At 45.6% G+C, this 144,179-nt stretch overlaps 2 protein-coding genes across 7 annotated transcripts; one reads left to right on the forward strand and one right to left on the reverse strand.

Annotated features, from left to right (window-relative positions):
- Positions 1–4,534: 4,534 nt before the first annotated feature.
- Positions 4,535–116,721, forward strand: Pld (Phospholipase D). Of its 6 annotated transcripts, XM_084584322.1 has the most exons (27): positions 33,273–33,705; positions 58,466–58,686; positions 59,827–59,992; positions 60,798–61,041; positions 62,660–62,725; positions 63,919–64,079; positions 64,400–64,552; positions 70,985–71,134; positions 72,441–72,606; positions 73,166–73,276; positions 73,522–73,661; positions 75,569–75,650; positions 76,599–76,695; positions 78,565–78,779; positions 85,847–85,936; positions 86,866–86,901; positions 94,209–94,267; positions 95,894–96,036; positions 97,577–97,695; positions 98,133–98,255; positions 101,251–101,361; positions 102,109–102,200; positions 103,029–103,195; positions 107,616–107,683; positions 108,620–108,967; positions 109,326–109,561; positions 113,940–116,721. In XM_084584322.1, the coding sequence occupies exons 1-26, from the start codon at positions 33,701–33,703 to the stop codon at positions 109,548–109,550; spliced, it is 3,558 nt and encodes a 1,185-aa protein (XP_084440448.1). In that variant the 5' UTR covers positions 33,273–33,700; the 3' UTR covers positions 109,551–109,561; positions 113,940–116,721. The 6 variants fall into 6 exon arrangements, with proteins under 6 accessions (XP_084440451.1, XP_084440448.1, XP_084440447.1 ...); XM_084584325.1 differs by lacking the exon at positions 33,273–33,705 and adding an exon at positions 4,535–4,843 and having other exon boundaries at positions 109,326–116,721; XM_084584321.1 differs by having other exon boundaries at positions 109,326–116,721.
- Positions 116,722–123,965: 7,244 nt separating this feature from the next.
- Positions 123,966–131,106, reverse strand: LOC146172915 (atlastin-like). Its single transcript, XM_084583148.1, has 8 exons — positions 130,656–131,106; positions 130,349–130,561; positions 130,061–130,279; positions 129,283–129,447; positions 129,174–129,230; positions 128,427–128,498; positions 128,234–128,368; positions 123,966–124,843 (listed from the first exon to the last, which is right to left on the reverse strand). The coding sequence occupies exons 1-8, from the start codon at positions 130,974–130,976 to the stop codon at positions 124,355–124,357; spliced, it is 1,671 nt and encodes a 556-aa protein (XP_084439274.1). The 5' UTR covers positions 130,977–131,106; the 3' UTR covers positions 123,966–124,354.
- Positions 131,107–144,179: the final 13,073 nt, after the last annotated feature.

The raw sequence follows: 144,179 nt of genomic DNA on the forward strand, positions 1-144,179 counted from the left end.
AGTAGAAATTGAGAAGAAGAAATGGACATGGGCAGGACATGTAGTGCGAAGAGAGGATAACCGATGGTCACATAGGATAACAAACTGGATTCCAAGGGAAAGAACGCGTAGCAGGGGGCGGCCAGAAAGTTAGGTGGGCGGATGAGATTAAGATGTTCGCAGGGGTCAAGTGGATGCAGCTAGCACAGAACCGGGTTAAGTGGAGAAATATGGGAGAGGGCTTCGCCCTGCAGTGGGTATAATCAGGCTGCTGCTGCTGCTGCTGCTGCTGCTGCTGCTGATGATGATGATGATGATGATGATGATTATCTTATATGAGCCCGCGGAAGCGTTTAGCGTTTGTGGACAAATACATATTTCTTCGGAGAATTTGCTGGCGCTATACATTGGGATGGCGAACTGTCTAACAGCGACACGTTCTTTATAAATCGAGAGATAAAATTAAAATATTGATAAAGACGCTATTAACAAAAATGAAATGATAAGAATACACACACAATACACGGCCATAAACATCGATGTGTGGCCGTTGAGAAAGCAGCAGGAAGAAAAGTGAATATCGCGGCTGTGTACAATGCAAACACGGCAACCGAATGCGCAGATGCGAAACCAGGAGAAAGTACATGTACGTTCTGGAAGTGTAACGGCGAAGCACGACATCACAACGGACTAATTACGGTCAGGAGAGTCGCTATCTTCTTTTGAGGCTAGAAAGGTGCCATAAGTCTCAAAGATGGAACATCATAGAGAGCAAAATGGACTAAGTTCGCTTTCTTTTTCTTTCGGCCGGGAAAACGATCATTAGAAAGGCATGCGAGTGTTTAAAAAGCATAGACACCAAATTTTGGCTTGATGTTTTCTTGTTTGTAAACCGTAAGACATTTGTACGTGGGCCACTACGTGGTACTCACCTATAACTCCTAAAATGAATTATATTTGAAGATTATTATCGCTCGTATTGGTTTCGGATTCAAAGCCGAGCGATGGCTCGGACGTTGAAGTTCCGTACAAGTCATGCCATCAAGAAAATTCCTCATTCTCCATTCGATTATATCGTCGTAGGCGAGTGTCACCCGGTGATCCGTATATAGTAATATTTAACGCAAATACTACCAAAGAATGAAACCCGCAATAAAAAGGGTGGCGTAATCCCTTTCAGAGCTTACTGAGCCGCTCAGTAATTAAATAATACTGAGAAGTATGAAAATAACCGCACGAAGTGCATCGAATAGAGTGCACTGATCTATATCGCAATGCACAAGAGATGGAAGGCAGAATGAAGCTTGAACACCTCATCATCATCATGTCATGTACTGCCAGGCTCTCCAGCTGTCAGTACATGACATGACAGTACATAACAGTGCAACAGTAGAACGAAATATTATCATACAGAAAATTAGAAGCACTAAACTTATGCGTGCGTATATGTTCATCATCAACACCCGTCGAAAAAAATAAAAAACTATAGAACCCTGCAACTAATACGACCAAATATTTTATAATTATGTTGTGATGACAGGTATAAATTTTAGGTTGTTGTGTAGCACGTTTTTGAAGTTCTCAGTTGCATAGCACATTCCTGTCGTAAATACACACTCTGTTTCCACTACAAACATTTATGTATTCGCAACAGATTCAAGGTCAAAAACCACCCGAATTCTTTTGTGACAACAGAACATTTTCTGTGGTTATTTTTCGAATGGCTTTGCCATTTGTTGGAGGCAAAACCTCGAATTATTCTTATTTTTCGCCGCGCGTAGCCGCGTTGTTTCAGTAAACACTCTACAAGCATTCTCTATGCGACTTTTGCCCACTTTAATTCATCACACTTTTTTTTTTTTCGCTTGATATCCTCTTGGTTAGCCATTCAAACGCCTCGCAAACATTTATTGGATTTCTATTTCTGTTTCCCTAACATTGTTACTATTATCATGTTGCAGATCTGATGATACATATGCAATACTTTTTCCAGTGTCCTTGTTTGCTTGTTATTTTTATTATCCCTAACCTAGTTTGCCCTTTTGCATTCACCTTTGTATGGCCTATTATACGCAATTCATGAGTGCACTGTTGAAAATGCCATGTTGTTTCAATTTTGTTTGCCCACCTGCTTCGGTCTCAGTTGAGACTGGCAGTATTGAAAACAAATAAATAAATAAATAAGTGAATAAATAAATAAATAAATAAATAAATAAATAAATAAATAAATAAATAAATAAATAAATAAATAAATAAATAAATAAATAAATAAATAAATAAATAAATAAATAAATAAATAAATAAATAAATAAATCTTTCCTGCTCCCTATGAAGCCTGCGGTTCCCACCTACTTCTCGTTACATGGTTGATCAAGCACAACCATCGAGCATGATCAGGAAAAATCTATCTACAATCTATTTACAATCCGCATTTTGAACACGTCTGCGCATGCACAAAACCCTAACTGCGGTGCGATGGAATGGCGTTGCTCCACACCGTTCCCATAGGAAACGCACACGACACGAAAAAAAAAAAAAAAAAAAGACTATCACTACCGTTTTCCCCCAGAGCAACGCGAAGTAGATAAGAGATTCTTGTTAACTGGGACGCTTGGTGGGGGGAAAGGGAGATGGGGTGTGTGTGGCCTGGTAACTCACTCCTTACCAAACTGCGGCATAGCAGACTACGCTACGCAGCAGCAGGGCTGGAGCCCTGTCTTCAATTTTGGTTCTATAACTTAGCAAATTCTGTCACAAAACTTGGATTCGACATTCACTAGTCGTGTGGCCGCCTCCCACTGATTTCCTTCGCACTCTTAGTATGCTGTAGGCTTAGCATAAAGCGTTCTCGAGCTTCGTCTGCTGGGCCATTGTCCATCTGTGTTTTCTAGCGGCTCCCGCATGGCAGCCCCACATCCTCGCTCAAAAATACGGATTACCACTCACGTTAGCCCATTATATCTGGTGTCTTTTATATGCTAAGTTCGCTTCAATCTGGCCTGGTTGTAAATGATCTGTTCGTAATTTTCTTCCACAGCCTGGAAGATGCGGGCTATCTTTTCACTGTGCCTGCTTCAAGCTCGCTTACGTCTCAGCCAGCTGCGTTTAGTGGGCGGCGGATCACAACTAGCCTGCTTGTCTTTTTATTCTTGTATCTTTATTCTTATGATCCACAAATAGTGCTCCTTTAAAGTTCCACAGTGTTCCCTCACCATACTGCTTACAATTTTTTTTTTCTCAGTAATAAAGTTTGGGCCTTGTGTGTGAAAAATACTGGTTGCTTATATATTTTTCTTTATTTATTCCTTTTCTTTCTGCAGAAAAGGGGCAGCCGTGACAAAAGGTTAAAACTTAACGAGGCATCGGCACCAAAGCACAGTTTGACAGAACAGTGAAATAATACATTATCAATGTAATCATACACAGCCTAACACCATAAACTGGCCAGCCAGTCATAAGCTGCTAACACAGGAAATTTAGCCAATCGCCCCAACCAAGAAAATTCAGCAAACGTGTTAAGATCAAGATACATTTTATTGGTATTTTAAACCAACTGGGCGTCCCGATTGGGAGTGAAGAAACCAACTGGGCTGACCAATTTGGAGTGAAGAAACCAGTTGGGTTGGACAGTACCCATTGGACAAACCATTTCGGATTGGCAGAACCAATTCACTCTGACTGGTCTCCCCAATTGGACCCATTGTTTTTTTTTTTTTCTTTTTTGACTGGGCTACGCCTTGCTTGTGTCGTAAATTAACGACCTTGCACGTTCCTGAAAATGACGGGATGCAAAGGAGTCGGCGCAGAAAGTTACTGATCAGCACACATACTATACAATTCGAGCTGCTTCGACATCTTTTGCATACTTGGTTTTGTTGATACGAAATTCAACGCGCTTGCATTGTGGGTTCCTTGCATTATCTCACGTAACGCATTGCGCGACACAATTATTGGACTTAGGGAACTTGAGCTGAGTGAAACCTTCCTTGGATCATTATTGCTTTTGGTTCTCAAAAACCGCATCGTGACTAAATATATCAAGGTGCTTGCGGCCATGCACGTAGCTTAATCCGTGATAACATAGGATCGCTGCTTGAATCAACGCCATTATTGATTCGTTGTGCACGTGTCAGATTGCTTGGAACATTAAATGATAAGAGTTGGTCAAGGATTACGATAAAGTTCCTATGCGCTGGGAGCGGTACGAGTGTCTGACTTCACAATTCGCGCCCTCAATTTCTCTAAGTTCTGTTTGTACTGAAAAGATGGCAGCACAAAACTCCTGCTTACGGCTGGATAGTCTACGCAGTGGCACGGTTGCCTGTGAAACCCAGATTCTTTTCCATAGCGTTGTCACTCTTATATCATGCCGTTGGTGGTCGATGAGCTTTTATTAAGGCTCACATCAGTATACAGTGCTCGTTTCAATTTCCCAACACCAAATTTGGCGCGCTTCTGATATCGACAAGTACAGTTCAGTAAATATAGATGGCGGCACTAAACCGTCCGCGCGGTCTTGCAAGTCGTGCGAATCCGTGCCAAGTCCGGAAACCCCGCTCGAATCCGTACCGAGCTCGGTCTCGTATCGGACCGCGGTTTGTTATTGAGCGTGATTAGACTCCATATCCGCACGGCACAGACTCCGTGTTTACGACCAAGCAGCGGAGAGCAGCATCCCGCTCAGTGAGTCGGTCTCGTCGAGTGCATTTAGCGGAAGGGAGGGCTCGGCCGATTCACGCTCGGCCTTGAATCTTCGTCCGGAATTAGGCGTCGAATGGCGACGGTTGTAGATTTCTATTCGTCTGCAAAACGCTTGGAGGAAGTTGCGAGGTGACACACCGTGGTTCAAGTCGACGACTCTCAGGTACGTCGTTCATCTGTCTCCGTAAACTCTGTTTCGGGATTCTACTCAAACTTCTGTTTTCCGATAATTTGTTCCGAAGCTAGGCGTACTTACACGACCGAGATGTTAATTTGACTCAGCCTCGTTTAGTTTGCCTGCCACATGTGGAAACGGCACGATGTTTGGCTGCCACCCGCAGCGGCATGATTTGAGGATTTGAGCACCGAAACGTGAGACGTGGATGGCGTGTTTTAACTGGAACGCGCTCTAACCGAAACACCACTAGTGGCAACGGTTTCGATTTGTTTAGGTTCTCTGTCATATGACAGGGAAACCAGACGATTCGCGCGAGTATGCGCTAGGGCGAGGCAACAGGCGCTGGCGGTGAGATGTGATGATCTTCGCTCTGATTCGTGAAGCACATTCCCTCGAAGCGCAACCTTGACTCCGTTGATCTCTTCTTCGCGTGTTTGTTTAGTCGTCTAGGAGCGGGTCAGAATTTTCTCGGCGGTCGAACACTGGGTTAAAAGCAGTAAGCAAACTTTCATTTTTCCTTGCCCGCTCTCCAAACGTCATTCTGTAATCTAACTTCTGGTTATCCGCGCGCTGGGTTAGCAGGTATGCATGAACTTTATCGACAGTTTTGCGGTGTCGAGTGGGCAAAGAGGTGTGCGCTGGATAACAAGAGACCGTATGACTCGTTGCTTCTGCTGCTCCCACGGCCGCTTGTTGAGTTCTGGGAGCTCTTTTTCTTTAGTTGTCAGTTGCGGTTTTTGTTTTCGCTCTTTTTCTTTTTCTTCATTTGCAACGACGTGGCGAGCGGAAAGTTGCGCTTCTCGTGCCTTCAAGGTCGAGTTCCGCGCGGAGCCTCTCTGCGTCGTTTTTTCAGCTCGCCGACGTCATAGATGTCGCCGATCGCTCGTTTCGTGCATCATCGCCGTTCATAGCCGGTTGCCACATATATTTACCCAAGCAGCAAATAATAATAACAGAAGAATCGTGCCTTGTTTTCATTCATATTATCTGACCGTGCTTTTCTAGGTTGCTCATGCAGTGCGTTGTCGTCTTGTTTGCATGTTTGAAATCCCCATAGAATTTACATCTGCGTGGAGTCTTCCTCTTTGCAAACGTACGCTTTTGGAGATCCCTCTGGTTATAAAGCATCTCATATATGCACTGAGATGCGCAAACGCTTACTAAAGTGCGTTTGAATAATCGTGTTGGATAGTTTTGCAAGAAAAAAGGATAACACACACACACACACACACACACACACACACACACACACACACACACACACACACACACACACACACACACACACACACACACACACACACACACACACACACACACACACACACACACACACACACACACACGCACACACACACACGCACACACACACACGCACGCACACACACACACACACACACGCACACACACACACACACACACACACACACTACAACTGCGTGTGACATACGACATAACTTGTGATTTTTTTTTGGTGACGTATAGGGTTTTTGCCGAACAACTCCTTAATTAAAACAACCGCATTCTACTGTTATTATTATTGCTTGACAGTCTATTTCACAATAAAACCGGTGCATAATGTGCGTGATCCCGACCGCGTCTCACCGCGCCTTGACCATGCGTATAAATTTAAAAATATCAGGTGCAAAACGAACTTCGATATGTCTTCCCTAAAACTATTCACGAATGGAATAAACTTCCACATGATATCCCTTACCACCACTGATGTATTTGTTTTCCCTTTTTGCGGATTGTGCAATGTATTAAGCCCTTGTTTCTTGAATGATTGCCAGAAGTAGTGCTTGTATAATTCTTTGATTGTATTTTCGGTTGCTTGCCTATTAATTTGCATTTCCTGCTTGTACCGATCGTGTTAGTGTTATTTTGACCCCCCCCCCCCCCCCCACACACACACACACACAAAGTGTAATGCCACACGGCGCTTTGGGCATAATAAAAATAATAAAATTAACGTATTACACATGCGACAAATTAGCAAAAAAGGGAGATGTTCTTCAAAAGTTCTTCGCCTGACGTGCGCTTTTGTTTGCCCTTTTTTTTTTTTTTCTGACTGTATTCATGCTCTTGGACAGGTGTTAGCTATCGTACTCTCGACTCACAGAGGGTGAAAAACCTTTGCTTGATGGCACTGTTTTGAAGACGAAGACATGCAAGCACATGATAATGGAGAGGCGTTGCAAAGCGAGAGGAGTTGCGAGCTAATTTCAAATTAGTGCCCCTGCATTTAACAGCACCGTTAACGGTGGTTTCATCTTTGCTCGCCGTTCATTTGCTTTTGACGGGTCCTTGGGTGCGTTGCATATCGAGGCTGTCCGTCGTCAGCTAACGGTAGCGATTGACGCCACTACGCTGACGGCAGCGGGCGACGGGGAATGTTTGTTTTGCTGGCGCGGCACTTAACAGCTTTGCGTCTGCTTATTATCGAGTGATTGCTCAGCTCTCGAGTCACGACCTGCCTTTGGCAACGCCGAGCGCTAAACGGTATTCATCGGAGCTCGTTAAATTTGAGTGACACTCAAGTGAATGGCCTGAACTGTTGAGCGGAGAGAGAGGGAGATGGAGGAAGATAAAGAGCAGAGGAGCAGTTTGGTGGCGCCTGGCTTGTTTTTTCTTTGTTAGCTTCATAATGGGCTTTAGTGGTGGTTGCGTAATGTGAAAGGTTAAGTATACTGAAAACTTGGTTATTTGATCTAGATCCACAGAACGCATTTGAGACCAAACTAAAAATATTCAGATGCTCACGAGAAGCACTCGGTGCAATGTCCCAGAAAAGTATTTCGCTTCATTGTCATGAGGAGGCCGTGCATTTCTATGGTATTTCGTTCTTTGTCAGCCGTAATTCCGTTGGAACTTTCAACTTCACCGGGATGATAAAAGCGAGTTCTAAATGCGCTAATGTTCTTTGTGTGCGCCTTTCTGTAGAGCTTGATAACTTCACCACCATAGAGGATGGGGTCAGGTGCAATTAGAAGTACGAGATTAGTAGTGCTCTTTATTTGTTTAAACAAGTCCGAGCGCTTGTAAGCAGCGAGTCTTCTAGTTTACCTTGCTGGGCTAGCTCTGGCACTCTGGGGCACCAGAGAAAAAAATATCTGCAGTCGATCATGTCATCGGATTTCGATTTTTTTATTGATTTCTTTCCCTCTGCATTTGAATTTGATTTCGGCATGAGCTTCCGGACGAAGGCGGGTTTGGGGAAGGGGCTTCTGTAGCGTGGAGGTTGGTAGGTGCTCGGTGGGTAATGGAGATTCGTAGGTAGAAAATACGTCCGTGGTGCGCCCACCGGACGGTATATGCGCTCCGATCCGGGACAGGTGCTGGATGGTGATGATTTATAATCACATACATGGATATGCAGAAGACTAAGGTAATGTTCAACAGCCTCGGGGAAAAACAGCAGTTTACATTAGGTAGCGAATTACTGGAAGTAGTAGGCGAATATGTCTACTTAGGACAGGTAGTAACCGCAGATCCGGACCATGAAAAGGAAGTAACAAGAAGAATAAGATTGGGATGGAGCGCATTTGGCAAGCACTCGCAGATTATGACTAGCAGCTTACCGGTATCGCTCAAGAGGAAAGTATACAGCAGTTGCATCTTGCCGGTATTCACCTATGGGGCTGAAACGTGGAGGCTAACCAAGACAGCTCTACTTAAGTTGAGGACAACCCAGAGGGCTATGGAACGAAAAATGGTAGGGGTAAGAGATAGAAAGCGTGCAGAGTGGGCCAGAGAAATAACTCAAGTTACCGACATTCTAGTGGAAATTAAGAAGAAGAAATGGACATGGGCAGGACATGTAGTGCGAAGAGAGGATAACCGATGGTCGCTGAGGGTAACAAACTGGATTCCAAGGGAAGGAAAGCGTAGCAGGGGGCGGCAGAAAGTTAGGTGGGCGGATGAGATTAAGAAGTTCGCAGGGGTCAAGTGGATGCAGCTAGCACAGAACCGGGTTAAGTGGAGAATTATAGGAGAGGCCTTCGCCCTGCAGTGGGTATAATCAGGCTGATGATGATGATGACATGTATTTTTGGCTGAAAAGAGTGTTCACTACTAACAATGTAAAAAGCGAAGCTCGGGAGGTGGCGTTGCGTGGTGGAGCTAGCTTAATTCAGTTTATTGCCAGCGTATGGAAGCCTACTCCTCCTGAAGCCGCCGCTTTTTTTTTTTCTTCCCCATGTCTGTCCCTCCAGGCGTTGCGAACTCGGCCCCACAGGGCTGAGTCCTCAGAATGTGTATGTCGCAGAATTATCGCATTCTTCTCCTTGATCTATTTTTCGCCCTCTGTGATTTAGCATTAGTGACTCTCTAAAAATAAACAAAAAAAAAGAAAACAAAAAACTCCCTGTCGGCCTTTGTAAAGATGGCGCTGACGCAGAAATTTCGAGACAAAAACGCCGTCATGCTCTGCGCACTATTCCAGACGTCGGGGAAACCCTCGATCGTGATCGCAGTTATTTCGTCGTTCCAGTGTGACGACCGGCTGATAATGTCTCGTCGCGCGCCGAATAGAAAGCGATAAGGCCGGGAGCTGGTAGCACTATAAACAAACCTCCGCAAATAGCCGATCAATTTTGTTTTGCATTCGCTCGCATGACGCGTTTGTAATTCTGATAATGATAATTTAATTTTAATCACTCTTGGTCAAGTAGCGCAACGGTTATTTTTTCAGTGCGCACGCGTTCGGTTGAATTCTGGTACCCGAACTTTGAAGAGAAGCGCAGAAAAGGCGAGTTACCCGAGCAGGGGAAATCCGTAGTCCCCACAGAAAATTACGGGTCACGTGGCAGCAGTGGGGACAAGCCCCGCTCGTCCCTCATACCAAGCGGGTGTCCATATACTGTATACTCGTTTGACTTGTGTGGATATCACTTTTGCTGCAGAATTTGTTCAAAATTCGGAAGCCTGGGAGGACCTAAGACGTTAACCCTGGAGTTGTAAAGCGCGCACAGAAGAAAAAAAAAAATGACTACTTCGATACTTTCCAATGCTAAATTTCAGCGCAGCTATTTAAGCGGTTTTGTTTTGCTATATATTGAGACAGAATTTGAAAGGTGTTTGTATGTATGCGTGTGCAATTATAAAGCACTCTTTTTTTTTTTTTCTTTTCTTTCTCGACAGTGTCACAAGAGAAAGAAGAGCTGCAAGCTCTGCGCCGATGGCTTGTGGTTCTCCTTTCTCTTCCTCTGAGAAATTTTGTTTGGATCATGGCTCGTGAATCTTTTCCGCTCGGTTACACCGGCTCCGATGACGACGAGGTACAACCGCCGAACTGGATCATAGGAGCTGCGCTCTATAAAACGCATCGCTATCGTGAGATTCACGTCTGGCTCGCGCCAATCGGGAACGGCTCTCTTGTAGCCTGTAGGCTATGCGGAAACGGTTGGATACAGCGTGAAATATTATACTGTTTTTAATATAGTATATAATGCGGTTAAACGTCTCGATTCAACAGATCGGCGATGAGTGTCACCTTAGTGGAGGGCTCAGTTTAAGCGGGTCTCTATATCTATGTAGATGTCTTTGGTATAATCTCTTAGCTTATAAGAATGTATGCTGGTGAGTATGTATCTGATAATAGGGGCATGTATTTAAAGGCGTTATATATGCGTGGAGGAATTCACGTACGGAAACGAGAATCCGCAAGGGAAGCTAGACGGAAACGGAAGCCATTAACGTTGTCACATCATACCTGAGACATAGCCCCCTTCCCTTCCAAAAGGCACTAAGCCATCGCTGCTGGTAGGGCTCGGTGAGAGCTTATTGGGACAAACAGCGTGACGTCGCCTGACTATCTTTGGCGTTCGGCTGCTAATTCCAAGGTCGCGGGATCGAATCCGGATCGCTAGTTCCCCTTTCGGAGAAGGAGAAAAGCTAAAGACGCCCGTATGCTTTGCGTTGCTTGTGCACTTTAGGTAATCCCTAGGACGTCCCTTTCCTTCGTTCAACCCGATGTATCATATGGAAAAAGTCAGTCTTACCATAACGATTTCTCTCTAAATTTACTCGAATAAAATCACATTTCTTTAATTAATGCATGGCCTATCTGCACATGTCTCGAATCTACACAGCATTTTTCATGTAACGCTTTTCTCCGCTTGGAAAGGCGTCAGTTGACGTTGTTCCCATATTTTAAAACCGGCGGATCCCAATTGCAAAATATTCCCGACATTTATTGTATAGGTGCTATTCGTATCTTCTTCGTTGGATTTTTTTTATTTCTTTTAAAGTGGTGAGATGCGGGTCGACAATGCGCGCATGTCACACTCCGACAGCGAAAGCCCATGCCCGTTCGTGTACATGCATATTTTGCATGCGCCTCGGTCAATAACTGCGAGTTTTGTCAGTCTTCTGTCCTGTCCTGTTCTTTTTTTTTTTTTTTTCTGTTTACATTTAGTTGTTCTTTGCGCCTTTTGTCAGCGGTGAGGCCTGACGGATGGGTGTCTAGGTCTGTCACACGTCGCCAGTGAGTCATCCGTCTGCTGCCGAGCAGAATAGGTTGTCATCGGCGCGAAAAAGAATAGTGAATGTGTCTGGCTCTGTCACTACGTGTGTCAGGAACGACGTGCATTATCTGTCGCGGCCTGGCAGCGGACTATATATGCTGTCAGCTTGACTCATCTTCTGCTAGATAAACGGATGTTCAAATGATAAGCGCCGTTCTTGTGTACTCTGTAAAGCGTATTTCAGGCAGTCTTGTATCTGCTGCACTTCACCAGTGCTGTAACGGGAGCGGAAGTTGTTGAGAGAGACAACAGCTTCGTGATATTGACAGATACTGAGGCTACCCTGAGACAGATTCTTGACTTTGCTTTTATTTCGGTGTTCTCGGGTTCTCGGGGCCGTTTCAGGATCAGGTAAACAATGAGGGATTAAATAAATGCCCGTGTAGACTGAGGCTGATAAAACTTTATTCACAATAAGTGGGAGGAATAGGGGAAGTCAGCTAGCGTGTCGGAGGCCGTGCAGACTTTTGGCAACGCCGGCCTATTCGACGGCCTTGAACTCTGAATGCCAGGGTCATCGCTGGACCTTAGCTTGTCCCAAGCTTCTTTAGAGGGATCAGGCAAAAGTTCTGAGGGAGGCTTATAGGCTTCGCACGCCCAGATCATATGCTCGAAGTTGTTTTTCTCCCGGCAAAACCGGCAGAAGGGATTCATATCCTTATTTATGAATTTTTATATGTAGTTTGGATTGGGGAGGGTCCCCGTCTGCAGCTGTACCTGTAGGGAATATAACAGCAGCCCAACAAAAGCATACGTATGACTGGCATTGGCCGATTTGGGGCGAATTAAATACATTATTTTTTTATTCCCTCGGAAGGAGATGAATATCAGAGCCTTGCCTGTTTTTCCGAGCACGTTCTTTTGGAATGTCCAGTATATTTAGGTTAGGTAATATGTTATCTGTTAACAACAGAGCCGGTTACCTCATGGACGCTGGCTGCGAAATGCATGTAGGGGTGCGCCTGTTGCTGTACGCAGCAGCAGAGTCTTTCAATACTCTAGTCATGAAACTTCCGTCAGTCGTATGGCCCAGGGACAAAATCCGCCGCGAGGGGCACCACCGTCGATCGGAAGGCCGTGAGCGGTCGGCCACCTCGGCGGCGCATGCTGCGGGTGCACCCGAAATTTCGATTATTGCTTGTATTTATTACTTTGCTCGAAATTAAAGCTTGTATCCTGTCCTGCATTCGCTAGAGATGCGTAATCGTAGTCCGCTTGACACTTTTATTGAATAATTAACTGCCGGCAGAGTCGCAACTGGCTCCTTACCCGCAATCTGGCTGCGGCGTGACAGTTTGTCGCGTTGGTCACTGAAGCATTGCCTTAAGTTGGACTGTGTTCACTATCTACAGCATACAAATAACCCCACTACAGTGCACGGTATAAGGCAAAAAGGCCGTGTTCGCAGACAGCACTCACTGGATTCGTACTGCGCTTGCCTGCCCGGTTTGTTCATGTTGTTGCCCGACCTGAACACAGGTTTAGCAGTACGTCGCTTCATCTTGTAGCACGCTCACTAGCCGACATGATATTTTACTGTAGGGTCTGATGTATGACTATGTGTCTGCGTCTGTACATGCGATTTTACTGGAGGATTTGATGTATGATTAAGCGTCTGAGACTATAGCCGACGAACGTGCAGAAATGTCGCTCTGGATTCTGCTGTGTGCGGCATTCATGCGCTGACCTATATGAAGCACAGTGCATTCGATCTTGTTCGTGATACTTGCGCAGAAGATAGCATTTTCACTTGTACATATTTTTAATATGTTATTGTGCACTCTTTAGCGGACATCATTTAACTTTCTGGCTTCCCCTTTTGAAGTGAAAATGCTACGGCACAGCGCCGCCAATTCCTCCAACCCCAATCGAGTAACAGCGTTCTGAATTTTGGCATTAGCGGTACACTGCATTGCAGCACCGCTATGTCGTCTTTACTATAAATAGCACTGCATATTAATTTCTCCAACTTTGCTGCCACTGTAATCGGTGGTTTACATGCATAAAATTAAAAAAAGGCGAGAGTCTCATGCAGAATGAATGGAGTGTATTCACATACTAGTAATATGCGTTGCGGAGCTTTATGCTGGTATTCTTATAAAGCGCAATGAAGACGTCCTTGCCGTCTCTTCTTTTTGCGCTTGCATAAGTATACTAGTGTTCACATACTGTCACGCAGTGGTCACCCAGTAATGGCCGACTGTTCAGCACTGAGGAAGTGAAAAAAAAAAACACATACAAAACAGCAAGTAATTTCTAAGAGAAACCTTTATTAGGGCTGACTCTTCGCCTACAAAGGAATGTGCACTCAGTGGCGCCGATAGCAGCACATTGCTTCGCGCTCGTCAAAGAACAGATTACCTGCCGCTCTTAGAGTGCTCAATCTACAATTACCAACACCGTCAAGACAAAATGCCAAAAGCAGCTACAACAATGTGGAAGCAGTGAGGCTGGCATTGGTCGAGGAAAATAAATCTAGTCGCATCTCGCTTAGCAAAGTGATGAAGGTGCGTATCGGCGGATTTTGAGAGTAAACAAACAGTGCAGTGCCCTGCGATAATACACTGGAAATAGAGAAAAGCAAGTCACAGCATATGAGCTGTCGATATTTTTCTTGCGCTGCAGCGCATTTATAATGCACGATCGCTCTCAAGGCTTCAGTTTTCACCAGAATGAAAAGCTGTAGGCGATATCTCAGAAATAATTAAATATGGCGTCACTTTGGAGACGGCTGAGAACGTGGTTTTGTTTTCTTTAAATATTGTGGGAGCCCTTTTTCGTGTATTTTTGGAACAATTACAAGCTTCAGCTTGGGCAGCTTTTCAAAGACACAACTTTCCCATTCACTAACCTCATCCTACCCGGGCGATGTCCACGGTGGCGAAATATTTTTCACAGGCACGCATGTTTCGACAGTGAAATCGCGGACCACCAACTTCAAAATGAAAGCAAGGAAGCGACATCTTTTCGTCGGTGCTATCCACAAAATGAGCTGTCGGCATCATTCGTAGATCGCAATGGCCTTACGTCAACACGAACATTCGCATAGCTCGATATTCCGCCGGTTAAAAGGCCGCGAAATGAAAATGTTACAACCGCACCCCGGAATACATCCCTTTCTACGTCCACCGCTCCATCGCCTGCAAAAACATGTTCCTCGATTGACGTCAGCGCCGCCACGCGGCTGTTTTGGGCATCGTACCAAGCTGTCCTGTAGAGTGGTGTCGAAGTTTCACGACCATGAAGCAGTATTGAAGAACTGTGGCTGTAGTTTATACTTGTAAGAGACACTGCTTGAAATAGGCAGAATAAAGCATATGTGTCGAAATTGCCGTAATACTCGGACGACATGCATGTTACTGTGCTTCATTCTTTTACTTCGTTCTGTAGTCTCCTAGCGCGGAGCGGTAATGCCGAAACATTGTCCGGTGGCGACGACTTCGACCGTTTTAAGCCCCGCAGGCTCAAAAAATCGCGAGCATTCATTGGACTTCTGAACGCGAGAGCTTCAGTATATGTATACTTCCATGTCGGAAATTATGAGGGAAATTCCTTCTCAAGCGTCGCAGCGTCGAAAAATCACTACCGTGCCTTTGGCAGGTGATAGTTAATTGACATGAAAATGCACTCTTAAAAGTGTATTTCTGTGTCTAACTCGCACCCTTCAGAAAGGGAGCTTTGAGGTGCTGATGCACCCTTTTATTGGGTACATTGCTGCTTGTTGCTCTGACTTTAAAGGGTGCATCAGTACCTCAATACACCGTTTCTGAAGGGTGTGAGTTATAGGCACGGAAAGGGTGCGATTTTGTTTACAGTGGCAGGGGACATTGGCTGTCACTGATTGGTCCTGATGGGAACTTGCGCGCCGGCGTTCATTTATTTTTCGCTCGTGGAAGTCGCCTGATGTGTGATTGGTCGATGGGTTGCGATCCTTCTGAGGCTTCTGGGCGTCGAGTGGGGGTTTTACAAACGCCTTCTAAATACTGCTGCTGCTTTTGTCTCACCCCGTTAGGGTAAATGTTTAGGCGTTCTGCTTTCCGAGCGCGCATGGTCTTTGCAGTGATCCAGTCGCAGTAAATGTACTAAAAGCACTAAACTATATTTTCCATGACGTCAATCTAGCCACCATGTAAACGCTATTTCTCCTTGTTTTAGCCGGGAGCTGCTAGATCACGAGTCACTTGTACGCCTCGGTACAAACTGCGTGTGCTAACTGTCGCTCTGAGGAGGTCGCCAAAATGCGCTGCGAATTATAAAAAAGCGAACAAAAAATAAACGAACATATCAAGAATCAGCTCCTGACTTAGGCGGATCATTTACACACGATGCCTGCTGTTCCTAGAGACCGTAAGCTCACTTGCTGAGCATTGAATTTCTTCAAAGCGGTCGGGTAATTCCGCCCTTTGAAAGTGCTCTCCCCGTTCGCTAACTGCGGGGCAGTTTTTTTTTTTTCTTCTTTTCACCAGGCGAAATACTTCGCTGAGAACAAGTCCATTTGTTATTCTTGACGTTGTCTCCGAGCTGGTGACGTCAGAGCGATGTCGTAAATTGTTTGTTATGAGTGGCAAGAAATCTATACGTTCCTTGACTTTGAGACGAATTTGCAATGCAAATTTTACTGACAATGGGAAAAACAAAACAATCGCCGGTGTTGAAAGTTGCTTTTATGCAACGACTGGAAATAGAAGTTTCGAGGCCTCGGTTTGAGAGGCGTATTTAGACGGGTCTGTGTTATCAACGCTATGGCTTCTGCAGCTGTAGCGCTACACGGGTGTAGCGTGACTGCCTAGCGCGTAAATAAAGGTAGCCGCTGTTTAAACTGAGGTGCAGTCACCCGATCCCGCTTTGCGGCTTCTTTGGCGCGTGGTCTACGTCGCAGTCTGCCGCCTGGCATTGTTGCCTGTGTCGTCGGGTTTTATTAATGAGAATCCGCCCACCATGGCAACAGCGTATACACTTGTTTACAGAGAGCTCCCTCCTGCCATTCCGTCACTTCAGCACAACATATTAAAGTCTGGGGGCATATTAAAGTCAGTATAATATAAAAAATATTCGATGTAGCCTAAAAGAATATAATCTATATTCTACATCCGATGTTGGTTGGGAGAAGGAATTTGTGCGGAGTTGTGGCAACGTCAATGACATTGATGCTGACGTGACTCCGAGCCCTTGTCAGCATAAGAGGCCCATGCAGTGACATAACAAGGCTTGACGGGCGGGGTTTTCGGGGATATGTGCTGTCATCTGTGGTCATATGGTCCACAATTGCGTGAGGGAGCGGGTGCGCTCACCGGGGCGAGGATTGTATAGTGTGCATCGCGCAGTACAGATATCGCTTTCATGTGTTCGGCTTAGGGCCGAAGAAAGCCTGAGCGCCTTTTTTTGTTTCTTTTTTTCTCAGTGCGTGAAAGTTTTTATTAGCCTGTATTTTGACTTCCTAGCGTGCGGCCTCTCGCATCAGCTCTTCTTTTTTTTTTTTGTTTTGTTGCTTCGTCCGCACGGGTACATCATTGCCAAGGTCATTTTATTTCTTACCACCTGCACTAATGCGGAGTGTACTGGCGCGCTCTGCGAATGCTGTAAAACGGGCCAGCGTCCCTTCTGCAGCTTACAGTGGCGTAAAACGTGGCATTCGACGGGAGTCCACCTCACCAGACAGGCCTAATTCCTGAGCCTCGTAACGAAAAGTTCACCCGTGTATTTACTATGGCGTAAGTAATACATGGACCTATGTATGGATGCCCATTGTACGAGAAGTGCAGTGGGATAGTCTGTATAGCTATGTACTTATTCTTCCGGTTCTGTTGTGCGGCATGCACCGCGGCGCCTTAATTGTTGACGGGGGCTCTCTCGTAAACGCGTGGCATTTCTACTTACGGTCGGCGCGAGCTGCTGTGTGCCACGCTACCCGACGCTCTAGCCCACGAGTCGCTCAGCGGAAACGCCCAGGCAAACACTCTCGCTCGAGATCTCAGCTGCCGAGCCGAGAGTATGATCAGCCACCCTGCTTCCGCTGACACTATTATATCACGCGCTTCTGTACTCACCACTTACACGGACATACTCCAGCACTACCGACTCAAAAGGTGCACATATCCTCCCGCACACCGCGATCTAACAAGACGCGAAGCCATCCAATGGCGCAAATTACAAACTGGCAGCTTTCCACACCCCCTCTTATACAGCAGGATCTTTCCGGATCAGATAGCCCCCATGTATAAACACTGCTCAACTCCAGCCACACTCATACACATGGTGTGGACTTGTGCACATTACAACACAGACAACACAAACACCCCAGAGACGTGGGAGTCTCTCCTGTGTACTTCCGAGCCAGCAGACCAACGCTGGCTTATCCAACGCGCGGTGGAGGCCGCGGCATCCCAAAGGATCCCCGCCGACCTCCTCTAAGTCAGCGCAACCGGCCCTTTGACTGGTCCCCTGTTTTTGGGCGCAATAAAAGAGTTCACCACCACCACCACCCGACGTAACACCTTCGCAATGCGCGCTTCTTCTGCTAACTATATAGGAGCGCAAGGAAGCCGATACAGCGCTCTCTCTATAGGCGATTCCACCTGGCAACAAGTGGGGAAAGCGGGAACTGCTCACCAGGCATAAAGGTATTTTTAACGACAAGCTTTCAAATATGCGCACGCGCGAATTGGTTTCAAAGAGGTGTCGTGACGCTGGGGCTATGTCGACCCGGCCTTCACTTGGTAGCGTGCAGAGACTCGGGGTTGAAGTAGGATTGAATCTTCGAAGTTGGTGAAATATGTACAAGCAGGTTTAATGGCACTTTGAGAAACTTATTTACAAGATTATTTACACGAAAAAGAAGGGTACATCAGCAAAATGGCAAGCGTTAAGAGTTCATAGCGAGAAGCGACTGGATGAGCCGTTTACCCAGGGCCCAGAGCGACATTTCGTGCTCTGCAGCGTCCTTAAAAACCCCCTATGTCCAGCCCCTCTCTGAAGATGCTGACCAACCAAATCCAGGGCACGCCCCTCAGGTATCGGCATCCAATCGAACACATCACTGCACTGATGGTCTGAAGCACTGACTGGTCCGGCATTCATTCGTTGGGCGTGATCACTTGTTGGCGGGAAAAGCTTGGGAACGGCGAGGAGAGGAGGTACATTTCTATTCTTCAGCAAAGAAACCACAGGCTGGTTCTGACAAGGGGTTTTACTTCTCAGAAACCCGAGTGCACGTGGCGCCGCATAGGGCTCCCAACATGGTCCCTTTTCGACAATTGCAAATCTTTCCTGCATTCCCGGGAAATCACTTAATGGCCGTATGAGTCATGCTCCTTTCTTGTCCTGCACGTCAGCGGACATGTCACTCTGTCGTCTCCTTTGAAAAGTAGACATTCCTCACTGGACGATAGCCCTTCTCGACTGGAAGGGTGAACAAAAGAAAGCACTTCCTGCTATTTCCCGCAGGGGGACGTTTCTTTGTGTTTTTCCAGACGTTCTCTTGACAGGGTCAATTTGGCATTTGCAGGTTGTCCACAAAGCAAAACATGCTTACAAAACAGGATTCCTGGAAACAGGCTCACTTAGAGCCATTGGACCATCACCACATATTCACAAAACTTATCCATGCCCACAGGCGAACAATAGAGCGCGCAATTGCGGATGCTTGGTCGTAACAGCCTCCTCCCCCGCCAGAAGAGTCTCGGAGGGCAGCAGTCCCAGCTGCTGCATGAAGAGACGACTTAATGGCCTGCACGTGAACGCTTGAAGCTCGCTGTTGCTTGTCGCGTTGTCTTGATTGTTGTAGGCCAAATTGCTCGAGCTGTCTGAAACTCAACCACATGTCTAAACAAGCACTCGGCTCCCGTCTGAAGAGACCAGGTTAAAAGAAAACTGCCATTGTTGTTCGAGAAAAGCCCACTCTCAAGACGTTCAGGACCCACGTATGCCTAGAAAACCAAACGTGCTGCTTTACATAGTCACACATATACAAGCGCACGAAAAAAAAAAACAACCTGATTATCAATTTGGATACATGGTGAGGAACATCTCGGACCGCTTAGAAAGACCGGCTAAGCGCGTCCGCATTCCCATTTAACTTCCCCTTTTTGTATCTTATTTCAAAATTGTACTGCTGTAAAATCAAGCTCCACCTAAGAAGGCGACTGTTCTTCGATGTCGCAGTTTGCAGCCAAGCCAGGGGACAATGGTCCGTCTCTACGGTGAATTTGGCCCCTCCAAGATAGCACTGCAATTTTTGAATGGCCCATACAATGCAAGCGCACTCTTTCTCTGACGCGCAATAAGCCCTCTCTCTAGAACTCAGTTTTCTGCTCAAGTAGAGCACGGGGTGCTCATTACCGTCGTCATCTCTCTGGCAGAGAACAGCACCTAACCCTCGATCACTGGCATCACACTGGACCGTGAATTCTCGGCCATAGTCTGGAGCTCGCAATACCGGACGGCTAATCAGCACAGCCTTCAGGTTTACGAAGGAGGCTTCCTTTTGTTCGTCCCAGACTACATTTGTCGGTTCTGTCTTGCGGAGAGCGTCGGTCAGAGGGCTAGCCAAAGCTGAATAGTTAGGGATGTAGTGATTGTAGTACCCAGTCAGACCCAGGAATGCTCGAATTTCCGTCTTCGTGCTCGGCCGCGGGTAGTCTGCTACCGCAGAAATCTTAATCTCGCTGGGTTTCCTGAAACCTTGACCTACATTGTGACCCAAGTAGTCCACGGTCGCCCTTGCCAGGCAACATTTCTCGGCCTTTACGGTTAGTCCAGCTTGACGCAAAAGGCTCAGTACAGCTCTTAGATGTACCATATGGTCCGCCCATGAGTCGGAAAAAACCGCAATGTCGTCTAAATAAGGCACCGCGAATGTTTCACACCCCTTTAAAATCCTATCCATGAGTCGGGAAAAACAAAATGGAGCATTTTTGAGCCCGAAACTCATCATTGTTGGCTGGTAGCTGCCCGTCGGAGTGACGAAAGCCGCGTATCTGCTGGCGCGTTCAGTGAGCGGTACTTGCCAGTATCCTCGAGTAAGGTCCAGCGTAGTCACATATGCCGCTCTACTGACCTGTTCTACTCTCTCCTCAATATTCGGAATAGGATACACTTGATCCCTGGTGAGAGAATTTAGCTTTCGGTAGTCTACCACAGGCCTAGGGTCTTTACCTGGAGCTTCTACTAAGATCATAGGCGAAGCATAATCGCTTTCCGAGGGTTTTATTACTCCTAATTCCAGCATGCGAGTTACTTCCCTATCCAGAATTTCTCTTTGCCTTGGAGAAAATCGGTAGCACCTTGATCGCACTGGCACGTCTGAAGTCAGCTCAATATCGTGCTCAGTCAAATCAGTTCTGCCTGGCCTGTCCACGAAGCAGGCCTCAAACTCTGTTATTATCTCGCCCAGATCGGACAGCTGGGATTTCTTTAGTTCTCCTCTCTGCTCTGTCTTTCTGAGAAGCTCCTGAGCGTTGCTTCCTTTTCCGCTGAGGCAAATCAAGTTATCCCCCATCTCCTCGGGAAGGTTTAACGTTAGATTTACCACGGTTTGCTCCATAGCTAAGTCCTCTCGGTTTTCACTTAAAAGTCTCGTTAGATTACTAGACGCTGGCGGCAAGAGGTTACTCCCAAGGACGTCCTCATTCCGTGTCTCATCAAGCTCACTTTCAAGTTGACTTATTTGAGATGCCTTGCTCTCAAAGTTTTCTGACCCACTGTCTTCCGCATCGACCACTGTTTTAGCTGTCGTTTCCTCCACGGTGGATTTTTCTGGAATTAGCAGTGTAGCTAGTTCTCGCGCCTTTGAACGTGTTAAGGCTGGCACAACTCTGTCTCCGAAAAGGATGCCCCTCTTTCGCAGTAGCATATCCGATTTGTTGGAGAACAAATACGGATAGCACTTAGGAAGCTTTCCTGAAACGGCAGCCTCGGTTGTCAACTTGCCGAAAGGGCCCTCGATGACCACGTTCGCGATTGGCAAGCACACACTCTGTTCCTCCACTACCTGGCGGATCCACGCACACTGTCCTGTATAGTCGGAAGGCGACACATACACCGGATGGACAACATCCATCGTTGCGGCCGAATCGCGCAGTACCTTGCAAGGCTTCCCGTTGACTACTAGGTCATGCAGGTAGGGTTCTAAAAGCTGCAAATTTTCATCGCAGTCACTGACATACGAGAAAACAAACTTTTCTTTCCGGCAGTTGACGGCAATGTGACCCTGCTCATTACACCTAAAGCATGTGAGCGGCTTCCTAGCCTCAAGCTTATTCTTTGTGTTCTGCACGTTGGTCACTTCCCCACTTTTCTCACTGCCGTCCTTTCTAGGGAATTTGCCTGAAGAAACCTTCATTTCTTCGTTTCCAACTCTAGCAAAGTGCCTTTCCTGACGGTTTTTCACACTGAACTTGGGATTGCGGGGCCTATCCACTGCTGGGTTGCTGAATTGTCGGCGCGAAGCATACTCCTCAATAAGTTCGGCAGCTTCAGTTGCCGACTTAATTTCGCCTCGGTCCTGTAACCAATTTCTTTCTTTTTCTGGGAGGCAGTTATAAAACTGCTCCAAAAGAATTCGCTCGACTACAGCGTCCCTATCACTGTAGGAATCTGTGCTCTTTAGCCACTCGCCCAAATTGACTCTTAAATTGTACAGGAATTCAGGGTAACTCTCGTCCCTGGACTTAGTAGCGTTCCGAAAACGTTGTCTGAACGCCTCGGCGCTAAGCCTATACTTTCTCAGAAGGCAAGCTTTGACCTTCTCGTAGTTGTCCGCGTCCTCTTTGCTTAGCCGCGCGACAACCTCCGCTGCCTCGCAGGGCAGAACCGTCAATAATCTCTGAGACCACGTGTCTCGCTGGAAGGACAGTTTTTCGCAGGTTCGCTCAAAGTTAGCCAAATACAGACCGATATCCCCTGATATCACATATGGCTGCATGTACTTTGACATCTTGAAATCTGCCTCCTTGTTGAGAAGAGGTACCGCTAGCTGGGGAGAATTGCCCGACCTCTTGCTCAACTCTAGTTCTAATTTCCGGAGCTCAATTTCTTGGTCCAGCTTTTTTTCTTCTCTTTCACGCTTCTTTTCCTCTTTTTCCCACTCTTTCTGCTGTCTGAGCTGTTCCTTTTTTTGACCGATGAGGTTCCATGCTTCACTGAGCTCCTCATCATCGGTTCCCAGATCAGTGATTGCCTTTATAATCAAGGGTTTTCGTGCCAAACCACTTGTATCAATTCCCAATTCCTCACACAATAGCAACAGGTCCGGTTTCTGCAGCTTTTGTAGGTCCATGATCGCTCCGAGTGTCGGCTACTTCCAAAACAACAGTGCAAACTACCAAACCTAAAGGCGTTTCAACACTTTTTACCAGTTCTAAAATCTAACCCTGTTCTAGAACCTGGTCCACATCAGAAGAAAAGCCAAGCACTCACCCACACATGCGATCGATGTTCCGCGCTGCCCTCTTGTTGGCCGATTGTTGCTCCTGCTTGTTGCTTGAGATGCCACCTCCGATCACAAGGTGTTGTGGCTTGTAGCTTCAGATCCACCTCCAATCACCAGATGTTGTGGCTTGTAGATTCAGATCCCAACGCTGGTCACCAGTCGTTGTGCTTGTAGATTCAGATCCCACCGCTGCCACCAGTTGTCGTGACGCTGGGGCTATGTCGACCCGGCCTTCACTTGGTAGCGTGCAGAGACTCGGGGTTGAAGTAGGATTGAATCTTCGAAGTTGGTGAAATATGTACAAGCAGGTTTAATGGCACTTTGAGAAACTTATTTACAAGATTATTTACACGAAAAAGAAGGGTACATCAGCAAAATGGCAAGCGTTAAGAGTTCATAGCGAGAAGCGACTGGATGAGCCGTTTACCCAGGGCCCAGAGCGACATTTCGTGCTCTGCAGCGTCCTTAAAAACCCCCTATGTCCAGCCCCTCTCTGAAGATGCTGACCAACCAAATCCAGGGCACGCCCCTCAGGTATCGGCATCCAATCGAACACATCACTGCACTGATGGTCTGAAGCACTGACTGGTCCGGCATTCATTCGTTGGGCGTGATCACTTGTTGGCGGGAAAAGCTTGGGAACGGCGAGGAGAGGAGGTACATTTCTATTCTTCAGCAAAGAAACCACAGGCTGGTTCTGACAAGGGGTTTTACTTCTCAGAAACCCGAGTGCACGTGGCGCCGCATAGGGCTCCCAACATGGTCCCTTTTCGACAATTGCAAATCTTTCCTGCATTCCCGGGAAATCACTTAATGGCCGTATGAGTCATGCTCCTTTCTTGTCCTGCACGTCAGCGGACATGTCACTCTGTCGTCTCCTTTGAAAAGTAGACATTCCTCACTGGACGATAGCCCTTCTCGACTGGAAGGGTGAACAAAAGAAAGCACTTCCTGCTATTTCCCGCAGGGGGACGTTTCTTTGTGTTTTTCCAGACGTTCTCTTGACAGGGTCAATTTGGCATTTGCAGGTTGTCCACAAAGCAAAACATGCTTACAAAACAGGATTCCTGGAAACAGGCTCACTTAGAGCCATTGGACCATCACCACATATTCACAAAACTTATCCATGCCCACAGGCGAACAATAGAGCGCGCAATTGCGGATGCTTGGTCGTAACAGAGGCATCATTTCGCGCTCAGTGCGTAGGCATTGCTGCTTTTTTGGCATCTATGCCCTCTTGTCGCTGCCGGCCGACTTCATTTTCACTCATTTTTACGAACATGACGCTTGTTTATAACTCTCTAACAGGGAAGGGAATATGGCTCGCTGCTGGAGCCTTTCACTCGGCATAGCTCGCTACGCGTCGTTAGGTGTATTTATGCAGATGATGTATGCGTCTACAATAAAGACTGCGTGCCGACGCATTTTGGCTGTCTGTTTCTATTCCCAGAATACATGCGTCGTTGCACCCGTGGAGCCCGGGTGTTATTGTGTTAAAGGGAAATCGGAGGCATTCACCTCGTCCTCGTTTTATCCAAGGCGGCACGCGAACGGGATCGTTCCCGTTCTAGCGCGGACGCTTCACCAAACCTTTGTTCTATAGGCATGCCGTAGCGCTAATATTGTATACACTGAAGCATGAGTAAATAAGAAATGTTGAGAAATACACTTTTAAGATGCGCATCTGTTACTTTACGAGCTTGAAGAAAGCATATCGCGGTTTCACGCTGAGCTTCTTCGGCGTCGTCTGCTTCTACTTTTGCGATTGCAGACGATCAGGGTGTTCTAGCTTCTGTTATGTTTAAAGCTCCGTAAACACGTGGGCACGGATTCGCGATCAGTGGCTTCTATTTTTGGGTCGTACAATACGAGAAGCGCGGAGTGGTTTAAAAAAAAAAAAAAACATCGCGTATTACTATACCTTTCGACAAAATAAAAGCAGAGTCACGTAAAAAAAACGATCGCGTATTGCTATACCATTAGACCAAATAAAAGCAGTCACGTAAAAAAAAAATCGCGTATTACTATACCTTTCGACCAAATAAAAGCAGTCACGTAAAAAAAATCGCGTATTACTATACCTTTCGACCAAATAAAAGCAGTCACGTAAAAAAATCGCGTATTGCTATACCTTTCGACCAAATAAAAGCAGTCACGTAAAAAAAATCGCGTATTACTATACCTTTCGACCAAATAAAAGCAGTCACGTAAAAAAAATCGCGTATTACTATACCTTTCGACAGAATAAAAGCAGAGACACGTAAAAAAAAATCGCGTATTACTTTACCTTTCGACCAATTAAAAGCAGAGTCACGTAAAAAAATATCGCGTATTACTATACCTTTCGATCAAATAAAAGCTGAGTCACGTAACGGTTACTAGTTATGAACGCGTGGTGATGTAGCATTTGCGGCATCTTTTCTTCCAGGGAACATGGCGAGATAAGTTCGGGGCGAAGAGAATCATCACCCTGTTTTAGTGGTGACGTTTTTCGAAATCCTGTATATTTCAAGCCGCTGTAAAGAATATGTGTCAGAGTTCGGCATTGTTGAATGGAATAACATTGACCGACGTGTATTTGATAGAGCTTGTTCCTTGGAAACCTTCGAAAGAGTTTTGGAACTACGTTGCACTGATTAATGTACCCTTACCACCCTGTAACAGCCCGGAAGGGCTAACAGTATTTTGAAATAATTTTTAGGGCCGACATTGGTAGTTTTTAGTTTGGATTTAGAACGTCGCTGTGTAAACACGATGTTTTTAGTGTCTGGCTGCCTCCGACAAAAGGAGAATTTGCAAAAAACGAGGTTCACTTTAGTGGAGGTGAGAAGGCTGTGAACCTAGGCGTTTACATTGCTCATTTTAGTGACGTCGCATGTGATGTCAGTGCTTGGTGAGCAGTTAGCGAGGCATGGTGGTTTAATTGTGCTCATAGTGACGAAGCCACTGGCATTAGATCCGGGGAATACGAGATTCTTACTAGTTCTTACCGGTCGTGTTGTAAATATTTTGGGCGTTCCTAAATTCTTCGCAATAAACTTTTTCGTCCGTTTTAGAAAACTAGGACATCTGGTAATGGTACTCGTAGCAGAAGAATATCTCCAGTACCTCGACTTGTTTGCTAACCTACGCTTGATCGCGATCGAACGGGTCATCGAAGAACAAGCCACGCTGGTATTTATTTCCACAACTCTCATAGGTACGCACAGCGCACAGCGTTTTGGCGGGCGCCCGTTCTCCCGTTTGTGTGCAGACAGTAGAGAGATTTAGTTACCATGATCCGCGATCCGCCACCGTGACCCTCTACCGCGCGTGGGCGGGGCGCAAAAGCTGATTGGTCTCGACGTGGCAGGTCTATGTGCCGACTTCCAGTATGTGGCGCCATCTATCGGTGTCGAGGAAATCTGGTCATGCGCAGTGGAACGCGCGGTGGCGGTTCACGGTAAGCTAAATCTCTCTAGTTTCTCGGCTTCCAGGACGCTGCACGTTTTTGTTCAGTACATGCCAACTAAACAGCATTCGCGCCTCATACGGCCTGATGAAATCACACGCTGGTGGCTCGGGGTGTCGGCAACAGGAATACATTATAGCCCTCGTCACATTGATGGGGACATGTACTCATTCGTTAGCGCGCGCATTGAGGCAGTCGTGTTCAGCGGAGAAGTCCTCTGTCACCTCACCGCTGCTGGGAAGACGCGTCCTTGTGTCCTGATCAAAGGTTAGTCAAACGTTGAGCTACTTTTTGCAAAGGAGCTCTTGCGCAGTACCTTGATAGTCGATGAATAGCGTGCCGTGGTCTCATGGCCACAAACGGCATAGATAGCGTGTCGACCTCACCGTGGCCCCATATATAGTCGCAAAGCTTGATATATTGCGCACGCATTTGTATCCAATTCTATCTTTGTGGCGTGCGCCGTATATCTGCCTCTTGTCATACCACGCTAAATCAATTGCTGGAAGCAATACAGAATCGTTCAATTCGCCTTATATTAGATAACTTCAAACCGCACGCACGTAGGTCGTGCTATATCGTTTATTTATTCGAAGCATGCCGCGTGACATATGTTGGCAAGCCGAGCAAAGGATCACAGAAATTTGTGCAAGTCCGTTTGGACGCAGAATACGCCCGATAATTACGACTGTGGCGGTTATCATTTTCCGCCACCGCCCTGACGACCCTCTGTTCAGCTGACGAGTTTTGTCCTCGTTTATATTACGATTGTCGTTTATTATTTCGAAAACACGCGAATTTTCACAGGGAAAAGCTAAACCTCGAAGTTGCCTTCGTAAATGCGCACAACGGCCGCATACTTCAACTACAAGATATACTTGAGGGATGTAGAAACAATAGAACACCTTATATTAGTGAAGTTCCACACGAAGAGCAATTGATATCTTTTCATCACAGAAGCAACTTATACCCCACGTCTGTAGGCCGTATTTCTAGTGGGATGAATTGTTTCTTTGTCTCAATTTCTATATTTGCAACAGGAATTTTTCAAAGAGGCGACGTCGTCTGTGTTGTTGTCAGGTGGCACGCCGATCGACGCTCGTGTATGTAGCCTCCGACAATGCGTACACATTTGAGCGATGAGCGGGAACATTGCGCTCGTGCGTGCTGAGCCGATTTTTCGACGTTATAGTGCTGCTGGCATGAATGAATTGCTACTTCGTTCAGCGTTTCTGTCATTCAGAGCCTGTTTGCTGTTCCGAACGGGCACCGAGAAAGTCGATAGTTCACATCACACGACATCATCTGACATTGCACATCACACGGGCGCCTTGCTTTTCGCCTCCATCGAAAAGCGGCCGCCGAGGCCGCGATTCGATCCCGCATCCTTGGGAACAGTAGTCGAGCGCCATAAACACCGCGTCACCACAATGGGGCTATTTCGCATATTGTTGATAATGTTTCTCCCTTCTGTTTCTCCATCGACTATTACATTAACCCCTGAGAGGAGTGAGGTACACTGTTAACACCATGAAGGCAGCAGTAACAGCTGTAAATGGGAGCACCACTTCTAACTTTCGTTCCTACGGTAGCGCATGCGCACAAAGCGATACGAACACATCCTTTTCTAGCTATCATATGGCCTTGCCGTGATGGCTCACTGGTTGGGGCGCTACTGAAATCAAGGACGCGGGATCAAGTGTCGGCGGCGCCCTCCGCTTTCGATGAAGGCCAGAAAACAGGCACCCGTGCGCTGTGCGATGTCAGTACAAGTCAAATAACCTCAGGTGGAGAATTTTCCTCTACTACGGTGTCCCTTTTAGCTTCAGTCGCTTTCGGACATTAAACTGAACTGACAGACAGACAGAAAAACTTACAAATAAACAAACATACAGGCAGACAGGATCTCGCGGGGGCTGGACGTACTACATGAAGGGCGACTCGTTCAGTGAATCGCTTCCAGAGAATACTCACTGCTCCCAGGCTTTTACGCCTCAATAAAAAATATAAATAAAAAAAGAAAAAGAACCATAAAGTAAAATAAATATTAAAAAAAAGAAAGAAAAAGGCACATAACGCGGCTCCAGGTAGTTCTGACATTAGAGGCACCGGCGCAGCTTGGCGTACGAACCCATGACGTTCTAGCCGATGTTCCGATTTTAGTTTTTCGCTTTATTTGAAATTACTTTTTTTTCTTTGGTTGTCACTGAATATTTCATGCTGAAAACATTAAAGAAGGTTATTGAAAACATAAAACAGCCATTGACTGGGAAAGGCTAAAAAAAAGTGTCGGCATTGCCCTTTAATGTGCACTCACATCGTGCAGAACACGGGTGCACGTTGAGGGGCAATTACCGGCGGTTTTTTGTCGCGGTCGAAATTCGATCTCACCTCTCGTTCATTGTGCAGCTGATCAGTGAGGCGACTGTGTATGCCTCTCGTCTTTTCCGCTGCTATTATGTATAGCATTTACCACCTGTCTGCACCACGCGGTCCCCGTGACCCGGCCGATAACGATATACGTTCGTCACGCCCCGTCGCGTCAGCCCGTGCCGTCGCTCGCGGTTGTTTACTGCGTCACAGGCCACTAATTATGCGCTGACACTGCGCCATGCACTATGGAAGCCACACCTGGCCTTTGGAAGTGCCGAGAGAAGAAGAGGGGAGGAGAGGAAGGGAGAGCTGCACACGCTACGATAAAACCGTGCAGAGGCTATGCTTCACAAGCATTTAGTCTGTAACGGCGGCGACCCGTCCCTTTCGGCAAGGACTTGACATGTTGGACAGGGTGGCGGGAATATTTTAAAATGCGACATTCTCGTTAATAATTGTGTCTTTTAGGTCGAAGTCTGAAAGTATTCATAAATGGGCGAGGAATTGATTGATTTTTGCACACAACATTAACAGTATGAGGAACTGCCTGTAGTGCCCATTGAATTAGTTGCATCCCTTTAATAAGCTCGTCTCCCAAGATTTTGACATAAAGGAACCTCTGTGTTTAGAGACGTGCGTGCGCGTTGACGGACTCCAGGGGCTCAAAAAGAAAAAGAAAAAAAAAACATTTGACATTCTGGCTGCTCTTTCTCTCCTATTTTATTCCCTGCCATTTCCTTCCCTCGGAGCATTGTGGAGGTATCCGCAAGCGAGACAGTTTAGTGCGGCTTTCATTTCCTTGTAACCGCTTTTTTTATGCCGCTGCAAGTTGTTGGACGTACCTTAGCCGACCAAGACTATGCGCGTGGGATGCGGCGCTTCTTGCAACTCTTTTGCATTCTTTCTTTGGGGGTATGATTCGTGTATTTCAACAGCCAACAACTTGGCTGCCTGGATACGTTACATTATGACGATCGCTGGCTGAGTAAATGACAAAAGAACATCGGCTGTATGAACCATTACAGGGAGAGAAAACACTGGGATCGCAAAGTAATCTTTTATGAGAAGTATAAGAAGGCACTGCTCTGCTGTTTGAAGTAAAGCCTGGGCGCATGTCCCATTATCAAGTTATATATAATGATGACCTGTGCGCAATCCTGGAGAGGCGTGTTTCATTGACATTTCGCTGTATCCGTCCAGTTGTCTGTGCTGGAATTGCGTGACTCAGGCTCCGCTGTCCAGGAATAAAGAAGTAGCGTGTACCATTTAGCAGCAGGTGGTATAATAATAATAAAAAAAGAAAACTGGATGCAGGTTTTATATAAGGGACACATGTTGCAGCTTTATAACGCAGAAATTGGCGATCGAAAATTTTGAACTCTGGGATCGTAGTAGTTAGGGTTATTAGCGTTAAGGCGTTTTTGCGAGGATGCTGCTACCATACACCCATTACTATTACAGCGTCTTCTCTTTGTTAATCTTGCATTTTTTATCCGTACTTTCGGGAGTGGTATGTCTCGAAAGGTATTGTTAACGCTGGAGCTCGTGATAGCAATCATGAACTGGATATGTTCAGCCGTCATCACTGCCACCATTGTATCCAAGATCGTCACCATCGTCATCACTGCCACCATCGTATCCAAGATCGTCACCATCGTCATTCACTGCCACCATCGTATCCAAGATCGTCACCATCGTCATCACTGCCACCATCGTATCCAAGATCGTCACCATCGTCATCACTGCCACCATCGTATCCACCGTCATCACCATAATCTGATTTGAGCGCGCGGGAGGTACAAAGGGACCTGTCATTCAATGACATCAAACCAATAGGTGTTCCAATATTGCGCCAGCTACGGCTGTAGTAAGCAGCAGATAGCCGTAGATTGTTATTCCATATAACGCGAGTCACATCGCGATGCTGGCAAAATCCAGATACAAAAAGCGACCTTACGACCTTGAGTCGTACTAAGAGTTTCCTTCGCGTGTGCATGAGAGAGGGTCGATTGAATTCGGCCCGTATCGAAAGTGTACAGTGGTTCCGACGAGAAACAGCCTGTTTTCCCTTTAGACGGTGCCTGCGACAGCGAACTGTAGTGACCGGTGTTATATTTTGTTGTTCTTTTCGTTCTTATCGATCTCTGAGGCTGGATTACTCTACTGACTTCCGTACGGAAAAAACGGGGTCAAATTTGTTACTGACACCATCAGTTTTGACCTAGCGACGGCAACAAAATGTTCCGTGTTTGTATCCGATATTATCGATCGCAAAAGCATCTGTCGCTGCTGATCAAACGTCATCATGGCTACTAACAGCGAAGAAAATAATTTAAAGTTAAATTAAGAAAAAAAGAAATTAGTGTCATTTCAAGTAAGCGCTATTATCGCGGAAATTAATCAGGAACCTTCTATATGCGATGCATTTTGAAGCCTACGCTGTGGCACATAATGAACTTGATCAGCTGACGCCGGATGTAGTTCCCGCTCCATTGCGTGCCAGAAATGCACCAGAGAGCAGCGCATATAGTTATCCTGGCCTATTATGAGGCTGGGAGGCTTGGCGGGCAGGAGTAGGTCTCCTGTAACTCCGTGCTTCACATTGAGAGAAACAACATGCGGGTCTCGCTTGTATCGAGGTCGAAAGACCAAATGTACGGGAAGCGACGTGTCACGCGCTGGATTTTTCCGCGTTTTTTTTTTCTTTTTTATTTGTTTTCACTTTTTCTCCACCGGTCGCGCCCAAGCGTGAGATAGCTTGCGTGAGACAGGCGATAGAAAGATAGCATAGACCTCTGCTCCTCTCAAAGCGACGTCTTTCCGATATTGCTGAAGGAACAACCGGCTGTCGCAATGTAGCACTTCATCATGGCCTTCATGTCATAGCCACCTCTGCGCAATCACAGTCACCTGCACTGGTTCGCCGGAGAGACAAGAACGAGTATAACTAAAAACCGTGACCGACAATGTTTTAAGTGTGTATATCTCTGTAAGTGTGTGTGTGTTTGGTTTGATTGGTTTTGCTTGTGGGGTTTAACGTCTCAAAGCAACTCAGGCTATGAGAGATGCCGTAGTGGAGGACTCAGGAAATTTCGGCCACCTGAGGTTCTTTAACGTGCACTGACATTGCACAGCGCACGGGCGGCTTGCTTTTCGCCTCCATCGAAAAGCGGCCGCCGAGGCCGGGATTCGATCCCGCGTCCTTGAAAACAGTAGTCTAGCGCCGTAACTACTTCGCCACCCCAGCAAGTGTGTGTGTGTGTGTGTGTAGCAGGGGGGGGGGGGGGGCTGTAATGCATGGTGGTTAGATTCGCCCAGTAACTCAGGCGACTGTATATGTCTGCTAACGTTTTGGTCTTAGCCTCTATTTTGTGGAAATTGCCAATGCAAGAATAATTTTTTTTTTTTTTTTTTTTTTTTTTTACGTACCGAATACCAAGAAAACGACTTCCTGGCAGGTCTCTTATGGAGGCCTCGATTAATGTCGGCCACAACTGGACGCTCTTTTTTTTTAATATTTATTGCGCTACGAATTCGCATATTCGGAAAGACTATTACGTTTTGTCTTCATCTAAATAGTCCCGACGAAGCAATGACAAGGTCAAAAACGGTACCTTGAGCTCTGCAGTAAACTGCCACCGTTCACAAAGCTGCCGGCAGGCATGAACTCCGTTCTCCCCGCGTATGTATAGCCATTGTTCCGAGCACAACTTAAGTATAGCACCTTCCTTTTTTACTTTGCTTCTGACTAATGGTACGATACGGTGCCCAGCTGGATCAGTTGGCCGTCTCAACGTAGTTCATCGCCGATTGAGTTCGGAAGGAATGATGGAGTATTAGAGGACAATATAGTACATCACTCAGTTTACACAAAGACTGCAACGAACCTTTGTTTTGCGAGCGTACGCAATCTACTAGGTTGTGAAAATAAAGGAAGGACCAGAGGTAGAAAGGAATACAAAAAAAAAAAAAGAGAGAATACGACCTGATCTTTGTATTCTCGGTGGACGTTTTCCTGGGTAAAAACCCGACGACACATTAGCCGGCGAACCCGTGATCGGCGGAATAGCGCCGGAACTCTTAAGTGCATAGTATGCTCGAACCGTTCTTCCGTCTTTTGTTTCGAACAGCGCGGGTGGGTTGCGATTCATGGCGCCCTGAGCCCAGCCACCAGTGGCAGCTGCTGTCAGAGCGACCGCACAAATGCACAACAGATACGCACTCCTGGAGTTGTATGTCTTTCCCTCTCTCTTACACCGCTGTTTCCTCTGTTGCCCTGGAGATCACGAGGCAGCGAGTGAAAGGGACTCGTGCGGGCAGGATGAAATAGAGGCAATAGCGGAGAATGAAGGAAAGCGAAAAATAAAAAAGGTAGAAAAATGGAATTGCCGGTTTCCACCGTGCACCTCCTGTGCAGCCGCCCTTGCGCCTCTTGCTCAGCGCGCGCGCTCTCGTCTGTGTTTGCATGGCGTACAGATCGCGGTGAGGCGGGCGAGCGCCTTTAAAGAAGGGTCCTCGGCGGCATCTGCTTAGCGCTTGCGGCCCACATATGGCTGCAAATTCCGGACGGTAAATATCATTAGCGAGTCTGATGAAGCGCTCCCTCGTGTCGTCCGCCAGGCTTCCTCCGCAGTCGACGCCTGCTGCGACCGCGACCTGCCGGACGTGATTCGCAGAGCGGGATCGTCTGCTTCGCGCCAGTTAACCTCGTGTGCTGCACGCTAGTGGTTTTTTTCCTTCGCAAAAGTGGTTAGTGGGCTTCACGACAGTAAGCACTGGTCGTCTCCTTCACAAGAGTAATTCGTCTGCTCCATATATGAAGTGGCTTGTCTGCTTCACGAAGGTGATTCAACTACAAGAGTGATTTCTTTTCTTACTAAGAGTGATTTTTGCGGTTTCACGAGTGTCTTCTGCATCACTGGATTGGCTCGTCTGCTTCGTAGTGTTGCTTCGTCTGCCTGCGTCTGACTCGTCTGCTCCACACGAGTGATTCTCCTGCTTCGCGCGGCTTTTTTCGTCTGCTCGAGCTTGCGGGCTTGGAATTATACTTGCTCATCGAAATCATGGGGTGAGTTTGACCCTGTTTTTTGTATCTGTGACATTTCTTGTCGCCGCGGTGCAATTATGTTGATTTTAGCCTGCATAACGTAAGTGATCGTAAGGACGAATATCGGCTGCACGAGCGCGCGTTGTCAACTTGCCGAGTAACCTGCCGCGCGGCCTTCCGTGTCGCAGACGCAAGAGGGAGCCGGAACAGCATCATATGCTGCCGCATTTTGCAGATTCTCTGTGTTGTAATCGGAATATAAAGGCGCCATTCTTGTGATGTCGTAAAGCTCCGTGCTTGTCTTCTGGAATATTTTTTTTTCTATTTTTTTTTTTCACCGAATTAGTCAAAAGACATTCTCCTCCGGCAGCGTCTTCGAACAAGCTAGAAACGATCGCCTTGCAGTGCAGCTGCGACAATCGCAATTGTATTTTGCGATGAATCTTCGCTCGATTCTTCTTGTTTTTCTTTTGTTTTGTTTTTTTTCGCATATAGCTCAAACGCCAGCGGCGAGGAAGTAACGTTGCGCCTTTCATTTACTTGCATTTAGCTTTTTTTTTTTCGTTTATGAAAACCTGACGACAGGATATTCCCCGGTCCATAAATACGTATAGCGCCTTCGATGATACCGCACTGTTTGTCCGCGTATCAGCGGTGTGTGTTTTTACGTAGCGATGTGTATCGATCTGTATGTTCGTTTTTATTTTTACAATGCCTCCAAACAACCTTTATTGGCGTTTTGGTAAAGTTTTTTTGTCTCTGTGTCAACGTAAAGTATTGCGGGTCTTATAAAGAAAGAGACACGGGAATTAAGCTGCATTCATAAATCCGGTCGCCATCGAGTCATCGACAGCTTTCGCATAGCACGCCAGGCGCTTTGACTCATCTATCTCCGCGTTGTTGTTACGTGGTGGTGGTAGTGGTTGTTTATTGTATATACAGAAGGAAGGAAAAAAAAATGTTTGCCAGCCCCGGTATCTGCTATCTGATATCGGAAGCACCTGAACTGGGGCGGCGGAAAGAACGGGATAGCGAGGAAGGGGTAGAGGAAATCAGAGAGGTGAGCGATAGGGAGAAAGAAAAGGATAAGTAAAAATATAAGAAATATATACACTATGGTACAGTATAAAGTAGTTTGCTTGAGGCCCACCCGCACATTAGTGCGACATTTCCTGCAGACACAATGAAAGGACGGAGGGCAGATTTTACGCCTTCTTCCTCTTTATAGAACAGCCCCGCAGGCCGCAATAAAGTCTCAGTTTCACCGTGTGTGGTTATCTCTGTGTACTCAGCTTAGAACTCCCTTATCCGCTCCTCTTGATGCCTTTTTTTTTTTTTTCATTGCTTGTGAAACGATGAGTCGTGCGTCCGTCCTTATCACCTGTAGCTTTGTCTTCTCAATTTGACACCGCGGTTAGTGGACTTACGAGCGCTTGTGACGACGAGTCGCCTGTGTTTTCCCGGGTGTTATGTGCGATTGAATTCCGTTTCGGGCTGTTAGGATAACGAGGACTAGCCAGTATACTTCAACGATTACTCGGGGAACAGGTAAGCGCCTCTAGAAATGGGCCTTTAGATAAATAATTGCGAAAGCTTCTTTTTTATAGTTAGTTTTGTTTGATTTTATTTATGGTATGGGAACCACCTGCCAGTAAAATGCTTTGCGCACCCTGTATTTCTCGAAGACTGCCTGTTTCGGAAGATGTGCAGCTCTCGCAGTTTGACCCAGAGGCCGAAACATGATCGATCTTTTCGAAGAAGGGCTTCTTATTGGCCCGGATATATTGACCGTGTCCTATAGATTCGGCTCTCTTTATTGGCATGCGTAAAACCCGACCAATCGCGAGAGTCTGTTTCCCGAACGACATATATCCTCATCGCAGAACTGCGCTCGCCTCGGTAAAACCAGCTGCATATAAACGTCATGTAGCTTCGTACGGTTGTCCTCTTTTTTTAGTTCGACGGTGTACAGGAACTGCGTTAGTCATTCGGGCCTTTCAGGTGTCGGAGATCAAAAAACTTTTTTTTTTTTTTTTTTTGCTATTTCCGGTTCAAAGCGCGGACTACGGGGACGTTTTACCAGAATTGTGCGTTGTTTTCTTTATTTTTCTTTCTCTTTTGAAATCGCAGCCTTCCGTGCATCGTTATCGCCGTGGGCAGTTTAATCGTACTGTATGCATGACTAATTAGGCGCTCACTTAACCTTACCACGCGCATACCTTCCCATCCTTTCTGTCATCGCCCTGGTTGCACTGTGACGACGGTTGGGTTGACCTTCAGCTAACGCAGTGCTTTGTGCTGTCCATCAAGGCCGCTAGAGTTGCAGATTTTTCGCATTGTTCAGATAAAAAACGTCGGAGCTGCAAAAGCGTCGGTTGTGTCAGGGTGTCGACATTTGCAACCTTCGCCTCACTTGTGTGGACTGCTGGCCTGGGACTAAAAAATAAGTGGGGGTGGAGGGGGGTTTCTTTCTATTTTTTTTTTTTTTTTACCAAGCTCCGCCTCGCCGCTTGTAAGATCGCCTCACTAGGCGGGCACAAGAATGCGTAAGTATATATTGTGAGTTGGGCTATATAAGGTCACCGCATTTTTATGCGGGCAAAAAAAAGAAAATGCATCAGTATTTCTTGCGAGTCGCGCCCGTGTTCTGGGGACGTTACTAGCTCCGTTCCATGGTGCCGTCCATCCTTTTGTCGAAATTGTCCAACAAGGCGCATTTCCATGGGTTCCTCTATACATAATGCTTCACTCGCGGGCACTTCGAATCGGCCAAATTTAAGATCCATCCACTCAGAAAGTATCGAGAAGCTTGAGCTGAGACAGCATTAGTTTAGCTTTGCAACTTTGCACGGCCTCAGACGCCGCCACCTCCTTCATTATTATTATTATTATTATTATTATTATTATTATTATTATTATTATTATTATTATTATTATTATTATTATTATTATTATTATTATTATTATTATTATTATTATTATTTTGCGGTAGTGGATGTTGTTCTTCGCCTCTGAAAAGTGCCGACCTACTTGTTTGACGTGATGCATGCTCCGCTGATAAGTAATCCCGATGCTTGGTGTTTGTTTGATTTACGTTAATTATCATGATGTCCAGTCTAAATCTCTTACTCGATAACAGATGCCTTGACCAACTCGTTGCATTGGGAAATTCGCACTCAACTTGAGCTGCTCGCTTTTTTCCTCCGGGGGCCTTTTCACACACACACATATTGGTTTCCAGACGTTAAACCGCTGCCGAACCTTTCTCGACATTTGCAAGAGTTTAGTTTAGTTTATAGGGTTTAATCTCCCTAGGCGACTTATAGGCTATGAGAGACGCCGTAGTCGAGGGCTTCGGAAATTTCTATGACCTGGGCTTCTTTAACGTGCACTGACATCGCACAGCACACGGGCGCCTTGCTTTTTGCCTCCATCGAAAAGCGGCCGCCAGGTACGATTACGTATACGCTTTGCAGGCTAGGTGGACGGTGGGTTCGCTCCGTGTTGGCTCGCCTTTTTTCTGGACTAGATGGCTCTGTCAACAAGAATGCTCATGATCTCGGCTCATTTGTGCTGCTCCTATAAAGAAGTATAAAATTCCACCTTAACTATCATTCTGCAAAGTGTTTTGCTTATGATTATATTTATGTTCACATCAGAAAAAAACGTCTTCAAGAATAGAGTATTGTCAAATTTTCTCATAAAGGAAAAATTAGATAATATAATTAATTACTGGATTGAATAGCACAGCACCTCGCAAAACATTATACAAGATAGAGAAAAAGTTCAACTGTCACTTGCATTCTCCCATGAAATTGCCAGAAATAGCGAATTTATTCCGCTTTAAGCGAACATCAACACTGCCAACAAGCAGAAAACATCTTTACAAGCATTGAGAAGGCTTTGGGTATTGCATAAGTTAAAATGTAATTAAATTCAGCAAATACTAAATCCATCTATGGACGCCTACTCCTTAAGGGAAAGCCATAAGCACTTCTAAAGAATGGCAACATGCGTTCAGTTTTATATTTAGTTAATATAGTGATATGCATTTTAGTACCTGATGTTTATAAAGTACTTAGAATTGTTTTAGGAGAATTTGACGAATATTCAAGATGCGGTAGATTTTTAAATACGAGTAAAAGTTGTGTTTATTTTTCTAATTTTCAATTTTGGCCGATTTCAATAGAATATGAATAAAGAACAAACAACTCTAGAGCTCCCAATTTTTCTTTTTCAGAAATAAAGAACTGGTCCCGAATAATATAGAGAAAAAGTTTCAGCTGAAGCACTTTATTAAGTCGTGCCATAATGTTGGGCTGAATATTGACAATATTGAGAACCAGTACCCTCAGTTTATATTTATTTTCATAACTCTAAATAATATAGTGCAACACTTCATTAGGCCTTAATATTTCTGAGGTCCTTAGAATTCTTGAGAAGGGTATTCATAAAAATCGATAATGTGCTTTTTTTCTTAATTGGAACCAGAATTGCGCCTTTTTTGCTGTTTTCAAATCTTTGGCGAATATTTTGTGTTGTGGAGAACACACCTAGCGTTCTAGAGCTCCCATTTTGCCGGAAATTAAGGCAATGATCTGATTAGCAAACGGAATAGATTTAATGCTAACAACATAATTCACCATGCCCGTATTTAAGGCTGAATATGGACTTTTTTGTAGCGTGTTGCTTCTGGAGCAATGTTTGCTATTTTTTACTCAATCAACGCAACAACGAAACATGTTTTAATAGCTCCCAACTAAAGCTCATTACTTTATGTCGAGACATCTGCTCACCACATATAAAAGTTTCATTGAAAACAAAAAAAATGGTCATGGGACCTCGATTACCGTTCTTGTCTGAACACACAATTAACGGCGCGCGCGCACGCATGCAGGACACACACACACACACACACACACACACACACACACACACACACACACACACACACACACACACACACACACACACACACACACACACACACACACACACACACACACACACACACACACACACACGCACACGCACGCACGCACACACACACACACACACACACGCACGCGCGCACGCACACGCACGCACGCACGCACGCGCGCACACACACACAGGCAAAAAAACTAATATTGTAAATATCGCGAAATGAAAAAAAGGCGAATCATGAGCGGCTCCGTAACCTTTCTTTTTATTCCCCGATGGCATAGAAAGCACCCTTGCCCCCTTCAACACACGGAGGCATAGAGTTTGCGTGCATACTTATACAATTCTGTGTTTGTTTTAAGCTATACGCTGGCTTCGAGTTTGTTTGCTGCATGCAGGTGTCGATACTTGTTTTCGTGGTCTCTGGATGCAGGCTCTTTTTTTTTTTTTTTTTTCAAGTTCGTATCAACCGCATGCGTCGCGCACCAGCTGTCCTCTGAACCTTCTTTGTTTTATCATCCTCGCTGCCTTTTGTTTGACGCTTACTGATGGTTCGTTCCTTGCTAGGTGGATCATAGAGGTTGTTCCGTCGTGGAACGTCCGCTGTGACTGCATTTTGAAAGGCGTAAGTCACTGTAGAAAGGCCCGGACATTAATAGAGAGTAGAGAAAATACGAAATAAGAGATTATGTAGAAAGGCCCGGACATTAGTAGAGAGTACAGAAAATACGAAATAAGAGATTATGTAGACAGACCCGGACATTAGTAGAGAGTACAGAAAATACTAAATAAGAGATTATGTAGAAAGGCCCGGACGTTAATAGGGAGTAGAGAAAATACGAAATAAGAGATTATGTAGAAAGGCCCGGACATTAGTAGAGAGTACAGAAAATACGAAATAAGAGATTATGTAGAAAGACCCGGACATTAGTAGAGAGTACAGAAAATACGAAATAAGAGATTATGTAGAAAGACCCGGACATTAGTAGAGAGTACAGAAAATACGAAATAAGAGATTATGTAGAAAGGCCCGGACATTAGTAGAGAGTACAGAAAATACGAAATAAGAGATTATGTAGAAAGGCCCAGACATTAGTAGAGAGTACAGAAAATACGAAATAAGTTATTAAAATTGCTTATATTCTTCTAGGGTGGATTGCAGCCCCAGAAAAGTAACTCACTAACTGCAAAGAATGAATCGTATCGCGGTATTTTCCTTCCAACTTTTACATGGTCAGAGGAAGGCGCATATATTCGGGGACACAGGGCAAGAAACGGGGACGCAAGACAAGGCACATAGATGACATGACAAGCGCTGAACTCCGACTGGAGTACTTTCGCGATCCTTCGGGCGTGACCCCAAGATGGTTCGACAACCCGAAAGGATGCAAAAACAGGCAGAATAAGGCACGCACTTGAATAAAATTACTGCAAGTATTATTTTGTAAATAATTCAGACTCACAGAGTGAGCATAAATTTTGCTTTATAAGCTCGAGCATAATTTGCACTTGCAAAGGGATTCTTGAGGATCTCCATGTATGCATTAACTGCGGAGCAGGACCTCGACTGCTGTCTTTAACGTCTGTTTCATCAGGCGAGAATTCAGCTGGCAGAGCACTAGGCGACGGAAGACGGAGGTCACTTACTTCATTCTGGAAGAAACTGCATGACTTAAATTTTCAATAATTTTCATGTTCTTGCGAGAGAAGCCAGAAACACGGGCCGCATTGGCTTTTTGTCTTTCGTTTTTCTGGCTTACGGTTGCATCGGTGCAGTCCTTTATGTAATATGCTGAGCAGGGAAGATAAACACTTTCGCCCGGGCATGGCTTGAACTTACTGTGTCTAAGCAGCAGCGCGGAGACGATTTTGATCTAGTTAGTGGCCTTCAGTTTCGATCGGTTGGTTGGTTGGTTGGTTCATAGGAAGGGAAAGGCGCAGTATCTGTCACACTAGCTCTGCGGACACCTGAACCGCGCCGTAAGGGAAGGGATGAAGGTGGGAGTGAAAGTGGATAGAGAAAAAGGGGAGCCGTAGGGAAGGGCTACGGAGTAATTTCGACCACCTGGGGATCTTTAACGTGCGCTGAGATCGCACCGCACACGGACGCCACTTCGTTTCGCCTCCATCGAAATGCAGCACGTAGTTCGTGAGAAAGTGCGGGTGGAGGACCATTCTCTTTTTAAGTGTGTACTTCGGTCTCGGTTGTCCAGCGCCGCGTTAGATGCAGTTGTTGTTGTGGCCGTAAGAAGAAGAAAAAGAAAATGCACGGGCTTGCTACTGGCTCTGTAGCTGAGCCACCTCCGCTGCCTCGTGCAGACAAAAGAGAAAATAGAGAAGAAAAAAAAAGGAAGAGAGAGAGAAAGAAAACACGCGCCGCAGCAACAGCCGTCGTCTACCACCGAAACGGTGGCGGGTGCAATGTCGGCCTACAACAGATAAAATTCTGTGGCAGGCAGGGTAGATGCAGATATTCGATTTAATTCGGGCTTTTCGTTAGTTGTGTTTTGTTAGGTCACGTGAGATCCGTGCGGGTGTGCCATTTAGTTTTGCTTTTCATGTGTTTCATCGGGTCACGTGATACCGTCGTCGGTATGCAATTTAGTTGTGCTTTTCTTGTTTTGTGTCTTAACGGCGTCACTTGGAACCCGTCGGCAGAAGGGTGGGCCCTTCTATATAGGTGGCTAGAGGCTACTGTTGCGTTATGCGAGGGCATGCCCAATCGGCGACGAGCCAAGTGATTAAGGGAACGGGGGTTGTCGATTATCTGGCGGTTCTCGTCGTGAGATGCTGACAGGGAGGGCTCAGGCGGCCCCTTTTGTAATTAACAACTCTTCCATTTTGTCCTTCTTCATTCTAACCATATGCTGCTCTGATATAATAATTATAATAAATCCCCATCCATGACCATGAGCCTTCCCATTCAATAAAGGACATTCAATCAATCAATTATAATAATTGGTTCACGGGAAAGGAAAGGCGCCATAGTTCTGTGGACACCTGAACCGCGCCGTGGGAAGGGAAGAACGGGGGGGGGGGGAGGGTTGAAAGTGGATATAGAGAGAGAAAGAGGAACCGTAGTGGAGGGATACGGTTTAATTTCGTCCACATTGGGATCTTTATATACATGAAGCTTCTGAGTGTTCATCGTCATCGTACGCGATCAACGCCAGTCGGAATACCAGGCCCTTACGGCAGCGAGACGTCCTAACGTCGCTATGAAAGTGACTCTCAGCGAGGAGGAGAACAAAGAGACTCTACTGGGAAGCAACGTCAATCGACGATTAAGGTCCGAGAGGTCGGTCAACCTGACTGAACGACGCTCTGCAATATCTGTTATTTTCCCATCCTATACGCTGGATTCACAAGTGCGGTTTGATTCGCCACCCTGTAAAGCGTCATTAAATGCAGGTGCGCTCCAGATTTAGCCGTCACAGTAGTGCACGGGAGACAGCGCCGTCTGTGGCCGATTAATTCATTGCGTTGTAGAATTACGCGATGTTGTCTGAGAAGTTAGTGAAACGTAATCGATGTGTTCAAAGAATGCTTTCTGACATATTTTTAAGGTCCCTACTGTTTCCTTTGTACTTAAAAAAAAAAAAAAACGCGTTCTTTTATCTATAGGCTACATAGACGCGTTTTCGACCACGATGTCGCAGTGCTTGCAAATAAAGAGAAAGGTATATCGAATTTATCGCTCCAGGTGACTCCGGAAGGATCCTAGGCGATAGGAACGGATTTTTAGAGATGCTCACAACGGGATATTTTGTTGTTGAGATCTTTTTGCTTGAATCACATTGAATTTCATTGCATTTCAAATATATTCTCCCTCCTTATACACGAAAATATCGCAAACTATCTAGCGTGGTTAAATCGAATGCAAATTTCATAGGTTCGCTAGCACGGGGTGTTTTACTTCTTACGGAAACAAGTTAGCGCCAAACTGACAAAACACAGGATAGGCGGACAGGACGATGCGCTACTGGCAACTGATGATTTTATTGAAACACGCAAATAATTATAAGTACAATGTCGCACTCCGTAGCAGTTACAGTACACGTCAAAAAGGTCAAACAATAAGTAGGTTAATTTCTAACACAGGCTGATCAAGGTAATAACTATTTTTTAAAAGCAAAAAAAAAAAAAAAGCGACATGAAAGGGTCAAATAACGTTCGATGGGACGGCCAGCTAGACGGCTACGGATGCCAATAATGATTGTGTGCCTGTTTTACTCATCAGATCTGATCGGCGTTTAAGTGTCCATACTACTGTAGAAATATTAGAGGTTCTGCAATCACGGACACACTTAAGAAGATCAGTTTTTCACTAGAACACGTGCACAATCGTTATTGGCGTTCGTATCCGTATTACGGACGCCTCTTACCATCCATTGAGGCCAGCGATGGTAGCGGTAGCTCTCGCCCCTCACTGCAGCTCGTATACAGCCTGCAGCATTCGCAATGCAGAAACAGTCACCGCAGCTGAAGAGGTTATCATTGCTCTAGCGCTAACCCACCCTAATACCAAAGTCATCATCAGTGATTCTCAATAGGCTATCCGCAACTAAGATGCTCGCCGTATCTCTTGCCAGGCGTTAGAAATTCCACGTTCTACAGTGAATCTCGCTCACTTCTTTAGGCTCCAGCCCACGAGTCGCTCAGCGGAAATGGCGCACACTCTCGCTCGAGATCTCAGCTGCCGAGCCGAGAGTATGATCAGCCACCCTGCTTCTGCTGACACTACACACTCCAGAACTACCGACTCCAAAGATGCACATATATATCTAACAAGACACGAGGCCGTCCAATGGCGCAAACTACAAACTGGCATCTCTCCACACTCCCTCTGATACGGCAGGAACTTTCCAAAGCAGATAGACCCCATGTGTGAACACTGCTCAACTCCGGCCACTCTCATACATATGGCGTGGACTTGTACATACTACAACACAGGCAGCTCAAACACCCCAAAGACGTGGGAGCCTCTCCTGCGTACTTCCGAGCCAGCAGACCAACGCTGGCTTATCCAGCGCGCGGTGGAGACCGCGTCATCCCAAGGGATCCCCGCCGACCTCCTCAAAGCCAGCGCAACCGGTCCTTTGACTGGTCCCCTGTTTTTGGGCGCAATAAAAGAGTTTACCACCACACCGCGTCACCGACGAGTGCCCTGGACGTTCTCGCGGCCGTCTGTAAGTGCTTTGTAGCATTTGAACAGTCGCTGTGAGCACATCGCATCATTGCCTTGATGGATGATAACAAGTGCCTAGGTGTTTCACTGTGTATCGCTGTTCTGACGTTCCCTCCAGCTTTCTCGACGCAGCTAAGAACCAGGGGTACACTCTCCATTGCGTCCACTCGCTTCACCTGTTCGAAGCCACTTGAACTGGTCACACTATGAAGCTGAATGGTCCCCCACCTTCCCCCAAAACTGGCTTCCCAATCGCGCTTTTAAGTGCGAGCAAGGCCATAACTAGTCTCATTACTTTCTGGACAGACTGTATGCTCGTAGAGGTGAAATACTTAAAGACATCCATATGCCGTGCGCCCCCGCCGCAGTGGGGCAGTGGTTAGGGCGCTCGACTTCTGTGCGGGATCGAATCATGACCGGTGGCGGCTGTGTTTCGATGGAGGCGAAAAGCAATGCGCCCGTATGCAGCGCGATATGTCAATGCACGTTAAAGAACCCCAGGTGCTCGAAATTTCCGGAGTCCTCCACTACGGCGTCTCTCATAGCCTGAGTCGCTTTAGGACGTTAAACTCAATAAACCAAACCAAACCGTATGCTGGACGATATCGGCTCACGTCAAAGAGCCGCAGTTGGTCGGAATTAATCCGAAGCTTACCAGTACGTCTTCTCTCATATCTCATGTGTCACATCCGGACGTCCAACCCCATTTACCAATAACAATAAAGTCGGAAAGCTCGTTGACTGAGAATGTCAGAGGCCGTTGACTTTTCCTTCAAACAATAGAACGAACTTTGACAAATACATGGAAGACAAAGACGTAGAACGACATACAAGAAGCTCCTGTTTTTCGTCGTATTCGTCGCACATGTCTCTTCCAAGTGTCTGTCAAAGTTTTTGCGCTAACTTCATCTTTTGAATATGCTAACAATATGCTAACCTCATCTACAATATGCAGAACTGATTAAAGGTTATTGTGTGGTACTGATTCACTCATGGCTTCTTGAAATCATCTTTGAAATGTCGCTAACATTTTAACTATTTGGGGCCAAATGCGTCTTGTCTCTTTTATAATCATATAGCTCCATCTAATCCCTAAAAGTATGCATAATTGTATTCGACCTTCGGCACTCCTTGTATATGTCAGCCGTTTTATAAGGACTGCTGGGAAGAACACATTTACCGCATCGTCATCGTAGCACCATGCCACACTGGTTGGCGACTTCACGCATTATGTCACTGCATAGTGGCACGCTGGTCCCTGTGCAGTGGTGTCGCGCATATCCCCGCAGCGAGCCGCTCTGAGTGCCGCAGTGGGCGCTAGACAGAGCTAGTTGGCGGAATATAGGAGAAGCCATTATTATCCAGTCGACGATCAAGGGGCTTGTAATAATGAATTCTCGGCTTGAATGACCCGTATGATAAAAAAAAGAAATCGCATTTGCAGAGTAGTTGAGTGCAATTAATTGCTATGTACTATGTATAGAGACTCGTTAAAGTCAGCCGTAAGCGAACGTCCGCCCTGTGACAGCTGTTACAAACTTGAAAGAAGAAAGTTGTCCTTTTTCGAAAGGGCAGACATATATAACTAGCGGCAAGTTGGGGAGGACTAGTAAACTGACGGTGATGCGTGCCGTTCCGAGTTTTCTTTTCTTCTTCCCTTTGTGCGTTTTCGCTAGTTAAGTGCATTCCAGCTGTCATAACGTCGTCGTGGCGATAGTCTCTGCCCTTAAGGAGTGTAACTTACTGCGACATCTGCGAGGTATTTCACTCACTCAAGTTTATGCTGTCGTTTCTCGTACTCTTGCTTGCAAGTTGAGTGCGAGGGGCTGTGTTTATGCGCGTTCACGGTGTCTCTTGGCGCCGTCGTATTACAGCACCTCAGAAACAGCTGGACAGCTGGTAGGGAAGGCCTGGCGTGTGCTTGTATCCGTAATGTTTCGAAACTGGTATAGTTTAGTTCGCTGAGGTAATAGCGCTCCAGGCGTGTCCTCCTCCTTTCAGTCCCTCCTGTATCCCTTCGCTCACGGCACGGAAAGCTACTGCCTCGTTCTTTTCATCGTGTCGAATATTCTTCCTCGGCACTCTGAATATTAGCATATGACATCTTCACCTTCACGCAGTTGCTGACAAGCGCTGCTAACCCCGCAGTGCTGAAAATGGTTAAATTCGTGTTCTGGTTGGCTTATGTTGTCTCACTACGTGGGTGCACTTTGAAAGAATGTACGACTATCCCCTAAGAAAAACCTGTATTGGTCGAAAGTAACCTGCAGCGAATCTGGGACTTCATTCATGATCACTAGAGACGACTTCGCTGGAGGGTCGCGAGATAAAATCCAGGCGTATACGTGACACGGGAGGCGGTACTCGGTAGCACTGTATGTTTCCTCTTTTTTTTTTTTTCCCCTTTTGTTATTCGTAATAGTTATAAGTTGGTGAACGGGGGCTTTTTCTGGGAAAACAACGCGCATTATATGACCGTCTCACGTTTTGGAGGCTCTCAGAATCTCGCTCGGGGGATGAAAAAAAGCGCCAGGGCGCGCGCTGTTTCATCTGACTCTAATAAAGCAGAGGGGAGGAAAGCGGGCGCTCGGTACTTAGTGCATAAATAAGGAGCATTTAGAAGCCGCTTCTTTGAAGGGGCCGCGACAACCACTGCCACAGCGCCGCTGCATTCAAGGAGGGGTGCAGTAAATTCTCGTCGCGTGTGATTGCGTGGCCTGCGCCGTCTTTCTAACGCTGGCTTCTTTTTCCTGACACACTACCGCGTCTATTCGTCTCAGCGTCGGCGTTTTAATGGAAACGAGGAATTGAAAGAGTGGGAGAGAATGCGGCGTGGGGAGGTGAGAGAGAAAGTCAACGGCGGAAAGAGGGGGGGGGGGGGGTGATAACGGCAAACAGGCCTCTTTCATCAGAAAGTATGTGCCATTATAACGAAGGAGAAGAAGAAGATCAGAAAGTTCGACATCGGTTTTGTGAGGGAAAGGTCACTGGCAGGCAGGAGCTGGCAGCTGGCACGGCTGTGCGCTGATTTTGGTTGGTTTGTGTGACTTAACGAGACCGAACGATATCGGAAAATTGGGAAGAGCTGCCAGCTATGATTACTCATTTGAGACGGGGTGGTGCAATCAACCTTCCAGTGCTGTTGGATGCCGAGTCGGATACGTTATCTCTAGGCCACGCATGCAGGTTTATGCACCTTGGTTAAAAAGGATATTTGTGTGCCGGGTGGGTATCACGTCATATCGTTAAAAGCGGAGTTTAAGACTACCCCATAATATTATTTTAACAGTGAAACGACTGCAAGTAGATGTACAATGTACTGAAGTAAGACATTAACTTGGGGTAACCGGCTCGTATATACCCTTCAGTTTCAAAACTGCGCGAGGAAGGCTAGGACTAGAGGAGACACAAGGACGCACACACGAAACGCTAAAGTTGCAGCTGAATTTATTGTATAAAAGCAGTGGGCATGATAAGGGCATTCAACATTCATCAAGACCGCTGGAGAATTCAAATCTGGCCGCCTAATAATTTCATATTTTTTTCTTAATAGTTATATGGCTTTTTTTCTCTGCGTCCGTTAAAAAAAAGGCTACATTGCTTGGGCGCAAGGGCCTTATCATCGTTCCCTCTTGAACTTTATTAGATCAGCCAACCTTTTTTCTTTCATTCAATACCCGTTTTAATTTTCTTTCTACATATTTCTTTATGTCCTGTGGCAATAAACAACGTTATAAAGAAAAGACTATAAAAATGTTACACAACACCGGGAGCAACACAGGAGGAAAGGCAAATACTTGGTTTTTGTACGATAGAAACTTTTATGTCGAAAGATCAGGTATTTTCATTTGTTCTTATTTTGTTTCTGTCCTGTTTTGTGACACTCAGAAAAAGAGCTTAATTCATATGCACACTGTGCTACATGTGTTTCCCTATGTAGACGACTTTTTAGTGATGCTAAATAAACATTTTAAGCAATGACTTTGGCAGTGTTGTCTCTAATAACACTTGCTGCTTTGAGGGGCAAGGTTTGAATTTTACCCATGCATAAGCAAGAAACAAATGCTTCTTAGACCTAAAATTATGGTTTGTCGATTCCCTCGTTTGTTGTTCGTAAACCTTATAGAACGACACATAGAAAACTAGTAAAGCGAGTTCTCATCCTGACCTCTCTGTCCTGCAGAAACCTGGTACGCACAAAGTATGATCTAATTTTTTAATGTCTGGTTGAGCGGCCAATGTCTGCTGGCTACCCACATCACTTAACTCGCAGCACACGGGAAAGCCGGCATCGAAAGCTGAAAACTTCAGAAATTCGGTATAGCAGAAATTCGGTATATCGCGCTCTCATGCCGGACTCTGCAGGCAGTTTATTTCAAGCGCAGTCCCAGTCTGCAGCGACAAACATAAAAGAGCCAGCTGTTAATATTGTTTAGATGATGGAATAATTTATCTCGACTCTACCTTGACTCGCTTTTTGTCGAGACAAATAGTAACCTTTAATCAAGCGACGAAACTCTGTGGGGGTTCGCACGGAGGCGGATTGGACGTCTTCGGGACGTTGGCAGAAGGCATTGTTAGTTTCATTCTTGAGACACTGGTCTCGTCGAAATACCTCGCGAAACGCACTGGGGCTTTAGATATATTTATCGAATACTTGAATGCGTCTTGCCAGTGTCAGCGTACAAAAATTCGGTACAAAATAGTGTAACGGTCGCCGCGTTAATTTTTATGTCTTATTGTTTGTTGTGGCATTGTCCGCGGGTTGGACATAACCCCAGACCTTATTTTTCGCTCTGCGGCGATGGGCAGAGTTTCTTCTAGCATGTTTACCGTCAGCGGCACGGGCACCATTACATATAGACCTCGACGACGACATAGTCCTTCAAGCACGGCAGAGATGTCAGAAGTTCTTGTGTTTGCGGCTTGCATCCAGTCTGTTTTGAAAATTTGTGTTATAGCTAGGTGCGCGTCTTTGTGGACGGTTGCACGGGCGTCCGCCGGTAACTGTGCGAAGCGGTGAGGAACCCTGACATCACTTGTGGCGAACCCTGACGTCACTTGTGGCGGACCCTGACATCACTTGTGGCGAATCGAAGCGCTCTAAACTGGCGTCATGGGGACGTCTGGTTTCTCTCTTACTTCTATATGCAGTGAAGGTGGGGGATATTTTCCTATTTAATTGCCACCGCGCTCCTTTTCAGGAGTCTACTCTTCCGGGGCAGAAAGCTGGTCTATTGCAAGCCTTGTTAATACTTTATACACATTTCCTGCTTACTTATAGTTTGTCTGGTCAGTGTCGAGCTTTCGTAAATCCCACAAGTCCGAAGAAGGCAACGGGAATGAAGAACCTACCTTCATTGCCACGTAAGGCTGCGTAAGGCGTGTATGAATGCGAACGAATTATAGTCCAGCAGATGACATATTTTCGAGTTGTGTTTCGCATGTACTATGTTTTTCAAGTTCTTTCTAGTGGTATTGTATTCTGCGCGCGCGCGCGGAATGCAGCAGAAAGAACTTAAAAGAAAGGTATGGCTGTGTGTTAGTGTCTCTGCGTGGGGAGGTTTCATGTTGGCTGCCATCCTTCATGCGGGACTCGGGAGACGTATTCTCCGAAACCTCAGTTTGAAACATCGAATTAGAATTTCTAATGTAGTTGGTTCGAATTTCGCTCGTCAGCTAGCTTCAGAAGACCACTGAAAGTGCGCTATATGCGACGGGGAGGAGGAGGAGGAAGATGAGGAAAGGCAGGGAGGCTAACCGGTAAAGGAACTGGTTTGCTACCCTGCAATGAGGGAGAGTGGTAGGTGGGTATAAAAGTTGTGGGTGAGAGAGGGATGGGTGATGACAGTACAGTCACATCACAGACATGCCACATCACATCACGTCACAGTCATATCAGGTAACATAAAAAATCATACAAATCGTGTGATACCACCCGGAACACTGTCGACAGATGATAGCGGCAAAATTTTGGTAGGGAAGTTTGGAAAACTGGCGCCATTTGGAGATCGGCCGTGGCGAGTACATACTGAGACGAACGACATACATTTGATGTAGCAGTGGCCTCGGTAGCGGATGGGTCTGGAAGTGATGCATCGTGGATGCTTGGTATGTACAGTCATTGTCAAAGGTTACGAGTCCAGGGTGTCTGCTTCTAAACTGTGTAGCAATGCTGCTTCGCCATTCGTAGAGGTCCTTCTCATTGGAAAAGGTAGCGCAAAAAATCTTACGCTGAGGAGATTTGGCAAATTAAGAACTTACTACGAGCCACATGGCGTGGCTCAGAAGGAGACTCTCCTGGACTCTAAACTTTTGACAAAGACTGCACATGTGTTTTATTGCGCTCGCTTGATGATTTTTGTCTCAAGTGTATTTCAAATGTCTCAAGTCTATTCGAGTGTCCCAAGTGTAGCTGATGTTTATAAGACATTTAAAAGATACCGCTCATTTGAAGCAAAATGGCAATCCAAGCGTTTCGCAGACTGTCTTGCAAGTTTTTGTTTTTCTTTTTTTCGTGCGAAACGATGGACTGCGTTATCACCTACACCCGCGTCCTCAGCCAATAGGATGCCGTTGGCGAAGCGGCTCCTCTGAGCAGTGTAGATGTAGCTGGATATGTATCTGCCTTCAACGAGTGATTTCGCATCGGCGTTGGCACGCGCTACGCTTGCGCAAGGAAAGCGCATGCCGAGACGTAAACATACTCGCTCGCTCGGGCTTGCTTGCTTGCATGCCTGTGTGCGTGCTCACACACGCACCAGCGCCTTCCCGCTTCTCCCCGAGCACTCTGCCGCAGCGGACGGACGTGTCGGACGATCGCATTTCCGCGGACACACCCTCATGGGAATCTTCGCATGTGTTCCGTACTCTCTTCATACCTTAGCAAAAAGCTCCCCTTTGTTAATGCTGGTCAGAATGTATTCCTGAAACCTGAGTGTACCCACGGACGTTCTCAAAATGTTTACAAGCGTGGGTCCAATAGTTTCTCTCTTACCTTTCTTCGCGTTCTGTGTTGTGGGTCTCCGCGTTCTGTGGTGTGGTTTTCCTATAGACCACGAGCAATTTGCGCGTGCACGTTTGTAGGACGATGAAAAAGAAATATATTTTTTTTTTCGTACGTGTTGGGGCTTCAAGGCTGCGCGTGGTCGATGTATTGCTTTCCATGAGGGACTGTGCGTATCCGATACGCATGCATTGAGTGGTTACTGGAGTTCTTCAACTCTCCATAAAAGTTAAATTTTTAGTCCTACATTATATTGTGTACTCTTCGTATTTCTGTCTTCTGTTGCTGGTTTGACAAAGTTATCGCGCTTATTTATCTATTTCTATGCCTGCAGCTTAACTAAGAGTCTGCCGATGCGGTGTTATCTATTTTTGAATAATCAGTGGCATAAAAGCTATTTGCACATATAGTGATTCCATGTAAGCGTTCCCGTCAAGTGGCGCATCCCCGAAGCAGTTGAGAGCGATGACCACCATTCGGCGAATAGCTGGCCACACGTCAGAGAAGCGCTGCAACAACCGAGACTTTTAGCAGAGCACAGATGTACTATACAGTAGACGAATGCCGCTCTACCAGACGCCAGCTACGCAGACGCAGTAGCCTCATTTTGCCATACCTATGCGCATGCGCAGGGAGTATCCGGTGAACTGGTTAAGTCTACGGTATGATAAAACGTTCGCGCAGCCGGGCGGCCACTGCAGTGTTGCGTACCTATGAGCCGTGCCTGAAATGAGCCGTGCGTGTGACCTACACTGACAGGACGTTAAAAGCGCACGCGTTTTTTGTTCTGTACAGGGTTGCTCACTATGACAGAAAACAAAGTTTGAGCATACAATGAATGATGACTTCGTTATTATATGTGGCACGCACGCTTTTTCCTACTTGCTAACAGAATGCATTTTCGCGTGCAATATATCCATAAGTAATTTACGACTTTACGAGAAGAATAGCAATCGCGTTCTTCTTTTGCATTGTGAGCCGTTATACGGAGCGCGGCCTGAGCCGTCGCCTAAATGAAGTTCGTCCCAGGTCAGTGATAGAGGCGGCTAGGCATTAAAGATAACGGGGACAGGTGGCGATAAGGGATGGAGGTAAGAAGTAAATGGAGAAAAGAGATGGAAAGAGATATGGAAAGTAGAACAAGAAGAAGAAACAGAGAGATAGAAAGAAAAACAAAAAAAAACTCAGGCCCAACGCCTTTCTTCCTTATCGCTATAACCCTTCGCTGTCTGCTTTGGACTCAAGTGATATGTTATCGCTGGCAGGTGGGGAAATTGTCTCTCCCGCTCCTTTAGCTTTCTCACTATTATCTCTATTTTTGATGAAGTATAATGAACATTTTAAGATCGCTGTTATCGGCGTTGTAGCTGCAAAATCACGAGCTTGATTCTGGCAAGCGGTATTTGTGACATATTTGTGGCGTTGACTTGGCGGTTTGTGTGATGTCACAAAACCGCATTAGACGTCGAACTCCGGTCGCTTCTACCGAGATCGGAATCGAACACACTGAGACACTTGCGCCCCAATTCACTCTACCGTATAAGCCACGCAGGCACGTTCGCGCGGTTGAAGCGGGGCTTTATATCTATGCAAAATTATCTCGCTCGTTATGTGGTATACGGCTGTATGGTGATGAGTATGGGGAATGATAATCGAGACACAAATTAAGGAATGAGTGGTTAAGCGAGTTATCCCGCCGGGGTGGCGCCGTGGTTACGGCGCTCGACTACTGTGCCCAAGGACGCGGGATCGAATCCCGGCCTTGGCGGCCACTTTTCGGCGGAGGCGAAAAGCAAGGCGCCCGTGTGCTGTGCGATGTCAGTGCACGCTAAAGAACCCCAGATGGTCGAAATTTCCGGATCCTCCTCTACGGCGTCTCTCATAGTCTGAATTGCCTTGCGACGTTAAACCCCACAAACCAAGCCATGATTAAGCGAGTTGAATATATGTATTGCGAAGGCACGATAACCTATGGTCGGCAAGTAATTAAGGATGACGGAGTGGATTCCAAAATAATGCAAGCGTAGCAGGGGGCTGAAGAGAGTTAGGTGGTGTTGGGGTTAGCGACGACATCCGCTCCTCCGGCGTGGTGTCGTGCCCAAGATACGAGAGGCTCATTTGCCAGAACTTTATATGCAGAAGGCTGGGGATTTACAAGAGAGAGAGAGAGAGAGAGAGAGAGCTCGCATATCGGTACAGCCCTGCATAGATAAATTGTCCCCCGGATCCCCACATTGTGTTCATATGCACGAACTTCACATGACGTATCCGCGGGGGAGACTCGAGCGGATTGCTGACGGCCAAAGGGCAGCCCGACACAGGTTTGTAGATGTGGCAGCTTTGTAAATGTCGGTCGCGCAAGCGGTCTCTCTTCGGCGGTGGTATTCGAACTCGCGGGGTATCCGGTGGTATCCGAACCGCCGCCCCGACTGAACAGTGGGCAGATTAGTTTAGGAAACTTGCGTGTGTGATGTGGATGCAGCTTGCACAGGACCGGTGTAATTGAAAGGACATGGGAGAAGCCCTGCAGTGGGTAGAGTCCGGATGAAGAGGTTGATGGCGAGTCGCAAAGTGCTTGTACGCGAAAGCGGATTTGCAAAAGAAACCCATGAGACGATAGCCATTAAGGCTGTCGCGTCATACCCTTAAAAACGGAGCCTAAGGTTCCCCTCTCCCAATTTTTTGTCACTCTTCGTCTTAATATGTCATCCAGAGCGAACTGCTATTGTCGAAACAAGCCACGAATTTTGAAATGATAATACTTCGGGATGCTTGTCAAAGCGCTGTGTTGTCGTTCCCTTCCTGTGTCTGTGTTTTGAAGTGCGCTATTTTGCTTTCCAAGATGATTTACCAACTAGCCCGTTCTTCCACCCTTGCTTGTCATAAAAGACGGCCGCGTGTTAGAGGTTACTTGATTTCGCCTCCATTGAAACAGGATCCCATGCACTGATGTCAATACGCTTTAAAGAACTCCGATGGCCGAAATTTACAACGCCCTCTACTACGTCGTCTCTCATAGCCTGAGTCGTTTTTTGGACGTTAAAAAGCATACCAATCATCGATAAAGAGCCTGAGATGGTGATAGCAAACACATGTTCAGCCACTGTAGTCATTTTTTTTACGTTGTATAAATTGAAAGTAAATTGGCCTTACTGGTATTTACTTTCGAATGTGGTTCGGTAATTAAATTGAGATCTGCATTTCTTAATTTGCCGCAGCAATACCTTTTGAACGATATCGCCATAGTCGCAACACAATTAAATTCAGCTTTAGTCTGGTGAAGAGGCTCATTCGCTGTAAATGCGATTACCAGCATGAAGCGCCCGTCATCGACCTTTTAGCTTTTTTAGTTTTATTGTTTAAGTGTTCTCTTTTTTTATTGTCTGTGTTACATGCCTATTACTATTAATGCTGTTACTAATGTGAGCGGTTTATAGTAGGACAGGACTCATGGAAACATCACTTAGCCACACTGAACCGCGGCCCGCAGTGTGTCGCATATAACGTCCAATTGTTTATGCAGTTAACAATGCCACACATATATAACATATAACATGGTTACATCACGCTGATTACCAAATAATATGAAACGAAACGAGTATTTTAAGTTAAGTATAAGCCGGAGCCATCAGAATTCTTGTTCAATCACGGGCTGTGGAATTGTTTGAAAATGGTTTAAACAACGAACTCTTTTTTTTGGTCGCAGCTTTCTATATGATATGGCCGTGAATGTGGACCATCAGTGTTTTAGTTCTAAGCCGGTGTTCACTGCAGTTATCATGACATTGCTTTTACCCTGCGTGGCCATTTACGACGACTAAGATTTGCCCAGAAGTGTCTTACTTTGTTGTTATTGCTTAAAAACGCCGGCGGATGATTATCGACGACTAAGCACTGGGCCCAGCACATCTTCTATAGTAGCCGAATCGGCGTTTATCGAACCCAGTCCAAATGCGCACTCACACGCACGCACATACAGACACACGCAGGCATGCACGCACGCACGCACACGCACGCACATACAGATACACGCACATACCCGCACATACAGACACACACACCCACCACCGCACGTACAGACACACATATACAGACACACGCACATATATGCTGACCTCCACATCAAGTCCCATTATATCTTCTCGCTGGGCTTTTTCAGCTAGCTCTCTCGTTTCTCTTCCAGCCGCCGACCCATTATCGTGACCGCGCAATAACGTAAAGCTTTTTTATGCCCGGCGCCGGGCTTTGGCGCCTCCCCAAATCCTGCGCGATGGAACTCCGGTCGTAGCACCGCGTCCTCGTTGTCGCTTTATATTACGACCGCGCCATCGCCGCTTGAAATGCGACCCGGGGGAAAATATGGTGAGGCTGTTGCCAGACTGTCGGGCGCCCATTTGTCCTGGGAGCGTTGTGTGTGTGTGTGTGTGTGTGTGTGTGTGTGTGTGTGTGTGTGTGTGTGTGTGTGTGTGTGTGTGTGTGTGTGTGTGTGTGTGTGTGTGTGTGTGTGTGTGTGTGTGTGTGTGTGTGTGTGTGTGTGTGTGTGTGTTAGTGTGTGCGTGCGTGCGTGCGTGCGTGCGTGCGTGCGTGCGCGGGTGGGTGGAGCTATGGCGCTCGTTCTCTCTCCCCTTATCGAAAGCGACGTGTTGGAAAGACGATGAAAAAGCAGGGTACGTTAATTTCTGTGGCGAGGGACGTTTTTGGGTTTTGTATATCGAAAGCTGCACTAGACTAGTAGAAGGGAGTTTCGCCGCGCCTTTCATATGTTACAGCTGAGCCATCGTTTATAGATCCTAGGTTCTATAAACGTTTTATAAAGGTTCTATAAACGTTGAGCTGAGCATGCTCCGTAACATGGCAACCGGTCGTTCCGCAGGTGTTCCGCCGCTGCACCGCGCTAGCTGCGCCGGTCTCCACCGCTGCGCCGACTCGTGACGTCACGAGCCCCATTATGCAACTTCGATGCGCATGCGCAAGCCGCTCTCCGGTACCCTTCGTTACGCCGCCTCTTTCATACGATCACGTGACTAACTGCGCAGCTGAATTCACATGAGCCTGAGCATGGAGGAAGGAAAGAACTTAGGAGAGGCCCTGACGTCATTTTTTTGAAGCCGGCGCGGCCGCGCCTCGACCGGATGCTGCAACGTCTCTCCTCCTCCTTTACCCTCCGCATTTTCTTTCTCCGCGACGCTCACGTACGTAGGGCCCTTAGCAACGCTGTTGCTAGTGGCCCGAGTTTTCATAGCGACGCTGGCCCGACTTGGCTAACCCTAAATTTTGACGTCACTTCCGCCACACTTTCTCCAATGCATTGGGAATGACAAGGGCCTCTCCTAAGTTGTTTCCTTCCTCCATGAGCCTGAGCGTGTGCTCTCGCTGCTCTCGCCATTGCGCTTGCTATAGTCAGATGCGCTATGGATGAAGAAGCGGACGATGAGCACGCGTACAGTTCGCGGCATCTTCGGAGATTGCGAGGAGCTACGTCGGACGACCCGACATCGTACAAATGAAACGCGCAAGGCTAACCGTGCGGAGCGTACGTCCGAGACGTCGGAAGAGCGGGAAGAACGTCTCGCCAAGCATAATCATCAAGCAAGCTTTCGTTGCTAAGCCGAGCTAAGCCACTGCTCATTTTCTTGTGTGTGTGTTTGGAAGTGGGGGTGGAAGGGGGGGGGGGGGGTACAGGTTTTCGTGCGCACACACTGAGCCCTTTGAAATAAGTTTTGAGCCTGAGGGGTTCACTTCTAAGGCTTAGCCCAGGGCCTTTAGTAGTGTCCGCGGATGTTGCAAGTCTTGGAGGGCCAATGAATCACAAACGGTGGAGATGCACAGCGATAGGCACATGCTTTAATTGGGCACCTACTTTTGAGAAACAGTGTTTGTTTAATGTCATGGCACTCATCAAAAGAAATAAAAAGAAAGCGTCGTCCCGGTCCTTGCTATGTCGGAGTGACGGCCAGCCAACCAAGTGAGAAAGAAACAAAGGAGATAGCTTAAGAATAAGAATTCTGCATAGCAGAGAATAAGAATAAAAGAACATAAAAACGAAGAGTAAGACTGACTTAGGAGATGGGACTCAAAGAGAATATTTGATAAAAGTAACTGTAGTTAGTATTGAACGTGTACGTACATATAAAGGGCAACTGTTCCTGATTGGCGATGATATGTGCACTTCTAAGCATCAGGTTGCAATGCACGGCAAGTCGTGATTCACTGGCCTATAAGAATGGCTCTAAAGCTTCCATAACTGGGGGGCAAGGGGTTCAACACTTCGATTCTTGGCCTGCTTTGGAGGTTATAGATGGCTGCCAATTGTAGTAATGTCACAGTTGGTTTGTGTTTTTCGCCTGGCAAGTGCCCACGCACGGAAAGTCCTCTCGGAAAGTTCTGAGGCCACTCCAGGGCTTTGCTGTGCTCGCTTCAGTATATGGATCGTCTTTCTTCCCCGACGCTCTCTCTCCCTCCTTTGAGAGCATGAAATACTCGTAGTTATAACAAACTTGCCTATTTATAAAAAACTTGACTGCGACGTGTGCCCTAGGCCACGTGACTAGTATTCAGCAATAGTATTAAATGATGGCGGTTGATCACCTGTGTTTAGCAGTTTCCTTTCAAATGCCGAATGCCCCCTTTTCTCGCCCTTAGTGCTCTTTTTCTTGCACACTAGACGCGCGGCCAACCAGAGTGTACACGTGCACCGATTGACCTTGTAGTCGGCTTTGTCAGAGTATTGACACTTTTTATGGTGGGGGACGGGTGGGGGGGGGGGGAAACATGAGAGATGTTCTTCGGTCGGACTCTATATTTGCTTGAATCACGCGTCTTTAGACTCCTGTGGAAAGCTCCGACGTCTCCCGTTCGTTATAACCGCGTTGCGGCCATAGTTGTTCGTTTTATCTGAGACGCAGTGCCATCGCCCTAATAATTTGGGTGGTGACAATATTTAGATGGTAGCTTCACCTTCATTAATAACCTGTCATTAGTTATAACTATGTCCGCACGTTATAAGCTCGCTGTGGTGCATAGTGATCTGCTGTACTACATAGGCAGGGACACGTGTGCGGTCATTTAACTGAGAAGTGTCTTATACCACTCTCCGCGTTCTCTCTGTTTTATTGCGGCAATCCTTCTCCCCTTCTCTGCGACAAGCTTAGAAGGGCGGGCCATGCAACCATCTACTGTAGACCGCGACTACAATGAGCTGGGTTAAATTATTGCGTGTGTCTTCACTGCGGCTTAGAACATAGCACACACTGTTGCCTTTACACATAAAACTTCTGTACACAAACCATCTTTATTTACATGGACCTGCGTTTTGGAGGTACAATCAACGGAAAAGACATATTTTCTTCCTGACTAATGAGAGTGTTGTCCAGGCCAGCTTGAGCCATGAGAATGTAGACTGAGAAGTAGTGCTCTCAAAAATGACTTCATTCGTTGTTGTGCAATTCGAGTGTGCCTGCTGCTTGGGTGCTTGTATGTTAGCAAGTTCGGTATGGCTGTCGGTGTGTGCCTTTGCTTTTGGTGAAGCTGGAAGGCGGGTGTTTTGCTCCTTCCCTGCCTTCAGTTGATTGCTTAATGGCCTTTCCTTAGTTTTCAACAGCTTAGAATGATATAGAGACGTCCACCAGAGGTCTGCATTTTATAACTTGTTGTTCATCGCTCAGGAGCGGTCTCGCCAAGCACCAGCGTCAAGGAAGCAGCAGGAGGAAGAAAAAAATGGCCGAGACCACGTCCCAGGACGCCCTGGCCTCAGGGGGCGAGGAGGAAGAGGAGGAGGACCCGGACTTCGAGGAGCTGCGTCCTCCCGAGGTGGACCCGCTGGCTGAGCTGCTGGATTGCGGTGGGGCAGACGGCGCGATCCAGGAAGGGGGTGACAGTGTGGACGGTGAGCACCCGGCGAGGAATTCATTTTTGCGTCACCGTATAGCCTACGGTTGCATGCAGTTAAATGTTTTCTCTTAAAACTGAGTATATTATCTAAAGCATATATTTCTAACATAACTGCACAATTTAAATGCGAGAGTGAAAGTAAAAACTTGTTTCTTTGGTGATAAGAGTATGTTAGAGAGAAAGAATGAGAGAGGAAAGCTGGGAGGTTAACCAGAAAAATGTTCCAGTTGGCCACCCTGCTCTGGAGACAGGGAAGAGAGGCTTAAGGAAGAGAAAAAGGGAAGCGGGAGAAAGGAGTTGGGAACAAGTACACCCTGTGAAGCACTCGTGGGATACTGGGGCTGGACGAGCGACTGTGCTCTTTATTAATGAGCTGCGAGGACTGGGTCGAAGACATCCAGCACTTGTATCTCATTTTGTGAGTTTGCACAAATTATGCTAGCTACGCTAGTGGCAAAACGAAATCCACCCCATAACTAAAATAGTGGCACCCCTCTGTTCCTGTGGCTTTGTTTGCATTGCAAGAAAAGAGGCGGTTCATCCCTGCGTGATGTTCAAACTGCACACAAGCGACTCAGAAGGCGCAGACTTCTAACATCCAGTGTTTGAAACCTGTGTTGGTTAATCTTGTGTATGTTCTTCCTTATTAAAACTCTGGTAATATAATTTGTCAGCACTGCCGAATCTATCCCATTCGCTGAGACAGCTTTTTTTGCACCACTGTTTTGCATGTGAGAAGATTGTTTACTTAAGTTGAGGACAGAGCAGAGAGCTATATAATGGAAAATATTTGGTGTATTTTTGTTAAGATATAGGAAGCTTGCTGAGTGGGTCAGAGAAATAACTCGTGTTAATGATGTTCTAATGGCAGTCAAGAATAAATGGCAGGGCATGTGTGAACGGAGAATAACCGGCATGGTCGAAAAGGGTAACAAATTGGATACCAAAGAAAGGAAACAGTAGGAGGTAGGTGGATGGATGAGGCTTAAGAAGTTAGCGGGGGTCAAGTTGATGGAAATAGCACAGGACCGGGTAAATTGGAGCAATATAGGAGAGTCCTTTGCCCTGCAGCGGGTATAGTTCGGCTGCTGCTGTTGATGGTGATGACGACATTGTGTTGGGCAAATTCTTGCAGTGTTGCCGCGCGGAGGGACATGCTTCGCCTTCTCGCGCGTTCACGAGCCCAGCTGCAGCCTGGTGACACCCAGCCGGCTGCTCATGCTACCTGACTGCCCGCTCGAGGTGAAGATTGTCTCCGTCGAGAGGGACCACAGCAGCACGCACATCCTCAACCCCAACCTGTGAGCATGCGTCACGCTCGGACTCGCGCACCACCAAATGTTCTAGCTGCCTCGCTGTTACGTTATTGGTGTGGATTCATTGAGAGAAGAGGAAAGAAACACAGGGAGGGTTCACTTGCATGTCTCTTTCTTCCCCTATGTTTTGCGAAAGTTTATTACCCTTTTGCTAATATTAAGCAAATCGCCTAGACAAAAATACTTAGTGTGATCTGGTTGGTTGGCCCCCACTGAGGGAAGGCGAATAAGACACAGAAAAATGCGGAAAGCAGGAAGTACTTGGGAAGGCATTAGCCGTTCCCGGCTGCTGTTGTACTGCAGCCACTGTTGAGAAGTGAATGGTGTTCTGTTAGCTTACTCCCCACAAGCGTAGTGGACATCACTGTTGCTACTGCTATACTATTTACTGACGTATTAGTGAAATCCCTGGTTCAAGAATGGATGACTGTCTTCGACTCTTCGTTATTCTTCAAAGCCTCTGTAGCCTAACTTACCCCATTATCTGATATTTTTGATGCCCTATCCATGGTATTGAGAGGTTTCAGAGCGATTCTCACTCTCTTAGTTAATAGATGTCTTTCATACAACAAGGTTGATGGTGCTCAGGTCAGCGTGGTCTGCCCTTATGACTAACCCTTATAGAAAACACTGAAGGAGCATGTGTAAGGGCATGAATCATTTCTCAATGTCTGTACATTTAGGGGACTGAAAAGTAGCTGGAGAAACCACCTGGTCAGGTACTTAAGTAGAGGGAGAAACCGCAATCCCACCCTCCGGCAGCAACTGATGGTTACGCATGTGCGCGCAGGTACGTAATCGAACTTCGGCACGGCGACTTTCAATGGAGCATTCGGCGGCGCTACAAGCACTTCCAGCAGCTGCACCAGCAGCTGCAGATGTACCGTGCTGCCATGTCCATACCGCTGCCGACCAAACGACACCGCGAGCGCCGGCGCAGCTACCGCGAGGACAACAACGCGAGGAGGCCGCTTCCCCGCTTCCCCAAGAAGCCTGAGAGCCTGCTGTCACAGGAAGAGGTCCAGCAGAGGGCGGTGCGTGCGCAGGGCGTGTATTGGGTGTTGTCGATTTGTAGCACTGGCAAGATATTTTCTTGTCCAACTCAGTGGATACTTTGGAAATGGCTGAAATCTTTTTTTTTTTTCCTTCTACCACTGAGTGAGACTATTTTGCCTTTATTTATAGTATATAGTAGAACCCCTTTATAGTAAAGCCACTCATACTGGCAAAGATCTTTGCTTAAATCAGTCTTTACTATATCAGTTGTTGGTAATGACATGATCCTGAAGATGCTGTCTGTTAATTAAATGCCTACTTACTGAACACGTCTTGTTGCTTAATGAAAAAAAACTCTAAAATAGCTTTATTTTTATTTTATCATCTCTTTGTGCAGTTCTTTTTTCCCAGCTGTAAAGTTTTCTGTTTAGATCTTGTGTAAGTACAGCCTTTGTAAAAAGTTTAGAGCCCAGATGGCTTGCTTTTAAGCCATATATTATTACTTCTAAACAATCGTTGAAGTCCTAGTTGCAGAGATTAGGACGAAAAATCTTGCCTTCAGCAAGTTTGGAAACCTGGGAATGCATTATGAGCCACATAGTATGGCTCAGAAGTAGACCCCCTTGGTTTTAAACTTTTAACAAAGATTGTACATACTCCATAGCATGAATGTTACATAGCTGCAAATACAACTGAGTGCAATTTCATGTTGAATACTAAAGCCCTGCATGAGCATGACATTGTCTTCCACTGTTTCTGTCATTTAAGAGGTAATAGGTGAGAAATGCGTGTGAGAGTCAAATGCGGCACAACCGCACGTGCAGTGCCTCCACTTCTTGGTTGGCACTGCCTCTTGTTGCACAGCACTGCGAATACTTGGCTGTTTCTTGTGTTCCTTATTTATTGTTGCACTTTTACTTCCGTTTACTTTCTGAGCGGACCGCGTCGCCTTCTTTTTACGATCATAGCTTTCCCTTACAGCTTCAGCGCTTACGTAAAGTTGGCTTCTCCTTAGAATTGGTGAGCCTGGGGGTAAAATCATCAAAAAAAACTTGGTGTCTTTCTCTCTTTTTCAGAAAAGAACAATTTGCTTCACAATCCTAGGTAGCGCGCGTGCAGTGATGTCATTTTATGAGATGTACATCCCCGCTGCCAGATGCACTTTGCTATAACCGAATTTTATCAAAAATATCTATGCTATAAGCAAAGAGAGTGGGGGAATGTAAAGGCATCTATGGAAGACGAACTGGAACATCAGCTTCACTTTACTGTATCCGAGTTTACTACAGCGGGTTTTTACTAATTACACTTTCCACAGAGTAAATAGCATTGTAGCATGTTGACATCTGAAGCTATCCCAATTATCCGCTGCCAAAGAGTGCTGCTTATTCAGCGGTGTGAGTGTCGGCAAAGTGGCGCTGACAGCTACTTGCTCTGGTAGGAGAAGACACTGTAAATGAGTCCTGTCCTTGGGGTGGGAGGATATATAAGATGAAACAAAGCTACATATTGGAACTGGGCAGGCTTGTATCATCATTCTCAAGGACCTTCTGTTGCAACACTCTTGTTACTACTGGAAGGAACACTGTGTACCATTACGTGATTGATGAGGTCCAGGTGTTCCAATAGCTACGTCGCGGTGGCTTTTGTGTGCAGGAGCAGCTCGAAGCTTACCTTAGCAACCTGGTCATGGTTCCAGCCTACCGGATGAACCCGCACACGGTGAGTTTGTGAGCCCTTGCCTTTGCCCGCTTTAGCCACTTACAACCACTGGCTTAGCACCCAAAGTTTGCTAAGGTTTCTGTGTTCTTTTGTCAGCAGGCACATATAGTTGCTTTTAGACATATGTGCATCTTTGTGCCAATAATATGCGAGCTTATCTTGACGTGACAACACAACTGACTCATTCCACATGCCCCTGAGTCTAATCAGCAATTTATGTTGCTTGCAAAACGGTGCCTCCTGTAGTAAAGAAGCATACTTGAGCGAAGTGGTTACCTTGATTGTTCTATAAGAGACCATGTGCTGTGGGTAGTTTGCTTGGTTGTAGCAAAATCTCTGGTCATCATCATCATCATCTCTGGTAGTGTACCGTAAAGTTATCGGCACCTAGCCACTGTGGCATCAGCACCTAGCCTCTGTGGCTAAGTGGTTAGGGTGTTTGATTACTCAGCCAGAGGATCTGCGCTCGATTCATTAGGGCTTAGCGGCCGCGTTTTGGTAGGGTCAAAAAGCAAGGCGTGCGTTTACTGTGCGATGTCAGTGCGCATACCCTGGAGAACCCCAAGGCAACAAACGCACAAATAATGCCAGCAACTCAACAGCACAGGTTCCGAAGCAGTGGCACACCCATTTGTTGCGGCTAATTGCAGAAAGCAAGGAATCGAAGATGCGTATTGTAGAGCATGTGTTCATTAACTTATTGCTTGGAGGTTTTCTTGTTCATTTTATGCCGCTTTCGCTTGTAGACTTCGACGTCATGTTTCATTTCTGGGGAAATCACTGTGGTTGACCTCATGTCTGTGAGGTGCAGCTCGCTCAAAGCTTTGCTGCACAGAATGGCCGCAGCTCTAAAGGGGTTTCACCGGCTGTTTAGACTTGTGATGAGAATGTCTTGTAACATCGAGAAGGTGAATTCTGGCTCATGTTCGTCTTGTAGCATCAAGAGGATGAATTCCCACTTATCTTCATCTTGTAGTATCAAGAGAGGGAATTCTGACTGATGTTCTGTTTCGAGTGCAAGGAGGGTGAATTCGAACTCATGTTCGTCTTGTAATGAATTCTGACTTGTGTACGTCTTGTAGCGCTGATAGGGTGAATTCAGATTCGTGTTCATCTTGTGGCATCGAGAGGGTGAATTCTAACTCATGTTTTGGCTGGCATCCAACTGAGTCAGGAGTGGGGTGACTGCGCAGATGCAGTTCCTCGAGGTGAGCCATTTGTCGTTTGTCAGTGGTCTGGGCCCCAAGGGCCGCGAGGGACTTGTGTACAAGCGGTCTGGAGGCCACCACAGTGCCAGGGGCTGCGTCCGGCTCCACTTCATCTTCTACCAGTGCTGCAGCAGGTGGCGAAAGAGGTACGAATGCCCTAATTCCTGCTTTTGCCTTACAAACCACAGTGAAAAAATTTGCAGCACAAAAGAGATGTAGACACAAGCGTAGGGAACAAACAATACAGGACAGGAAAATTCAGTTGGAAGCATTGCACTGGTCCTGTCTTGTTTGCCCCTTAAGCGTGTGCCTACATCCCTTTTGTGCTGCTAATTTTTTCATCACGGATTGCAACCAACTAGCCCAAACCACCATGCCTTTGCCTTGCACTCCATTGATTGGCTATGTTGGCTTATGTGCCAAGTGGGCTTACTGTTGTATGACGAACCTTTTGTTTCTTCACCAGGTGGCTGATCGCGAAGGACACCTGCGTGTTGTACGTCCGTCCCCGTGACGGCGTCATCAAGTCGGTGCTCCTCATGGACCAGGGCTTCCAGGTCCAGTCCGGCTTCATGGCCACGGGGGTTAACCACGGCCTGCTCGTCACGAACCTCACCAGGTCAGCCTCCGCCTTTGGGTGGTGTATTATAGATGCCTTTAGCATACTGTGTCATCAGTACCCGAAGCCTGCATGCAATAAGTGTGCATGCACAAATAACCTTAAGGGTGTTTGGTGCCAGGTGTCCGGCACCTGCTTTCATGCCTGTCATGTTAACAACAATCATCATATGCACACTGACAGTAGGCGGGCTCACGGTAAAATGGTAACATAGTAACATAGTCCATTGATGGCAAGCGCCACTATGATGGCATGGCGTGGAAATTACTGCCAGCCCGCTGACTCTCAGATGTCACCTATTGACTGTATTTTAATTATGAAATCTTGAATTATCATAAGCTAAGAGACTAAATTACTTGGTTTTGTTTCATTCACTATTTCAACACCTCGTCTACTTTGACATGCCTGGCATATTGGCTGTGCTCCTATTGTTTGCCTGGCCTCCGCACTTCATTTTTCTTGAGATGGCGCTAGCATCTGTTACTTGGCATCATTGGCTTCGGTGCAGAAAGGCCTGCTCCTCCCGGGAAGCTTTTTAGCTCTGCAGTGTGAGAAAATAATTGTTCGGGGCTTTCAGACCAGGTTTCGGATTTAAAAGGTCAAGGTTTCATGATAAGGAGGAAGTTCATCAAGTGATACAAAAATATTGTGGTGTTCATTCACGGTTGCAGGCAAACAACTTCTCTGTTCTGAAGCGCTTGTAGGATTTAGCCTATAGAGAGGGGCATCTTAATGCATATGTTTCCCTGGTAGTTAAACTAGCATGCTAGTCCTCATGAGGGTGAAAAAGAAACAAACAAAAAAAAAGGTGAAGCATAAATCACTCATGTATTCTTATACAGTAGCTGACCAATTTTTCGGACTCCAATAATTCGGTCTTTATTAAGGAATCGTCACGCAGCCCATAAGAGAGTACATTTTCGTGACCGATACTGTCGAGCCCGCTTATAACGAACCTGAGCGTCACGCGGCGTTCGTTCGTTATATCCCGAAGTTCGTAGTAACTGGACCACAAACTAAAAAAGAGAGAAAAAAAAAGTTGGCGGTCAAAACATGAAATTTATTTCTTAGCAAAAAAGTCTTGTTTCTCCAGTGCAGATGTGATGAAGGCGGTCTCCAGTTTATTTAAAGCACTAGCGTGCTCTTCGCCGAGTCCCTTGGCATAGACAAGTTGTCTGAGGCCCTCTATATAGCCCATTGCTACAGATGTGCTTACGGGTGCTGGCTCAGACGTTTCATCTTCATCTGATTCTTCCGCGTCGCTCTCGGCCCGCACTTCAGAAACGATGCCTTCGTCCGTGCACGGTTCCGCAATATCCGCGACTTCATCCGCAGAAATAAAATCCTGCCAACCAATGCCAGGGCCTCCCATGTCGGAGTCGACGAAGCGCTGCCACAAATCGCCGCCGGAATCATCATCATCGGAGGCATTAGGCCCGACGTCCGGTACTGCGTCGACGAAGCCGGCCTTGCGGAAACAGTTTCGCACGCAAGTGGTCGTCACCTCCGCCCAGGCCGCCTTCACCATCTCAAGGGCTGAATACAATGAAACTCGGAGCGGCAAGTTAGCGGCCGGACGGTCAACGGCGATGAGCAAGCGCTGCACAATGCGGCGCCTATACGATGCCTTAAAGGAGCGTATTATGCCCAAATCAAGAGGCTGCACTTTAGAAGTGGTATTGGGTGGCAGGAAAAGTACAGTCACTGCCGTCAGAGACGTTTGCACGTGGTGCGCTGAGCAATTGTCGAGCAACAGCAGCACGCGCCTGCTTTGCCTCTGCATGTCGCGGTCAAACTCGCCCAGCCACTCTGCGAATAAATCCCCTGTCATCCAGGACATAGTATTGTGCCTGTAGCACACGGGTACATGGTTTCGAAAGCAACGTGGCTTCTTGGATTTTCCGATTACAAACGGCATGCGCCGGTCGCTGCCATTCATATTAGTGCACAGAAGAACTGTAACGCGCACTTTACTGTGTTTACCGCCAGCGCATGACTCCCCTTTCATGGAGTGCGTCTTGTCTGGAAGCATCTGAGAAAATAATGCAGTTTCATCTGCGTTATACACATCCTGCTCCGCGTAGCTTGCAATAATGGCTCGGTTTGTTGCAAGCCAATTGGCAACGTCCTGGTCACTTACCGAACGCGCCTCACCGACAATCGATTTAAAAACAATCCCATGCCGCACTTTGAACCGATGTAGCCAGCCATTGCCTGGGCAGAAGTCGGGAAAATCTAGTAGGAATGCGAAGTCTTTGACTTTGCCCAGCATCATTGGTCCACTTATTGGAATGTTGCGAGCCCGTGCGTCGACAAACCACTTCAGCAGCGCATCTTTTACGTCCGCATAGGTGGCCTTCCGCAGGCGCTTTCTGTCCGCTGTGTTGGCGTCGGAGCTGGCGATCTTTTCCTTATTCTTCAGAATTGTCGAGATAGTTGATTTCGACACGTTGTACTTCTTCACCAGCTCGCAATTTTTAGCACCTTGAGACAGTTCCGTCACAATTGCTCGCTTCGTTGCCATGTCCAGCGCTTTTCGTTTCGTGACTGCTGGAGGCAGGCAATTCCCGTCCGCCATCCCGAATTATACGACTCAGGCCCGACAGACGAAGCGCTCACACCACACACACGAAAATGGCAACAAAGCGCCGCAACTGACGGAGCACGTGCGCACGTGCGACAATCACACGAGGCAAGCGAGGAAGTCCCTAAGGAATGGAACGGAACGGACACACAGCGGGGCATGGTATGCAGCGGGGAGACCAATGAGAGGCATCCCTGAGCGTCAGTACTACCACCTGTTGGCTCCTACCGTAGTTGCTTTCAACCGCCCATGGCCTCCGAGATTACCTCCGCAAATCTCGGAGGCCACGAACCGTCACCGTCGTACTGAATGCAGCGGCGCGCGCCGCAGTGCATTCAGTCCGCCCGTGCAAACAGTACAACCGCTAGCGTATGGAGAGGCCTGCCTCCTGGCGCCCCGCGCCCCTGGCACGGCCGCTCAATGGAACAGCCAGGAAACGAAACGACGAAACTTCGAAGACTATGCCGGCGACCGGCGCCGTGGAGACAGGCGAAGACGAGGGAATGGCGAGAGGAGAGGGGAGTTGAGTTGCGAGGAGGGGCGGCAGCGTGGTCTTGGAGGCCACACCACGCGCCGACACTCGTAGGCAGCGCGCGTCGGTGAGCAAAGGGTAGCTCGCTTGCGAGGAGGATTGCGAAAACAGACCAAAAGGGATGGGAGCCCATCGTTATCTCGTATCGGGGCGCCGGGTTTACGCCGTCCGTTCGCTGTAACCGATCGGCAGCGCTCATACGTTCGTTATACGTGCGATCTTGTGCCATTGAAGTAATGTATATTTTGGCGGTCGATCCGGTCTCGTTCGTTATAAGCGAAAGTTCGTCTTAAGTGGGGCCGTTATAAGTGGGCTCGACTGTATTGCGGACCCTATGGTGTCCAGAAGTTCCATTTTTCGGACCAAATTCGGTGCGAGCAATACTGTGGAGATCGTTTTTTGGCCAAGGCTCGCTTTTTTTTGGCATCACCTAGATGCGAGCGGGCATCATTTTCGAAAACAACCGGTTTTGTGCGGCCATGAAAGCTAGGCAAAGCAGTCATTCGATTGGACTAACTTGGCTCTTTGTTCATCATCACCATTTGAGGCAGTAGCAATAAGCAAATGCTTGACCTTTTCATCGCGGCAGCCTATAAAGAGCACGCAATCGTATTGAAAATTGAACGTGAGCACCATCCGTCGCGGCTCGCTCGACACTGGGGAAACGGAGCCGGGTGGGGGGTCTGGTGCATTCGTGGTTCATGGGTGTTCTCATTCCGCTCGCTTTTTTCCTGCGATTTCCATCTCGCAGTTTTGGCTATCGTCGATAGCCATGGAGACTGAATGTCACTGCTTCGCTTGGTGATTGCATTCGTTCACAGCACAATCGACTGCGTCGCAGTACATCATGAAGTGGCATGGACATAATGAAAGCATGACTAGCCAAAATATTCTAACTGGAGCATTATAGCGGTTATAGCTTAGCATGATTCGCTTCTGCGGGACACCACTGCGCACGCAGTGACTGCCTTGAGCGAGTTGCATGCTTGAGCAAGTTGCGCGCACACCTGCCCCATCTGCACCAACCAGCAAGGGCGTCACGAGCTTAGTGGCAGCTGCGCCCACCATATCGAATCACGCGAGCGCATGCGCACAGACAACGTGCAGAAGCCGATCACTGTATATACTATAACTTCGTTATCGGCCTATAAACGAAACTTGGGAAGAACTGAAGTTCGTGATTTTTAAAGCTGATTTTTCGCAGAAAAGTGATTTTTTTTCAAGTTGACGGACTTTTTGAACTGTTCTATTTTTCGGACCATTTCCCGTGTCCCACCAAGCGGTTAGCGACTGTATATAGTATGCTCCCAGTCACAAAGAATTTTGAAAGGCGTGTATTAATCAGTGTCCTTGAGCTAAGTAAAAAGTAAATTTGGGTTTCTTCCCCTTGTGTTCTCGCATTCTCGCTGGGGTCGATTGATTGTTGTACTACTTCTGTGGTTTTTACCGGAAGAATAATATGCACGCTAGGCAAGAACACTCAGCAAAGTGTTTATCACCACATTGGTTATACAGTATTCAAGCTGCGATAAACACTGCGTAAAGAGCTTGTATGTGAGAGTGTCAACATCGAGTGCAGAAATACCTGGTGCGTCACTTTCGTAGGATGAGCGAGCAATTGTCATCACACTTTACGGCCAGCTGATTATTCACACTTCAGTTCATAACGCTCCTGTACGTTACTTTGCTACTTCGACGATGTTGGCTTGAGGTATAAAGGGTATGAATAACGATGCTGCATGTACTCTAAAAGCTTTATTAACTGTTTTCCTTGTGATGTCTTCTCGGAGGTCGTCGTGAAAAAAATGAACATTAAATCTGAGTATTGCGATGTCAGCATTGGCAGTTAAAGTAAAACCCCATTAATACGTAATTGGTGAAGACGTAGGCAAAGTACACAATATCCAGTAGTACACCTTAACCGGCCAATACAATTTTGCCATTATTCGAACTCTGAAGTAAGAAAAATTCAGGCACAGTAAATTTTCCATGAATACATGTACGTACGTGCATTTTATTGGTGTGCTACCGACCAGAAATTCGTCATTTTCAGTTGCGCTGTGGTAGTCGTGCGGCGACAACAGCAGTCTCAAAAACGGCGACTGGGGGTAAGCAAGTTTCATGCACGCGCTAGTGCACCCTTCCTAGTTCTATTTATAGTAGAATGAGTAATGATCAACCTTTTCTTAACTGCCAGTACGCGATACTTCGGTCGAGGCGGCTTCGGCATAGTGCCGACCATTCGCACATGCACTAACGCAACAACTGCTTTGTGGTTCGCGCAGCACCAGCTCCAAACAAAAGACGCTCCCACAAAATGCGCGCTACCTGCCCGCAACACATCCACAACGCAACAGCACTCGCAGGCCCACAGTGAGAGGTTGGCCGATTGGCACGAGCGAGCAGCACGACCATGCACGGGCAGTATGATCAACAGTATGAGCAGTATGAGCAGTATGTGAGTGATAACAGTATGAGTTTACCGCGATAGGGCTGGTGACAGTACTACTCAGTGATGGGTTCACGTTATTAGCGTAGCGGACACTTCCTGGGCCCCCTATCGACACGGACATCGCCGCATTTGTCGGAGCATGGCCAAAATGGCCACAGTGCCATATCGCCGGCAGTCTGCAAGTGATAATGCTATGATAATGCTTTCCGGAAAGGCGGAAAACATTTCACGTCACAGCACAGCCAGCAAAACTGCGACAGTGGGTACACATAAGTGGTAGGCACTTTGTGAGCCACTACATAAGTAGTCGGCCAACACATGGGTTTTAATGGTGGCAAAGCGGGGAATTCTCGCAACTATGTTTTAACTGCAATTACATGGTATGCGGGTACGTATTAATGAGGTTTTACTGTAGTACTTTGCTGATAAAAACTTAAGCCTTTTTTCACGGAGTGAACAAGATGCGTTGTTCTGTGCAGCTTAACATGCAAGATGGGCACAGCAGTGCTGTGCATTACTTCTTGCAATGCTCAGCTGTCTTTATAATAATGGCTGTACATAGACAGGCACCAAAAAGAAAATGTTAAAAAACGACAATATTCTCTCTATAGGGCAACACGCACACTGTGTGGGCGTTTGGTGCAGACTAAAGTGTCAGAAGACAGCACCACTCTATGGCGAAGGCGCGCGTATATAGGAAAGGGTTGAGTGGTCGACTCGGCTCTGACGCACCAGGCATGCTAAAGTAGAGGAGGCGCTGGCTATTTCTATTCTCTAGGGGCAATGCGCAATGATAGTTTGTATATAAATACACTAGTGTGCATACCATTCTGTATTGATGAAGCATTTTTGTTGGCCGCACAGGAATCTCTTGGTGAAGTGCTGGACGAAGCGTAAGGAGCGGGAGTGGAAAGACCACCTCCAGGAGCTGGCAAAAACGTCGGGTCGGGACTTCACGCACCCGAACCGATATGACGCCTTCGCCCCGGTCCGGTCCGCGAGCCGCTGCCGATGGTATGGATGCGCTAAAAAGCGCGGTTTTTGGAAACACTGGGTGTAGTGTTCTTTATTGAGAGCACGTGCAGAGACCTGGTCATCCGTTTTTGAACTTCTGCGACAATAGCTGTTAATTCCTGCACTTCGTTGTAGTCTTTCTCCCGTCCACCTGAGAGAGTACGAGAAGGAGAGTGAAGAGCAGAAAAGAGGCTCGGCGAAAGGGCAGGAAGCGACGAGGGTTGAAGTGAGCTTGAGGAGGAAAAGTGCCAAGTGGGCATACTAGAGGGCTGAAAGTGATCATGATCATTTCCTAATTGGCTGGGGCAGAGCACGCGCCGGCGGCAGGCCTAGACGATAAGAAGTTATAGCGTAGCGAGCTCGGATGAAGCAATCTGCTGCTGCACTTTTGTTCATGCATGCACAGATCACCTTGAGGGTGCCAAATGGCGCCACGTTCCGACGGTGCACGTGCTGCAATGTCGGGATAATCGCACGCTGATTTTTTTTCTCTGAGAGTACCCAGTATTGAGTATCGCTTGGATAATTGGACTATACTCACTCGAAGTTTACCGCAGGCATGTCATGTGGTTGACTTCCTATCGCGGACTGTTGTTGCAATCGACAATACAGTGCGATGATTGTGTTGTGAATGTTTGCATCATGAGCAGCATCCCTGAAGGCTTAAAGGTGGTCTTCTTGGATAGACAGTGAGGCATGATGAAGCGATGATGCATTAGGAGTAACAAGGCATTGAAGTGCTCCAGGGCAAGATAGGGAGTGGTGCGGCAGAATAGGAGAGGGAAAGAGCACCACAGCGTCATGAGGGAAGTCCACCACTTGGGGCATGGCACCGTGTCGAATTTGTGCCATGCACACTCTGGAGCCTCCTTAATTTGCGGACCCAACTAATAAAAACTGTTTTGAGGTAGCATGCGTGCGTATGGACAGTTTCTTATTGCACCTTGCCCTTCATTGGCTTTTCCTAGTATGCCGTCAAGCACCTAGCACTCTCCTCTGACACTGCCCGCAACTAGGCCTGCTGTGGTAGACACATTCGGCACTGTGCGATCATTGAGCCAGATATGCACCTGTAATACTGATATAATATAAAGAGAGTGCCTTGAAGATGATAAAGGTATGGATATATATATAGTGTATTAATGACTTATTCCCTGCATTGAGCTGATATTTTATCCCTTTGCTCTCGATGTTTGTTGATACTAGAATTTTTCGCAAACAGGGCAGTTAGAGCTGGTGTGGCTGTGAAACATGGAGACCTGAAGCATTTGTGTCGTACGTGGTAATCTCTGGTGCTTCTCTGTAGGTACATTGACGGGTCCAAGTACTGTGAGGCAGTGGCGAATGCCATCGACCTCGCCAAGGAAGAGATCTTCATCGCCGACTGGTGGCTTACACCCGAGATCTACCTCAAACGACCAGTGGTGCCCAACAACCGCTGGCGCCTCGATCAGCTTCTTCAGAAAAAAGCAGTAGGCATCAGCATCATTTCATGATTGATCTCACTGTAATTTAAAAATAAGGGTGCAACAGAGCGTGAATGTGATTTAACAGCATCTTTCTACAGTCTCATAAGAAATGACTTGGCTCCCAGATTACGTATCTCATCACAAAACATTTTATTTTGTAATCGCATGTTTGAACTTATTTGTGCTGGGCACGCGTCCCACCATCTGCGTGGCAATCACGCCTTAAATCGCACCATGCGGTTCCAGCTTAAGCCCTGTCTTAATGGGGCTCGTTTCACATCTCCATCGTTCACAATCTCGCACGTGACAAGAAATCTCATCTTCAGACATATCGAGCTTAGGTATTTCGCGACAGCTTCCAGGATCCTGGGTTAGAAGCAAGCCTCCTGTGCTGTATATTTTTGAAAAAGACTACATAGATGCTTCATACAGGATAGCAATTTAGTCCCACATGCTTATTTCGCATGCCGATCTTGTACACTGATTTCATGCATTAAGAGGTGAGCTGCAACCAATGCCTGCGTTTCTGTCCTTGTGTTGTTTTCTTTTTTTATGTCGCTAGGAAGAAGGTGTGAGGGTGTTTGTCCTCCTCTACAAGGAAGTGGAGATGGCGCTCAGTATCAGCAGCCTCTACAGCAAGCAGAAGCTGGCCGCAATGCACCCAAACATTAGGGTAAGGAACAGACCTCTTCCTTCTGGCTCAGATCAGCTTAGTTTCTACAAATTCGGTTTTCATCCTTGATGCTTGTACAGCTGTTTGGTAATTCTAGTCCCAGAGTGCACTCTAACAAGGACACTCTGGAAGGCAGGTGTTCTTGTGGCATCCTTGCACTTCCGTGGTTAACGTTAGTGCTATGCCAAGTTTTAAAGTAATGTGTCTGGAGTGTATTAATGGCGGTTCGTGCTTGCTAATGACAGATCCTGAGGCACCCTGACCACATGACTGGTGGCATCCTTCTCTGGGCGCACCATGAGAAGCTGGTAGTCATCGACCAGAAGTTTGCCTTCCTGGGCGGTCTGGACCTGTGCTACGGACGCTGGGACGACTTCAACCACAGGTTAGTTGAGGAGGGAGATTTTGAATGTGTCGCATAGAAACAAAGGGATTGCGTATGGGGGGGGTGAGGCGCGTTTGCTATTCGACCCTTCGTAATGTCAGTCTTTCGTTCACTGCGAAGACTTGTGCAAAAGGGGGCAGTTTTCATAGCTTCTCATTCCGCTTTTTGGAGTAGCCATTAGCACAGGGAGCATAATTTACCTACAGAGTAGCCCGCCATAGTGGTCGGCGGTTAGGGTGCTTGACTACTGTACTCAAAGATGCAGGATCGAAACTCGGCCGCGGCGGCCGCCTTTTGACGGAGGTGCAAAATTTCCGGAGCCCTCCACTACGCCATTTCTCATAGCCTGAGTCTCTTTGGGAAGTTAAAACCCATAAACCAGACCTTTATTTACAGAGCAGGTCAACATGCACTAGCAACAGCGTGGAGTGTTTGCACGTCATTAACCACAAGTCAGTGCAGAAATTTAAGGGTGCTGATGATGGTATGTGGTGCATGCCAATATCGTAACAAGAGAGATAATTATTATTGTGACTTGCAGTGTTTCCCTATTCTATGCACATTTAGCGACAAACTTTATCTTGCTGCTGTATTAAGGACTACGCTCCCTAATTAATGAAAATAATTTAGACTTTGCCTAGACTTCACAACAGGTGCAAGCATGAAATGCATATGGATGTAATACATTATGCGACGGCACGGGATGGTAGCTGCACTTGGTTATCGAACAGGTCCTTTGTTTCCTTCAAGCTGAGCTATGCACTTCATCATGTTGGCTGGTTTCGCGGCTTTAGTAGCCGCTGTCATTAGCTGCTTCTCTTAGAGGTGGGCAGCCGTTGCTCCCTTTGGTGCTAAGAAGGGCGTGTAGTGTCTCTCACTACCTTTGATGACTGATACAGAATAGCATTTGGCCGCTCTTTTTTGACGATAGCAGGGCCTTTGGTGGCCTTATTTGCGTTCTTACCTCCATGCTTAGATGTGTGCATAACAGAAACATGTCGTCGGACTTTAGAAAGAATGAGAAGGGTCTTGCCTCAGCCCCCACCATTTTATGGAGCAGGCTTCCTGCTGCAGCATATATGTTGCTATAAGCTGGGTGTAAGGGAACACAAATAAGGGTAAGGCTAACCTGCCCTCAGCATCTGTAGCTATATACAGTGGCTGTTAGAGACATAGGTGAGCCTTTTGATCTTTTGTCGTGTCAAAATTCAAGGCTATGGCATGCAGGATTACCACTAATACATAGCATGAGATACAATAATACAGTAAAACGTTGAGTTAGTTGGTCAAACATGCATGACGAAACACGCAGCTGAATAGATGATAAAACATGATTTGTCATCTGTTGAGCTGCGTGTTTCATCATAGCAAGAGATTTTGTTTCAATGGTCGAATTGTTAAAGTTATCGGAGAACTAAGGTGCTGTGTGTGCTGTGGCATTAGTACTGATCCTGTCGATGACTATGGAACAGGAAATATTTCAGCTAAATGTGCTTAAAACAGTTGCCTGGAAACCATGGTGAACCTAAAGCTGAACACGAAGGAGAACTTATCGGCAAACGTACAAGCCTTTCTGCTGGTATTGTCATTCGCAAAAGAAAAAGCAAAGGTATACAACCACACATGCTACAAACATACCTGTTTGTTGCTGCTGTTAGGTCAAGTCAGAATATCAGGTCAGGCTTCAGCTTTTGTCCAAATCAGCTTACTTCTCTTTGCGGAGAACTAAAAATGGTACAGAACTTAACATGAGGACTTTTAGGCAATCAGACGCATTGAGAGGTGAATAAACCTACTGGCATACCTGAATGGAAGTGGCTTACAATCTTGGAATGCCTAATGCTTTCGTGAGTTGGGCAGGAGTATCAAAGTGCACTCTTTAAACTTTTTTTCTGCATGTTTTGCAGGCTCACAGATGTTGGTGGAATTCAAATGCAGAGGCAGATCTCCAAATCTGAACAGCCCGAAGTCAACACATCTATGAACGAGGTGAGTTGCCAGAGTCTGTTGCAATCTCAAACGTCCAATGCACTACACGCTGGGTCAGAGAATCGGGCCTCGATCCCGGTCGCAGTAGCTGTGTTTCGTTTAGGCAGAAAGCAAAAGGCGCCAGTTTACATTATGTTTGTCAGTGCATGTTAAATAATAATAATAATTATTATTATAATAATAGTAATAATAATAGTAATAATAAATTAATAATAATAATAATAGCAATAATGTTAATTTTTCCATCAAAAAGATGATAATCCTATGTGATGCAAATTGATCTTGCCACTGCAGTGAGAATTTGACAAGAATTTTGTAAATGTACACCATGAGCTTCATGATTTGAAAGAGGTAGAAAAATTTGACTGAAAAGTTTGTCTCTGTGTATCCGGATTATAAGCTAGGGAACTCCTACCACAAAGTACCGAGAAAGCACCTCCCTATCTACTTTAGAGATAAATCAAGTAAAATATGAGGGGGCCCTACCTCGGTTTCACACAAATATTCAAGATGACGACTGAAGAAAACGAAAGCCACTGAAAGTATGCAATGCAGTCTGCATTGTTTTTGCAAAACTGATTTGCAGAGACCACTTCATTGCGACCTCGGTCTTTTTAGTCACTGTCAAAGTGTTCCTTGGAATCCAACCCAAAAATGAAGTCAACACATTTGATCCTCAGCTTGTTGTAGTCTTCGAGACAATGGCGCTAATTTCAGCAAGCCGATCGTGCAGTCCACCATCCTCAACCCGCTGATCATGCGGGCTTTTGTGGTACTTCTAGTTCTGTTCACAGAATTTTCGCAATCTATACCTCGAACTCGCAACACGCTCGATGTATGTTCTTACCATTCAGCCTGCACGAGCTCTATCTACTTGGTCCTGTCTAATGACGGGAAAGGCCGTTAAACCATACGGTACTTTTATGTGCTTGTCTGTTGATGTTACAGGTGGCGAACAGACTCCTGGCATCACACCGGTTACGGAAACAGCGAGAATCTGCTGGTGATGCTACCCTCTCTGCGGGATACGGAACAAATGACGTCGGTAATAATGACCTACGCTTTTGCTTTCCTTTTTCTGCCCAACCTGTTTCCAAACTTGAAATGCTGCGTGTGTGTCTTTGGTGGCTGATAGCTATGAACATTAAATTATCTTCAATGCCCTGGTTAAAATTTTTAGTAGTACTAGATTTATGTAGGAGTAGATAATAAACAGGAAGAAAATATGTTCACTAACTGCAAAGAAAGGAAATGTTGGTAGGGACAAAGTGACCATGGAGATTAGTACAAAATACTGCCAGGTCGTTCGCATCCATTATTAGCACTATCCATTTACTTTTGCCATCACGTCAAACGCACACCCAGCTTAGTGTGCATCCGGTGACTACTGATTGAAAACATTGTGTATACAGTTAATCGTGCAGGAAGCAGAAGTTTTTTATTATTAAAACGTGCTTGCGCGATACACCGGTCACTGCTGAAGAATGTCACCCTCGATGCCACAAATCGCAGTTCACGCCACTCAAAATCACTGCTCAGCAGTGGCGCTCTACAAGACATTATTATAGCAAATGGTCATATTGTAGTTCAAAGGCTTTGCAATGCAAACATTGATTATCTAGGATGCAGATTTAAAGCAGAATAAAAAGCAAGGACAAAGAGAAAGTATGAAAAAATGTTCTCCGTATTTTACTGTGCAGCCCTAAATATATCGGTGATCGACTTGACCAGGTGTGAAAGTATGCAAGTTCACCTCTCTTTTGACTGCAAAATTTGCGCACAGTGATAGATAGTGCTTTTATGCTTTCGTCCCGTGTTGTCTCTACTCATGTGCATGAATTTTATACTATACAATTGCTGTGGCTGTATGCAAAATGCATTCTAAAATGCAATACTTACAACCACTCTAAAACACTGTGCGGGAAAACTAACTGTACATATCTGGGAGATAGTATATCAAGAAGGGCACCGTATCATCTCTACAGTGCTCTTGGAGGTGGCCTTGTGATGCCGACATCGTACATGGAAATCGCGACTGCCCTAACTCTCTGGCCAGATGGTGACATGTCTGATGAGGTCTACGAGGTTAAGGGCAAACTTAGAGGCAAACTAAAACGAAATTTTATTTTGGCTGCAGTGTGATCGGTGAGTCCTAAAACTTATTCGGGTGAAGTTTCATATGTTCCATAGAAAACTACTTTTGTATTTACAAGTGTTTCAAAGCTGTGTAGCAGACGGCACGTGTACCTGGCGGCGTGTCGTAGAGTTGGGCAATTGTCGGATATGACAGAGAAATGAATGCTCGAGAATTGTCCTTAACCCGGACCCACTATACGTGAACGGTCTGCGGACGGCATGCAATGAAGAGATTGAGGCTGAAGCGTGGCTTGGCGGTGCAAGGGAATTTCCAGCATGATTGCATGCTGAAACAGTGTGCTGTCAGGGAAACGAATCCGCGTATCGTACAAGAAACGCGCATCACATGCATCTCGGAAGTACGGAAAGAATAGGGCAGAACGAACTGTGGTCCATGTTAATGGTTGGCTTTCGTTCGCAGTGTCTTAAATTCACACAATCGCCACTCACGTTTCTCATAACACCAGATTAAACCCCCTGCCCACTCATTGAGATTTCTGCAAGAAGCAACAAGCTTCCAGTATGCGACAACTACAGCACCCGAGGGCCTGGTTGAGCCCGTTTCTACGCCATTTCCAGTTCTTAGAAACTTTTTCCAGTTTCAATTGGAGAAACAATTGTTTTTATGAGCGATTCCTGAAACAGTCGCTTCAGTTATGAATGCTGTATCTCTCGTTTAGTGCTCTTCCTTGATGTTCGACTAAGACTCCTTTTACAGAGCAGAAAACTTTGTTGCAGCCGTCCATTAAGTGAGACCACTCGCCCTTCATTCTTGTAGTTGACGGAGATGGAGACAAGGCGCCGCCGGTGGCCAGCTCGGACGTCGACTCCAAGAGGTGGGGCAGGCACTCCTCGGTCCCTGCTGCCGGTATTGCAAATGGCGGCGCCGTCTATGTGGACCAAGAGGAAGGGAAAGTGGTGGTCGGTGACGATGGTTCCTCCAGAATTGCCTCGAACCTGCAACGCGCGCGCCGCGTGTTTCGTGCCGTTACGGTGAGTGTGTTATACAGTGTTGAGGACGTCTGATGTCTGGATGATATGGGATGCCGGATGTCTGAGTTTGTCGCCGAAGTACAGACGAACTCACCACATCTCAGGCAATGGAAAAAGCAGTTTGAAGCATGAATCATGGATTTAAACTTTTTTATACACCTACACTTAGAATCTTTTGACAAGAAGTTTAAGTTCAAAACTGTACTTTGGCTGTCTTAATTGAGCCTTCCATTCTGAGATGAATAGACTAAGTCTCTTATATCATTAATTTGCTGCCTTAAGCGATAGATTTAAAGCCCTTTTTTTAACTTTCAGGATTCTGTGGTGCCTTTTACAGTTTTGCCTAGCAGTCGCGACCGCTCGAAAGCTAAGGGGCAAAAATGATGACCACTGTAGGATGCCTAGTTTCTAAAGTGCCAATAAGTGCTGGGAACAGAAATGAACTATGCTGGTTGGCTTGTTTTAGCATCTCTTATTGAGCCATGGTCTCCTACCTTAAAATGACGCACACGAGAAAGTGAATAGGAAGCATATTGGCATCGTGATGGACTGTATATAAACATTGGTGTTATTAGTGACTTCATTTTAGCAAATGGATCTTTCTTCATTAAAGGGACAGAACACTGGATTTTAGGTCTCAAATGTTTTTTTGGCGCAGTGGAAAGATTGGTGTCTAAAATGTTCGATTCCATAGAAACGCTGTAGAAACTTTTTACTGAAAATTTTTCGATCAGTGCATGTGCCCGTTTTTATGTAGTCCAATGCTGAAAACCATCAGCATCGACTGCAATGACGACTGGTGGTCGACAAAAAAGACTTACCAAAAAAAAATGTAAATTTCTCACCAGACAGTAATTAGACATTCTTTGCTTAGAGTAATGTCCTTTTCCATTTCACACTCAAGGCTGTTATGACACAATAATGCATGCCTCTTTAATGAAAGTTTTAGTGAACATTATCATTGCTTAATTCACGGAATTCCAAACATTGTGGCACCATCTAGTGGCAAAACCTGAAAGCATGTTTCTCACGTTGCAAAAGGAGTGGTGGTTTTTATTTATGGATGGAGTGGAGAGAGTGCAAAATATAATAAATTGTGACAAGCACTCCTAGAAGAAAAAAGAACAGTGTACACTTATGAAAATTAGCTACAGTAAAACTTCGTTGATATGTTTAAAAAAATAAATGCCAGAAAAAACGTATTACCCGGGAAAACGTACAATTCGAACTGCTTAAAACTAAGAAAATTAATGGCTGAATGAGGTACAAAGACATTTAGAATCGCGACTTTCACCGCACAAAAATGTAGGCTAGCATTTATCAACACAAAGTATGCACAGCCCTTTTTTATCTTTAGCAGAATTCAGTACATATTTGCATTGTCCTAAGAGATTTAGCAACAGATCTGGTTCTCAGAAGGAATGACGAGCCTGGATAACTTCCTTAATTCTGTCAGAATACTTTGTCCCCTTACACCAGTGACATGTAGAGAAGCCAGTCAGCACGGCTTTGCTCATGCTGCTTACCCCAGACCTGGGCAGCTCGTTTGCAAGTAAAAGCTCGTTAATTTGATTGTCACGGGACCGGGAAAAGAAGTTCGAATTATCGAACGGTCTCAAAAAAACTGGCAAAAACCATTTGCATTAAAATAAATTTACCGATATACTCGTGTAATGACCCCCTCGCGTATTGCCCCCCCCCCCCCTGTACACTTGCTACTGCAAATTTGACAAAACCAAAGAAAGAAAGAAAAAGCATTCGTTAGCATGTCCCTCCATTTCGCGCCATCACCATCGCATTCCACCGTGCATTTCCTGACGGTGCGACAAGATGCTGCGCAGTGATAACATCACGGTGTGACTACCTTTTCACTCTAGCTCTATTGGAAAAAGGAAGCCGGGGGTGCAACTTCGCAGAGTGCCAGTGCCCGTCCAGTAGTGCAGGCCTCATTTTCACTTCATCATGTCGCGTTTGGGGCGGGTGTCGTCTACTCCACAACACCGTCATTGGAACGCATCATAGTGCATATGCCTTTTGAAGCGAACGGTGCTTAAAGCCAGCGTCATGATCACGACTGACCGCATGCTTTCGTTGATGACTTGTGTGTGGAAGTATGGACGACTATCTCAAAAAAAAAAAAGAAGAGAGAGAGAAGATCTTTTCTCTTTTAATGATTTCGTTTTCTATTTGGAAACCCGTAGTGCCCATCCGACATCATATAGCCTTTCATGGCCGTTAGCTGGGACCGCGCCAACCCCTACCCTCCGGCGCCGTCGCGCCAGTCATGGCGCTGCATTGAATTAACGAGCTTTCACTATACAGTAAAACCTCGTTAATTCGAACTCGGCTTATTCGAAATCCCACGTAATTCAAAGGTTTTCAGCGGTCCCAACATTTTCTATGAAAATTCTGCTGGATAAATTGAACAGTCAGCGCGTTTCAACTGGTTAATTTGTTGGTTCTGACTGTGACCTCAGTTATCTGTGCTATGTGGCGCACGTCTCTGAGGCTAGAATCAGTTTTTAGAGATGCGGCTAGGTGCCACTAGCACCACTATGTCTTTCCGAGTTTCCATTGTACCTTTGTCTACCCTTTGCGTTGTGGTCATCGCACAGCTCGGTCTCGTCGTCTTCGTTGCATTTCAACCTGTTCTGTGCCCTGAGTGGATATTTACGTGCTATGCTGTTCGTTTCCGACCACATGCGTGGAGTTTCTGAGAAGAAAATCGTCTTCGCCGCATTTCAGCCTGTTCTATGCCCTGAGGGGACTGTATGTGCTGTGCTCTTCGTTTCAGACCACGTGAGCGGAGTTTCTGAGAAGAAAATGCCCAATTACCAATTGACTGTATGCCAAAAGGTGTGCCTGATTGAAGAGGCAGAAAAATGGACGAGGTTCAAAGCGCAGCTGGCAGAAAAACACAACGTGCCTCTATGAGCCCTTTCGACTATCTTGAAAAACAAAGCGAAGGTTCTCAAAGCTTACGGAACGACCCATTCGGTGAAGCGGACAAGGATTCGTTTTCAAACCTATCCGGACGTTGAAGGCGCTCTACTGAAATGGCTACAGCATGCAAATGCAGCGCACCTACCTGTTAATGGCACGCTGCTACGCGAAATAGCCAATGAGCTTTCCCTGCGCTGGGCCATGAGGAATTTAAGTGCAGCAACGGCTGGTTGTGCCGATTTAAAGACCGTAACAACCTCACATTCGTGACAGTGTGCGGTGAAAGTGAGAGCGTAGACACAAACTTTGTCAAGCAGTGGAAGGCACATACACTGGCTCCACTGCTTCAAGAGTGTGCAGAGAATGTCTACAATTTAGACGAAGCTGCATTATTCTACAAAATGCTTCTAATAAAGACGTTTTGCACCAAAAGATGCGGTTGTCAGTGGAAAAAAACAACCGAAGGACAGGATAACCGTACTGTTCGGAGCGAATACCGTAGTTACTCGCATAATGATCGCACTCGCGTAATGATCGCACCCCTGAATTTTGAGGTCAAAATTCCATTTTTTAAATTCCCCGCGTAATGATCGCACCCCGAACATGGAGCCGCCTGGTGGTTGATCTGCAGTCATCCCGCAGCGAATGCATTCCGACGAGTTCCCAACCTAGTCTAGTAACGTTGGAGTTCCCATGATTCCATGCTTTGCGGCATTCGCCATTTTGCAATTCGGCAGCGTCGTAGCGTGCTTTGTGTTTTTGTGCGAGTTTACGCCATTTCACCATGGGGCGGTATGCCAGTTACACTGCCGCGTTCAAGCTCAAGGCTGTCGACTATGCACTGGAGCATGGCAACCGCGCTGCTGGTAGGCATTTCGGCGTGGACGAAATGAGGATACGCTATTGGAAGAAGCAGCGCGAGAAACTGATGGCTACGAACAAGACACGGCGGGCTTTCCGTGGACCCAAAACGGGCAAGTTCCCTCATGTTGAGGAGGTGGTCCTAGAATACGTGAGGGACCTGCGCAAGGATGGTTGTGCAGTGTCATTAGAAATGATAGAGACGCTGGCGCGTACAACTGCCAGGAAGCTGGGAATCGCCGCAAAGGATTTCCGCGCTAGCTCCGGTTGGACGACTCACTTTATGCGACGGAATGGACTTTCCCTGAGGCGGCGGACGTCGTCGTGCCAGCGGCTCCCAGCCGCGTATTTTAAGCAAAGTGATAGACTTCCATCACTTCGTCACTAGGCTTCGCGAAAAATGCGGTTACCTCATGTCGCAAATTGGAAACGCCGATCAAACTCCACTAACGTTCGACATGCCCCGGAATACAACTGTGAACGAGAAGGGTGCTCGGAGCGTCCTCGTGAAGACGTCTGGCGCAGAAAAACAGCGATGGACAGTCATGCTTGCTGTGACGGCCGACGGGCGGAAGCTGCCACCATACGTGATCTTCAAACGGAAGACTATTCCGAAGGGAAACTTTCCCCGTGGCATCCATATACGTGCACAGATGAAAGGGTGGATGACTGCAGACCTGATGGTCGACTGGATCAAGACTGTTTGGGGAAGAAGACCAGGAGCATTTCTGCCTTCCTCGCTTCTGGTTTTGGACAGTTTTAGGGGTCACCTTGTGGACAGCGTGCGTGCCAAGCTGAAAGAGCTGCGCACGGACATTGCAGTCATTCCTGGCGGCCTGACTTCGCTGCTGCAGCCTCTCGACGTGTCTTTGAACAAACCGTTCAAGGACAACGTTCGACGACTTTATGCTGAGTGGATGGCGATGGGCCAGCATGATTTGACGCCGAGCGGAAAGATTAGAAGGCCATCCGTGGAGATGCTGTGCTCGTGGATCACAGAAAACGCGTGGAGCAGTATCCCCGACGAGGTAGTGTCTAAGAGTTTTAAGAAGACAGGCATATCTAACGCTTTGGATGGAACGGAAGATGACTTCCTGTGGGATTGTGAAGATGCTCCCAGCGACGACACTGCCGTTTCCGATGAGTCGTGCAGCAGTGAAAGCGAGGATGGCGAGGATTTAGACTTTGATTAGAGTACTGACGAAAAAATATAAATGGGCATTGTGCACTCCATGTGATGCTTAATGCGCGTGTTTATTGCGAAGGTAAGCCTTACTCAGCTTTTATTTTTGGTTGTAATCGAGATATATGTTCTAAGACGTCTGACCTGCAACTTGTTTGCGTTTTCGGTGCTCAAAAATTTTTTGTAGAAAATTTACCTCGCGTAATGATCGCACCCCGAAATTTGCGTCAGTATTTTAAAAAAAAAAGTGCGATCATTATGCGAGTAAATACGGTATGTCCGGCAATCATAAGCTCACACTGCTACTCATTGGGAAAGCAGCAAAGCCTCGATGCTTCAAAAATGCCTGACTTCTTTCCAAGGATGGTGTACTTTATAAAAGCGACCGAAAGGCCTAGATGACAGCAGCGCTTTTCGAGGAGTATGTGCGCCACCTCGACCGCAAGTTTGCTGCATCGGGGCTGAAAGTTGTTTTCATTATGGACAACTGCCCAGCCCACGGTGATATCCAGAATTTGGAGACGATTAAGCTTATCTTTCAGCCACCGAATGTGACCGCAACATCTCAGCCCATGAACCAAGGAATATCCTGCATGCAAGGAAGCTTTATTACTACCATCTGTTGAAAAGGATCCTCCTCTGCTATGACAATGGCAAAGAGTATTCTGTGGATCTTTTAGGTGCCATTTGTTTAATTGCGTACGCCTAGAAGCAAGTAAAGGGCGATCTGATTCAGCATTGTTTCAAGCACGCTGGGTTTTCTAAGCGGGAAGATGCCGGTTTGCCCAATGAATAGAGTGACGGTTGCAATGACTTGTCTGATACCTATAGTACATTGAACAATGAAGGGGAAGCATTCTGTGTGCGCATGAACGACATCGCTGAAGATGACGGTGGCTGCAATTTCATAGACTACATGAATGCAGAATTTGATGTGCAAACGTCGTATGCGGACTTCGAAGTGAGATCACTGACAGAGGACATTCCGACAACGATGATCCTGATGCTGAACCTGCCCATGCACCGGCTTTAGCTGCGATCATAGAGTCACTAAACATTGTGCGCAGTTTTGTGGAGTTTAGTAGTGGTAACGGTGATATGCTGTGCATTGTTAGTCAACTGGAGAACATGACTTACGGTGCCGCGAACTACCGCGTCAAGCAGTCACGCATCGATGACTACTTCAAGTGAACATCTAAATAAAGGGGCTGTATTGATGCACTAAGGTATCGTGCAATTATTTTTCATTTTTCTTCCGTTTTTGATAATCCCGGTTAATTTGAAGGTTTTTCTCGGTCCCAAGAACTTCGAATTAATGAGGTTTTACTGTAATTGTAGTTATCAAATGGTTCATCTCTATACCGTTAAGGCACCGTGTAAGAAGCCGCCGCATTTCTCGTCATGAAGGCATGTTTCCGCGGGAACAAGCACCTCGTATGCTGGCCCGTTGGCTGTCTGTGATGCTTTGCTCCGTTCACTTAGGCACTGCAGGAAAGCAACTGCAGCGGTTGATCGCCGCTTATCAGTTTTTCACGTCGCGAGTGCTCGTTAGCATACGTCCGGTTGATCGCAAAACGTATTATACAGCCACAGTTTGCCAAAATTTTGATCGTAGTAACTGGGAAATCGTGTTATCTGGGAATGTATAAATCTGTAGAAAAATAGTGTAACTCTATGTGAGATGTTCTACTGCTAGTGATTCTGAATGTATGAAACGAGAAATCGTATGAACAGCGAACATATGAACGAGGTTCTGCTGTATATTTTGCTGACATGTAGTCACGTGGATTACTACAGTGAAAGTAATAGGGTTTTTCCGCTAGATAGCACCTCAGTCGTTTTTATATGATCTTCAATGGCAAATTAAAATTGTAAAGCCTCTTTTCTTTGATATTGTAGTGCTCGATCTGTACTACATGAGGCAAGGTCCTTTCATCTCCACCATAATCTCATGACATATTTTGGCCAGTGTTCTGTCCCTTTAAACCGCTATAGCACATTGCTTCGCACCGGTGTCAGAACTCTGAATGCAGGATCTCAGCCCCTCTCTTCCTTTGTGTGTGTCTTTCGTTCTGTACAGCAGCCACAGCAAAGTAATCCCAAGGAAGAATATAGTGGACAGAGCACACATCCGTGTCTTCAGGGTCTCCTACAAGTGAATGAGAGGACAGTAGGTTATACTTGGGAACTTCGCTATCCTCACTTGGTAGTGCTTCTAGACCTGCATTTAAGGCGTCAAACTTTTCACATCAAGTTCGCATAGATCTTTCTCGCTATAGTTGCTTGCTACCATCGCATGTACGTTTCGAACATACTTGAAACACTGGCAAGGTTGTGTTTTGGTTTGGATTCCATTTCAGTCAGAGCGTGGATAATAGCAGTTTTTTATATTTCTAGTAATACTCTTGTTTGGGCGAGTTGGTTCATCTTTGAAAGGTTATGTATACTTGCGCAAAAAACGGGACACAAAAAGGCACATAAACGACATATACGGTGCGCACCGTATATGTCGTTTATGTGCCTTTTTGTGTCCCGTTTTTTGCGCAAGTATACATAACTTTTTATATTTCTGCGCATTGGGAAATAGATGTTAAACAGGCAGTTTTTATATACCAAACTATTTGAAAGGCGAGCAAAACTGTATGCGGCTTATGCCTATCTGGACAGCTCATTAAATTACATGCAAGCTTTAACTACAAATGATTCAATTGGTAACCAAACCATGACACAAGACTTTGCTGTAGTTGCTTAGTAGAGACATTACTCAACGTATGTTTTTAGCGCTAATGTAAACTGCTAACAACGAAACCCGTGTCAAAAATGGGTAACATTGTGTCAGGTGAGTCCGTAGCTTTACGTGTGCTAATGGCATAGTCAAAGCCTTTTAACGTGCATGGCCGTCACTAATATCCACTGGCTTGCTTTCAGCGCCATAACCGACTGTTCTTGGCTGTGATTTTTGAGTCTGGTTTGTGTTCGTATTGGTGTGTTTTTTTTCTGCTGAAAATGGCATCATCTTTAACAACGGGGGCCTGTTTTGTTTGCCATGGCTTCGTCGATGGTTCACCCTGGCCGGTTTTGGGCTGTGCCACATCATAGGCATGCCAGAAGCTAAAGAAGCAGCAGCAAGCCGAGGTACGACACATCTCGAGGGACTGCACAGAAGCACACGTGGCTTGCACATCTGTCTGGCTGCACAAATATCGTTGGCATGTTTTTCTTCTCATGATCTTTTCTTCTTTTCTCGCTTCTATTTTTGTTGGTCCGTTGGTGGCCTTGCATGCCGCAGTTGTGTGGCTTTCAGTGTGTGTTAAGCCTAAAGAGTGCTTACAGTGCTTGCATTGAATGTTCGCCTGCTGCATGGCTGTCCAGTCATAATTACTTTTTCCCTGACTGCAATGGGTTTATGCTGATGCCTTTTTGAAAAAGATTATGCAGCAATACCCTCAACTGCACACTTTTCAAGGCACAAACAAGTGGGCAAAGACTGCAGGACTCTCTTTTAAGCCCATTCATTTCGAGCTCTGTAAGAATGACACTAATGCAAGCTTAACACAGTCTGTGTTAATACGTCTTCTGTCCGGGTTACCTCAATTTTGGTTGCTGTTGGCTCTTGAGTGTGGAGGGGGTCAGTGTACCATATCTCCTGGCGTATAAGACGCACTTGTGTGCAATATGCGCCCCTCATAATCAGAGGCTTGAAACAAAAAAGTGAATCCTTTTATAAGATGCACTTGAATTTACCTAGTTAGGTAGGAAAAATGAGGCTTGGTTATACATGCTTGCATGACCATCGCGAAATGTTTCGTGCCTGTAAGAGCACTGCTTACATGGAATGAAATGACAGAAAAGAGGCAACACTCATGCCAAAGGAAAACTCTTGCATCGGCAGTGCAGCAACACTTTCGTTTTACTCAAAGGCTTCGTCTTCCAACGCTCTATCAGAGAGTTCACCTATTTCTATTAAGAGCTCTACAGAGTCATTTTGACACTTGAAATCGCTGCTCTGATGGTCGCCATGCTCGAGCACCGTGCTTGCTGTCATCGTGCTCGGGCCTTGGCACAGTACATGCAAGAAGTGGAAGTATGTGTTTAGTAGCGACCAAAATAGTTGGATTTGGAAGCAAGGTAAATAGTTATATTTCCTTTGATGATAACTTGAAAAGTAGGTTGACTTGTCTTGGCAGTATGAGTGGGTGAGGAGCATGGATGTTACCATCTTTTGGCATTACATATTAGTATATATTACTATTACTTGCAGCCTGCTAGACAGCCATAGGCTTCATAATTGTGGAAGTCTTTGCCACCTCTATTTCACGATAAAGTTGAAGTTCACATAGGAGCCTTGCACGCACACACACATACAAAAAAAAGGTGCATATTAGACACATAATTGTAAAGATACACTAGGAAAATTTTTGTGAAAAAAAGAACCTGGTCTTGTACACCAGAAAATACGGTAATAGTACTGCAGTACTAGGACACCCAAGTCTCTGCCTGCGAGCCAAGGCCTTACTTTGTCTGAGCAAGAGTGAAACCTGCTGCCAGTCTGAGCGTGGGCAGTGTGGAGTTGTGTACAGGGCAGTCTCTTCTGTTTGGCCGGACTTGCAGTATCTGTTCAAGGAATTCAGGATTTTTTATATTTTTTCATCACCACCCATGCCTGGACTTTCTGAGAGGGGAAACACTACTAAAGTGCGGCAAAATGACCATGCCCATATACAGTCGCCGACCGTTTTTTCGGACTTGAAGGGACCCGAAAAATGGTCCGAATAATCGAACAGTCCGAAAAATCCGTGAAGCACAAAAAATCACTTTATTCAGAGGAAATCGGCTTAAAAAAGTCGCCGATTTTACCTTGCAGCAAATTTCTTTTGCTGGCGACGATTTGCGCTTGTATTTGCGCCAAAGTTGTCGTTTCGCTGTACACGCTAGACAGCAAGTTCACAGCGTTCGTAATTTGTGCAAGCGATGGCTGTGGTAGGCCGCCCGAGTCGTCGTCGGAGTCCGACTCGTCTTCAGGTTGAAGAATCTGGCGTACAAGTTCGTCGTCCGTGAGGTCCGCACACATATTGAGGCCGTCGTCCACTTCAACAAACTCGTGGAACGTGGAGCCCGTTGGAATGTCCATTCCGTTCCCGCGAAGGTCAACGATGAGGTCTTCGCCACTGCCTGCAGTCAAATCCTCAGAATCGTTGCAGTCTTCTACGTCATCGACTTCATCGGCGGAGAATCCAGCGTGCCTGAAGCAATTAGCAATTGTTTCCGCTCTCACTGCCTTCCACGCGTCAGCCAGCATGCTAACCGCCGCAAAAAGATCCGTGGCGTACTTTTTCCCGTTGTCAAAACAAAGGACTGTGCGCCGCAGAAGACGGGTCCGATAATACACCTTAAGGTTTTTGATCACCCCCTGGTCCATTGGTTGGAGCACGCTGGTGGTGTTTGGTGGCAGGTATTCGAGCCGAATGGCTTTCAGGTTGTCGAAGGTGCCGTGAGCCGCGCAGTTATCAACAAAAATAATAACTTGTCGCCCCTGCCGCTCGAAACTTCGGTCGAGTCGACGCACGTAATCTTCAAACAAAGCATGAGTGATCCATGCCTTGGAGTTGCTGCAGTACCACACGGGAAGGTTCTTCGCGCCCTTAAAACACCTAGGATTTTTGGATTTGCCTATCACAAGAAGTGGCAGCTTCTCAGTGCCAGTGGCATTTGCACCTACCATTACTGTTATCCTTTCCTTGCTGTGGCGGCCCCCTGAACAGGAGTCACCCGAAAAAGAGAGGGTGCGGTCAGGCAACATCTTGAAGAAGAGGCCGGTCTCGTCACAGTTGAAGGTGTCCTCCGGGCTGTACTGGCTCAACAAGGGCTTCAACTTCGTCTGACGGTAGTCTGCTACCGTGGCTGGGTTGGCGGCTCCGCTCTCCCCGCACATCTTCTTAAAAGACACACCGTGTCTCTTCTTGAAACCGCAGAGCCATCTGTCCGTGAACTTGAATTTTTCAATTCTCATTTTCACGGCCAGGGTCTCTGCCTTTTCCTTCAACGTGTCGCCCGACACTGGAAGGTTTTTCGCTAAAGCAGCTTTAAGCCAGAGTAGCAAGGCCTTCTCCAATTCGGGGTGGTCGCCTTTCCTGTCGTTCTTCTGGCTGCTGCTGTGGGACGCCTCAAAGGCGGAAAAAATCTTCTCCTTATTTTTCACGTAATCCGAAATAGTTTGCTTCAACAGTGCGAACTCCTTGGCCACGTCAGCTTGCGTTCGCCCACTCAGCACTATCTTTATGATCGCTGCCTTTTTCTCAAGGGTCATGGTAGAATAGCTCCCACGCTTCTTTGACGGACTCGGCAGCACCGGCGGGGCCATGTCCACAGCCCGAGTGCGCACCACACCGCTCGTCAAACACGCAAAAATGAGGCACTTTTCGTTCAGAGCGGTGGAACCGCCGGACGCAATCACAAAACGGCCAAAGGATTGACGGCGCGCCACTCGGTTGACGCGGTCGGAGAAACTCGTGTGACAACACGGCGGACGTATGAGACAAAGCACAAAGAGATAGCTGCCCGCGTCAGCGTTGGCGACAAAAGCAGGTTGACGGCGATGACAATCCGACTGCCACCTCGAAGTGGCAGAGATTGCAGGGGCCTCTCCTGGCAAAAATGGGGCACCAAAACCATGTCAAGCCAATCCAACTGCAGAGCCAATCCACCTCAATCCAAGATGGCGCTTGTTGCGCCGGCGAAAAGCCGATAAGATGGCAGATTTTGGCCTGCAGGGGACTGAAATTAGTCCGAAAAATCGAACTTTCGGACTTTTAAAGTCCGAAATATCCGTCGCGAATATGTATGCGCTTCTATGGGGTGACTGACGGTGCCTCACTGAAGTCCGAAATATCCTACAAGTCCGAATTATTGGAGTCCGAATTACCCGTCGGCTACTGTATAAATCAAAGAAGTTATTACCACGTTTTCATGAAATGACGGTGGCTCGTTTTTGAAGGCAGTAGACAGCTCTTCTTTAAATGCACTCCTGCAAGTCTGAGCACACCTAGTCGTGCTCTGAAAGAAAAATCGCCATGCATTCTATTCTATAGGCATTCAAGTAACTTATTTTGTTTAGGAAAACTATTTGGCTGGTTGAACTTCACCACTGTTTTCGGCGTGAGTTATTCTCTCTGTTCAGGTTGTTGGTGGCCATTGATGAGCGCCAACACCAAGCTGAGCTCTAAGTGCTGAGCCAGCTTCAGAGCTGATGAATGTCTTGAAGCAAGTGCAGTGATACTGAACAGATCTGTTAGGTCTTGCATGGCCAAACTAACATTGTCTAGAAAAAACTAAAGGAAATATTGCAATCGCAAATGTATTTTCTTTGTGCGTCATCCTCTTTTCCGCATTTTTTTCTTGGTATCTTCATACAAGAGGCATATTTTTCTATGCCTAATTGATATTGTACACACACTTCTTTGTTTCTGATCTTTGGTGAAACAGATTTTACAAATAAGGTAGGCTGTGCACCAAAATGTGAAGGCCATTCTGTTTTCTCGAGCTTGTCTTAAAATCACTTTAGGCCTAATTAAACATAGCTAGGTGTCCGGTTAGGTAAAGCGTTCCTCATTCACACTTCTAATTGTGACCCTACAGTGATGAAAGGACATGATTTCAACAGTATATATCAGGTTGCTGGTACTAGCTCTCCTTTTCAAGGTATATATTGAACACAAAAGGCAGTGCACTGAGATTTTTTTCTTCTTTCGATGCGTGCTATACACTTAGGTTATAGCCCCGCAGTTGTGGCAGAGTGGTTAGGGTGCTCAATTGCTGTGCCGAAGGACACAGGATCAATCCCGGCCGCGGCTGCTGCTTTTCCATGGAGGCAAAAAGCTAGGCACCCGTGCGCTGTGCGATGTCAGCGCACATTAAAAAAAAACCGGGTGGCCAAAATTTTGAAGCCCTCCACTACAGTGTCTCTCAGTCTCAGTCACTTTGGCATGTTGAACACCATAAACAAATTTAGGCTACACCTTGAAATATCAGCAGACTTTCTGCTCTGAATTCTTCCTTCTCATAAAGTGCATAAACGATGAAGAAGGAAAGCTTCACTTTTCTTCCACATGAGTGGACCTAGTTTTGGCACATCACTTGTAAACAAATTGTATGAGGCACTGATTTGAAGTCAGTGTATATTTGAGTGCAAAAAGTCACTTCGTTAAAAAAAAAAAAGCTGCACTGAAAATAGTCCTCAGATTGTTACAGACAGTCTGTGATGATCCTGAAAACATTCTTATTGACGTGCCTAGACTGCAACCAAATTATGGATGGAGCGAGTAATCACCGCAACTGAAGCAAGAACTTCTCGTTGGAGGATTTGAGAGCAAAAAGTCACTTCGTCCTAAAAAAAAGCTGCACTGAAAATAGTCCTCAGACTGTTACAGACAGTCTGTTGAAAACGTTCTTATAGACGTGCCTAGACTGCAACCAAATTATGGATGGAGCGAGTAATCACCGCAGCTGAAGCAAGAACTTCTCATTGGAGGATTTGAATGCAAAAAGTCACTTCGTCCTAAAAAAAAAGCTGCACTGAAAATAGTCCTCAGACTGTTACAGGCAGTCTGTGATGATCCTGAAAACATTCTTATAGACGTGCCTAGACTGCAACCAAATTATGGATGGAGCGAGTAATCACTGCAACTGAAGCAAGAACTTCTCATTGGAGGATTTGAGTGCAAAAAGTCACTTCGTCCTAAAAAGAAGCTGCACTGAAAATAGTCCTCAGACTGTTACAGACAGTCTGTTGAAAACGTTCTTATAGACGTGCCTAGACTGCAACCAAATTATGGATGGAGCGAGTAATCACTGCAACCGAAGCAAAAACTTCTCATTGGAGGATTTGAATGCAAAAAGTCACTTCGTCCTAAAAAAAAAGCTGCACTGAAAATAGTCCTCAGACTGTTACAGGCAGTCTGTGATGATCCTGAAAACATTCTTATAGACGTGCCTAGACTGCAACCAAATTATGGATGGAGCGTGTAATCACCGCAGCTGAAGCAAGAACTTCTCATTGGAGGATTTGAGTGAAAAAGTCACTTCGTCCTAAAAAAAAGCTGCACTGAAAATAGCCCTCAGACTGTTACAGACAGTCTGTTGAAAACATTCTTATAGACGTGCCTAGACTGCAACCAAGTTATGGATACATTCTTATAGACGTGCCTAGACTGCAACCAAGTTATGGATGGAGCGAGTAATCACCGCAACTGAAGCAAGAACTCGTTGGAGGATAAAAAACAAACAAAAAACTAGTTTCATTAAGAAGAGATGTTCCTCAAACCAAAAGGCAAAAAAACAAGCCTGGAGATTGGATGTTTAAAGGGCAACACAAAAAAAAAAACTTTTTTCGAGATTTCAATTAGAATTATATTTAAAAAGGAAAAATAGCAAATCGAAACCGAAACTGCTTTTGCGGCCAGAAACAATGTCCCAATTGTCGAAATGGTTACGTCACACACAGCATTAGAAACACACTTGTACATGCGTTGGATGGTGGAAATAACTTATGGAAATTTCATAATCACGAGTAAAGTGGACAGAAGCACCGGTATAATGCTTGTAACATCAGAAAGTCAGTGTTGCCCACAGAAATTGTCTCAACTAAAGCCATGAAAATTGCATATTTTAAAATCGTGTTGCGCGCGAATGAATTATTGCACGGCACCAAGTTTTGTGGAATGCGTCAGGGCGGAGAGGAAAACCTACAGTAAAATTTTTACCAGAATATTCTAATGTCAAAAAACCTCCGGAGTTGCACTTTAAGTGTACTGCATCCCAGTCTCCTCACACCAGTAAAGGTACTTGAACAGAATATGCATTATTGACTGTGGGTATAGTGACAGTCACAGACCCCAAAGATATCAGCCAAATCGGGCTGCTGTATTTTTAATATGTGGACCCTGTGGAACGTTTCACTGCTCATAAGGTCAAGGAGCTTAGTTTTAGACTGCCGGCTATGGAATGCTGCTGCTGTACCTGTTGTAGCCTCATCTGCTGTACCGCCATTTCAGATCCACACTTTGTGCTCTGTGCCCATTTCCTTGCGTATTTTGCGCCTTTTAGCTCCTGTTCTGTGTTATTTCCTTTTTTATTTTCTTTCAGCTTGCCTCTTCGAAGTGCATATCATTTTACTGTACATTTTGTGTAGTCTTCCCTGTTACTGTTTCTTTTGCTACGTGGCTTAATTTCTTATCCTCTGTGCTCCTTTTTGTCATGTTTCAAGCGTCATCAAATACTACTCGACGGTGACTTGATTCTTTTGCTGCATTGCTCACAAACTTGGGTGTCTTTGCCTCTTTTTTTCTCGTCGTGGTGTCGCTGTCTGCTGTGCACACATCATAGCACCCGTCACAGCTCAGTATTGCGTCACGTGTGACATGCTGACCTTGGCACCCATTGTGCAGGGCATGCAAGCCTTCCACCGGCAAAACCGGAGGGGCTCCCTGGACTCTCTCGGAGACCTGTAAGTGCTAGAGCCTAATGAGCATGTGGTCACCGCCTCCGGTCTTTCTCTCCTTGGGTCATTCATTTCAGTTTATAAGGTGCAAATGAGCCGAATAAATCCCATCTCAGTTCATTTTTGCTACTTTACAACAAGGATGTCTTCGCAGCTAGACCAGATAAAAGCATAAGTTTTATTACAGCATGCTCCTAGGTGATTAAACTATGCACTGTTCTGCTAAGATTTCTCATTTGATGCTTGGTAAGCTTTTTGCATGCTCTAATTTAAGTGACTCCTCAACTGCTTTTTCTCATATTGAACTTCAACAAGTTGTAAAATGACTAATATGGCCTTGATCAAAAATGTAATTCTTACACTGTATTCCTTATACTACCTTATATTACCTCCTGAACTATCAGCCACATGTTAATAATGGTTTTCTGATTGATGGATTATTCTCTATTATTTCTATAAACAAAGGAGTGGAAATGTCAAGTAATTTGAAAAATAATTACTTATTTGAAATCAGCACTGAAAACTGATTTTTCTTAAAAATCTGGAACAGTGTTCCAAAAACCCATGTCCCCTCTTGTTTTGAACTTCTTGCTTTGAACTGGAAGGTTCAGTGTCGTAAATGTCATAGACATGAAAATAGATAAATTGCCACTATAACTATCAAAAAGTGCATAAGAGACCTCCTGAAGTTAATGATAATTGCTGCAGCCATAAATCAAGTACTTGTACACTGTGCACTTTGCACGACTGCATATTTTGTCATAATTCGTAAACATCATGAGTCGTCATGAACGTTGCAGTGGGGGTGGGCCATGTGCACATCTACTGGCTTGTGCAAAATAGAGAGACCATGCAAACTATTGCGGTTACCGTTCTTGTTATAAAATAAATGCACCTGATGTAAGGGCTTGGGCGAGCAGGCAAGTATTTTAAGCAGAGTAGCCTATGCATATTTTGAAAACAGCCGGTGCATCATGAGAAAGCACTGACAGATTCCGGGGCCATATCTGCACTGTCATTCATTTTCAAATGGCGAACAAAAATGTTTGTTTTTAATGTAAACATTCCATGTTCTAGTCAAGTTTTACGGCAAATTTTTAAGAGCTTGACAGTGAGCTCGTATTTTGCTGTCCGTGACCCTGTCCGAGGATGTCTTTTAATTGTGGTTAGACTTGTCCTGTATGTAAAAAAAAAAGAATTTTCCTGCGTTACATATTACTTCACATCTTGCTGAAGTGCATCTCAAACTCTAATATAAAAGCGCTCCAACTCGGCAGTGTTCCATCCTGTTAACAATGTGCTTCCCATCAGTAGGCCTTACATTGAAGCCGGGGGTATTTTACCAGAATTCACTGAATTCTGCATCGAATACGGGTCATCTATATTCAGCCATGGGGTATTATACTGGGTGCATATGTTGGTACACTGCAGGAAAGCGTATCGTTCAAGAAATTTGATCTGTTTAATTCAGTATCTATATTCAGCCATGGGGTATTATACTGGGTGCATATGTTGGTACACTGCAGGAAAGCGTATCGTTCAAGAAATTTGATCTGTTTAATTCAGTGGCCCCTATGGTCTGTACGAAGTGACACGTCCATCAGGTCTCACTGTGACTTCCTAACCACGCAGCTCCGAGGTTCCGCGTTCAGAGCTCCGAGCCAGCTCCTTAGAAGACGACCTCAACATTGAGGGCTCGGCCAAGTACTGGCTTGGCAAGGACTACACCAATTTCATCTTCAAGGACCTCACTGAGGTGGACAACCCATTTGTAGGTGGGTGGCCCATTGCTCCCCATACACAAACAATATACCTTTTTGCCTTGCTGAGTACCCTACAATTAATTGACAGCAGATGAAGCTCATACGGATTATATTCATTAAAATTCGAGGACACTTTGGCGACTAAGGTGATGAAAGGCGAAAGCCTGAGTGCTGCATTCTGCTACGTGACTGTTGCACATGTAGTGATGAATGCTGCTGCGAGTAAAGCGAGCGAACACTCGTTCACATTCTGCGAGTGCATTTATTCAGTGAATTATGCTTGGCAGCGACAAGATCGCACTCCTTGTATCTTTGCAGTTGTTCTACATTGACTGTTGTGTAGTTGATTTTACCGGGTGCGCAGCAGTAATTAGTAATAATTAGTTTTTGTGCAATGGTTACTAATTACTAGTTATTAATAATTAGTTGCTAGTTAGTAATATTTAATTGGTTAGTTAACTGATCATTCATTGTCATATGGCCATAAAAGGCACGCATTCATGTATACTGTGGTGGTGCTCTGTGATTGGTCAAGACCACCATGATGTCATCCCATCTCGACCAATCAGAGCCGCTGCAAAAGCGTGACACTTTTGCTGACGACAAAAATGAGGCAATAAAGGCTTTGGCCTTAATAAGACACACTTCAAGCTGGTGGAGAACTTTGGGTACTGTTGCTGTCGCTAATAGTAGGGCTTGGTTTTGAGATAGCCCCTAGCTGCCTCAGCAGTAGAGAACTATTCCTGTGTAAAGCTCCCATCTTGCCGTCCCCTTGGCGTGAGCGCTGTTCAGATAGGCCTTGAACGACACCCGAAAGGGCACTCTCATAAATTTTCCACTCAAGATTCAGGTTGAGGGGTAGCATAGAGAAAACGCAGATTATGACTAGCAGCTTACTGGTATCACTCAAGAGGAAATTATACAATGGTTGCATCTTACCTGTACTCACCTATGGGGCTGAAATGTGGAGGCTAACGAACATAGTTCTATCTAAGTTGAGGACAACGCAGAGGGCTATGGAACGAGAAATGTTAGGGGTAATAATAATAGAGTCGAACGCTGAGCTAGTTGGTCACACATCTCTGAAGAAGGCAGCAGGGGTAATGTTAAAAGATGGGAAGCGTGCAGAGTAGGTCAGAGAAATAACTCAAGTTACTTGCATTCTAGTGGAAATTAAGAAAAAGAAATGGGCATGGGCAGGACATGTAGTGCGAAGGGAGGATAACTGATGGTCACTTATGCTAAAAAACTGGATTCCAAGGGAAGGAAAACATAGCAGGGGGCGGCAGAAAGTTAAATGGGCAGATGAGTTTAAGAAGTTCGCAGGGGTCATGTGGATGCGGCTAGCAGAGGACCGGGTTGATTGGAGTAATATGGGAGAGGCCTTCACCCTGCTGTGGGCATAGTCAGGCTCATGATGATAGAGAAAACGGCAAGTCAGTCTGTTTGTTGCCGATCTTTTTTTATTTTTTCATTGCACATCGTGGATGCGGTTCTTGTAGCATGCGTAGTCGACAAGCAAGATAAACTTTGTCTGTTGGTTAATACGCAGACATTGTGGACCGCAATGTGATTCCGAGGATGCCATGGCATGACATTGGAGCGGCCGTCAGTGGCGCTGCGGCGCGGGACATTGCACGGCACTTCATCCAGCGTTGGAATTTCACAAAAGTATGTACATGCCTTGCACAGCCTCTATATTCAACACCAGCTCCGCTACAAACTCTGCTCTTGCGTTTCTCGCATGTTCAAACAAGTGTTCTTCATGTGCTTAAGAACGCCAGTGGATGTCGGGTACAGTTCTGTCAAGTATATTGTCTTGACACAAAGCTAGACAACAAATGATTTGTCTCCTATTTTGTATACTCTTTTAACTAGAGTGTTGTATTCTTGCTTACAGCATAAAGAAAGACAAACGTACATGCACGTCAATACGAGGTTGTTGTCTCTTTCTCTACATATGTCTCTGTCACATTTACTTTGCTTACTGTAGAGTATATTACATACTAACATGCAAACGAAGGATGCTATAGTTTTTTTAGTCCACCGCACTGCTGTTTGATTCCTTTTGTTCTATGTCTGGTACATTTGTTCTCTCTCTCGCGCAGTTTGAGAAAGCCAAGCAGCACGAGAACTATCCATGGCTGCTGCCCAAGTCCTACCAGGACGTCGAGCTGGAAGCGACTTTGCCAGAGTCTGCTGTCGGCATACTCTACACTGCAGACTGTCAGGTGTGTGCGTAACGGTTCCATGTGCTGTGATTCATACTTTGACAAGTGCTAGAGGACAAGTATCTTATATAGTTGCATGCACTAGGTGCTTGGCCAAGCCCAGTATGATGCTGTACATTTAGTCTAGTGGCAGCATCGTTTGATTGCAGCTCTCGAGGATAAGCAGTCCAATGTATGTCTTTCCATGTTGCCTAATACCAGGCGCCTCTGGTTTTGATGGCACATACATTTAGACCTTGCCTTTGGACGCCCCTTGTTGATGTACAAATGTTTTGCACGTACTTATTCCCAACTTGTTTCGTGCTTTGGTTAGCGATCTCATATTTATCGCATCTCATTTCCTTTTCCTGTCCTGAAACGCTGCAGTTGCCCTATGCAGCAGTCTCCGGAGTTTAGGCAGTGACAAAGGTCGCTGTAAAAAGAAAATGGCTCAAATGCTTGCTATTTATGGATTCAAATTTTCCTTAAAGTGCACGTTAAAGGTACCCTGGTGGTTGAAATTACTTCGTAGCCCTCCACTATAGCCACTCCCATGTTCCTCCCTTCCTCTAGGATGTGGATCAAGTGTCCACAGAAACAAGTGTGACGGATACTGTGCCTTTCCCTCCCTGTGAACCAATCAATAATTATTATTATTATTAAAAAGTACTGCATCTCCATGTGCTATACTCCCATACTCTGGCTATGCAGCCAAGGCTACGGGAGAGGAGCTTCTATCATGGTGCTACTACACCATGTAGTTCTGGCATATCTGGCCTCACTTTCGGTGTCAGTTCAACCTTTCTTTGAAATAATAATTTTCGTACCGCCAACGGCACAGAAACCACTTTCTCTAGAACACTTAAAGCCTAATTGAACATAAATTTGCGGTTAATGATCATCACGTGCTGCATACATGTCTGAAACAAGCATATTGCAAAAGCTTACAGAAAGTGGCGGGTATAAGGAGCAGAAACGGCCGGTGTGCTCTTCGGCAGATTCTCGACGGATGGCACAGCCATCTCGTTTTCTCGGTGTACTGTAGTGATTTGAAAATGCATAACGCTAACATTGTACTGGCTTGTGTTTTAGTACTAGCATGATGTAATAATAACAGGATATTTTCATAGTGGTATAACATTCCAGAGCACAATTCGCAAAAAATTTGTGAAGGGACTGTATTCTTCTGCACAGTGAGCAGATGTGTTTCAGCTCTGTAGCTTTAACTGTATAGCCAGATAAAGTAGTCCGGGAGTACAGTCGACGACCAATTTTTCAGACACCCAATTTTTCAGACATGCTTGATTATTCGGACTTTTTCCCGGCCCCAGGACATACCTTATAAAGTCGATGTATTACGCTGCTCAAAATTTTGGACACTCTAAGGAGGTCTGTTCGATTTTTCAGACATTCCAAGCATCAGCAGGGCCAACTGCCACACATTTTGAGCGGTGTCGCCGCCATCTTGTTTGTTTACTTTTTCCTTCGATAGCCTCGAAACCAGTGCCAGCCTTGCGTGCCACTCCTCAGCTGAACTATAGTGCCTGATCGAGGCATCCATCGCTGCTTGCTGCCGAAGTGCTGTTATTTTATTTTTTTTTCTATTAGCGTGATCGCTTCGACTGCTTGTTCCTCTGTGTGTTTGCCGTGCATTTCACGTGCATTGCCGAGCGTAGTGAGTAGGCCTAGCCGTGGTCATGCTAATGCGAGAACTAGGTTCTGTCGCTACTGTGGCTCTCATTTAATTGAATCATATTCAGTTCTTTAAGAAGCTGCTTCCGAATTTTATAAGGAGTTTTTTTTTTTTGCGTGCAACGTGGCAGCGAGAAGGCACTCAATGGAGTCAGTGTTGTGATCCAATGGTTGGTGGTGATGGTGTGCCTTGACAGTGGGAAAACCTACTCTGTCGATTTGCTTGGAGCACTTTAGTACCTCGCCGATGCATGGAAGTCTGTAGCACCCATAATGCTGCGCAATTGCTTCCGCCACGCGGGATTTGTACTGAATGACGAGTCGGCTGCCTTGGACAAGGAGAGCGTCGTCAAGCAGCTGTCAGACAGTGAGCAGCTCATTCAAGACGTTCGCACTGCTGTTGTCGAAATTTCATCCGCCGTCTTGTTTTCAGAGTTCACAGACGTGGACCACAAGTTGGAACTGTGCGCTGAACTCACAGATGCAGAAATTATTCGTGAAGTGCTGTGGGAGTCTGAGAGCGATGACGACGATGACTTACCTGCAGCAGCGCAGCCGACGCAAGCTGAGCTGATGCAAGCAAAATTCAGGCGGACCTGTTAGCACGGAAGCGGAGCGTTGGCAGAAAAGCATTCATGACTTTTTCTGGCCTCAAAGTCAATAATAGGCAATAAATTGAGCTTTTTTGGTGCACATTTGTTTTTTCGGGCATTTTCGTGATCCGTTGAGAGTCCGAAAAATCTGTCGTCGACTGTATATACTATAGAATTTCTGCCTTTGCTAGGGCACCCATTTTTTTAGTCAGTATATTTGCTGAAAGTTTAAAATATATTGTGGCTGGGGGTGTGCGGATATTCGAAATTTTCAATGCCAACCGAATATCATTTTTAATAATTTTATTTCCAAACACCACACAAATTTTGAAATAAGGTGAAAAATATTTGCTATTTTATAATTTTCATTATTTCTTTACTGATCCGATAATCGATATTAGAAGGCCTTTTTTTCCCATATTCATATTTAATTTGTATTTAAAAATTATATAAATTCACACACCCCTAATTGTTGCAAATCGTTTAATGCAGCAGACTTTGAAGTTGCACTCGTAAAAATTGTTTCTCGAGATACATCTAAAATGCACTTGACTGCAGTTAGTCCACACGTCAGCTGTTTCTTGAGAAGACTTGACGTATCAATTTTAGAGGCACCTTGTAGTGGTCAATAATTTTTTGCTATTTGGTATTAGTTTCTGCCACTGTTTTTCTGACAGCCATGCATAATCGCATTGGAAAAGTGCTGTCTGCACGTGTTTCGATCCTTCCAGATATTGCGCAGTGCGAGCAACTGGTCTACAGGTATCAAGGCAATTGAGTCATCCATCCACTCGGCCTACATCGACAACATCGTCAACGCTAAGCACTACATATACATCGAGGTCAGTTGATCACCAGTCAAGGTAGCAAGGCTTCACAAACTGGCTGTTTCAGTGATGTCCTCCAGTAATATCTAGGGAAAGGCACTTTTCAAGTGTAAGATCATAAACTGAATTATGGGGCTAGAGTCCTTAAGCAATGCATGGGCATGATGAACCACTTCAATAAGTGAGTAAGTCCTCATTGAGCCGTGCGAGTGTAAAATCCTAGACTTGAGTTAATTTCCTAAGTATGTTCCTTGTGGTATTTACTGCATAATTTGTGATTATTCTGGCATTTGCACGGACGATGTGGTTTTGTTGCGAAAGCAACACTCCAACAGCCAAAGCGAGACCTCGGGTAGCCGCAGCTATGCCGTGAAGAAACATAGCTACAGTCTTCTCATAAAAAAGTCAGCCTGCCATGACATTTGAATTCATGTTACCCCTATGCCACGGGCAGGAGGAGCTGCCAACTTGGGTCTCTTCTTTCATATGGGAGGGTGATATCAGAATCAGCCTGCCGGAACCGTTTGCATTCTTGTTACCCCTACGATACGCAGGCACATTCATACGGCTTGGTTGAAGCGTGATTTTATGTGTGGGCTGGTAGCTTACGCTCTTGCATCATGCCCTTAAAGGATGAGCTTAAGTGTCCCCAATAACATAAATGTAGCAGGCAAAAGAAGCTTCTACCGTTGCTTTCGCAATTCAGCTAGGGTCAACCAGAGCTGAACCATAACTAATTTCATTTTTATACCATCTTCCCAGAACCAGTTTTTCATCACTCTGGATCAAGGAAACACAACGGTCGAGAACCAGATTGGCGAGGCACTCTTTCAAAGAATCCTCAAGGCTCACAGGTTTGAGAAGATTTTGTGCATTGATTGCTTTCGGTACGTCATGCTGCAAAATGATGTCCGGTGTCAGTTTTTGCACCACTTAATCACTTCCCTTTAGCCCGTTTTAGTGCCTATTTTTTTTGTGTATGGGGAAAGATGGAGACTTGAATCAGGAAAAGAAAAAAAAATTTAAAAGGGTGCGCTTAAGTCTCCTTACGTGCGGTAATGCAAAAGCACACAGGGATCTTTCGCTGGCTTTGATTGGCTTGTTATGTGGATTCTGGATTGCATTGCTGGCTGTGACTTAGATTAGGGCTATGACTAATGTTACAAGTCGTGCATTGTTATGAAGACACTATAGCCGATTAATCATGAGTGGAATGATGGCCTGTAGGGCGAGTTGGTTCATGACTTGAAAACCACTACGGCGCAAAGAAGACAACAAAAGAAAAAAGAGAAGGTCACCACCTGCACACATGTGATGCTCTTTTCTTTCTCGTGTTGTCTTCTTTGCGCCGTAGTGGTTTTCAATTCATGAGTGGATTCAGTATTGGCTTGCTACATAGATTCTAGCTTGGATTTTTGGCTATGACTTGGATTGTGGCTGTCTAATACGTTTAGTCATTATGCAATGTAGCCAAGTAAACTTGACTGGATTCGGTATTTTGCCTCTTTATGGCTTGTTGTGTGGATTATATTGGATTGGCTTTGGATCTGTCTTTTGGTCACACATTTCGTTAACAGTCACTTTCTGCGCACACCACTGATATGCCACGAAATGCTTTCGCACTAATAAACGTGAGTGCTACGCTGTGGTGTTGATGCCTTCTTTCTCCTGCCTGACACCAGGAACAAGCAGAACTTCCGGGTGTATGTGGTGATGCCCCTGCTGCCGGCATTCGAGGGCGAGGTGGGCACGGACACTGGCACAGCCATCCAAGCCATCACCCACTGGAACTATGCTTCCATATGCCGTGGGGACTCTTCGATCATACAACGCCTCCTAGCCGCTGATGGTGAGCTTGCCGCCTTGCTCTGCCCTTCTCTCTTTTGCAGCAACTTTCGATTTGGACTTTTTTTACATGGCTGGAGTATCATTCCTTTGAAGCACCTTTAAATTGCAGTCATGATGGGATGGGATGGTGGGACGGGATACGATGATGATAGGATAGTGAAACCTTCCCCACCACCATTTCTTGGTGGGGAGTTTAGCAGCATTTCTTTTTTTCATGCAAGATATGCTGTAGTACTACTCAACAAGCCATTATGGCCATGAAGGAAACTAATTTTCAATTCTAAAAATGAAGTACAGTGCAAACTTGCAGTTGCTAGCATATCATGCTAACGTACCCCGAGCAGCATACCCTAATTTTTTCTTATCGCGAAATTTCTTCTAAAGTAACTTGCAAGACTAAGTTACTGGAAATGTGTTGTTTGTGATGAAATACATTGCAGCATACTTTTTATTTAGCTGCCCAACTCATAGTGGCAAGCTGAAGTCAATTCACAGGATAAATCGGGGGAAGACATGCATGCATATTGCACTCATTCTCTTTTGTGTTCCTTGTAACCCCTCAAGAATGAAGTTATCACGGAAAGGAATCAATCCAGCGCCTCTGGAGAATGCCCATAGAGTTCAATGCACCTGCCCCTCTCAAAAGCGACAAGATTTTAAAAAGAATTCCCGCATTAACAAAAATTTTAGTAAGTGAGTTGTAAAATTGTTTTGGCCCATGAGCCAATTGAGAACACAGAAGTATTGGAATGGCAGCAGCACGCTTATCCAAAAAGCATCAGTGCGGCCATTGCTGTTTACATTCAGTTGATTAAATGATGATGATGGCCACTTCTTTTTTTAGCTGAAAGCGGCGCCTTGACAGACTATTTGTTGGCAACAACGCATGCACATGACACTTCCATCATGTGATGCCACCACCAGCTGCAAGCACTGCTCGCTCACTTTGCTGCCGCGGAATGTGACCTCACCATCCACCAATTGTACGCTGGTGGATGGTGACCACGCCTTGCTGATATTTGTTATTTTTTGTTTGAGACTGTTGAAAAGATGCCGCCACCAGTTAAGAAGCGCAAGTTTTTTACTCTTCAGGAGAAATCTGCATTCATCGCTGATGCTGCAAAATGGTAGAAAGAAGTCGGATATTGCAAAGGAGTTCAGTATCCCATGCAGCTCATTTTTGAAAATTTTAAAATCCAAAGGAGCATCATGGCGGCATTTCAGAAGGGCGCAAGCATGCAGCACAGGGATTTCATAGCGCCGGTTTATGAAGATGATAACATGGCCGTATTGCAGTGGTTCCTCAACAAGAGAGCGAACAAGTTGCCTTTGTTTGGAAGCCTTGTACAGCAGAAGGCTGTTGACTTCGCGTGCATTCTGAGGCACGACAACTTTAAGGCGAGCGCCGGATGGCTAAAGCCCGTATTCACAAACGAGCCTTAACTCGACGCTCCACCTCCACTTGGTGAAGTGGAGAAAACAGCCACTACTCCACTCCAGGACCGATTTAGATTCATGAACGCCCCTCGGCATTTCCTCTGACAAGTTCTTCTCGAGAATACCTCCTCCACTCGAAGCAGCACAAGGGGCATATGGGGACGAGATTAAAGTGAACTTTCAGCATGAAAACTACGTGCTGAAGTGTGTAATATGCTCAGTTTTTTTTGTCAAGTTTTCTAAACAACTTACGCAAGTGACTTCGACGTTAACAGCATACTGGAACTTGTTTTGTGGGCTGGATGAAAAAGGCTGCTGTAAAAAATGGCTGAAAATGCTTTTGCATCTGGCAACAGTCGATGTTGGTGACATAGGCTTCAAGAAATGGTGTGAATACTTCAGTTTAATTTCGGTTTATTTTTTGGTGTGAGATCTACGCTCGGCCTTTGCCGCTTTGCCTTTTTGTTATTGCCAGGCTTTGACACACATCAAAATATATTGCAGGAAAAAAACTTTAAAGCTGCCAACTCCTACGAGCATGGCTCTGGCCTTCATAGGGCTCGGGAGCGAGCAGTGAAAATATGCGGGCTGCTTCACAGCACATTGCAGCTCATGCCCACTGAATTCGACTCTCCAGAAGAAAATGCCGCGTACCATTTTCAAGCAAGTTGGGAGCCCTAATTGAAAATGTGCTTGAAAAGCCATGCTCTTCATCGGCCGTGAATATCCCTTCATAGGACGAGCACAACAACACGCTCCCTCGACAGCGCCGCGTGTCTGAAGACGTAATACGTACCCTCGGGCGACGGGCAAGCCATTGATGCATGGAGTGCAGCACAAATGTCCGTACAGTCCCACCGCGCCTCCGGTGCTCGCCAGCTTACTGCATGCAACCTGCTGTTCCTCCACAAGTTTGCCGCTGTCTGCAGAAGTATGTGGGGCGAGCCATGGAGAGTGCACCGCCGCCGCTCGAGTCCAGCCATGGGCGAGCTCACCATGAAGAGTCAAATCGCACTTCATCTCTGCACTCGGTAGGTTCCGAAAAGTTGTTCACTTATCCGGTGACAACTTGAAATGTGCCCGCACCACACAAGCGCAATGTGATAATGCAACGATCAACACAGCACAGATGTCGGTGGCTGACCATGGTTATCCATATTCGGCACATGAGTGGCAAGGACGGCCGGAGGCTAGCCATGGCCGCACTCCCAAAATGATAGCATGCCAGAAGTTCCGGATCGCCGTCACTCTCAGTCAATACTTTAGAGAAAGGTTCAGTGCATCCTTGTCGTATCTGCTTTCATGAAAAGTTTGGTATACCGGTAGAACGAAGTCCACACAGCGAGCGAGCGATGTGATGTCCGCCATGTTTGCAAGTGGAGTGGCGGCTGAGGAGTGGCCAAGGTAGCATCATCGCCGACTCGAGATTCTCGAGAAAACTCAAGTTTTCTCCACCGTTGGAGGAGCGACTCGAGGAAGGTTGCTTTCTGAAACGAAAAACAGGTCTCGAGGGCCACTTGGAGTAGAAGTTTGAGTGAAGGTGTGTTTGTGAATACGGCGGTAAGCCGATTCAATGCACGGCACGGCATCATCGCTAAAGTGTTGCCAGGCGAGCCGGTGAGCGCCGACGCTGAAGCAGCTGCATCCTGGATGCAGGAAAGCTATGAAAACATTGTGAACGAATACGAGCCGTCCGGCATTTATAATGCGGACGAGACCGGATTTTGTTTATGAAATGTTTCCTTCGAAAATGCTCGACCTGAAAACGCAAAAATGTCATGGCGGCTAGCTTAAAAAAAAAGCGGCTGACCTTTCTTTTGTGTTTGAACATGGATGGCTAGGACAAGGTAATCAGCCAGAGCAAAAAGCCACAGTGCTTTAAAGGTAACGAAAGACTGCCGGTCGAATACACTTTCAATACGAAAGCTTGGGTGACACGCGCTATATTCTTCACTTGGCTGGAAGCCTTTGATGCGGATATGCGCAAGCAGATCAAATCTGTCCACCTTTTTTTTGGATAATTGCCGCACCCACCACAATGAAGACATCCTGACAAATGTCCACATGATTTTTTTCCCCAAAACTGAACGTCTGTTTTCCAACTTCTGGACCAAGGGGTCATTAAAAGCCTCAAGTCAGCATACCGGGATAGGCTCATCTTTCGGACGTTGTTGAATATTGAAACGAAGTAGCCTACGGTGATCATCTTTTCACGGTGTCGGAGGTGCTTGCCGTGCTTGGACCGTTACTTCGGCCACATTTATCCACTACAGCCTCAGGCACGCCGGTTTCACTGCTGGTAAGCATGCCTCGGCAGCCTTGCCAGAGCTGGAAGTGAGCGTTTCAGCAAGCAACGGTGGCCTGCAGCTATTAGATGAAGCGTGGGACGCACTGCGGAGTGTGGACACTATGGTGCCCGATGCTGTTGGATTGGATGACTTTTCGTGTTTAGACGCCGACCTAATCGTCGATGAGGAGTTTAATAATGATGCTATTATCAGCCGTGTGCGCAAAGGAGATGAGATTGACTACAAGCATGGCGAAAGTCAAGCACAAGAAAGACAAGCAAGCTCTCACGACGTGCTTGATGCTTTTGACGTCAAGGGATTTCCTTGCCGTCCACAATGACGACGAATCCATTAAAAGCTTATCAGCCTGCAAGACCCGAGCTATGAAGCTCATGTACAAGACAAAACAGAGCAGAATAAGTGACTATATTCATTAAGTTCTGGTTCTCTTACGTAATGGGTGTGCTTATTTGTGCATTTTCGCAAGAGCGAAATTCTCGCGATAACGAAAAAACCTTTGTTCCCGGGCAGTTTCGTTATTGCCGGGTTCGACTGTGTTGCTGCATCTCTCCCTGGGTTTAGCTTAGGATATGTAAAGAAGTGCTTAAGACCTGAGGCACAATTGAAGTGGCTCTCCAGAGAGCACTTGACTTAACATGCTAAATGCTTTAGCTAACGTCCTTTGACTTCCCACAGTTCCAGACCCAACAAAGTACATAGACTTCTTCGGCCTGAGGAAGCATGACGAGCTTCATGGAAAGCTGGTGAGTGCTTGCTTTTTACTTTGCGGAAATACTCTCAGAGCAGTGGTGAGTGCAATCTGAGGTTTGCATTTTTCTTGCTTTACTCTAGATTGAAATTTTTATATTATAGCATTCTGCTCTAAAAGCTAGCTTGCTTACCAAAGATGAGTTGGATCTTATTTTTTCGGTTATGTACGTACTACCTTCATCAGGGTTTTTATCTATTGAGTTACTGCATAGACCATATCTTCATCGTAGCTGATTTCAAAATGTGCTGTGACATGAAAAAGCAGATCTATAGATTGCAACTATTTCAGACTTGAGGGCTTCACTGCTATTGAAAAGGCCCAAGAGTGTACAGTGCACGACGTGTGCGGTAATAAATGATGAAGATGTACGCATGCATGTGCACAGCCTCTCGTGTTTTGCTTCCCAGCTACCTATAATGCATCGAGCACAGGCCAATTGGCAATGCTTGCATGATATCATTGAGAACTTTGGTGGCTGTACACTGAAAGAAAGAAATGCTTCCAATTCTCAGATTTTATTGTCAGCATTCAACATTCATGCTACTTCAAAAGTCACTAAGTTCTTCTATTGGAGGGTGTGAGCGTCAACAAACATGGACCATGTTTTTTTCGGTGTACTTTAAATTTGAGGTACAGAGGCTATGATAGTGCCGAGTGAGGTTTTTTCACATAAGGCATATAAAGCTGCACTATAACCTTAGTTATTAGTCATTACGTTCCGCATGCCTACCCCAAGAGATAAAACAAGAATGTGCAGCCACTGTATCATGATTTTTACAGCCCCCACATGACTTACCTTCCACATCACAGCCATCATCTGGCTGCAGAAACCAAAACCGAATATATTGCAGAAAAATTTATTTACAAATTTTTCGCAGGGTATAGGCAAATATTACAACCTGTTCTTATCATTTCTATTCTCCACCAGACTCAGGAGCTGGTGTACGTGCACAGCAAGCTGATGATCGTAGACGACGAGGTGACTATCATCGGCTCGGCCAACATCAACGACCGCAGCCTCCTGGGCAGGCGCGACAGCGAGCTGGCCGTTGTCGTGCACGACACGGACCGCGAGAAGAGCATCATGGATGGCCGCCTCTACTCGGCAGGCCGCTTTGCCGGTGCGCTGCGGCGCACGCTCTTCAGAGAGCACCTGGGTCTTCTTGAGAGCGACGGCAGTGCCAGCGGCATCGACATAAGGGATCCTTTGGCCGCGTCTTTCTACGACGGTGTCTGGAGGACCACGGCGCGTCGAAACGCGCAGATCTTCGAAAAGGTGGGATGGTCTTCAATGACTACCGGTTAGGGGGGTAAAAAACAAGACTAACAGAAATAAAGAAGGCTGGCAGGTTCAGCTAATTTCTAATTCTTTGTAGCTGTTACTTTCTAATTATTACCGCATTATTATAGCAAGCAACAAAATAGGGCAAGAAATAATACTGTGGGAGCTCTGAAGAGTTCATAAGTTATTGCATAGTGATGAGCCATCAGCATTCTTCTTCGTAATATTGGTAAAGACATGTACTTCATGAACGCGATGATACCCAGGGGTGTAATCAACTTTTTAAATAAACTTAAAAAACTTTAAATAAAAAAAATAAGCCCACGCTAGATACCCTTGTTTTTGAACGCAGGTGTTTCGCTGCATCCCGTCTGACAGCGTACGCACTTTCGCGGGTTTACGCGAGTTCACCGCTGTACCTGGCCTTGCTGAGACGGACCTTGAACAGGCCCGCGCTGAACTGCGTGAGGTCAGAGGTCACCTCGTTGACATGCCCATGGACTTTCTCGCTGAGGAGACCCTCACGCCAGCGTCGGGCACCAAAGAAGCGCTTATGCCTGTCGCCCTATGGACCTGAATGGGTCCTGGGTATGTGATGTATGGACATCGAAAACTTTATTCCGTCTTCCCAGTGCATAGCGGGCGAAGATGTTTCGTCGGAAGACTTGCTGCCAATGTTAAACACCCATGAGTTCACAAGTGTACCAGCGTTTGCTGATATGCAGCCTGATACATGCATATTTTTTGGATTTAAGGAGAGTTCTGTATTCTAGTTTTTATGAGGGCTGCAAAAACCAACGAATCTTGAAAGACAAGGCCACACATATCTGTTTGTAAAATGCTTGGTTGTTACATAGGTAGTGTCATCTGCATATATAGTAGCCAAACTATGGTGTCAAAAGTATGCATCGAAAATGCTCTTTGCCTTGGCTGATCACAGGCCTCTATTAAACTGACGCTGAGAGAAAAGAAAAAAAGGAACTTCAGTGTAGATTTTTGGAAAGTTCTTCGTTTGTTATGCGTAGGAACAGTCTAAATTTTGATGACCTTTTCTTTGTTACAGGTTTTCTGTTGTCTATGTATTGCTAAACAATGAATGTTTGCTCAGTCTTTGAAATGCATCTGAATGGAATTGAGGAAAACTGTAATGCAGGTAAAGAAAAGAATCTTTTGATGCAGACTCATCTATGCATACATTATTGCCTAATTGAGGCTTATTAAGAAGTGTCAAAAAGTCACTGTAAACTAGCTTTATCTTTTTAATCACATACACTTCTGTGGCTCTCACTTGTTGACTAGATGTGGACTCCGAAGCAGGCTGACATGTTAGTTAACATGAATTCATACAGCATGGTTTGAAGAAACGTGAAAAACACATCTGGCTATGCCTGTTGCTTCGAGCTCTCTTGTCTTTCTGGACACCCTTGAGTGTGATGTCTGTAACTAGCCCAAAAAATGTCACAGTGATATTCAGGAATGCAGCCATACTTACACATAGATTCACTTTTCTGTGTAATAAGGTATAGTGTGTTGGTATGATAAATTAAATGTTTTAAGATGCTGAATTGGGACATGTTTTTAATCACATTTCTAATCATCATATTGTAGAACATCATTTTCATTTCTGAAATGTGTGAAACAGCAGCCCAGGCCAACTCTTTGGTCATCTCTACACTGCTCAAGTAGCGCACAACTGTATGTAAAGCCATGATGAACTCTAATGCCCTTGCTTAGTTTTTATTTTTTCCATAGCAAGTCCAATCATGATTATTTCCCCTAACTAGCACACCTTGACTGTGTATTGATTGTTTTAATAGCCATTGTGCCACAAATCTGTTGGCACCATTACTGGCCAGCGTCCAATAGCTTTCTTTATCACAATCGGTTGGAGGTTGTACTTATTGAGAACGACATTTAGAAAAGCTGGATTTCAAGTTGTTGGCATAGAGTCAGGTGTTGTTAGCCCTCTTAGTGATGACGGAGGCTTAGTTAACAACCGAAACACGATGTTAGTATTGGAGAGCTTTTAATCTGTCAGCATTAAAACTCCTTATCACAAAAATCTGTCCCATCTGAACCCTCAGCTGCTAGGCAGCAAATGGGAGATAGGGGAGGAGGAGCAAGACAGATAACAAAGAGCGGGCAAGGGAAAAAAAATTTTCTTATCCTCTTTCAGCAGAGAGTTGGCAGAGGGAAGACGCAGGGTGACGGGATGGGTTGTGGATGAGGGAGAGGGGACAGCGGCTGTGGCATACGACAGTGATTCATCAACTGAAGCGTGTACCTCTAATGCTTCTGAATGAGTCTGAATGATTCGGCAAAGGGAATGTCCAGAAGGAAAAGAATGTTGGAGAACACAAAGAGAATATGCCTAATGCTAACGCATTTCTGTCTCATCAGTCACGTTGATTGTGTCTACGTCTAAAACCATATTTCAGGCATGGTTATCACCTGACCACTCCTGTTATGGAAGAACTTCATGGATACCTTCCCGGTTCATACGATTTCCCATTTCATATGCTCAAAATCGCGGGCAGTAAAACATCTGCCTTAGAGTTACACTAATGTTCTCCCGGTTAATACTTTTCCAGATAATACGATTGCCCGGTTACCACGTTCGAAATTTCGACAAATTATGGTTGTGTAATATCTTTTGCTATCAGCTGGACATGTATTAGCGAGCGCTCGGGACATGAAAAACTGACCAGTGGCACTCGCCTCCCATAGTTGCTTTCCTGCAGTGCTTCAGTGCGAAGGGGCGAAGCATCAAAGAAAGCCAACGAGCCAACATACGAGGCGCCTGTTTCCGAGCAAACATGACTTCATGAAGAGCAACGCAGTGGCTTCTTTGCTTTGTAGTGTCTTAAGGCCATAGGAGGGAACCATTTGATAACTACAAATACTCGCTGGAATACGAGGGTTTCTGGGGGACGCAGGATGAACAAAAATGTTGCGACTGTAAGCGATCGTGATGACTTCTCCACATGTGCCTGGTGTAAGTGGGCAAAGCATCCGGAAACAACCAAGGAAGTGAAGTGATCTCAGCAAATCGGTTCACCTTCAGTGAACCGGATTTGCTACTAAATATCTTCTGCGCTTAAAACAGCGCAAATATGGACCTAATTCTGCAAGAGCTAAAAAAGGAGCGGTTCATACTAGTTGTCTATAAATGCTAATCTGCACGTTTATGCAGTGAAAGTCTGAATCTAAATGCTTTTGTATCTCATTCAGCATAAAATTTTTCAAAATCAGGAAGTTTGCATTGTACATTTTCCAGGATGATGTTTTTCCCCGGATTTAAAAAAAAAATGTATCAATGAGAGTTTACTGTATACAAAAGGCGAAGCAAATCGGTGAGCAAATTTCTGTCAGATAGTATATACTGACATAAGTGATAGTCTCATGTAGGTTTAGCATACGCTCAGGAGAAGCCTCAGCTGTGTGACCTTGGAAATGAGCTGTTTATTGGAAAAAGTATTCGTAGTAAAGAGAAAATATGTTATGCTGCTGTAGCATATGACCGTTGTTAGTTCAATGTTGCCGGAGTAAGTGCTGCAGTTTCGAGGTATTGGCATTTATTGGCAACGAAGATGCGTCCATGTGCTATGCGATGTCAGCGCACGTTAAAGATCCCCAGGTGGTCAAAATTACTCCGTAGTTATTCACTAGGGCTCCTCTTTTTCGACTTTCACTCCCACCTTCCCTTACGGTGAGGTTCAGGTGTTTGGAGAAACAAGTGTGACAGATACTGCGCCTTTCCCTTCCTGTGTACCAATTATTATTATTATTATTGATATTTTGCCTACAACAAAGAAAGCAGCTGCAAGGGATGTGGCTATGACAAAAAAAGCTAAGGTCACATGCGGTGCTGTAATATGACGACATTTGGCATATTGGTTCTTTCCATAACTCCTGTAATAGTGGAATCGAACAGTACTACCACTACTTATAATCCAACACCAAGCTAGTGAAGTAGCTCAATTTCTCGGCTTATAAAACGCTGAGTCAAAGAACTTCTTCACTAGTGATGATGCTAAGTGTTATTGAGAGCCTGTGATGCAACAGGTGTAAACTCAAGGCGTATGATTACACAATCGTCTTTTCCTTTTTCTGAATACTTTAGAAGCTACCAAGAATGGATATTCTTATGGCGTCTACTAAAAGTTAACTACCTGTTAGAGACAAAAGAGCACTGCAGGTTTATTCTGTTCTTTCATCACTTGTCTTGCACCCTTTCCTGATTTTGAGAAAACATTTTGCTTAAGAAAGGCAGTCTTTTTTTGTTTATTATCTCATTTCCAAGACCTTCAGGGATGTACACTATTGAATGTGTGCGAGATTTTCTGTTTTTTGCTGCCCATTTTAAATGGTTCTATTACATGACGCCATCTTGTTGTCCGGGCAAGCTGTTACATTAGCATTGCCCTTCAATATCAATGGTGGCACTACGATAACGTGTACCAGCATTAACGTTAAGCATCCTTTACGTGTATGATTCCTTGTGCTTCTGTATTATGTGTTTACATGTATGATGCCTTGCAATTGTGTATTATGTATAATCACAATAATCACATATATGATGCTTTGTGTTTGTGTATTATGTATGATTATGTGTATGATGCCTAGCACATGCATGTGCATTATATAATTCCTACTGCTTTCTTTTAACTACTTTACTATCATATCCTTTCTCAAATGTTCTATTTGCAATTAGAGGCAGTAGGCATTCATGTTCATGTGCATTTGTTACATATATATATCTCAGCATGATCAGTATCTTTCCCATTATGCTTTTTTGGTATGACAGCTGCGTTTTAGCCATTTCTCAGTTGAAATTTGTTACTGTACCTGCAAACTCACCATTCAAGATAACTATAACTTTACGTAACTTTACACAAATTGCTATTCTTTCTGGATCTATCAACTTGCTTGCTCCTAGTACGTCTTTTCTTTTTTTTCTTTATAGCTCTAGGAGGAACCGTCACCACGTGAATCGAGCCCCAAGCAAGGTTGTCTATCTAAAAGACCCCAACAAATGGGAGGAATAGCATGGAGATGACGTTTTCTTTTTTGGCTGTTTGTCATACCTGTGCCTTCTTTGCAATCTTTCACATTTGTTTTTTTTTTCTAATCTCCGGCAACATGTATCATCTTTACCGGAAGTAACCAAGCTATAGTGTCCGCTTCTGAGCTGTGTAGTGGAACCCTGATACATAACCCCTCCTAAGCTCTGACTGTGTTAAAGGTGAGGAGAACCCTCATAACCATTATTCTTTTGGTCGTTAAAAAACATTGACTATTTCAATACACAACTCAGAAGCAAACTACTTTGCCTGGGCACTAGTTGAAAATACTTCACAGCCAAGATACTGTATGTTGGAGATGTTCACAAATTTTGTGCACTTTGAAAATAATGTCTAGGTTGATAAACATGATTTGTGTCAGCAGACCCCCTATTGATAGCTTCGTGTTAGTACTGACTTGGTTATGCATGGTTTTTAATTCCGAGTCATTTCTTCATAACAACAACCATTAACCTTTCAGCTTTTAGTTGCTTATAGCACCTCTGCACTATTAAAGAATGCTGGCCGCTTTGATGTCACACATTGTTTTTATTGCAACAGACATTGTACTATATATTTAACGAGATTGCATTTTTGTTAAGAATACTATGACGGGTTTAGTAGTGAGTCTCTTTCAAGATATGGATTTGCTAGTCGTTGACGAGATATGCTGCCTGAAGCGAAGCTTTTTATGACCCTAAAGTGCTTTCACTGTATGCAAGAAATGCTTTAGAAAGTGTGACTTTAGCATGCAGATGCTTTACCGGTGAGTTTATGAATGCTTGTAGTGGAGTGTGCCCCAGAATGTGCTCTTTATTCGATGAATGCCAGTGTTTTTAAGTGCTTGAGTCAAATTACTGCAGCAGATCAATAGCTCCTGCACTGCTATTTTTCGGTTGCTTCCATTGCTACTGTTTTATATTGTGCAGATACCAGAGGTCACGAGACAAAATTCAAGTTTGAGAGTTTCGGCTTGCAAGGTCTTATATAGTCAAGAGCTATATATGTTGCAATTTTCTCACTGGAGCTTACCACTTAATATGATGTGTATGTCTCATTTTACATTGATCCTTTTATGGTTCATATGCATCGGTAATTTTTATTGACAGGTTTGTGGAGGAAAGTTTATTTGTCAGTCATGAAGTTTTGTTGAAACAATGCATACGTTGGAGAAAAGAAAAACAAGTGAAAATTGTCATTCTAGTCTGGAGAGAACAAATTTAGACATATACTCTTAAAGAAAGGTAATTGACTTCTTTCTGATGTTGGTCCAACCATTTGTACTACCTAAAGCTGCATCAGGTAGATGACTCCATCGTGAGTCTATTGAATCAAGACAATGCTGAGCCATATGTTTGTTTTGCAGATTAAATTTTTTTTTTTTCAATGTGTTGTTATAAAGGTGAAAATATTTGAGTTCCCTGTTTTAAAATGACAAACTGATCAATCAGCTCTATCATAACAGGCTCAGTTTCTTTGCTTCTTGAAATACTTGCAATATTTGTGAAAATTTTGTGCCTTCACAAGCTGTGGTTTGCAGAGCTTCTTGATACAAAGTACAGACTACATTAAAGTCGCCATAACCTGTGTGCCTGGAAGTACTAACCGAATATTAGCTTCATCCTGTAAGAACTATACATCGACTGCATTGTATTGCAGGTCGGAACACTTGCTTCACGCGCTTTGAAGAAAAAATTATAAGCGAATTTGTGTGTGTACTAATTAAATGGTGTCTTAAGGACATTTGCTGCTTTTCCTATGCCTGGCACATTATTGCGATGTGGTAGACATGTAAGAAACTATGCGTTCTGAATAAGGCTATGTTGTACTCTATTTCTTTCAACACCTGTGGCCTTTTAGGCTTAGGTACTAGTACTACATAAACTTTGCTAGTACTAGTACTACATACACCTTCTGAAAACTAAAGAATGTTTGTCAGTTTTCTGGAATGCCATGTGATGAACACAGCCTGGCCTGGTTAGTTCTCTGAAACGTATCCCCGGTTTGCATTGAAATTTTCGCGCAGAGAAAACAATTTGCCCCGTGCAAAATATCGCCTTGATTGGAGAGCGTGCACCTTAAAAAATTTAATAACAGCATGGATTTTGTTTAATGTTTATTTCCTCTACGAAATGATGCCTTTGCCTAGGTATTCCTGTGAATACAAGTGTATACCACTTGGAGACAAGGGTGTATTTTGGAGAGGTGACACTACCTGTGTCATCTCTGTCTTTATATGCAGCAGAGAGCCCTTACGAATTCCTCAGTACGCAATTCATTTTCATTCATAGTTAATATCATGCTTTGTTGCTGTCGTCATTGATGGTGATGTTGTTCTCACCCTTAAAGTTTTCTGCAGTCTGGATCAATCTGGCAGTATAGTTCCATTAAGTAACGGCCCCTCACTTGTGTAAGTCATAAATATTGTTCCGTTCAATATTGCAATTTCTTCTGCATCTGCAAACGTTATTTATGGAGCAACTGTTTGTTCTACCAAGTCTGTATTGTGGTCTATATGTTATATACATGTTTTCATATTTTGACCTCTGTGAAGCAGCCATGTCATGACACTGCCCTCTTATCATATGAATCTTTCCACTCTCGACAGATTTTGTATGTTTCTGTGTTTTTATATTTTTCACCTTGCTCCCAGTTGCTACACGCTGGAATAAAACACAAAACGAGCTAGTGTGGTATGTCATTGATATGGTGCCGCAAATGCGGTACCTTTCTTACATCGAGTACTGTCTATTGCTAACAAGTCAGTAGAAGCTGATGAGAGTTATCAACGAAGATTATTATTTTAATCTATGAGCACCGATAATCATAGAGGAGGTGGATAGTTTTACAAAAACCAGAGACTTCTCCAGTCACAGCTCCTATTGAGCTGTTTGACATTGTTTTATCGAATACAATGTCATATAAAATGTAAACGGAAAGGCTTGTTCAGAAAACCAGAAGAGATAAATGTAACAGTTAACAATTTTGGTACTTATTAAAATACACCTAAATGACTTTACCAGAATCAGTGTAATTAAGCACGAGGTTTTGGGATGTGCAGGCAATTCGGAAATTATTTTTGAGCCCGTTTATGGGCGGGGGGTCCATAGATATAAGAAACATGCAAGTCTTAAAAAGATTGGCTTATGGTTTGTGGGGTTTTAACATCTGAAAGTGTCTCAGGTCATGAGAGACGCCGTAGTGGAGGACTCCGGAAATTTCGACCACCTGGGGTTTTTTAACGTGCACTGACATCACACAGCACATGAACGCCTTGCTTTTCGCCTCCATCGAAAAGCGACCGCCAAGGCCGGGATTCGATCCCGCATCCTTGGAAACAGTAGTCGAGCGCCGTAACCACTGCGCCACCACGGCGGGACAATACTCTCGAATTTGCATTGAAAGCTTTGGTCTCTCAATAGTATATGAATTTGAGAGTACTGCAGAACCTGCACTGGAGAAATACAAAAGCCCGAGTGTTGCTGCTGCACATAGTACACCATTCACCTAGGATCGAGCCCCGAGGTCGAGGACAAGGCTCATGCCGCGGTGGAAATTCTCATTGCTTGACGCGCATTCGTTGAGTGCTGCAAGTGTTAGAATGGACGGGACGTTGCTGCTGTGTGGCCTTCCACCAAATTGTTCGCAGATGGTCGCTGCAGTGCTCCTGCGAGTGTGGGATTGGTTGGGATATCGCTCCAATCACCTGGTGTTTCATGATTCGTCCACTCTTCTGCAGCGAGAGCTTATCACGCCAGGTTTTCGAGTTGTCAGCATGGCTGCACCGTCGCAGGAGTCACATCAAGTGAAGCAGCTGTGCGCATGTGCAGTCGCGCTATATTGGTCATCATTGGTGTAGTACTAATGACGAATGGCTAACGAATTGCTATCCAGTAAGAACTAGTAACTAATTAGTACTAATTATTCATTGTCATAATAGTCATGAGTACTGACAATGATGACTGGCAATGACTCCATTGGCTGTGACATCATGACCGGATGTGACGACATCATATTTACATCACATCTGGTCATGACGTCACCAGGCGAGTCATGCATATACGAAGTCGACCCTAGCCGGATGTTCAATACCGGCATCCGTGCGGCGCCTTTCACGTGGCGCCTTTCAAGGAAAAGGCATGCAACGAGGCATTTTGCAGAAACTCCAAAAAGTGTAGTAAATTAACGCTATAGTGAGCTAGAATGGATAATGTTTTAGTTCATTATAACACTGACACAGGATGAAAGCGGAAATGTGGCTATGTGAGGTCCATTTGCAGTGGCAACCTACCTTCTTGCCACGTGCATGGCCGCCTCTATTTTCCTGTTGTCGCTAGTTCCTAACGTAAAATTAGTTCCTTTTTAATTTGCGCCATGCAATGAGGCATTTTGCAGAAACTCCAAAAAGTAATTAACGCTGACACAGGATGAAAGCGGAAGTGCAGCTATATGTGCTGTGAGGTCCATTTGCAGTGACAACCTACCTGTTACCTGTTATTTGATTAATGCGAAATCAATGTTTCACTATGTACACTGATTTCTTTCCACAGGCCGCGTCCGCAGGGTTATTCCGCGTGCCGACGGCGCGCCTCGCACAGTAGTGACGTCTGAACACGTGATGCGCAGCCCGCGGACCGCTGACCGGTCGACTACACCACCGCGGCATCACATGTGACGATATATTGATAATTGGTTTAGAAGAAAGGAAAGGCGCATGTGTCTGTTACACTCCTTGGTGGGAGTCAAAGAAAAAAGGCGCCGTAGTGGACGGCTCCGGAATTGAAATCGCACAGCACACTGACGAATTTGCGTTTCGCCTCCATCGAAACGCGGCTACAAAAAGGTGTACAAAACGAATTGACTCAACATGTTGATGCCCAAATTTGGAACCTAGAAGTGAAATTCAAGCGTGCCTACCATTCAGTGGGAAACCGCTTTTCAATTGAACGCGTATCGGTGGTGCGCCCAAATTTGTGTTCGTACGCGTGAAATTTCAATTCTAAAACTGCTCTCATTTTGATGGGAGAGACGCACAATCGCCGCTTGGGGGCCCACGATGATCAAAATGGCCGGGTGAATAAACCGGCGGTGGAAACTAGCAAAAAACGGCTGGAAGATTGGTGGCTTAAAAGCAGAGAAGTGACATAATGTTAGTAATGTAGGAGCAAAATTTAATAAATAGAATGATGGTTTAGTTAACCATTCTAAATCAATAATTAAGATATATGGAGAAAAATGAGCATTATAGCTACTGCTACCACCCCGTTTCAAAGGGGACGCTCCTATATTCCATCCACCCCATCCATCGCTTGTACAGGGAGGTGCGTATCTGGCGAAAAACTGGTCGTAGACACATATACAGCTTAACAGCTTAAGCTCTTGCATTTCAACGCGGTGGCTTCATTTTTATAGGTGCAATTCTCTCAGCTGACTTGAGATCGCGTAACTAGGACCACTTTTTGTAGACATGTCTTTTTTTTAACCTAAACCGGCTGCACCAGAGTAGCGAAACTCGTTGCTTTTTGTGTGTAACATTGTGGTGTAGGTTAAAAATTAGAGCCTTTATGGACAACTTCCGCGTCTCGTGATCACTGGAAATCATATTGTCACCTGACTTTTGTATGACATCATCTAGTCACAATTAAGACAAGCGTTTTTCAAGTCATTGTGTCATTTGCCTTCAGTATTATATCATCAAGTTTCGTGACCTTAAAACCCTGCGTCATAGTTTAACATATATTATGTCATTGCTGTAAAAGATCCGACCGTGCGCGCCGGTGGCGGGGAGGAAGGGGTCCTTTGAGCGAGAGCTAATTGGCCACAATTTCTGATGGAAACAAGCAGGAGCCTTTCGTCCGTTCTCCGGATACCTTTACAAGTTTCCGGAAAGCGGCGGTGGCTGTTCTTATAATATGCGGTAATTTCTCTGAATGTAATATGACATTGCGTGGGCTCGGAGTACACTTCCCGAGCAAGTTTGAGTGCCCGGGGAGAGAGCGCGCGGGCCGCCTGATTGGCTTACTCATTGCCCAGGAGTTCCTGATGGCCGGCAGCCCAGATGAGATTACAATTTTGAGGGTCGCTGGATCGACAGCAATTTTGGAGATATCCAACCCAGCTCATAATTCCGACAGGCCCCCTTGGAGTCTGTAATGATGTGTTTTACTTGTAGGAGGGAGAGGGCGAGCGCAATCGCGATTTCCTCCGCGTATGTTGTGTTGTGGGCCTGGAACCCTACCACTGTGTTGGTGTTGTGGAACATTGCCGCGGTGAACCACCTCTCACGGTAGGGACCGGCAATGTCCACGTAGTATACATGTTGTCTACCATAATGCCGCTCCAGTGCTTCCGCACACGCCTGCCGACGGCCATTATGATCAGAGTGTGACATGATGCGGGGAATGGGTCTGACCCTGAGGGCGCGTCTCCAGGGTTCTGGCGCTCGTACCCGCGTTCTTCAAAGGTGGTGGTGCATTGGATGTGTAGTCGGTCAAGAATGCGGCGATCGGATGGCGTTTGTGATAAGCGCATGTATTGGCTGAAAAGATCGGCCTTTCGAAGTTCCTGATAGGTGTTGACCATCCCAAGGTCCGACAAACGCTGGTTGAATGTGGCAGTGGGGAGGTCAAGAGCCCGTTTGATAACTTTGCGATGTATGACCTCGAGTTGGTCCTCGTCATGTTTGCGCATGTGAAGGTAGAGGGTTGAGTTGAGAATTGCAGTGTTGCGGTGTTGCAACGATGTCATCGCAAGGCATGGAACTGGAGGAGTCCAACCCACGAATGGCACATGCATTCGTGGGTTGGACGCCTCCAGTTCTACTTTGAAGCTACCAACATCACAGACACAGCCTTGAAGAGGGCCAACTTGCTATTGCTGTGCGGGGTGCAGACCTACGACACTGTCTGCGTCTTTATTCAGCCAAGAACACCAGCGGAAATGCCTTGCGATGACATCGTTGCAGCACTGCAAAAACACTATGATCCGAGGCCACCAGAGGTTTACAGCCGAGCCCACTTCCAGCGACGGGATCCACTGGAAGGCAAAACAGTGAGCGCCTACGTAGCAGCGCTCAAGAAGCTTGCAGCATGACTGCAATTTTGAGACGCTGACCACAGCCAGGACCGCTACCGGGCAGGCGCATGAAGACGCCGCATCTGCTAAAACCACCATGCTTCCTTCGGATGCCATGTTACGTGACAGATTTCTGTGCGGACTGAGTGACGAGTCGCTACAGCAACGCCTGTTCACTGAGAGGGATCTCACGTTCGAAAAAGCTTACGACATCGCAGTACGAGCGGAGAGCCCCGGTCACCAGAAGAGAGATGCGCTGGAACACCAAGCCGGTACACTAAACAAGCAACCAAGTACGCAAACCTCCTGTTGTTGCGAAATCGGTCAAAAAATGCATAACGCTGCTGGTGGTGTGGTGGGACGGCCAACATAATGTCCAGGGATGCCTATTTCAGTCAGCCACATGTAATTTTTGCCACAAAAAGCGAGGGCATATTGAGAAAGCGTGCTTTACAAGGCGGAAGCTTGTCAAGATAAAGCGCTTCTCAGCATAACCATAGTGTCGACACCTCAGAGATTAGGCCGCCATCTGACGTCCATCGAGCAACATCAGCAGCATCATCAGTGTTGTATGGTCTTAACACCGTGTATCTCGGCACGCGACCAAAGATTTTTACCGAAGTTGCAGTACATCACAAACTGATTAAGTTCGAAGTGGACTCTGGCGCAGCGTGTACTCTGGTCAGTCAGGACACATTCCAAACTTTGCGGCCATCAGATGCACCACCCTTCTAACAAGACGACACGCACCTGCGGACGTGGTCAGGATAGAACCTGCCACTATCGGGCTCTGCCAACGTGCTGGTCAATCATAACGGCCAGACCCATATGCTACCTCTGCTTGTTCTGAAGGGCTTGGGATCAAGCCTTCTAGGGAGGAACTGGTTTTCCCCATTAAGGGTGGCGACATGCGGCATACACCAGACGCCGAGCCACAACGTGATTAAACAATTGCAAGAGAAATATGGACGAGTATTCTCAGAAGAAATTCTAGGAATTCTTTGCGCGCTGGGAGGGAACGATGAATTGTGCGCAGGAACAAGAGCAGCAAAAAAAAAAAAAAAAAAAAGAAAGAAAGAAAGAAAGAAAGAAAGACCTCCGTCCGTGCGCTTTGTGAGTGCCACGGGGGCAAAAGGAAAAAATGAACAGATGCAACCGCTCGCGTGGGGGTGGCTTGGGAGACATGAGGGAGGCGGGTATAGAGCACTATAAGGCGCGTAAATGTGACGTGATATCCTGTTTAGTCAAAGCTTTCACAGGAGCCCGCTAGGTGCGGCGATTTGAGAAATATTCATTAAAGTACTTACTTTCCGCTCATTTCTGTTCATAAAGTGGATTGTTTTGGTCACTCCCAATGCGACAGCATATAGCATTCATTTATTACGAAAAAGCATTTGACTCAGTTGAAACCTCGGCGGTGATGCAGGCATTGCGAAATCAGGGGGTAGATGAGCCGTACGTGAAAGTGCTGGAAGATATATATATATATAGTGGCTGCACAGCAACCATAGTTCTGCATAAAGAAAGTAACAAAATTTCCATGAAGAAAGGTGTTGGCAAGGAGACACGATCTCCCCAGTACGATTCACAGCTTGCTTAGAGGAAGTATTCAGAGACTGGAGTGGGAGCAGTTAGGGATAAGGGTAGATGGAGAATACCCCAATAATCTGCTATTTGCTGATGACATTGCCTTGCTAATTAAGTCACTCAGGAGATGAACTGCAAATATTGATTGGTGACCTAGACAGGAATAGAAGAAAGGTAGGCTTGAAAATCAATATGCAGAAGACTAAGGTACTGTTCAACAGCCTCGGGAAGGAACAGCAGTTTACGTTAGAAAGCGAAGCACTGGAAGTAGTAGGCGAATATGTCTACTTAGGACAGGTAGTAACCGCAGATCCGGACCATGAAAAGGAAATAACGAGAAGAATAAGATTGGGATGGAGCGCATTTGGCAAGCACTCGCAGAGTATGACTAGCAGCTTACCGGTATCGCTCAAGAGGAAAGTATACAACAGTTGCATCTTTCCTGTACTCACCTATGGGGCTAAAACGTGGAAGCTAACCAAGAGGGTTGTACGTAAGTTGAGGACAACCAAGAGGGCTATGGAACAAAAATGGTAGGGGTAACATTAAGAGATAGGAAGCGTGCAGAGTGGGTCAGAGAAATAAAACAAGTTACTGACATTCTAGCGGAAATCAAGAAGAAATGGGCATGGGCAGGACATGTAGTGCGAACAGAGGATAACCGATGATCGCCTAGGGCAACAAACTGGATGCCAAGGGAAGGAAAATGTAGCAGGGGGCGGCAGAAAGTTATGGGGGCGAATGAGGTTAAGAAGTTCGCTGGGGTCAAGTGGATGCAGCTAGCACAGAACCGGGTTAATTGGAGAAATATGGGAGAAGCCTTCGCACTGCTAAAGTGAGCGAGAGCACTGCAGTGGGTATAGTCAGGCTGATGATGATGATGAACCAGAGCTAAATCACAACTAATTTTTTCTCTTTAAAGATGAGGTATGACATCATTCGCAGTGTTATTTCGCTGCTGTTCAGTGCGTCGCTAACAGCAAAATATTAATGGCAATTTAGTGCAGGGATTTGTCACAGCAAACATATTGTGATGCAGCTGTAGCCATACAAATGAAGTGTGCTTTAATTAGAAAATATTTTTTTTTTTCACATTTTTCGAAATGCTCTGCTTAGGAACAACAAATTCTTTTCTCGGTGGTTCATTTTTCATTTAAACTAGCTTCCTACATTCTTCTACGAAAGGGGAAAAAATGTAAGAGTGTTTATACCAGAGAAATCGCAAGCTGCATCACGTAAAACACTGAAACAACCTACACATGTCATTTTGTTCAGAACATATTTATTAGAAAAATTGGGAAAATAACACGATAATGCATTAACTACTTGATGCCATAGATAGGTCAACTGAGCAAGTATCTCGCATTGAGAGAGAAGTCTCTTATTCAGGCTATCATATTGGTTTAATATTACGTTATAACAAGTTGAAGGTTTACCTTTGAATTAAATGCATACAACAGGCAAAGACGAAAGCATGCAACCGAATAAACTATATCGTACGTAACAGCACCTTATTTTCAGCCGAGTTCGCCCAGAACTGTGAGCATTTGGGGGATCTCAATTAAATCATTTAACTCCCCAAATCCTACCTCATCCTCCACTCTGATTTCGCTTGTCTTCATTTTACTCTGGTTTTGCAGGTATATCGGCGAAGGAATTATTCGGATCGTCTACGCTTAGGCGTGCTAGGACCTGAAGGAGAGGGCAGTAAAGCAGTTAAGGCCAAACGCATTCGTTCTTGTTTGGCTTTCTCACTCTCCATCTTCGAAAGCCTGTCCTTCAGCTCGTCGATCTGCCTTTGCGCTACTTGTTCTCTTTCCTTTATCTGCTTCTCCTCTTTTTCTTTCTCAGCCCTTCTGTCATTCTCCCTCCTTCTTTCATCGGCTCTCTCCCTATCCCATTGCTCCTGTCTTTTTCTCTCTATCTCTCTCTCCATTGCCCATTGTGCTTCTCTCCTTCTTTCATATTCTCTCTCCATATTTCGTTGCTTCTCTCTTTCTCTCTCAATCGCTCTCTCCATGTTTCTCTGCGCTTCCCTCTTTCTCTCCTCTTCTCTTTCTCGTTCCCGCTTCTCCTCGTTTGCCCTCTCTCTCTGGATAAAGAGCTCTTCGTCCTTGTAGAGGCGAGCGAAATGGGCTTGAAGTTCCTGCAACAAAAAAAAAAAAAAAAAAAGAGTTATTTGGATCTATCCCCTTCGACGTGGAAGTCTCGTAATGCAGCCATTTGGGCTACTTTGTACACACCGTTTTATAGTTTTATCATGGGCGCTGCCGGATGGATGGATGGAATATAGGAGCGTCCCCTTTGAAACGGGCTGGTAGCAGTAGCTATCATGCTCATTTTTCTCCCTATGTCTTAATTATTTATTTAGACTGGTTAACTAAACCATCATTCTATCTATTAAATTTTTGTTTCTACATTACTAACATTATGTCACTTCTCTGCTTTTAAACCACCAATCTTCCAGTCGTTTTTTTGCTAGTGTTCACCGCCGGTTTATTCACCCCGCCACTGGTATCTCTAAACCCCAGAGCTTCAGGAACAGTGATTGCGCCTGCATCAACTTCCGGATGGATACCATTACATTCGAGTATAATATGGTCAATTGTTTCACTGGAGTTACCACATACAGCACATGCGTCATCTCCATTGTTAAATTTCTTTTTGTAGCTACGTGTTCTAAGGCACCCTGATCTAGCTTCAAAAAGTAGGGCACTACCTCCTGAGTTATCAAAGAAATCTTTCCGGGTCTGCATTTTCCAATTTCGATATAATTCCACACTCTGTTTCTTTTCCATCGAATTTATCCAATTTTTACCTTCTGCGTTTTTCACCTGTTGCTTAATGCTCTTCATTTATCCGTCCTTGTGACTAGCATACTTACTAGTTAGTTTCCTAGTTCTTTTCCTCCATTGTGAGTCAACGCTTTTTAAGTACAGGTATTTAAATACTTTAGCTGCCCATCTGTTACTGTCTAATTTCCTCAGGCGTTCCTCATATAATATTTTACTCTGAGCTTCCCGTACTTCGAAAGATGTCCAGCCCATATCTCCTTGTACCGCCTCATTTGTAGTTTTGCCGTGGGCACCTAGTGCTAATCGTCCAACGGATCTCTGATTTATTTCTAAAGTCGACTGTACCTCTGATTTTAGGCACAAAACTACATTTCCGAAAGTAAGCCCGGGCCCCATAATTCTTTCCAAATACCCCTCAAAACCTGTTGTATCCCCACAATGCCCTATGCTTCATTATCCCAGAATTTCTTCGCCCTTTGGCCTTAAGTGATTGCTCATGCTTTCCATTGTATGCCAATCCTTCATTTACCCATACCCCGAGATATTTATATTCTGTTATTCTGGGTATTTCATGGCCTTATATTTTAAGACCCTGATCAGTTGAGCCGTTGAAAATCATCATACCCGACTTAAATGCGCTAAAACTGAAGTCTAGAGCGTCCCCTTCATCTTCCCCACAGCAGCTTTTAGGATCCGTTAATTTTTTAAATTAACAAGAACTTCTTTTTTGCCGCATGCGTTAGCGTAACGGGCAGCGCATACTGGTAACAGACATACAGCGCGAGTTGGTCGCCCAACTTAGAGGCGTGACGTCATAACACCTGTGGCGCTCCTGGCGGAGAGAGCGGGAGTTAGGCCACCGTTCATGCGCACCGCCGTCTCTCACCGACGGCGCGAGTTGGCCGCCCAGCTTTGAGGCGTGACGTCACACAGAGATCATGCGAAAGGTCATTTCATGTGCACCGCCGTCGCATCGCAAATGCTTGAAAGTGAAAGTAGTATTGCTTTCGCGATAAAAAAAAAATTCAGAGGCACTTTGAATCACTAAACTGCGATGAGGCGAAAGCCTCTATCGCGCTGTGGTCCGAAGCCCTCCACTACGGCACCTCTTTTTCTATGTTTTCACTCTCAACTTCGCGATGACGCGATAGCGTAAGGTACGAGTGCCAGGCAACATATAAAGCCCCGCTTTAACCAAGCCGTATAAACGCGACTGCGTAGCCTAAGGATAATGTGAATGCAAGTGTTTTGGCAGGCTGATTGGGATATCACCCTCCAATATGAAAGGAGAGGCCCGCGTTGGCAGCTCCTGCTAAACATAATGTCAGGAAGCCGGGCAGTTAGTGCTCGGCCATGTCAGTCGCCTGCTACTGCCTCTCACGTCGTCGTCGTCTTCTTCGAGCCTTTGAGTATGAGCGTTAAAGGCGTTCACTTAAAAAGAACACAAAGAAAAAGATTGTCTGGTAGATACACTGAGCATAAGCGGAGTGCAACAAATATGCTCTGACAACAGGAGGTTTTTAGATTGGAAACACTCGTTGGACCGTGGATACCCTTGATAACGAACTACCATTCAACAGTATCACACTACGCTCGATGTTATGGGCAAAAGCGCTAATCCTGGTGATTTTAATTGAAGAACACTGAAATGCTACTTGCACTAATATTCTAATGAAAGAAACCCATAGAGATTGTCCTTGTGAGCAATCGAGCTAAATTTAAAAGTTTTGCGTGGAGACAAGTATTTACAAATAATATATATATATATATGAAGGAAAGAAGCCAACAGTCGCCGAGGCCAAGGAAAGCATTGGGGATTGTATTTTGTCTTATTTTTTTTTAATTTTTACTTCGATAATCACATAAATTAGTAATGTAATCTGTTCAGGGGAAAGATAATTAAACACAAAGTAGAAGAAAAAACAACGTGCCGATGGTGGGATCCGAACCCACGACCTCCGAATATCGCGTCCGGTGCTCTCTCTCTCTCTCTCTCTCTCTCTCTATATATATATATATATATATATATATATTTAAATTGCCCCTGGCGACCGCTCGCAACCGATTTGGGCGACACATCCTAACGCGCAAAACCGCCCCAATTAGGGCGTACTGAGCGTGCCCCTTAATTGGACCTCACAAGATACGCGAGCGGGCGGGCGGGCGGGCGGGCGGGAAGGGACGGGACGGGACGTGGTGGAGCATCGTCGCGACTTGTTTTCTTCTTCCTTATTCTTGAAAGTCGGTGTGCGAAGAGTTGAAGGGGGAGAGGAGGAGCATCATTTTCACCGCCGATATGTTCGAAGCTCATAAACTTTCTACCTTTCTAGCGGAGAGGATTGATGGGATTCCTTTTGCTGGTGCGCGCTTTCTCGCATTAGTAATGTCGCTCCTTTCTTCGTTCCTAGTATTCGCGCCAAATTTTCAATAAGCTCAATTATCGGAGCACTGCCAAAATCTCAGTAACTAAAGAGGCGGCTGGTTGTATACGGTGGCGTTGCTGTTCTTTATTGAAACTAGTTGCTTTTAGAGAGCACTACGCAAGATGCGATGAAAGCAGCCTGATGCCTACAGTCAGTACTGCGTTTTTCCTTTGTGCCCTAACAAAGTCTGTGATTGTGCTGCGGCAGTTTTACGGGAGCTTCACATCTTTCCTGAACATGTACAACCTACAACTCCTCTTGTGCCTCGTTAAAGCTTCGATGGCGCAACAATGATGGAGGAATACGAAGAGAGCTTGCCTTTTCCAGAGCCTCTAGATGACGCTGAACGACTGCTTCACCGCTCATCTTAGGGGTTTTCCTGAACAACTCTTTTGCTTGTGCCATTGCAGCCAAATGAGCCTGTAGGAGTCTCTCCAGGTTTCCATGGGGCCTCTGAAAGGAGCGATGCGTTTTATTCGGAGAAATAGTTAGGTGCAGTTTCGCAATTAACCTTTTCCATGCTTTCCATGTAAAGCCGAGTTGCTTTTCTTTTGGCAGCCATGTTGCTCGCTTCAGCTGTCACCTAGAAGGGAAGGTTTACATGCCTGTATTCATTTTATCCTGAGGGTACATATACATATACATTTCAGAGAGGAGGAGGTGCGAATATTTAAAACAATAAGGGTGAATATTGATAATAGCCGACAAAATAACATTTAGACTGCAAAGAACAGGATCAAACAAACAGAAAGATCACAGAACAAACAAACGCAAGCAGTGAGGTGCAGTAGGTCGCAAAGAATGAAATCGAACAACAAGCAGACAAGTCACGTAACTCCTAAATGCAAATAAAATGAGGGGTAGACACTAGAGTAATACGTTAGTGATCGCGTTTTTGAAATTTTCTGTGTTATTTATCGGTGCGCAGGTTAAATGTAGGCTATCCCAATCGTTACTTGTCTAAATAAAGATTGAGTGTAAGTGTTGATGTTTGACAGCGTGGTTTGCCGACTTGTGCGTGTGATCGCGGCGAGAGGGCCAGTTTTCTGAAGAAGTAACGGTTTGTTTGTGTGCGTGTGTGTGTGTGTGTTTGTGCGTGTGTGCGTGTGTGTGTGTGTGTGTGTGTGTGTGTGTGTGTGTGTGTGTGTGTGTGTGTGTGTGTGTGTGTGTGTGTGTGTGTGTGTGTGTGTGTGTGTGTGTGTGTGTGTGTGTGTGTGTGTGTGTGTGTGTGTGTGTGTTAAAGAACTCGTGTTCCTACCTGCAGCATTGATTTCGGCTCTGGCAACTGTCCTCCACGGAAAGCTTCAGCATAGGCCTGCAAAGATAAACAGGTGCAACATCTGTTCCACAGTTCAAAATCTGCTTACCCTGAAATAGTCCAATAGCTCGTGGCAAGTGATCTTTTCACCGTTGACTTTCTTCACCACAAGGTTTTCTGGAGCCAGGAGCCATGGTAATAATTCCTGAAGCTTCTCCTGGAACTTGGGGTGAATATCCACTAGACGGCCATCGAACGCCTGGTTCATCTCCGCCTATGACGCAATTATTACGGTTATGTGCTGTCATAGTCAAAATCACATTGTGAACAAAAAACAAAAAAGGGCAAAAACACTTTGTAACCATTTCAAAAAGGAATAGAAGACCATTTCAAAAAGAAATAGAAGTATGGAACGTTAACGAATTGTGTCTACAAACTAATCAAGATTCAGATGCTTGCAAAATTGCCTATGGCGCCAACCGATAGTTGGCAATAATAATCGTTGCAATATGCTTTTAACCATCAAGATATTGTGGTAAATTTTCTTTCGTTGATCTTGTGGCCCTGGAGTAAGCAATGAAGCGGCCTATCAACTCAGCAATGAGCTGGTTTATAACGAAACTATAGTCGTCCAACGGCTGAAGATGCCCCGGGTAAGGTACCAATTTTGCAACACCAATTACAGCACAACAGGTCTGATGCTTCCTTGATTTCGTGGTGTGGCAAAATAAAGGTAATAAATTGCGACATTGCAACGGCTAAGCAAATGATTTCCAGGAATAAAATAAGTGAAAATTATTAACCAAAAAGAAAATAAAGATAGGATTAGTGTATAAAATCGCGGAGCATAGCTCCTAATTCTTTTCTTTTTAGTTTCAAAACAATACCTTGTCTCCAGGCCGGGGCATGAGAAAGCATTCGACTTTCGAGAAACTTGAACAGATGTCTCGTCGCAGCGACTGCAAATCTTCGTGCTGTTTGTCTACCACCTCGAGGCGGTCCTTCAGGACAGTGCAGCCACCTTCTACTCCATAGTCAGCCTCGTACGGAAACGCCCAGTCCCGCACAAGAAACACAAGCCTCTGGAATGGTTCGTTTCTCGCACCCTGCAACAAAAGAAAGTTTTATCAAAGAAAAATTAAACCCGTTGCTTTAATAGGGGCATCTATGAATACCTCTTGAGCCAACTTTCCATATTCAGCGAAGAACTGCAGGTGTTGGAGTTGATCCTCTTGGATGTTTCGCAAGACATTGTAAACTTGTACTGAACTCGCCATGATGCTCAAAGCGAAGACGGTTGTGCAGTCCTTGACCGTGGAGTTACAGTCGAAAGACCCTTGGGTGTCCATCAACAACACAGCGACCTCCTCACCTTGTGGTGTGGTCATCTGTGAAGATAACATTTATGTCTCACCCCATCCATGTAAAATATGTCGTTCCCTGATAATATAACCAGATCCATGAAAAATGTGCCCAACTTACTAGAAAGACTTCATCCCAAAGCAGAATTCCAGTTGTGTGCGGCTTGCTGCCGTGTTTCCATTCGAAGCCGTCAAGTGGGGCATTCTGATCGTCAAGCCAATCACTGCGGCAGTTGTTTCGCAGGTAGCGCAGAAAGAAGCTGAGCATGAAGGACTTTCCCTGGCGGTAAGCACCGGCCACTGAGATCACCACTACAGGCTTGTCCTTTACTCGGTCATTGAGAAGAATAGCCTCTAATTGAGCGTCATCGAGATCGAAACTGTGGTCTTCATTGATGCGGAGAATCTGGACCGCTTTTCCGCTGTCGCCGAAAGCTGGCATCGCGTCCCTCAAGACAAAATAATTTGATGTGCCTGTCAACTTGTAGAGCGCATGTAGAGGGTGGATATGGCAACCAACTCTACTACTGCAGCAAACGTTGATGGAGACGTACTAACCAGCACTGGGCGAGCGTGGGAGCGGAATGGAGCAAGGTGAGCGATAGAGAGTAAGGGGGGATAGAAAGGAGGGTTTGTGGAGGGCCGCTAACAGCAGCACCGCTTCTAGGGTGAAAAAGAGAAGGGGAAGAGAGAGTATGCCCGCCGTGCGAACATCGGTGATGTTTTGTCGGATGCGTGAGGATCAAAAGCACATATAGACTTGCGCTGCTGACTTGGCGCCACTGCACGCCCTTCCGCCGAAAGAAAAAAGACAAAACGATCACTGCATGGGCCAGCTCAGCCGCCAGCGAATGCGACGAGCCGAAGGTATGCCGACGCCGCGGAGGCATGATGCTCGAGGCAGGCTGTCGACGCTGGCGTGAACCGCACGAGCGCTCTCTCCCGATTCTCGTGTTCCGTCATGGAGGAAGGAAAGAACTTAGGAGAGGTCCTGACGTCATTTTTTTGAAGCCGGCGCGGCCACACCGCGACCGGACGCTGCAACGTCTCTCCTCCTCCTCCTCCTCTCTTTCTCCGCGACGCTCACGTACCTAGGGCCCTTAGCAACGCTGTTGCTAGTGGCCCGAGTTTTCATGGCCACAGCGTCGCCGTTGCTAATGGCCCGACTTGGCTAACCCTTAACTTTGACGTCACTTACGCCACACTTTCTCCAATGCATTGGGAAGAGCAAGGGCCTCTCCTAAGTTGTTTCCGTTTTCCATGTGTTCTGTACACACGGATTACGAAGGGGATTGGTCGTCGTGGCCCCGAGATATGGTGTGCTTTTTTACCTGCTAGCGAATTACGAATCCTTCTATGGCGTATGTGGTTGTTAGGCTTCTACTTTCTAGTCGCTTACATAAAATGTTTATTTTACATTGATCAACACACACACACACACACACACACACACACACACACACACACACACACACACACACACACACACACACACACACACACACACACACACACACACACACACACACACACACACACACACACACACACACACACACACACACACACACACACACACACACACACACACACACACACACACACACACACACACACACACACACACACACACACGCCCCGCCGGGGTTGCGCAGTGGTTACGGCGCTCCACCACTGTTCCCAATGACGCGGGTTCAAATCCCGGCCTCGGCGGCCGCTTTCCGATGGAGGCGAAAAGCAAGGCGCCGTGTGCTGTGCGATGTCAGTGCACGTTAAAGAACCCCAGGTGGTCGAAATTTCCGGAGCCCTCCACTACGGCGTCTCTCATAGCCTGAGTCGCTTTGGAACGGTAACCCCCCCACACCCCATTCTCCAACGCTTTCGCTTTCTCTATAGTGCCAGTGATTCTCTGTATCCATCTCATAACAAGCGCCTCGTTTTGCCTACGTGTTTTTGCTGGTTAGCAATCTTTTTATTGTATTTGGTTCATTAGTTATTAGTTTCTTTCGTGATGCTACCCTCGCTGCCCTTACCTACCGCTTGACGCCCGCATGGGCCAGTTTATCCTCCTGAAAAAAAAAAAAAAAAAAAAAAAAGCAAACGTCGGCAGCCCCCTCGTCATCCGCGTTGGGCCTCGCGAGTCGCTTCGCTTCCGATGGGCAGTTATATGACACGCCTGGAGGTGGAGCCCACGAAAGGATTCGAAGCTGGCGCCTCTAAGCGCCTGGCTGCTGTTCAATGCCAGATGGCCCATGCGTCCGTCCTACGAGGCGAGGCGAATGCAAGCAGTGCAGACACGCCGGCGCCAGTCGGTTCCCTCGGTTACTTGAGACACCTCGCGGCACTGACCGCGCAGCTGCGGGATATGGTTTGCCGGCTCCGAAAACTTCAGCCTTTGTTCTGAAAGCACGTGCGAGCTTCACGATTCGGCTCTACCACCAGATTCGTTTTTCATGCCTGTTGCTCAGGGGATGGGAAGTCTGCACACTACGCGCTGACTAGAACAAGAAAATGAGAAGCACGGCACCTGTGGTGTTCAGTTCTTGACGAAGTCAATGCTGCGCAACTGTATTTGCAGACAAAAAGATTATGCCTCAAGTTTGCGGTCACAGTTCGCGCGTTCCAGTTCGTAGTGGAGCGGGAGAGGGACCGCGGAACATCCAAAATTTTGCACATTGTACACAATGCATTCCAGCCGGGAAATTTCGCGAATTCGTATAATCCCGAAATTCGTATTACCAAAATGGTATTTATATACGTCAGTTCTTGATTGTACTTTCGCCTTGAACTCTTTGCGCGAATGTCCGCTTTTGAAATAACCGTTACGCGCTTACGCACCGGGTGCGGTGACCCTAGCGACGCCACTGTTTCGACCGTCGTTCTCAGCTATCAGCGTTTGCTGCTTCTATTTGGTTTCGTTTTTAATGAGAGCGGAACGAAGGAACCCATTTCGAAAATATTCATTGCTGGTGGCACTTTGCTAGAAAAGAAGTTCCAAAGTTTGTTTGATACCCGGGAGCGCACGTGCATAGGTAATTTGTTTATTTATTTACTCTCAAGGCCGAGGCATTACAGAAGGTAGGGGGGGGTCGTTACCATCATACATGGCAAAATTACTTTTGAAAAGGAATTAAATTACATTACTAATTACTTCGCTGAAAATCGCAGAAAAGTAATTAAATTAAACTACTCATTACTGCTCGCCAAAAGTAATGAAATTACATCACAATTACTTCTGCTGAGTAATTAAATTACTTTGAAATTACTTTCTAGTTTCCACAAATGCAAAAACTAAGTAAAGCTATTAAACAAAACAACAACTTGTTCTCCAGAGTATTCTAGTTGACTATAGTTCTGCTCAATTCTGTCTCCTTTTGCCAATCCGTTACGCTGGCTTCGGATTGCAGCACGTCGTTCCTGCTTTCGCGCACTCTACTTTGTTGTCAATTGAAGGAGTGATGGCGCACTTTAGTAAACGTAATTTCGAAAGGAATTAATTACTTTGCTGCGAAATTACTACCAAAAAGTAATTCACTACATTACTAAATTACCAAACCGAAAAAGTAATTTATTACATTACAAATTACCGAAAAAGTAATTAAATTACAGTAATTTCATTACTGTAATTCAATTACTGCCATGTCTGGTTACCATGCCCTATGCGCCGAAAGGGACGTAAGCTCAAAGGTTTCGAGGCGAATATGAAGATGGTGATTTATGCTGCTGGGGTATTGCTCGCTGCCTTACTATACATTTATGTCTTCCTTTTCTTGCCTTGAAACAAAATCATAGACAAGAACTGCTCTTGGGAACCCACGCTCGGTACTTTGCATTATTAGCTGCCCTGACGCTGGCAGTGAGCAATGCGCAAAGAATGGAGCGAGTGAACGCCAGATGAAGCCGGTGTCTTTACGCTGCCACGATTGCGCCATAAAATAGCCGCATTTTCTTTACTTCACACTCGTGGCTGGTTATATACGCATACCAGCAGATGCTGGTTTTAAACGGCGCAGTATATTGATTCGTCGACCGAATAATTACGTTTTCTTCAATTTTTAAACCAAGAAGAGGGCGCGCTGAATTTTTTTTTTTAATGGAACACCGCGCGACACATTAGTGAATATTTTTATGCTTTCGATAATTCAGCGTATTTAGCGATCTTCTGAACCTGTTCTCACAGAATGGGTGGCAGCAGAGGTGGCCCGAAACGCAATAATACACAGGGGAGTATGACAAGTGGCTCGAACCTCTCGAGTGCTATTCCACCTTGTGTGCCGTACAAGCGGACGACGACAGGAGAAGATCGGAGTGGCCTGATATACGAGATGTAATGGAAGGCAATCAAGATCAGAGCTGTTATACACAAGGACACGCGACTGTGCCTTTAGATTTGGACTTTGGGTATACGCAGTGTGAGAGTGGCTAGACTGGCTGGCTTGCACCGGCTGGGGCCAAAGGTAACTAAAACGTCCTGGAGTCTGCTTTAGTGTCGTCTAAGAGAGCTGCCGGCACATGAATAGCTCATAGCAGTTCATAAACAAGCTCGGCACTCGTGCACGAAAGGTCTTCCACAAATTCCCATGGCGCGAACCCACTTGGCCAGTACAACTATTTATTCCTCTGTGTAAGTGGAGCTGCTGCAGTCTAAGTGGGGTGCGGACCACAGCGCGGACGATGAAAAAAGGAAGAGGAGAACACACACACACACACACACACACACACACACACACACACACACACACACACACACACACACACACACACACACACACACACACACACACACACACACACACACACACACACACACACACACACACACACACACACACACACACACACACACACACACACACACACACACACACACACACACACACACACACACACACACACACACACACACACACACACACACATATGCACGCACACAAGCCCAAACACACACACACACAAACACACGCATGCTGATATGCACACACACAAGCACACGCACACAAGCCCAAACACAAGCCCAAACACACAACAAAGAAGTACATTAGAATGAGTGCGATTAACATAAAAATAAGCATTTTTGAAATCAAAGAAGCCGTACAGTGCCTTGGGGTGACCTTTTCTTCAACTACGTCATAGGAACATCATGTAACCGATGTTGTCAAACAATTGGCTAGATAACTGGCATGATAGGTTGCATACGACGCATTCTTCCCGAGTCAAACTACTTCTTTATAACGCACTTTTTTATTCTTACATAAATTACTGCCACCTCGCATGGTGAACTGTAACACATTTCGGTCTCCGTAAGATTCAAACCTTAAAAGAATGATTCTTCGCTATGCCTTTTATGTTACTTATAGGTCACCCAGCAAAGGTCTCTTTGGGTGTTATAACAATCCTTAAGTTGTATTGATACCGGTTAGGCATTCATTTTAAAATAGAAATTAAATATAACTTAAATAATATTCCAAGATAGGCAAATCTGAAAGAGAAAACAACTTATTATTCCCTTAGACAGCCTGAAAACTGGATAGTGCCAACTGCACGCCTAAACTCCGGGCAAGAAAGCTTGCAACATACACTTCCTTACCTTTTGAATGTTTACCCCTCCGTAAGCTTTGGCTTCTTTAATAGCATCCATTGGATGGTGCGTAGCATGTATATAGAAGGTATAGCCGAATTTGTTTCGTGCTGACTTACACTACAATAACTGTCTTTGGGTCTGCGTTGTATATTTGATGCAAGAAAGTATCATACATTTGTTACAAACTTGTACTTTTTTTTTGGCGGTTTCTGTTCAGTTAGCCTTGAATTATATTGCACTGTACTTAGTTATCTGCTGTTCGTTTTTATCTTACTTTTCTCATTTTCTTCCCTTTCCTTCGTACAAGACGAAGCTAAATGAGTCGTCGTCGTTTGTCTGCTGCTGCTTTGCAAATAGGGACTGTGGCTCTGTCAAGCTGTTTTTTTTTTTACAGTTTCTTCTGCAGTTCCTCTGCCCATGTACTTCTGAGGCAGAAATTAATTAATTTATTATTATTATTATTATAGTATTATTATTATTATTATTAATTATAATACTATTATTATTATTATTATTATTATTATTATTATTATTATTATTATTATTATTATTATTATTATTATTATTATTATTATTATTATTAATAACCGCGTAAAGCGGTGCTTATGTGTTGGATCATTTGAATCGCAAGGCAAGAATAATGGTACCACCTTCATATGCCTGAATGTGGACTCGTAAAGAGACAGATTGATTTAATTCGTGAAGGATAAAGTACTTCCCAACTGAAATAGTGCTGCTCTCCAGAAAAAGAAAAGACTAGATGGTATGCTTTCTTTGGTTACGATGGCTGTCGACATCTTTTGAAAGTATAACATGACGAGCCCCGTTGCTCTAAATATATGCTTTCTAGCTCAATAGCACAATATTTCACATGAAACAGTCTGTTACAAGAGGCTCCCGTAGATGGCGCCAGCTGCACCAGCGACGCACACTCCGCTGTCGGAGCCGGAGCAGCAACCAGCCAGCCGCGAGCCACGCAAGCGATGCGCCCAGCGCACGGGCCAGACTATAGCCAGACGGTCGCCGTCCTCCTCACCCTCGCGTTAACACGGAGCCGGCTACTCGGATTCCACGGCGTCTCCTCTTGAACTGGCAGTGTTGCCATTTTAGCGGATTTCCCGCTAAATTTAGCGGTTTTTTAAGCCTTGGCGGGAAAATTTTGAATTTAGCGGCTAGCGGTTTTTTTAGCGGATTATGAATCTTTATTTGGCGGGTCTCGTTGTTTTGGTGGATTTCAAGCTTTTTCAGCAGATTTTTAGTGGATCTGAACGAAATGTTAAGTTCTGTTATTCTTCTCGGTTTAAAAGATGCCTGCAGGTTATGGGCGAGAAATTACGGGGGTGATCTGAAACAGCGGCAGCCGCGCCTGGTCTTTCGCGCGATGCAGTTTGGTTGGCGTGGGCAGTTATATGATACGCCTGGGGTAGTGCCCCCTGCGTATATATTCGCTTCTGCTGCCTCTCTGCGCGCGACTGCTCTAAGGTGTCAAACGATCCCATGCATTGCCCCGAGCGCGCCGAGTGCGTCGACCCTGCGAGGCGCGCGGATATAAACACGTCGACGCCGATCGGTCCGCAGTTACTTGACACGCGTACCAGCTTCGCCTGCTTCGTAAAAGCGCAGGTTATTCTGCCGTAATGGTTCTCAAACACTCCACTTTCAACGCTATCTCTCACTGTGTTTTCCCCTTTCCTTGCTCTCACTGTTATATATGTGATCGATGCAAAATAAAAAGCAGTCCGTGCATTGTCTGTGGTTCTTGGCCAGAAGTCCCAGTTTGGCTACCCGGTGAACACGTGCAAGGGACATCATGCCAAAAACGCCGAAAGTGAAGTATGCTCAAAAGTTTAGAGACGAATGGCTTAAAGACCCCGACCTACGCAGCTGGCTTCTCTGCAAGGTAACATCCGATGGACTGAAGGTTGCCGAATGTAAGTTCTGCCGTTGCCAACTTGGATGCAAATACAACGATTTGAAGGCGCACAAGGACACAAAAAAGCACCAGAATGCTGCTAAAATATTTGGCCCGTCTCAAAAGCAGATTACTTTCTCCAAAAGAGCTGAAAGCGATGCAGCGAGCGCAGCAGAAGGCAAGGCGGCGTTGTTCATAGCTGAACATTGCAGCATCATCACTGCTGACCATCTCGCAGAATTCATCAAGCAATCATTCCCAGACAGTGCGGCTGCCCAAGGCTACCGAATGAAGAGAACTAAATGTGCTGCAGTGCTCAAAAATGTTCTCTACCCCCACTTTAAAGAAGACCTTGCATGTGATATTGGCAACAGCAAGTACAGCATCATTGTTGATGAATCAACCGATATTTCGGTGACAAAGTATTTGTCAGTTTGTGTGATTTACCACAGTGAAGAAACGTCATCAATAGTGACAACGTTTCTGTCCCTTTGCGTGCTAGAAACATGCGATGCGCGCGGCATTGTTGAGGCCATAAAATGTGCTCTGAAGGACCACAATATGAAACTAGAAAATTTGGTTGGAATCGGAACAGACAACGCAAGTGTGATGACAGGTGTGAACAACGGCGTTCATCAGCTGCTGAAAGCTGATGTGCCACACCTAGTTTTGATTCGCTGCGTCTGCCATTCGCTTCAACTGGCGACATCAGCCGCCGTGGCAGAAGGGCTCCCAAGAAGCTTAGACTACCTTGTTAGTGAGACTTACAATTGGTTTGCTAGGTCTTCGTCCCGGCAGCAAGCTTACAAGAAACTTTACGGCCTGCTAAATAGCGGGGAAGCGCCTTTAAAGATCGTGCAAGCTTGTTCGACCAGATGGCTTTCGATCGCGACAGCAGTGGAGCGAGTGTTGGACCAATGGGATGAGCTGAAGGTGCACTTCCAAACTGTTAGGCTGACGGAAAAATGCTACAACGCGGAAGTGCTGCACTCTATGTACTCTGACAACGCCAACAAAGCTTATTTGCTCTTCCTGAAGCCAATACTTCAGGATATCCAAAGAGTGAACAAGTCCTTTGAAGCTAAGAATGCAGACCAGACAAAGCTTCTGGACGACCTCGTACGACTTCTGTCTGCCCTCATCAAAAAAGTGGTGCTTCCAACTGTAAACATCGACATAATCACGACCAAAGTAGAGGACCATCTTGATCCAAAGCCGTACTTGGGCTATTTGTTTGAAAAACACATGCAGGAAATGAAGGAAGCGGGGTTTAATTCCGAAGATGAAGACATATTGCGAAAGCGATGCATCAAATTCCTGGTTTCTCTCATCGAGCAGATACGCCAGAGGCTTCCTAAGAACATTGAAACGTTAAAAAACGTGGGACAGTTGGCGGTTGAGAAAGCCTTGTCTGTGTTGAAGCCTTCACTAGTACCACTCATGGAAGCAGTAGGTGTACCGCCAGCCAAGATAGATGCGGCCGAAAGCCAATGGAAGAGCATCACAACTGTCCCTTGGACGAATACATCATCGACTGAGAACTTCTGGTGTGAAGTAAAAAATTATAGAGACTCTTCTGGCGAAAACCCGTTCAGTCAATTAGCGGACTTCGCTATATCAATGCTGGTGCTACCCTACTCCAACGCGGAAGTGGAAAGATCATTCAGCCAATTGAGCTTGCTGAAAACAAAACTACGAAACAGGCTCGCGCCAGCTACTGTGAACGCCATTATGGTGATCAGAGCGGGGCTGAAGAGGAAGAACAAAGGATGTTTTGATTATCAGCTGCCAGAAAGGGTTACCCGACTCATTGGGACTGATACCACTTACAGCGGACTGAGCGAGCCGTCTACATCAGGAAGTGCTGTGTGTCAGCCAGTTCTCCAGGTGGATGACGAGGATTCCGATGATGATACCGATTCGTTTGTGTTTTGACTGGTTTTGACTCTGCTTCAAGGCTTGCATAGCGTTGCTTTTGGCTAATGTTCTCTGGACACACCCTCATGTTCTGTTTGTAATTACGAGCAGTGTGATATGATATACGTACCCGTCTGGTGTAATCCTCATTTATATTTCAAGATGTTCATAATAAACCGGTGAAAAAATGCACATCTACCTTCTAGCAATTTACTGCGCACTACGCTTAAAAACGGTACAATTGCCGGCCTATTTAGTTTCTCTTGCATATGAGAAAAAAAATTGAGGAAAGAACGCTCGCTGAAAGGCATGAACAGTACTGTGTAGTGAGCTGCATTGGACGCTGGCCGGGAACTATATGCGCTACAATTAGTCCAAATATACGCTCGAAAAAAACCTTTTTTCTTTATTAGCCACATTTACGCGATACAATTTGCCAGCTCTTCGGCTCGGGGCTGCTTGTAATGCACGCACAAGCAGACGCTACTTCCGACGACGCTGCGTATTCTGGTTTCGCTTTTGCTTAGCGTGTTCTGCTGAAGGCTGTGGCACCGAATCATTACATTTCCTTCCATTTGTAAGCCATGCAGGAGGTCCAGTGCAAGTATTTTTAAATCCAGCACCGCTGTACATATTAGCGGTTATTTTGGTGGTTTTTCGAAAATATTTAGCGGGTTTTTAGCGGATTTTTGGGTCCTTTTGGCGGAATGCTGGCCACCAGAGGTGGCAACACTGTGAACTGCTACGCAGCAGACCCATCCCTGTATTCGATATAATCACACCTATGTAGCCCAGTCTCAAATAAAAAGTTAAGTAATTCCCATGTAAAAGAAGTCCTTAGTTCATTTAGTCATCCTTAGACAAATACAAAACAGAGAGTACTGCTCATTAAGGCATAAACCTTCGTCAATTCAAAACCCAGAATAAATAACCGTGGATGCTAGCTGTCGACCTGTTCCTTGGGAAGAAGAGCTTCGCCGGTACTACTACTAACAACATTTCCAGCACCACTTAATTGTTAGAGGAAGACAAAACAGTCTCTTTATTTGCGTGATTACATGGTAATTGCCCGTATAAAGTGACGTCATCCACACAAAGGTCATTAAAAAAAGTTGCTGGCCTGTCAGTGACGCCATAGGAACTTTACTGCGCGTTGCCAGTTTTATGGTAGGAAACGAAAACTATCCCTACTTGGTAGCGGAACTTTGATCATCATTTGCCGATGCAAATTAAGAGGCAAGCATCCAGAATATTGGGACTCCCGTGCCTGTTCCCGCCGCATGATCAGCAGGCTGGGAAAAGCGAGTGCATAATCGTCGCTAATGGGGCAGAATTTGGCTCAGTCGCTGCTTGTGTTAAACGTTCGCTCAGCGATAGTATTTGTCTTCTAGCATCTGCAGCTGGCCATAGAAACCACGTGGCATCTTAATAAGCAATGCCAGAGAGAGAAGGAGAGAGAAAGAACTTTATTTCGCAGAGGAATTCGGGCCTCCCAGGCCGCCTGGGTCCCGGCGGCGTATTACCAAACCATATCCCGAAGGAGCACTCGAGCAGACAACGCTCTGGTGCGTGATTCCTCTGAGCAGCGTCACCTGGCGACAAATAGTGGATATATTGTCTAAATGAATGATAACGCATTTAAATACCGCTGCTCTGGTAGTTTTTGTGGCGCAATGAATTAACACTACTCGTCTCAGCACTGATGCCACAAAATGAAACATGTATTCGAATCCTGTGTTGTAATTTGTTTTTTTCAATTGCCTTCACCGTAATTATTTCCTGCCTTCAGTGAGTGTATGTTACCTTTAGGTTGCGTTCACGGACACCTTTCAGTAACAAGAGGTATGACAACGGTTACACTAAGCATTTACTTCAACAGTAATCATTGCCTTCAGTGAGTGCATGTTACCTTTAGGTTGCGTTCAGAGACATCTTTTAGCAACAGTAGCCGTCTACAGTGAGTGTACGTTACCTTTAGGTTGCGTTCAGAGATACCTTTCAGCAACAATGGCCGTTTAACTCGCTGAGAGAATCGCCTACTCGAGTTCTCCTACGGGATATGGTTTGGCAATACGCTTCTCGGCATGACCCCACCATACTCAAACGTTCTTGTCTAAAAGGTCCATGACGCTGGCAACACGACATGTAACGATCTTGTGCCTTACAGGATCCCTGGAGAGTAGTGAGGTCTTCCAGTCCTCCCATGCGCTCCGTGATCCCATGTTTGGAGTGGCACCGGCCCGCCGTGTGGAGGCGAAGCCGGGCAGGCCAGGAGGATATGGGTCAGGTTTGTCTTCTGTGCACTGCACAGATGGCAGGAAGTTACGAGAGAGAAGGGAGGAGGTACGTACGGCCCACATTTGCAGTGGCGCCATAGGTGTTGCTGCTTGGTAGCGACAGAAGAGTCGGAGGTGGGTATCGGCCTTTTTGCACGAGCATTCTTAATCAGTTGAGCGAAGTACATGTACGCTGCTTTGAGAAGCCCCCTATGAGGTCCGCCTATGCCCGGTTTCTAGACCCTCAAGCTAAGAAATCGGCGGCCTCACTGCCGGGGTTTAAGAGTGCGAGGGCACGCAGATGAGCTCAGCGGGCTGCTGCTTTGATGTATGGTGCTTGACGAAGGGAAGAAAAGAAGAATTTGTTATACATGAAGAGGCTGGTGATGCGAGGTCGACTGGAGAGCGTTGTCAGGCCAGATTTCAATTATAAAGGATGAAACGCTAACGTTATATGAGTGCGAAGAGTGCATGAATCTGACTGCGGAATTTTTTACCGATTCGAATGAGCCGATTAGATGATAAGATTGATGCGGGTCCCATATAGGTGACGCATATTCAATCTTGGGCCTGAGAAGCGTCTTGTACGCAATTAGCATTACATGTGGTGAAGCACTGCGCAGATGACGTTTCAGAAAGCCTAATGTTTTGTTAGATGCCGAGATGATATTAGCAATATGCGCACGCCATGACAGATCATTTGGCAGGGTCACACATCGGTACTTATAAGACTGGACTAGCTGTAGTGGCTGATTAAAGATACTGCAAGGAAAGAGAAATGGGTTATTACGGCGAAAGAAGGACATGTTTTACTATCAATAGCATTTAAAGTCATTGTCTAATTGCTGCACCATTCTAGAACACTGTTAAGGTACTGTAGAGCGGTTTGGTCAGACGCGTTATTGATAGTATGGTAAAGAACACAGGCATCTGCAAACCTTCGTATATTACAGGAAACATTGTGAGGTAAATCGTTAAAATTGTGAGCGCGGTGCCAGAACTTTCACCTCTTTCACCTGTAACTACGCAGCATCGGCATTCACCGGCGTTCGCAGGATCACGCGCAGCGTTCCAGACTGTGGCTGAAATAAAGACGTTTGTTCGAGCGGTGGCTCACAATATACATTAAAGAAAGGAGCGGAACAAGAACATGCCCTTGGGAGACACCAGGAGTTACCGGTAAGGGACAAGCTATTATTGACAAGTACCGTTTGTGATCGATTTGTTAGAAATTCTTCAATCCAGATTAGAACGTTAGTGTCCAGGTTTAGCAGCTGAAGTTTTAATAAGAGACGTTGGTGATATACTGTCACAAACCCCCGCCTTTACGGTCAAAAGAGGTGCGGGATCCCCTGTACGATTACTCGTCGTTCCTCTATGAGGGTTGTGAACACATTTAAAAGTTAGGCCGGTCAACCCGTGAAGCACGTGTGTCGGTGTGTGATTGAGGAATAAGTACAAATAGGTCACTTTCTTTTACAAACAATTGAAGGCTTATAAATAGCAGACCAAAATTACACTGATAATAATAGAGTACAATGAAAGAGAATACAACGCCACGACAAGATATTGATAAAGACGAAGAAATAAATGATAAGAGAAAAAAAAAATAACTCGACAATAAACAAAACACTGTGATAAAAAAAAATATGAAGACTATAAAGATAATAAAGCAGGTATTTCAGATATTATAAGTATGAGCAAAAGTTACATAAGAACACAGCGTAAAATACTACTAAGTCAGGTCAAAAGTTAACAAAGCGAAAATGATGTTCGACTGAACAACAGTCCGTGGCGAATGAAATTCTCACGTCTTCTTGTTTGCTGAGGCGTCGAAGGCTGTGTTGCTCGGTAGCGGCGGCCGTACAGGTGCAGAGGACGATGCGTCGATCGCGGGCCCGAAGAAACACAATACGCTTTCGGAGCACCGCGGAGTGGCCGGAAGTTTGAATCTTCCCA

Source organism: Amblyomma maculatum, chromosome 11 (assembly GCF_055883805.1).
Source record: "Amblyomma maculatum isolate TAMU_Amacu chromosome 11, ASM5588380v1, whole genome shotgun sequence".
Classification (NCBI taxonomy): domain Eukaryota; kingdom Metazoa; phylum Arthropoda; class Arachnida; order Ixodida; family Ixodidae; genus Amblyomma; species Amblyomma maculatum.

Coding starts and splice junctions, on each gene's coding strand:
- LOC146172915 (XM_084583148.1), bottom strand. CDS start 130,976: ATGCCAGCTTTCGGCGACAGCGGAAAAGCGGTCCAGATTCTCCGCATC. Junction 129,231..129,282: donor AGCTATTGGACTATTTCAGG/GTAAGCAGATTT, acceptor TTATCTTTGCAG/GCCTATGCTGAAGCTTTCCG. Junction 128,499..129,173: donor AGCCGAAATCAATGCTGCAG/GTAGGAACACGA, acceptor CTTCCCTTCTAG/GTGACAGCTGAAGCGAGCAA.
- Pld (XM_084584321.1), top strand. Junction 78,780..85,846: donor GCGTGTTTCGTGCCGTTACG/GTGAGTGTGTTA, acceptor CGTTCTGTACAG/CAGCCACAGCAAAGTAATCC. Junction 108,968..109,325: donor ACGCGCAGATCTTCGAAAAG/GTGGGATGGTCT, acceptor TTTTGAACGCAG/GTGTTTCGCTGCATCCCGTC.